This window comes from Ixodes scapularis, unplaced genomic scaffold (assembly GCF_016920785.2).
Source record: "Ixodes scapularis isolate PalLabHiFi unplaced genomic scaffold, ASM1692078v2 PGA_scaffold0__279_contigs__length_252992795, whole genome shotgun sequence".
In the NCBI taxonomy this organism is placed as follows: domain Eukaryota; kingdom Metazoa; phylum Arthropoda; class Arachnida; order Ixodida; family Ixodidae; genus Ixodes; species Ixodes scapularis.
The window spans coordinates 222,653,165-222,772,699 of record NW_024609835.1 but is presented as its reverse complement, the minus strand read 5'-3'; the positions used below and the strand labels follow the sequence as shown (position 1 = coordinate 222,772,699).

Genomic DNA, 119,535 nt, shown 5'->3' with positions numbered 1-119,535 from the left:
AGCTTGTAATACCTTAAAGGGGCCATGAAACAAATTTTGGGTTGGGATTAATGATTTTAAATTGGGACTTTACTAATCGCATATCGTTTAGTTGGCCAAAAGAAAGAGGCTAGAAAGTCAAAAGCCAGCTTTTCGGTACGAACATTTGAAAATGTAGCGGACTATTTTGTACCCTCTATCCTTCGAAAGCTCTCCGCCTTTTCACTATGATACATCCGGGGGGATCGGTGGCCGAGTGGTCTAGCGCACACCAGCTCGGAGCACGTGGAGCGAAAACTCACGCTGCAGAACCCAGGGATCCTGGGTTCGAGCCCCACCCCTGCCCGTTTCGATCTAGATGAGCATCGTACCGGCGTGCGGTCGTGTATCACTACTGCGTGGTGCACGTTAAAGACCCCAGGCTAGCGGTTGTACCGCACTGGCTAAATTTCTCATCTACAGCTGGGAGACTCGTCGCCCCTGTGACGCAGACCAAGTTCTAGGCTGTATAAACACACACACAACCCAATTTTTTTTTATGATACATCCGCGGCACCCAAAAGCGCGTCACCGGCGCCAAACTAACGTCAGCAGAGCCCAGCTCACGCATTGGACACGAGAACTGCGTCACTCGGACGTATGCGCTCGTCAACAATCAATCCGTCGGCGAATATTTGGATTCGCGTTCGTGGCCAATGAGTGCTCTGACGGAACTTATTGTCACTGGGGAATGACAAGTTCTATGGTGTGCATAAAAAGCAGGGTGGAAGCTAGGAGTCATCGCACCGGTGCCGAAGGAATGTTACGACCACGCGATTTCACAATTCGCATTTGAGTTGAAAATTAAAGCCAAGGAGGAAGAAGTAGGAAAATCGTTTCATGACCCCTTTAAGGGGCCATGACGTAAGCCCCATGGGCTCCACAAGACACTACCTTTTGACGCCTGCCTCTTTCTCATTGTACCCGCTAGTGCCACTAAATTATCTACGCAGAGTAGCGACACGTGGCCATATTGTGGCTTAAAATCATGGTTGCCAGTTATCTGAAGCCTTATCTGAAATCACAGGAAATGTTTTTTCGTCCTCCACAAATGTTGAAACAGTTCGTGACGAAGCAAAGCAATATTGCCACGAATGAAAAATGATGAGGCGAAGAATAACTAAAGGAACGAAACGTTGAATGAAGCGAACTTGTGCCCAAATAACAAGAACAGAAAAAGGATAGCGCCGCAGGCGTCGATGGCGGCGAAACAGCAGGATCGAACGCTAAGGCGAGACTCCTTTTCCTGTTCTGTTATTTGGGCACAAGTTCGCCTCATTAAACATTTAGCTTCTTCGGTTATTCTTCGCCTCATCATTTGTCATTCGTGACATTTTTTGGTGGAGGTGCTGAGTAGTCCACGCAGCACCTAAGCGTCCCGTCTCTCTTCTTAACCAGTACGATTGGGGAGGCCCAAGGACTGCTTGAAGGTTGAATTTTGTCGTCGTTCAGCATATCTTGAGCTTGCTCCTGGATCACCTGCCTTTCGTTAACGGAGACTCTGTATGGAGGTCGATGCACAGGGCGCGCGTCGTCCTCGGTAAGAATGCGGTGCTTCGCAACGGCGGTTTGGCGCACCTTCGACGACGTCGCAAAGCAATTGCGGTATTCGGCGAGGAGGTTAATAAGCTGACGTCGTTTCGGGCCCGGAAGCTTAGGGTCAATGTCGAGCTGCGCTAGCGACGTACTGTTTTGCTGAGGTGGCGAGGATTCATCAGTAATGGCGGCGATTTCGGCGGAGTTTCGCAGTTCCTCGACGTGGCCAACGGCTGCACCTTTCGTGAGGTGTTGCGCTTTGTTTCGGAAGTTCGTCATGAGGACCACAGTGCAGCCATCCTGAAGTTCAGCTACCCCCTCTTGCGACACATATTCCTCTTCCTAGGAGCAACTGGAGGCTCCCCTCGAGCAGAACGTCGCCGCAGAAAGCTTCGGTGATCCCGACAGGCACGAAGACACTCGATCGCGGTGGCAAGTTCACGTGACTTGCGAGGACTCGGACCGCGGATGACGTGGCTTTGGGATCCTCCAGTGGTGAAACAGGTTTTCGTAGAGTTAGCCGGTTTGCTCCGAGGTCGATGACGGCGCTATACTCGCAGAGAAAGTTCATTCCGAGAATAACGTCCCTCGAACAGTCTTGCAGAACGACGAACTCGACAAGGCACGTCTCACCATGGATCTCGACGCGAGCAGTGCATCTCCCAACTGGTGTAATGAGGTGTCCTCCGGCGGTTCTTATTTGTGGTCCATCCCACGGCGTCATGACACTTCGAAGGCGGCGGAAGAGCCTCCCACTCAGGACTGAGTAGTCTGCTCCGGTGTTCATGAGTGCCGATGCGTCGAGGCCGTCGATAACAACGTTTAGGTTGTTGGACACCAATGCAGGAGCGTCATTGTGATGCGTAGCGTCGAGAGAGTGGGAGCGTCGAGAGAGTGGGAGCGCTCCGTCGTTTTTGGAGGCTCTTTACGTCGGTCGTCTTCGGCAACTCCAACTCCAGGGGTTGCCGCGCCTAGTTTCCCCGGCGAGGAGCGAGGGGCGACAGGCTTTCACGTCGGGATCGGTGCATCGGCGAAGCTGGACGCCGCGGCGACGGCGACCGGAACTCTCGGCGGGACGCAGGCTCGGGGGACTGGGGTCGTCGCAGGTACTCGTCGATCTCCCGAGGGCGTTCACCATACCGGGGGCGCGGGTCGTTTGGGTGGAATCCGCGCAGCCCGAGTCGTCGGTATGGGCATCGGCGGTGCACATGGTCAGCTTCCCCGCACTGGTAACACAGCGGGCGTCGGTCGGCCGTCCTCCAGACATCTGTCTTCCTTGGCGCCGGTTGCTCTGGGCGAACGTGCGCCTGATCTTCCTGTCGTCGGGGGTACTGCGGCGCAGGGGCGCCTCTTCGGGGTGGTGCCGTGGCTCGGCGGGGAGCTTGCGGCGGGCGTCGGGCCATGGCGGCGTAGCACAACGTCGGTTCGTCCGGTGCATCCGTGGTGACGGGAACCTCTTGTTTGAGCACCCGATGTACTTCGTCTCGGACAGCCTCGGCGATGGAAAGGGTTGGCGGACGACTGGTGGTTGGCAGCAACCTTCGCAGTTCCTCCCGGACGACCTTTCGGATAATTTCCCGGATGTCCGGCGTACCGGGAGTGCTTTCGCCGTTAAGCAGCATGAGTGCAGCGACTCCTGGATGCCGCTGGTAGTGAGAAGCGCGCGCCTGAAGCGCGCGCTCGATGTATGTCGCCTCCGTGACGAACGCTTCGACAATGGTCGGCGGGTTGCGGTCGGCGGGCGGGACATCCAAAGATGTCATCTCTTACACCTCGCATCAAAATCCGCAACTTCTTTTCGTCGGTGGCTTGAGGGTCGGCGCGAGTGACCAGGTGCAGGACATCCTCGACGAGACTGGTGATGATCTCGTTTGCGCCCTGGGTCCTCATTCGAAGAATGTCCTCGGCCTTCTCCCGTCGATACTATTTGGTGAAAGTTCGCCTCAGCTCAACCTTGCAGGCGGTCCACGAGATCAACGAAGTCTCGCGATTCTCAAACCAGTGCCTGGCCGTCCCTTCGAGCGCGAAATAAAGATTCTGCAGGCGCTGGTCGTCCGTCCATCGGTTGTGCTGGGCCACCCGCTCGCACTGTTGAAGCCAGTCCTCGATGTCTTCATAAGGCTCAGCATAAAAAGACGCGGGCATGCGAGGAGCGACGGGCAGGACAACGACGGGTGGGGTGGTCATCGTCGCGGTCTTCTTCTCTGGTTTCTGCGGCAGGAGTCCGAGTCCCAGAGGTTGGTCTTTGGTACGGCGGCTTGCTCGGACGTTGGCGTCTTCAGCGAAGGGTAGCCTTCCGGGGCTGAGCACTTCACTTGGCCGGGATGTCTTCGTAGGCGTACGCTTCACGGGCATATAAAGCGATACCCCGTACCTCCACCAAAAAATGTCAGGAATGACAAATGATGAGGCGAAGAATAACTATAGAAACTAAACGTTTAATAAGGCGAACTTGTGCCCAAATAACAGAACAGAAAAAGAAATCTTGCGTTAGCGTTCGATCCTGCTGTTTCGCCGCCATCGACGCCTGCGCCGCTATCCTTTTTCTGTTGCCGCGGGCGCGCTGCCTATTAGATCAGCTGCGCTCGCGGCAATATTACATGAGCCTGCTAACACCGAATCTAATCCTGAGGAAGTCGCACTTTTGAGTCATGACTAGAGCCACTAAATGAGCTGCGCTTAGAGTATCGGCACTCCGTTCCCCGACATTGTTGTGGGCGCCGCCATTTTGGGGCTTGTGCAGAGCAGACGCAACTGCCGATCGTCTTGATTCAGAAGTGCGACTTCCTCAGCATTATATTCGGTGTTCGGAAGCTCTTGTAACATTTATTTGCTCTGTCGTGAACTGTTTAAACATTTGTGGAGGACGGAAAAGCGTTTTCTGTGATTTCAGATAGAGCTCCAGATAACTGGCAGCCACGATTTTAAGCCACAATATGGCCAAGTGTCGTTACTCTGAAGCGTAGCGTATTTAGTGGCACTAGTCATGACGATCGGCAGGTGCGTCTGCTCTGCAGAAGCACCAAAATGGCGGTGCCCACAACAAAGTAGGGGAGCAGAGTGCCGATACTCTAAGCGCAGCTCCATTTAGCGAATCTAGTTCCCGCGAACTTCCTTTCCCCTGACTGAAACTGAAACTAAATATGAAGAATACACCAATATTATTGCTTATTAAGTTATAACCAAATACACATGATGAGAGGTGGAAGCGGCCGGGTAGGAGAAACGCGTGTTTTATGTATTTGACCGTTCTAACCGTCTCAGAAGAGAAAATGCCAGCTTGCGCTGGTTTCAAAAAGACGATCCAAAGAAAAGAGGCGGCACGCTGTGTTCTTTGTGATGGTGCGTCTAATTAAAAATGGTCGTGTGTATGTTTATACAGTCGGAAGTTAGTCTGCCTTAGTGGGCGTATGGTACGTGTCTCAGCTGTAGATGATCAATTTAGCCAGTGCGGTACAACTGGAAACCTGGGGTCATTAACGCGCACCACGCAGATAGCGATACACGACCGCACGCCGGTACGATGCTCTTTCAGATCGAAACGGGCAGGGGCGGGGTGGGTTCTGCACCGCGAGCTTTCGCTCCACGTGCTCCGAGCTCATGTGCGCTAGACCATGCACTCGGCTACCTCCCCCCCTCCCTCCCCCCTTTTGTGCGTCTAATTTATATACAGGTATAGGTATTTGAAGATCGACGATGAATGTCGATTGTCTTGAGGTAATGTAACGTAATAACATTATATAAAAATAAACATCTTGAAGGACTGAACAACTCAATTCTTCAATTCTTGGATTGTAATATGGCGGTAGCCTATTATATTTACTGTTGATGAAGAGCAATATGAGGTGATGAGGTAATGATTAAATGATGAGGCTCTATAAAGGCGACAACATTAGTGCCGAACCACAACGTACAGTGCCAGACTTGTTTCAATATCGTGTATCCAAAGACCTTTCTTCACCCGCAACAGAATATGGTAGAATCAATGAGGATGCTGCTTTACAACTGTACGTAGAACAGGAAAATTTCACTGGGCAGAAGTGCGGCTTATTAGCTAATACGAAGGACGGGTTTCTAGCAGCATTCCCTGATATACTACTTGTAACAAATGGCCTTGTTAGCGTAAAGTGTCCACGTTCCAAAATATTCTTGAAGCCTACTTAAACCACAAAGGAGTATGAGGCAAAAAATAAGAAGGAGCCTGTTGTGAAAGGTACAAATCACCGCCATAGCTTCCACTACCAAATACAAGGGCAGTTACACAATACATAAAGAAATTTTTCTTATTTCGTTATATTTACATTTAAAGGCATTGATATCCGACGTATTCAGAGGGATGACACCTTCTGGTCAACCAATATAGAGCCTTTTCTACTCAAGTTTTACATGGAAGGCCCGACTTCCGCTGAAATTCCTCACGTAGACGAGTTGTCCGACCGAATAAACTGCCATTACTCCCGATGTGGGAATCTCTCGATCTTCGTTTGTAGGCCATAGTATTATGAGATGGAGGGGTGTGGCTCTTCGCCCGCCTGAAATTGCTTCGTCCGGTGTTTTTACCGATGAGACCGTCGCGTGCTGCTGGAACAAGAACCTGGCGATTCTTCACTGAACTGCATCTTCTGTAAGTTTCAAAAGGGCTTTCTTCGTTTTGCCCACCATCTGTTCTGCTGGCCCGTTAGTTGCGGGATTTTATGGTGCACTAATGTGATGCCAGTTTTTCTTCATTTTTTTTTTTCAAAAGCTTGTTTATTTTTTTTGAAGCGAGATTAGGCGCTTTACCATAGAAAAGTATTTTCGGTAGGGAAAAAGTAGGGAAAAAACAGCCTAGAACGTCAATGACGCGTTTGGACGTCGTGGCAGGCATCCTGTAAACTTCCAACCACTTAAAGTACGCTTTGATCATGACTCCGCAGATGCGGATGCGTTTCGCCACCCACCGACTGAATAGTGAATCGTTTTCAATTACTGTTCATGATGGTGCTGGACTCGAGAAAGACCGCGAGTCTTTCCACAAAGTTAGCCCAGGTGCCAGCACTTTTCTCGAAAGCGGTAAGTGTTCAAAACGTCGACAACGTCGGTAGCCACGTGCTGTGCTTGACACTGGACGCTTACCATTCGCTGAGAAGAGACTTGCTTCTTCGTCTGCCGCGAGTCGTCCGATATCATGTCATCACCGCAAATTTATCTCCCGACAAAACAGGTCTTCATTGCCCGAATGTCCATATTTAGCAATCACGTGAACTTATAAATTCCCAAATGCTCATAACTTGCCGTCTCTAGACGCCGTTCATTCATAGCATCTTCATTGCAAATAAACGTCTTCCTATTGATTCTGGTGGTTTTCATCATATTCCTCCTAAGCTGTACTAACAACATTATGTGTGTTGATACTTCCGAAAATATTGTAACGGCGGTTGTTTTCTGGGAATTTTATAATGTAATAACCTTTACAACATCTTCCGGATCCCGTGAAACAAAATATTTTGTGACGTCACTTTTCAGTCGTTATTATAATGGTGAGGTAAGTACCGTAAATCGCGAAGCAGTTTACTTGACGTCCGCTTCCACTGGTGTCTTGGAAGACTGAGTCTACTGGGCGTGCATTCGTGCAGAAGAAGTCTTCATTGATAGATTATTGACACGTCAACCAATAATTGATTGCCTCTTGGTAAGATTTATTGCGAAAGCCCGTGACAACCGCCGAACCGCATTTCCCTATAGGTTGTATTCACTGGCGGCCATAGCTGTGTGCGCGAATGCTGAGCGCGTGCTGATGGCGAGCTTCCACACTTCTTTTGCAACGTGCATTCTACACCACCAAGAGTGCCGGTCTTAGCAGCCTATTGAGGTGATCTCGTTATGAGCATGCGCTCTAAACAGTACCCACAAATATGGCGTCCAGTGAATACTCCCTATATCAGAAAACAATTTACACCCAGCCTGACAATCTCGCATACATGCGTTTGCTGGGCCGCTACTTGAGCCAGCTGAGCACAGCTGCCAGCGGCGCGAGCAAGGCCACGAGGGGAACGTGTTGGTGCTCGAGCCATCCCACCGTGAACAAATGTTTCGGCCACCCCATGGGTGCGTGTCACCATCTATTGATTGAACTAACGCCTTGTTCAAGATGGCTGCCGTGGGACCGCGGCCTTAATTCTAAACGGTAGTTTTAAAACCCAATCAAAGACAATAAAAGCATGGATCAAAATATCATTTGAATGCACTGGGAAGCCCAGCACACGCCCGACTTCCGGGACAAGCATCGAACTTTCGCTGGCTTCCCTTGCGCCAGGTTCGGAGAGCAGCTATGCGCCATCAAGCCCCCTGTAGTGGAGATCAGTGCTTTTGTCTCCTCGACGCCCGTGTGGCAAACGCGGCCCATAAACCACGAGATCCCAATCCAGCAGCTAGAAGCACCGAAATCTAGGCACAATGTTGCTTTCCTTCAGCAGGGCGCGAACATAGAAGACGGCGATTGTATGATATACGTGAAAAGACAGTGAGTGTGCAAGTGAGCTGGTGATAACTGATCGTGTCATATAATACCTGAGACTGTGGTGGACGAAATTGGAAACTTTTTAGTAGAAGGAACAGACACAGAGAGGAAAATTTTAGCTCAGGAGAGCCACTGCGCCGCTGAAAGGCAAATCGCCCATACTTTGAAAGGCTGCGGCGCCGCTTCTAAAGGTGATGAAATGGTATTGTACAAATGAATTGTATGGATAATGACGATGATGATGGGATGGTGAAGAAGGTGAAGAGCGTTAGGTCTAGCAGCGGCCTTCGCGACGGTTTTCTTCGCTGGGCCGCCATAGGCTGCTGACTTCTAGCAGGCCACTCTCGAGCGCCTGGCGAGGGTTCCCTGCTGTCCAAGTTGCAGACAAACCGGCCGAATTTCCGGTGACAGAGGGAGTCGAGCACCACCGAGGTGGAGCTCCAAGGATTGGCGCCGGTCTTGGCCGGGTGGCGGTCTTCGCAAAAGCGAGCCTTGATGTCTCCCAGCTCGCGGTCGAGCTTGTAACCGAGCAACTGGTGCACCATGTCGATCGAAGACATGGTGGGTGCCACTGGTCCGGCTGGCTCTCTAACGATGAAAAAGACACGTCTTACGCCCAGCTGGCTTTCTCTTCTACGCGTTTTTTTCCCCGTGTCGATCTGTAGACTTACCTCTTTACCTACCCTTGTTCTTGTTATGAGCAATCTGTCGTGTCCTCATGGTTTCCGAAATTGCGATAAAGGAGTGAGATGACGACGTTCCCGACGATATTGCTTTACGGGTCCTCGTCACACGCTATAACACACGCCCTATCCAACTATAGTCACTGCAACGGCCGCCTCCAAAACAGTGGCGCTTCGAAAGACGGGAGGCGAACAACGGAAGGGTTGAGGGTGGGTACTGCTTCTGCAAGCATCGTGTACGAGCAGTTCCGTAACTGAGCTAATCTAATAACGTTGGTTCTGGTTTAGAACGTTCCTGAGTCTACCGCGTGCATAAGAGCAGTTGTAACGCTCTGCTTCGGGATAGGAGCCCCACCGTGTCCGAGGTAAAATGAATTTTTTTTTTAAGGGCACAACTTCACGTCAATAAATGTTTATTTGCACTTTCACATTCATCTCATGATTTTATTCGCGACAATATGTAGTACTTGTTGCAGTATTATCAGAACACCAGGGAGGTTTTGTTTACTAGTAACCTTATTGCAGTCAATCATTTTAAAGTTAATCTACGTCCTTTAATGGCGAAATCGCTCTGCCTTCGGCTTTCGTAATGGAAGCGAATGCGGCGCAGGACAAATGAGGAGCCCTTAGAAGCAAATGGCGGCGGTACGCCCGCTCGTGGCTCGTGTCTAGCGTGTGTCCACGACAATGGTGGGCAGTATACTTGTAAGCGTGAACTTTATCGAGAATTTCGACTTACTTAGAGTTCCTGTTGAGGCTCTTAAAGGAGCCAGAGTTGCGCGTCCAGCCATCTTGAAATCCTAAGTTATACTGGAAAGCGGCTCCTCACGCTTTTAGGAGCCATGTTCCGCCGATTGCGGCCGATTACATGACTGAATTCGGCGAATAGCGGCGCTGCGAGCGCCGCCGCGCATGGAAAACAGCAAAGGAGGAGAAGAAGGCAAAATCAGGGGACCGGGGTGCGCGCAACGTCAACGAACAGACTTTTCTGCACGGCGCAGGATTCTTTGCTCCTCACATGATCGACCTCGGCGAATAACGGTGCGGTCGAACAAACGTCCCTTGGCTCCCGTAGCGAGCCTATGCAAGAACTCTAGGCTCACATAGAGTGACTGTATAGGCTCCGCTTGCAGAGCCTGAGTATCGCGTTCCTTTTCCTTGCGCCGCCAACTCCGTATTGGCGGAGAAGCGGTCACGTGCACCGAGCTGGATCCGAATTTCGTGCGGGACAGCGACCTTGCAGGCGCCGAGTTTTGAGCGGATCATGTTTCTGGCTGTGTGTTTGCGAAATATACTTCCTACGCTAAAATAGAACGAACTGGAAAGTTCCTTAACCATTCAATATTATGTGTAGCCACTAGATGCAGTATAATCGCGTTGTTTTCTAACGCTATAGCGATGTCTTAAAGCACGCTTTCAAATATTGGGAAGAACACGACACGGGGGACGATCGCGTAGCTCGCGCAACCGGGAATCTTGCAGAAGCGACGATCGCTTCCCGCAGTGCGCCCTTGGATCCAACATGGCCGCCCTGGACGTACCATTGCGGTACTCTGCTCCGCAAGGCGGAGCACATACAGTTACACTAGGCTCTCTTTTAGTCTCACTTGACTCTCAGAGCACCTAGCGGCTGTTTTGAATTTTGTCTCGGCTTTCTGTTTAGGCGCTTTCGTCCACTACAAAGCTAGAGACACACATGGCTGTTACCTGAATGAGTGGACACCTCATATCAGTGGTTCCGTTCGTATCAAGCGGTAACTAGCGTCACTTAGTCTATTGTGAATAACTAGAGTATTGACTTCGAATAAGAGTTGATCACTCAAACGGACGCGTAAATTCCATATTCCAGAGTCGACGAGGAACGATATACAACATGCAATAGAGAACTAAAACAACTTCATTCGACAGGAAAAATGTAAGACGTTTACAACACCCTGTAACGCCGAATTAGAGCGCGGCTCTTGAGGAGGAGGAGGGAAGGGTACTTAGGGAAGGGTATACACCGACACGCGGGCCTGACGTCACGGAGCTGCGGCGGCGCTGCGATCGCGCCGGAGCCGGGGGGTGTGGGCAAAAGCGCGCACGTTTCGCATGGGCGTCGTAGCATTTCAGCATGCCGCGAAGCTGTGTTGCCGTTAATTGCACCAAAATGTACAAGAAAAACAGCGGAGTGAGTTTCCACGAGTTCCCGGTAGAGTCTGAAAGGCATAGAAGGTGGATAATATCGGTGGATCGAAAAGAATGGTCGCCTCGCGCGAACGACCGTTTGTGCGGCAAACACTTTCTTGGAGGCAAGTGCGGCTTCCATTTCAATCTCCGTCCCAAGGCTTGCATATGTGCAGGGAAACCGTTGTCTGATCGAGACCACCCGGATTTTGTTTCCACGGTGTTCGTGCACAACGCACCCGGGCACCCCCCAAGCGCTCGTCGGAGGCTCGCTACGCCCGTGCTACCGAGCAGAAGGGGATCGACGACAGAACGACAGTGTTGTAGGCGTTACCAAAAAAAAAGTAACGAAATACGTTACTCGTTACTTGCAAATCAAAGGTACGCGTTACTGAGCTACGTTATCTAAAAATAAAAGGACGCGTTGCCGCTACCGATAAAAAGTAAGGCACTTCTGCGTTACTTTTTTAAATTATGATGTAACACATTTTACGGTTTTGACGATCCAGGTATGCATAAGCTCATATATCAAGAAACATTCTGTTCATGCAGAAACTGAACATAATTACTTTAGCTCTTTTCACGGTTTCACCTAAATACGAGAAAAAACGCAAAGAAAAACATGGCTTGACGCCTAAAACACGTTAACAGTTGAAGTGTAATTTCTTTAAGACTTGGGAAGTAGTAACGACTAACGTAACTATGTTACTTGAAATAGTAACATAAGTACGTTACCCGTTACTGTGCTGAAAAAGTAACGGATAGGTTACTACGTTACTGAAAAAAGTAACGCGTTCCTGGTAACGCCGTTACTTGTAACCTGTTACCGTCAAGACTGCAGAACGGACAAACCTTCATTGGTTGTAATGCCTTGTGGTCATGAGGGTATGAAAAAGATCATACCTTGACTTGAAGACGCTCTGTGTATTTAATCAATTAATGAACACACACACTTCCGCAGACCCACAGTCTGCTGATCCCGCCGGCAGTGCGGAAACCGACTCGATGTAATCGTAGACCTCGAGAGACTTGTACGCCTGCACCGTGTCGGCCGTGAACTGGCTTGGCGAAAAAACTAAATAAACGACGACCTGAGCCGTTGACTTCCGTGGCAGCAACTTTAAGTCGGAAGTCCAGCAGGCCTTGTTTACGGCGTACGGATCCTCGTAGGCAACGCCGTCCACGCACAGTTTGTTTCGATACCGCTACCGTTCACGCTCGGGCAACGAGCTCAAATAGTCGGGCATAGCATACGACATACGTTATGAGGAAATACGACGCACAAATAAAGATACAAGCGTCCCTACAACGTCAACAACGAGCGCACGCCATAGAGCGCAATGGCGAAAACACGGACAGCCGGGCTGCTTTTGCCCACATAGCTACAGCGCATGCGCGGCCTTCCGGCCGTGTTGGTAAACAGAGCCGCTCCGCGTGCCGGTCTATACCTTTCCTCACCTCCTCATCCGCCCTGATACTCCTCCTCCCCTCCTCCCTCCTCTCCCTCCTTCTCGTCCTTCTCTTCCACTCCTCCTTCACCACCTCCTCCCCTCGTCCTCCCTCATACTGCCAATACCCTCCTCCTCCACGCCTCCTTCATGTCCTCTTCCTCCCTCCTCCTCCACGCCTCCTTCATGTCCTCTTCCTCCCTCCTCCCCCTCCCCTCTCTTCCTCGTCGTCCCTCCTCCTCTCCCTCTTTCTCCCTCGTCCTCCTTCCTCCTCCCCCTCCCCTCCTCCTCCCCTCGCTTCCGTCGTCCTCCTCGTCCCTCTCCGCCTCCTCCTCGCCTCCCGCCATCCTCCTTCCCCTAATCCCCCCGCACGTTGCATCATGGGACATTTCCCATAATGCACCGAGCGGTTACGCCGACGGCAAAGGCGACGGCGATGCCGCTGAAGACGGAAACAAGCGCCTAAGAGCTCCGCTCTAAGAAACAAAAAGAGCCGAAGAAAATTGAGTAACCACAAAAACAACCATAACGAAAATAACTGTTATGCAGGCGTCCGTTGAACTGCGTACTCGATTTCACCGTAAGTGAGAGCGAAGAAGGGGCTATGAGAGCGAGCTCGACGCTTTAAACGAACCTCTAATGCATGCAAGCTCGTGAAGTGAAAGCGTCGCTCAAGACGAGAGCTTCATGTTTGTGGCGTCAGCTCGCATGAATTTATCGGAAACAGAAAAATAGCTTTTGGGCGACGGAGCTGGCGCTCAAGAGAGACTTGAAGCAATCTCCACGTGGTTGCTCTTCAAGCGTTCCACCGTCGCCACAAAATACCACCGACAAGAAATCTACACGATGACAGCAACAGCACGCCGCATGAATCCCCCGCCACCTTTGCTGCAGTTATGGCGGCAATGGCGGCTGCCAATTCGGGTGCCTTGAGAAAACCTCAATCGCGATCGCAATATTAAAAAAAAAAATGTTTAAAGGTACTAATAGTGCTAGAAATATGTAAATTAACGTAGAAATATTTCTTCATAGTGCAAGTATTAAGAGATGTATAAATAATTAGGCACTGCAGCGCTAGCTAGCCGGCGTTGGGAATTTTAACAGCTTGGCCTCGATAGAACTTAATGGCCCCTCTTCGCGCATCACTATATTACTTTATTTTGGCGAAACCAGCTGAACATACATTTACAATTACAACCATTCATACAACCAGCTGAACATACAATTACAACCATTCATACAACCAGCTGAACATATAATTGTATGTTCAGCTGGCTTCGCCCAGATATGAATCACCAACCAGCTCAACTTCTCCCCTTCGTAATATTACTTTATAGTAAGACATTTTAGAAGGTTTTAACGCACTTGGCGCTAAGGAGTCGCAAGTGTGTGAACAAGCCTTTCGAGTGATATACTTTGGGCATACTACTCATACATTCAAAGCTATACCCGCAAGCACCGCAAGAAGAGCAGTAACAATATTCCAGATCCTCATGGAACTTTTCAAATTCCCTTTGCATGTGTAATTAAAATATATGTAGGTCCACTTTAAATTCGCTCTATTCTATCTTATCAAAGGTACATGCGATTCAAACAGCAAACAATTGTTTCTTCACCCGATAGCCAGGTCTTGTAATGACTACTCCGAGCAGCCCATGAACGATACCGAAGACCTTTTTTTTTTTTCTTTATGTCACAAGGAGTGGTGTCTTCACTTGGTGCCATAGCTGAGGGCCTATAGCTGCTTAGCACGTGCTGAAGACGAGCTTCGGCGGCGCTTTTGCAACGTGCATTACACGTTACCAAGATTGTCGGTTTTGGGAACCTATAAGTGTGAGTTCCATTTGAAAATGCCCAATACACAGTGCATACAAATATGGCGTCCAGTCAATACTCCCTATACTTTATTCGCAAGTTCAGGTGTCCTACACATTGTGAGTCATTTCCGAGATATGTTGATGTACTACGTTGAGTATGATTGGCACTAAACATCAAGCGGGCCCTCAGCATTTGTCGCGTTGCATAGAGATCCTGGCGATGTCCCATAGCCATGGGAGTGGGTACGTCACAGAGGTCTCTTCCGAATTCCTACAGTGATGTCTTTGGCTTGGAGAAACCTGAGGCGACGAACGAATTCCAAAGGAACCTGGACAAAGATTCGAGAACTCTCTTTAAAGGGCTGCTCCAGCCTAAAAGTAGCAATCGTACGTCTTGACACCCCGTGCAGTTTTACGCACATCCAATACATCGATCTAAACGGATCTAACTAAGTGTTCCACGCACGTGACGCCGCCATAACTGTAGTCATAACCTCCTCTATACTCAGAAAGCCTGGCAGTTCGAGGACTGAGCCATAGAGTGCCCGGTCGCAGATATGGAGAGCGCAGATCTGGTAGCACAGAGCATCTAATGGTATATTCGTTCGGTCACTTTCGAGCACTCCAATCATCCGAGTTGTAGCTACCAGATCCCGGAGCGCCTCCGCATCGGAGCGAGAGAATCGGCGCGCCCAGCCGAACACTCTTCAACTTTTCAGAGCGGCAAGCCGAGCGGATAGAGGGTGGCGTGCGCCACTAGAGGACGGCGCGAGCCGCCCTCTAGCGGAACTTTTGCTCTTTGGATTCAAAGGGTTGAGCAGTATTCAGTGATTCATCCATCCATAAATCCTTGAAAAATGGCAACCGTCAACGCGTACGCTGATAAGATCATCGCAAGCCAGCCGTGCCAAGCGGAAGTTCCTGCGAAACTATAAAAAAAAGACAACATTACAGCTTGAAAACTCTCGTACTTCTGTACTTACCGCTTTGTCCGAGTAGGTTCGCACTATAAAAACATAGGCCTTGACCTTGGGCACCGTACAAGGTAACGTTGGTACAAGGCAACGTTGGTACAAGGCAAAGTTAGGTACAAGGTGCGTCAAACAACTCGGCAAACTTTGCTTCGCAAACACGGTCCTCGTCGTCGTAGTCCGACCTGCTGGTGTTGTCGCTGTCTGCTAGCTTCGCCAGCAGCACTGGCGGTGCCACCACTAACATTAAACGTCTTCGTTTCAACGACATTTCACCTCAATTCGAAGAGCACAACACAACGGTGACGGCGTCAAGACTGACGGCTGTTTTTCGCAGCCCTATTTTTACGGAGTAGCTGCATTCTCGCCGTCCGCTTCCAACACAAAAGCAAAATGGCGGAATGGCTGGAGTCACGTGACCGGTCGGCAGCCAGATCTCTCGCGCGCTCCCACTTCCAAGTCAGAGCGCCTCAAACCGCTCCGATTCGGAGGCCGGCGAGAGTCGGAGATTCGAGAGCGCTCCGAAAGAACCCGGCGAATATACTTGGAGCGCCTGGCATCGACTAGCCGAATGCACACCGGCTTTTCAGAGCGCTCCAAGAGTCCGAAAAACGACCAGCCGAATATACCATAAGATTCACTTGTCGGGGAGGAGGGCGGAGGAAGGAATGCCCTATAGGGAGCTCCCCTGATCCTGTTACATCACGGCTCGTTTATGGAGAGAGTTGCAATATGGGAATTTCTTAAAGCGTTTCATATGCTCTATTCTTCAAATCGCGAGCCGCAACTTCGCGGACACTTTCACGAGGAGGTCCTGGTATCTGCCACGAGGTGTTTCTATAGAACTACCCCCATTTTAGGCTGGGGAGGCCACTTAAGCCGTGGTCACTTGGCTCATTCATCGTACATCGCCGCAGATACAATGGCAAAATTACCTGCGCACACGCCTCAAGCTTCTTTGGGGGGGGGGGGGGGGGGGCGGGGGGGGGGGGGGAGGTGTGTTACCATCATACATTTGTAACGCTTCAAACATCACTCTAGACAGTTGTTGTATGATCAATGCGACAGGTTTGTGAAGGAAGGCAGAAACACGCCTCAAATAGTGTCTGTAGACTGTCCTTTGCATGATGTATTTAGTATTCCGAGTTCCACTAGAGCGACAAACAGAAGCAAACGACAGCTACAAGCCTCAAACCAGAGTCTTTCGCGATTTCACAGGATTTGGAGAATAAAGAAGCTATGCTCAAACACGAGCATGGTGCACGCGAGGGTATCTTCGGCAGGCTTGCAATCACTCCTGCTTACTTCATGAGCACCGAACGACAAAACGCCTACCAAAGGCACCATCGCGAGCATGTTGGATGTGTTGGAGGCTTTTCGCTGTCGTTCGTTTTTGGTTGTAGCTCTATACTCTTATCACGTCCGGGTCACCAATTTGAAGCGTACTGAGCTTCAACTAATTTATTTACACGATTTACATTATGTTAAATCTGAGACAGCACAGACATCGAGGAACAAAGGCAACCGCAAGGTCGGCCCGTCACGTTTCAGATTTAACATAATGTAAATAGTGTAAATAAATTAGTTGAAGCTCAGTACGCTTCAACTCTATAAGGACAGAACGAGCGGGTATGTATGGATAATAAAACTTGAGGAAGAAAAGGGGAAGTTTGTGTTTGTCCATCCCTTCTCATTTTCTTCCTCAAGTTTAATTATCTATACCACGGCCACTCGATCCCCCCTGTTGGTGTGGCCTGCCGATGTCTTTCCGAAAACAAAAGAGCGCACGTGAGAGGAGAACTTCGCCCATTTTCCGTGGGGGCGCTGCACATCGATGAGCGGTCTTGTAAGCTGAAAGCTATACTCTGTTTCACCCAATGTACCGCAGGAAAGGCTGTAAGCGCGAGCTCCTTGCTCTGGGGCAGATCTCGGCGGCACAAGCTCTCGTGCAGTAAGGGCAGCTGTCAACGCTATGAGCTCGCGCTTCCAGCCTTCACTGCAGTACAACATAAGGTGAAACGGAGTGTAGAGAAGGCGCCCAACGCGCTCTTGGGGGTATTCACACGAGGGAGAAATCCCGGGGATTTCTCCCCGACACGCGCGTATCACGAGATGAAAACGCGAGGCCTTTGCACATCGCAAAGCCTGACGTTTTCGTCGTGGGATGCGCGTGCCGGGGAGAAATCCCCGGGATTTCTCCCTCGTGTGAATACCCTATCCATTGGCTTCGCCGATACCGAGGTGCTGCCGCGGTTGCAGAAGGCAGCAAAACTCGCTTTCCCCCCACCTATGCACCGCTGTGCTCGGCGAAAATATCGTAGTGTCACTCTGCGCTCGGTTTGTGTTGGCATTTTGGAAGCTGCCGGAAATGTAAATGCAGGTCCTAGCTCTGAGTGCCAGACGGCGATGAAATGTGCCAACTCCACTCGTGAAACAGGAAGTCCTGCAGTTGATCAAGTATAATGAAGTCTCTTTCGAACTTGAGTTTGCACCGCTGTCTTACATGGCTGGCTACTTGGCCTTCGTTTGCGAACAAAAGGTGACAATTTTTATTTCTAGAAATTGTCGTAATTTCAAAGTAATTAGCTGAAACATTCAACCTAGCAAAGCAATAAGAATTTCTTGGTGAAAGCAAGGAAGGCTAATGTGTAGAACCCGCTAAACTTTGCAGGTGACGTGTCCTGGATGCAAGCGCAACTTAAGGGAAATGCATCACATGACGGAGCATATCAGTCCATGTTTAGCCTTGAACAAGGAGGACTCAGATATCCACGACCTCAAGCTGTCTGGCTGTGCAAGCTCGTCTGCACCTTTGTCGAGAGGGCTCCACAGTCGGCAGAGATTCGTCGTCGTGGACGGATGTGCAAGGTCCTCTCGAGCGCTGTGCTTTCACACCTTATGGACTGCCCGCTGATGTGGTGTGTTAACTGCCGAGACCCCTACCACAGCGAAGAGCTCTGCGAGCTCTTTTTCAGAAAACTCCTGAGACCTTTTTTGGCAAACTGGGCTGGTGACCTAAACAGCCCACTAGAAAATATATTGAGGCTTTCGCGGAAGCCTTCCAGAAAGGTACTCCGCTTGTGAACTATATGACTCCCTTGGTCTGTTTTTTGTGAACAATGAAGTTTATATTGCTGAAGTTATGCACGCGGAATCCGATTTTATATTGTCCTTCACAGATGAATAAATAGCACAGCTCGCGCGTGCTCGAGCGTCGATTAAAACCGGAAATCATACGGCCTAGCTATATCCAACTGTAGCTCCTATATTACAGTGGTAATAGAAACGGGGCAACAGTTACGGGAACAAGAAAACGACAATTCGCTCATACTGCCAGCAGAATGCAGCTTTAACGCGCAGCCTGCAGCTGAGTGAGCTTTTCGCAGAAAGAATCGTGTGCTTTTATTCTACACAGATTTGTCACATCATTCGCGCAATCTGGCACCCGTTTCAATTGAGACTTGCGGCTTCTCGAAAAAAAAAATCTAAATAGCCACACCGGGCCGGGCCGGGCGTACTGCTCCTCTCTCACTATATTTCGTCTTACCTTAGCATGGACTAACCGCGAACGCTGTGCTAGCGCGAGCGACTAGCCTTTAGTGCCTTGACTGGAGCACTCGCTGCACGAGAGCTCATGCAGCCGCCGAGGCTTCCTTCGAAGCAACTATCTCGCGCTTTTAGCACGCACGGCTAACAAGTACATATTAACGTGAAACGAAGTATAGAGTTCCTCGATATGCTCCCCCGAAAGGTATCTTTCAGCGATAACGAGCGCCACGGCTGGCGCTGCGGGGTAAAGTAGAACTATCGCTCCCACCGGCGGAGTGAGGCATACGGCTGGCCGCTCCCAAGGGGAGTCCTAATCGAGTGGCCGTGTCTCTACTCTGTTTCACCTTATGTTGTACCGCAGCAAAGGATAGAAGCGCGAGCTCATAGCGTTGGCGGCTGCCCTTAGTGCGCGAGAGCTTGTGCCGCCGAGATCTGCCCCAGAGCAAGAAGCTCGCGCTTGTAGCCTTTCCTGCGGTACATCATAAGGTGAAATACAGTATAGTGGAACTCAGGCATTAGCGGTGTGAACGAAGTTTCACGGGACCGTTGGACGAAGTCAGTCAATCGTCGACTCAAGTACGCGCATTCTGAAGGAAGAGTCTCTCGATGTAACTGTCCCGTTACGCACACAGGAAACGCCCATCACCGTGTTCATCCAATCACTCCAGCAAATGTGGTGGGCGATCAGAAATGGGCGCCAATGGCTACGCGGTCCGACTAGCAGAAGGGGCAGGAGCCATTTTTTTTTTCGCCACGTTGACCGCATGTTTAATTTGGTGTCATGTTGCTTCAGTACCTTATTGGCTTAAATTGATTGAACAAAGTCGCACGACTGCTCCCTCGTGGGCCTCACAAAGCGGTCACTAAATTTCCTTTTTTTCTTTTTTAAACATTGATTTGGCGTGAATTGTTTGGTTTATGCCGCTGCAACTTCTTTGTTTGAAATTTAAGTGGCTTATTTGATATAATAAGTTTAGCGGAAGTCTGCAAGGTGTCGAAGATTTGCGCGAGAATAAATGGACTTCTACCTAAAATAGAGTGGAAGTCGCGCAATCTGATGACAGCTGAAAAAATTCACCTGGTTCATGATTCGGTCCATGGTCCTTTCGAAGAAAAGCGGAGCATTCTATTTTTTACTTATTTACAAATTCCCTCAATGCCCCTAACAGAGGGGAGCGGTTCGTTCGTGCGGCTAAAAACCGAGCTAACCAGGAGCTGGAAATCAGTAAAGCCAACAGATGCTTATCAGTTGCCGCCAATTTTAATAATTACCACCGCAAGGGTTAGATTAGGCGTTACAGATTGATGTAGTGACTTTAGGAAAAAAACCCAAGATTAGAAATACTCAAATAAGTCTGAATTGACTTCCACCTGAATTGGAGCGCAACTCGCGCCCTCCATGCGACTGGAGGTCGCTGAAGCACTCTTAAAATCCGTTTGCTCTACCGGCAGCCAATTCCTGGTTATCTGAGATCGAATCCCGAACCAGGCGGATTTTTTAGCGTCTCCAGCATCCTGGAGGAAGCGTGTTACGCTCGATTTTAGGTGGAATATACTTCTATCTGAAGTTTCTTGTGCTTCAACTCATAGCTGAGTTTGTGAAACTGGAGACGAGCTACAAGATGATCGCTTTTAAACAGTGTTGTATTCGTTACAATACATTACTCGTTAGTTACAAATAGAAGAAACCCTTTACCGGCCTATGTTGCCTCAAGATAAAAGGAAAGCGTTACCCTTACCGCTACTGTTAAAATGTGACGCACGTTACTTTTCGTTACTTTTTTTTTTTTTAAATTACGGATTAACACGTGTTCCTCCTTTGACGTTACGGGTATGCATAGGCGCCATATTTCAAGAAACATTATGTCCATGCAGAAACTGAACTCGATTACATTATCTTTTCTACTGTTCCCCCTAAATACTGACGTAAACAAGAAAAAAAACGAAAAAAAGCTTTTTTATTTGAAGCATGAAACCTAGAAACACGAAAACAAATAGCAGTGTAATTTGTTTAAGTATTGGGAAGACCATGTAATGAGTAACGTAACTACGTTGCATGTTACTCAAAATAAGTAACGTAAGCACGCTACCCGTTACTGCTTTGAAAATATAACGAGTACGTTACAACGTTACCGAAAATGTAACGCGTTACCCACAATGATGTTAGTTTAACGCGTTAACGCCAACACTGGTATTAAAGCGTGGAAAGCTTTTTTTAACATAACGTTCTGATCCCATCAACATGTTCGACCCTCCCTGCATTTGCCCGCTAAATATGGCGAGGGAATTGACGTCACGTGACCTGACGATGTGTAACGTCAGATCACGGCACTCCGTGACGTCGCTCGATGTGGCCTCGGGTCACGTGAGGTCAATTTCACGTTTACATTTAGGGGGGAAATTGAAGTCACGTCACCCAGACCTTTTCATTTTAGTAAGTGTCTCACCGGCGGATAGAGGGCGCTGACGCAGTCGGCGCCATTAGGTTGCTTCAATTTGGTTGGTTTCGCTTTCAACGTGAAAGCGGCTATGTTGCTGTTTTACGTTGTTTTTGCTTAATTTTGTGATACGAATATTTTTCTTGTAGCACACAACCACTGAAACAGCGGTATTGAGCCACTTTGAGGACTACGAGGTGTATTTTAGCCTGAATTGCGTTTTTTTTTTACCAACTCCTTTGCTATATCTGATTATGGTTGGTCGCGAAACGCCTTGGACATTACCATTCTCTACGGCGGTACAAGATGACAGCAGTTTCCAGAAAGAAAAACTAATGAAGAGACTAACACGTGAATCTAAAGAAGCCTATCGACGGCTTGACTAGCAACGTACTGAATCGGCAAGAACAGATGAACTTGCGAGTTTACTACTCACTGTTTGGTTTTCGTGGGCACCCAACCTTTAGTGAACTGCGCAGACTAAAAACGTATCGTGTAATGACGCAGATAATTGATATAAACAAGTAATATCGTTTCGAACTCTCCTTTTTTATTCAGTACTCGAGCATGTTTTGAGTGGCCGAGTAGAAAAGTTTTAAATTATCAAGCCTGCTGAAGTGTTTATAAGCCGTATTTCGCGATATAGGCCCTAAGAAATAAAATATATTTATATGAACATTTGCTTACTCAAGATATGATAAAAGTGACAGGCCCGTCAAATTAAATCTAGCATTTCTCTTCCGTAAAATTGGCCATATAAAATTAAAGGGCGCAAAAGGAGAAATACCTCGGAAAGTATGGCTGAAATCTAGCGCTAGACACCACTTCACGGACCTGTGTGAACAAATATTTATTTATTTGAACAGATTTGCTTTGTAAATTTCGGCCTCGTCAGCCATCCGAAGGAAACCTCTATTCGCCATCGACAATCTTGGAATCAAGTAATTGTTACGGAGATGTTATTTTTTTTATTTTTTGGCGTCAAATATTGCGGATTCCAGATACTGGCAAAAGTTAAAACATCATACACAAAAAAAAAAAGAAAAAAAGAAAAGCATTGTGATTATTGCGCGTGCGCCGAACTGGAACCGCGTTTTGGATTTGCAAATAGAAACAACGCTATTTCTTTGTGCACGATATTCTAAAACTCGCCACTGTTAATTTGTCTGTGACACTTTCTTACGCGAAAAGGCCCAACCTATGTGTTAAAGTAAACTAAGTGGATGACACTGGTTATATAAATAGAATCAATAAATCTCTTAAATGACTGTCGAAATGGGAGCGAGCACGGTATACAATTTCTTAAACTTCATAAGTAAACCGACCAACCGAATATTCATGTCGCAAAAAAAAAGATTGAGAGCCTCCTACACATGTCGGTATGATATTATGAATAGAAAAAATCGCCTGATGTTGACGTACCATTACTTCTAGCCTTAGATAAAATAAAAGTTCAACGTTCGTTGTCTATTTCCCCCGCGTGTGTCCTCACATAATCAACATAAACTGTTTTCGATATATTATGAATACAAAGAACGATACTTTCAGGAAATACAGATAGTCTCCTTGCGCCGACTATTCTTGACGCCCTCCGATCCTAAATGTGCGATATAAATATACGCGCTACCTACTGAGAATGAGTTAACAAGCACAGTTGTTATAAGGACCTTTGAACCCTCGTGATGTCTTAGTGGTCGAGTGGACATACCGGACTAAAGTTTCCGTAGTAAAGCAAGAAAGCGCGGTAAAACGCAACAAAAAACACGAATGCAACGCATCCGCCATGGCGCAGAGTGGAGAGCGGAGGAGCAAGTCGAAGCAACATAATGGCTGCCGCGTCACACGATTCCAAGATGGCGGCGTCCATGCGGGGGAGGATGAACAGGTCCATAAAATCAGGTACCTAGACGACACGTGACGCGGCAAATCACGCGACGTCAATTTTCTCGAAAAATTTAGCGAGAAAATAACGAAACAGTTTTTCTTCATTTCGCGATACGAGCGACTGAATGTCTTTTCAACATATTTCAACAATTTCTTCCTAAATACCGAATTTCACGTATATTTAGAAATTTGAAGGTCAAGATCACAGGAAAATATTTTTACGCACCGCAGTATTTCGGGTGCGGTAGAATTCGACGCTTCGGACCACGTGGAGCAGGGCAATCTTGACGGCTTCCAGGGCAAATCGGTTGCCAATGCAGTTCCGAGGACCAGCCCCGAACGGTAGGTAGGTATACGGACGAATCGATTCGATATTCTCGCCGATAAATCTGTCGTAAGAAAAAAACCCAAACAAAAGAGAAATGCAACAGACAAAAGGAAGTAAAATGACGTACACTAAGGGACGATGTTAGCACGAAAACGCCATCGCGCTTCTTGTGATCTCTAACGTCGAGAGCAGACGCCTAGATTGAAAAAGGGTTTTTCTCGAATCATGGAGGAGCACCTGCAATTTAATGGCGGACGCCGTGTGCAGAGATTGGTGGCGGTGCGCATACTCTGTGTTTTCAGGTCGCTAGAAGGGAAGTGGGTGGAAAGGCGCAGGCGTTCGCAGACTGCCGACGCTTTCGTCACCTGTTCGGAGCTCATATTGCGAATGCGACAAATAAACCACGTGACCCGGATCCAGCAGTTGTAAAACTCTGTAACGCAGGCTGTCCGGAGAAGACGCTGGCACGCTAGAGCCATCGTTATACGGTGACCCTGGAACTGCATCTCACCAGAGCGGAAGTTTTGTGATATTGGCGAGATGAAACGTACGTACTATCTTAAAGAAATTATAGTTTATAATAACGTTGTTGAAAGGTTTAGATCCAGAAAGAGAAAAAAAAAAAAAAAAAAAAAAAAAACGTCTGAGGCGCTAATAAAAGAAACAAAAAAACGAAGAAATGTACGAAACTGCCAAGTGTGTTTCGATGTTTCCCGATGGATTGCGTCAGTGTGTTCTCTTGTCGTCGGATATTTTAAGGGATTTTCTGACACACTCGGTCGTAAGCAGTCACGAGTGTGTGAACTAGCCTGATATTTCTCTCACCTTTCTGGTTTGAAACTGAAGGGATCAGGGAAGTACTCCGGGTCATGGTGCATTGAGTAGACGGGAATCGCGATGAGGCACCCCTTGCGAACCTTGATGCCCGTGTCGCCGAGAACGTAGTCCTCGGCGGCTAATCGTTCTATCCTGCAGAAGGAGATAGAACAAAAAAAGCGTACAAGCACTTCACCTTCAACGTCTACAACTCACTGATATGGTCTTTCGATGGTCGTTTTCCATGGCGCAAGAAACGACACTGCATATTTAAGCCTCTGTCACACTGTTGATCCGTCATTCGAAAGACAATTTACAGATACTGTTTGAGGCGTTCTACGTGCAGTCTGCATACACTGTGCGTGACTGCTTTTGTCGCTAACTCCTAACGCACAAAAACGACGACCGTCGTGGCGATGTAATTTTTTCTCGCAAGTTAATTGGCTCCCTGTAAGCATAGCGTCGGCAGCGGTCACACTTAAAGTAAACCGGAGCATAAAAAAGCTCGAGGTACACCTAAGCATGTCTTATGAGCTGTGAATGCGAAGGCATGCAAGTCGCTCGTCCGCTCCCTTTGTCGTCTGCTGCGTACTAGCGCGCGCGCGCTTCGGGACCTCGGAGGCCATGGCGCAGCGGCCAATGGGAGCCCCGTCGATGCGCGCCAGCCAATGGAACCGATGACGAATCGATCCTATTGGGATCGCGGAAACTAAAAGCCGTTTTCGCGCTTCAAACTGATGATGTCAGCTCGCTCTATGACACAGTTAATGCTTTCGCATTAAAAAAAAATGACTGTTCACTTTCCCGCTGAACACGACGGCAGCCAATCGCGGCAAATAATTGAAGTTTTGGGAGCATGTCTAATGTTTATACGGCCCGAACTTGGTCTGCCTCAAGGGGCGAAAATTGCCACCCAGCTGTAGATTACGAATTTCGCCGAATTTCTTATCTACGGCTGAGAGACAAGCTGGAAGGAGAGACGATTGAAGGTTCTCAGTCATCGACGATGCCCAAAATACAAATAGATCTCTAAATGCGATGTGATGTGAGTATGGGCGAGTCGAAAATTCACGCAAATTGTCCACAGGGCCGTGGCATTTTTTTCGCCCGTTGTTTTCTGAGGTTTTCTATTCACTGAAATTCTTTCGTTTTCTCCAGCGAATGGGTGTGCTCGTGTTCTTCAGAAAAGCGACCACGCAGATTCTATGTGTAGAACGTAGGTAAAGACCCATTCACGAAGGGAGCGTATGCTTACGTTTGTTTGGGTTACGCCATGAATCAGCAAGACATCTGTTCTTTGTTTGCCACGTGCTTGGCTATAGTACTTCTTGAATTGGTTTCCACGCTTCATACAAAGCGTGGATTTCTCCGCGTTTCTCCACGTAAACGGACGTAAGCTTGAAAAATAAAACGCAACTTAAGCAAACGGGCATGTGTAAACGGAGCTTGCGTTTGAAACGATTCGGGACAATATGTTTGAGTGGAAAGTAAAGTCGCTGGCTGAAATGTGAAATTCTTCAAGAACAAATCGTCCCTACCTGGTGGCAGGTGGAAGCATCCTCAGAGCCTCAGAAGCCACCCCATGAACATACTCGAGCTTTCCAACGACGTCCATTGTTAACTCTTCTCCCTAAGAAAAAGGAAAGGACCTATTTATTTTCCCTGTAACAATTAGTAAGACGAGAGCGTTAACTTTTAGCAACTGCCCAGATAAAGAAAGGAAATGTTAGAAAGTTTCACCGAAAAATGCCTGCTACGGATATTTATTTTTTATTCATATTACTCCTAAAGGCCCTCGTGAGAGGATATTACATAGGGGGCTTATGATTTTGCTTTACTTGGTTTAGTCAGAGAAACAAGCACAAAACATTTCTGTCGTTAAACTCCCCACGTATTAGAAGTTCCAGCAACATGAAAAAAAGATAGTCCGAAGTTAATTTTTTTTTATTTACTTACAATAAAGGCGCTCAAGTGCATAACATCAAGTAAATATAATACAATAACTTGAAGAACAAAACCAAGCAACACATATAAAAAATACAATACATGCATGCAGTCATACTGGCACCTTCGGCAGTAATCGAGTAAGGTACTAGAATTCAGATTGTGTGTATGAAATAAAATATGAATATGGTAATTCAGCTTAATCTACTCAAGCAGCGCCACGTTTACGGTGGCCTCAAATGATTAAAGGGCAACTCCAGACATACTTTCAATTTTGAGATTCTGACTGTTTTTACTGCAGTCAGCGTCCCTGAATTGCAAGGTCTAATTTTTCTTTTTCTCGTCATTGTGCGTAGTTTTAAAGATATCGACGCTTCAAAGATTTGTTCGAGGCGCGGCCAACAAAACCGAAACTAGCCGCTCAAGGCCCCGGCAACACTGAAAATCAGCCGCTATGTGAACTTGACGTCAGGATCGTTCTCGTTCAACGAGTACGCAGGCCGAGCGGCACCTACCTCTGCTGCGCTAGCCGTCTAAAGATAGGAGGTAAGCTGATTTTGTTTTAATTCTGCATACGTGGTAGTTATCTAGCATATGTAGCAAGAGTTAGTGCGTATACCCAAAAGCTAGCGACTGGAAAAACCGTGAACTCGTTCAATACCGTACTCGGCGGCCGCCGCCGTGCGTGCGCTATGCCGTACTCGTCGCTTGTATAACCAAAAGCTAGTGAATGGAAAAAGAGTGAACTCGTTCGGTGCCGTACTCGGCGGCTGTCGCCGTGTGTGCGGCCTTCTGTACTCGTCGCTAGGCCTAAATTGTCATCGGGGCTCCGTGAATGAAGCGGCGTTACTCTACGCCGTGCTGCCAGTGACGTACAGTACTGGGGGCCCTCTCGCTTTCGCGCTGCGGGTCAGTCCCAGACACGAAGCTTTGAGGCTCTCCAGAGTGGGCCGCAGCGCCCGAACACACGTGTGCTGGGCTGTAGACGTCTGTTTTTGTTTCGTTCTTTTTTCCTCGGGCGCGTAAAAGCCGAAATCCAAAGTCCACTCGTCGAACAGCGTTCACCCACACCTTCTCCAATTTCCGGTCCGTTGGAAACTTGTGAAAAAGCACCTCCGGGTTGCGCAGCGGGTTGTTTGAGCAGCCAACAGTGCTACAAGTTGCACTCGGCGTCTTTCGAGGAACAGCTGGGCAGTCTTGGGCGCACCGAGTTGCTCGCTAAAACGAGTCTTGGAGTCCTCACAAACCAAATAAACGAAAGGCTATACCGAAGCTACACGGGCTACAGATAAAAGCAACGGCTAAACACGCCAATCCAAAGCCGAAGTAGCGGTGATAGCGGCTCGAAAAATTGCACTCCGCGCAACACACGGACCGGAGGAATAAAAGAGAACGACACTGACGTCACGGCCAAATGTTGCTTTAGCGATCGGCAACCCGCTGGCCGCCCGCTAAGGGGAAGCGGCTCGCGGCAGGTCGCAATTTTATTATCGGCATTAGTTAAGAATGCGGCGTCCCACTGGACGTAATATTTTGGCTGGGGTCGTATTTAGTGTCACTTCAGCGATACCAGTAATTTATTTCATTTTGAGTTTGGCCGGAGTTGCCCTTTAACAACCGCTGATAGAGGCAATGTTTCTGGGAATGCTGTTCCAGTCCGAACCGGCAAGGAGAAGAGGCGATTTTCGAACATGTTAATGTGTGTGCGTATATGGGGTTGATTTTAAAAATGTGATCTGAACGCTTCGTGTGAGCTTAATGGCGGTTGAACAAACATGACGTTTTAGAAGGCGGGGGGGGGGGGGGGGGGGGGGGGGTGCAGTCCTCCTAATTCGCGTGGTATCTCTTGGGTGCACTACGCATCGTTAGCCATAAACGCGATCATGGTGATTTTTCTTTTTTCTTTTAGCTGGAAGCATCACGATGGTGATTTCTGCCTCTGTAAAACCTTGATACCTTAAAGATTATCCTTTTAACAATGATCGAAAACTTTTGACCGAAATTTGCTTTCGACCAGCAACAGCAGAAATACGTTACCCAGTTACCACGGTCGTCTTGCTGATTTACATCAGAAGTCTGTGTACCCTATTTTCGTTCTTATCTAGTAAATTAAAATTTGTGTAAATATTTTATGTTCCGACTTTCTTGAAAAGATCAGTTACGAAAACTCCAGCGATTTTATCGCCCAGACATAAAAAGTATATTCGCGTTTATTTTGACGCGTTATTTTTTTTTTGTAATTTCCAAGTATTAATCGGTAACATTATAGACCGACCCAACATGCTGTTAGAACTTAAAGGACACATGCAAAGGAAAAAAAAAAAACATTTTTTTTTAAACAGCTTAGACGGAAAAAGGATGTCATAAAACGATTTTACAACGAAGAAAAAAATTTTTAGAGCTATATTTACGGCGCTATACAAATTTGTAGTTGGCGTCCGCGGGAGCCGCCGCTAGTCACGTAGCAGGCCCGCGCGCCGCCGCGCTGCGTCGCCGCCGCCGCAAATCACGCTGCCACCGCACGCAGAGCGTTGTGCGAACGGCGCTTGAACGCGTTTCTACACGCCGCCATCGCCGCCGCCGCACAGGTTCGTCTGCTTCGGGGCGCCGCCGCCGTCGTCTGACCGGCGCACAGGTCTATCACGTCTGCTTGCGCTTTTTCAGGAGTTTCCTTTGGGCTCTAAAAGTTACCTATTAATCTTAGTTTTTTGTTATACTTCAAACAAAGACGAATAAGTTACTTTTAGACGCCGTACGAAGCTTTCGAAAGAGCACAAGCACCACGTTATAAATAAGGGCCAGTCACGTGATAAATAAGGGCCACTTTTTCGCAGAGCCGGCGGGCGCCAACTACGTATTCGTATAGCGTCGTGAATATAGCTCTAAAGATTTTTTTTCTCCGTTGTAATATTGTTTTATGACATTCTTTTTCCATCTAAGCTGTTTAAAAAAAATGTTTTTTTTCTTTGCATGTATCCTTTAATAGACAGATCCTTTTCAAATTTCAGTGCCACCTGTTGGCTCAAACAGCAGTTTCATTTTGGGACAAATGATTGGCGGTCGCGGAACTGTATTGCAGGTAGCACCATGACTTTCGCATGCCAATGGCAGATGTGATCTGGTTCTTCACTAGGTCCTCCCCAGTACAAGGCGGCGACCAATAAACCGCTCGACTAAAATAGCGTCATCGAAAGGCCTAAGAACCGAACATGTGCCCACAAATAATGACTGGACTAGACTACGAAATAAACGCTTAGGAAGCCGTTTTATCTCATTCGTGCCTCCTGTCGTACCGAGGCCTGGAACGTACAGTTTTTAAGTATCCTACGCTTGATAGTGTCTCTAACTTGTCTCTTCACCAGAAACAAAAAGGCTCCCATTACTTTGACACACCTTCAATGCACTGAGATGATGACAGTGACCAAAGTTGTTAGACTCAATTTTGAAAGGGGCTCTATTTAGGGCGTGTACCCAGTACCACCTAGAAGACTAGGTCCGCTCTTTCCCACCTAAAACTCATCATTGTAATTGATTCCTGCAGCACCGTCTAGCTCGCATCAGTGTCGCTGCAAACACGTCTTGCGGCGCCTCACAACGACCGCAATGCTAACACGCGGCGACGATATGACGAGCACGTCTGCCACTTTGTGGCCTACTCTCGTCGAGCCTCAGAGTGTTTGCCCCCTGGGGCGGGTCGGTGGTCCACTAACGATGACGTAGTGCGAAGGCCTTGTCTTCTATGGAATATTGGCACAACGCCCCCACCCCGATTTTCTTACGTGTTTCTCGAAGCACTCGTCCGCCTCTTTCCTCAGCTTAGCCTGGGCATCTGGGTGCAGGGCGAGCAAGTAGACGGCATGCGCCAGCAACGCCGCGGACGTGTCACGGCCGGCGAGAAGGAACAGGATGCACTGGGCAAGAGCCTCGCTTTTAGTCAAGGCTGAAACATGGAAGAGGCGGCGGCACTTTATTCCCCAGTCACTCCACCTGGCGTCCTATAAGCACATACGCTCTAAAGAAAGTATGTGATTGCACTTTCCTGGAGAACACAGAGAAAGTCAACCACGGCGAAGAATAAAGGGGTTCTTGAAAATGAATTCGCTCAGAATATGACTATATTTAAAAAAAAATGCAAATGGCGAAGGGACAGCGGACCCGTTTCAAACGCCCATTTATCATATTGGAAATACCATCACGTACTTAATTTGGGGCAATGACTGCCGGTCGGCATGTCCGCTGGTAGAACGCACCATGATGGTCCATCAGAGGACGTCCGACTGCCACTGATGGAATGTAGCCTACGCCAGTGCTATAAACTTAAACATTTGGACAAAGCGCGGGTACTCTGCAGTGAGTATCGTAGCATGAGGTTCCGACCACGAGCGCACCGCTCTGAAGAATGCTTCTGGTCTATATGCAAACGTCTAATGTATTTCACGCGCAGCTTACATACGTTAGTTGTTGTACTAAAGTTATACTCATCTGCTATGTAGGTTATTTTTGCATCGTCCAAGCCTTCTTTCGTTTTGCGCATCCCCGGCCCAGTACGCTTCGTATAATTTGCAGTCCTCAAATCGTTTGTCGAAGTTCCTAATGTAATCCACACTCACGACGAACTGCGTTGATTTGAGGACGAACTGCCCTAAAAGTGCATAGAGCACAGATATATGATCTACAGGATGAGCGGGTGCAGCGACGACGAGTGACAAACCCTTCGCGACCGAAAGCGTTGGCTCGGTAAGCCTGGTTTCTGCCCAGGGTTGCCGAAAACCCCGCTTCTATTATCTCGTATACTAGCGGTTTGGCTCGTGTCCCGAAACCGTTTGCTCGTGCGTGCGGAAAAGTTTTTTCTGAAATAATACTGTTTGAGTTCTGGGTGCAAAGTCGTACGCTCGTACTACGAAACCGTTTGTCCTCTGACCGTTCGTCTGTCTGCACGTAAATTATTCCTGACGTGCAGACAGAGACATTCGGTGTTCAGTCAGGGTCGACACCAAGGAATCTTGACGGCATTTCGCGGCTGCCGTTTGCTACCAGAAGACCAATAGGCGCAGTCTGACTGTCAGTCAGACTGAGCTCAGCCGATCAGAGATGCTTTACGTATAGAGGCAGGGTACAGTCGGCTGTTCATTAAAAATTATTGACTGCCCCACAGGACTCTGTTCATATATTTTTCAATCGGGAAGCAACATTTGTGGTCGCCATTTCTTGGGCAAGAAGTGTGGGATTTCATCCGAGTCCTCGCTGAATGCTGAGGCATCCCTCGTTCTTAACACACACCCAGATTAGGCGCCCAAACACCGATGGCAAATTCAAACAACTGGCGCAGCAACTATACTAGGTAGCGCGCACTTTAGTAACGGGTGTTTTTTGCTTTGGAATGAAATGAACGAGTCGCCGGTGTCAAACACAAACCTTTCCTCTCCTTGAAAATGGCTTTGGAGCCGGAGTCTGGATTGAAAAGTTTGTGGTCAGCTTGGAGAGAGGTATCGGCGCCCGCAGAACTGCTCTCTTCTTGCACGTCCATCATGAGTTGCAAGAAGTCATCTTGTCTCTGCAAATTGGGTACAGGTATACGAAACCACCGGGCCGCACTCCTACAGTATGGTCACTCACGCGGGGTGTGGCGATACCCAGAGGAGGTTATGATCGCCTTGCGGCCAATAAGAACCCCGAAGAACGGATCGCCAAACAAGGCAAGCAATCAAGCCACGCCCAGAGTTTCTCGGGCAGTCAGTGACTATAGTGCACAATCTATAGAACAACGCGCTGTTTACAAACAGACCTACAGAAACTGTGGGCACGTTGCACAGGCAGGAAACAAATTCGTCTAAAGTGGACCGTCTGCGCATTCGCCCTCCCAATAGAGGCGCCAACGCAGCGGCGTGACGCCATGGCCGCGTGTTGGCGTATGTCGAATACGCGAGACTATGAAATCTGGAGCGTCTACTTATCCCTCAAAGTACTTGGGAGATGCAGTCTGTGTGATCCGCGGAGAGAGTTCGTCGAGTGGCGAGCATGGTGCCACATACCCGAGCATGACTGTCACATTCATCACGAACAACGCGCCAATTCAGTGGAGGCAAGACAAAAGAGTGTAAAAGAGAATAGGTTTATAGTACATGTTTTCCCACAAGAAATCAAGAGAAAGCGCAGAAAAAAAAACTTGATGGCTTATAACCACTTGACTAAAGGCTAGAATAGCTAATCAGGCATGTCAGTCAAGTTCCGCCAAAACCAGTCCCCGCTGAGCTGCCACTCACGACCTTTGCTTGGGCTGCGTGCTTTTACGATTTATGCCGCACCTTCTAGGTGCTTGGCCGAAGATGCATGCTCCGGAGGTCCGTAGTCTTCCAGCGGGCGGGAGCGTTGCATCCCCGGACTAGTAGTAGTAGTAATAGTAGTAATAGTAGTAGCAGTAGCAGTGATGATAATAATAATAATAATAATAATAATAATAATAATAATAATAATAATAATAATAATAATAATAATAATAATAACAATATTAATATTATTATTATTATTATTATTATTATTATTATTATTATTATTATTATTATTATTATTATTTTTACTTGTGAAGAATGAGCATATTCAAGACAGAGTGCAGAATTCGCCAAAGCCATCATGGGCTTGTGCGGCAAAACCAGCACTGTAGTTGCATAAATAAAAAAAAATTCTTGATAAGAAAAATAAATAAACTATCACCAGCTATTATACACAGTTGCAATTGCAGACTGACGCTCCCAATACATATATAAAAATATTGTTTATATCAAGAAATTATAAAACATACACACAAGGCACTAGCGTCACCTTTCATCATTGAAGGTAGCACAACATCTTGCCAGTTCTGGAGGCACGGAGGATGTAAATAACTTCCTTTGTTGCAACACAATAAGAAAAATCACGAACAACAAAAAACGTACAAAAACGCAATTGTTTAAAAAATGCTAGCAATAAAACGAATTATGAGGCTATCACAAGGGCCCGTCGTTCATATCAAACTGTCGAAGCGCTTTTCTGAGCTTTTTCCTTGAGGTAATGTCACATAAACTGGAAGGCAGGGATTCAAAAATTTGCGGCCATATAGAGCGACCGCATGTTATTACCAAGAGTGCATAGCAAGCGGGAAAGAGGGACTTCTATATTTTTCGGAATTGTCTCATATTGGGACGAAGAGATTTAAAATCATCCTTCGAGTAGTGCCCACGCACGACTGATTCAAGAAACAAAGATCGTAGATTTGGCATGGACAAAGTCTTATAAAAATCGCGATCAGAGGATGCAGGTTTACACTGAACATTCCATAAGATTCCTTTTGCATTGTATTTATCTTGGCCTGTCACAATCCAGAGCATTTGGAGAATACTGTTACGCCGTAGCGGAGTGTACTGTAAACTAATGAGCGAGTTCTGAGCCTCCTGAGATTAAAAGGCAGAAAAGTCTTGATATGGTATAATAAGCAGGAAACGTCTCTTAATTTTGAATCAAGTTCTGATAAGTGTGAGTTCCAGGAAAGATCCGAATCGTACGTGATTCCTAGGTACACAGGGAGACGTGTGCAGCAGGAGAGGAGCATTTAGGTTAACAACTTTCAGGGGGTTGTGAAAACTGACGAGCTTAGTTCTTGAAACATTCATAAGAATGAGATTAATGGCAACACAGTTCATTAGCTCTGAGGTACAGTCTTCGAGCAAACCCATTGCTCTTGCATACAAGAGATAGCTCGTCAGTAAAATAATATCGTCCGTGTATTGATAAAGGGCACAGTTTGAAACAGATAAACTCATGTCATTGAAATAAAAATTGATAATTAATGGTGAAAGAAGAACCCTGTGGAACTCCCGCTTCTGAGGAAACGTTGGGTACTCTGCATACCATTGATGAAAACAAGCTACGATCGGATGGACCTTGAAGAAAATTGGTTAACAGAGTTAAGAATGGTAAGTTGGTAAATGGTAAATGGTAAATCTAAAATGATAAGTTCTGGCAAATATTTTCTGTACGCGTTCCACATTATTGGAAGCTGTAGCACTAAGGCTGTTCCAAATCACAGTGCAGAAGTCATGTTTTGGAAGAACTGTGATTCGGTAAAGTACGTAGAAAAGGTAAACACTTGAAAAACACTTACTAAATATTGAAATTGCACCGAGAAGACGGAAACAAGAGCTCACAACGTATGTCGCGTGTGAGTTAAAGTTAAGTTTGGAGTCTAGCATCACTCCCAGATCTTTCACAATCGTAACTCGAGTAATCGACGAATTTTCTAAGTAGTACAGAAAGGGAGTTGAATTAGTCTTACGCGTGAGAGATATTACAGTTGTTTTTCCAATGTTAAGATCAAGCCCGTTATCTTTACACCATAGACAGATGGCGTTGATATCTTCCTGCAGTAGAGCACAATCATTTAATGATGAAATATTTTTATAGATCTTGAGGTCATCAGCGAACTGCAAGAGGCTCGAATGGCGAATGATGTCTTGGACATCTTTAACAAATATATTAAAAAGAAGAGGTCCCAGATTGGAACCCTGGGGTACACCAGATGGCACAGGAAAAAAACAAGACGTAACATTTACGTAGCCGACACAGTTTTCTCTTGCAGAAAGATAACTTTCAAACCAAAAACAGTACTCGTCGCTGAGACCAGAAACAGAAAGTTTGTGTAACAGTAACTTGTGGTTTACACGATCAAATGCCTTGCTCAGTCAAAATACACTGTGTCAACTTGCTCTCGAGAACAGACTCTTGGGGCAACATCATTTAAAAAACACGCAAGATTTTTTTCAACAGACCTGCCGCTCGAAAAAACATGTTGAACTTCGGGTATTAAGCTCTTAAAACAGTGTGTTAGATGCCTATAAATGATTTTTTCGAATACCTTCGAAAATGTGGAAAGCAATGATATCGGTCTATAGTTTGCGATATTCGTTGAGGTGCCTGATTTAGGAAGAGGGATTACCAAGCCCTTTTTCCAGGCGGTCGGAAAGATAGACTGCTTCAGCGACATAGAAAATATGTGGTGTAGATTGGGAGCCAGTATGTCGACACACCCCTTAACTATAAAATTTGGTATGCCATCAAGGCCCCAAGATTTTTTAAATGGGAGCTGATGAGTTGCCCAAACAACGTCGGCAAGGTCAATTGTTGGAGGAGGTAAATGGTTATGAGTAGTTAGTAAAATCTCTGTGTTTTCGACACTGACTGATAAATAGGTGGACAGGAAAAACTTTGCGAATTGATTGCATATCTTATCAGGATCAGAAGAATATACTCCGTCAATCATAAGTGAAGCAGGACTCGACCTATCTCGAGTCTGCTTTTTAACCAATCGCCAAAAATCCTGGGGACGCTTGGAAACACTTCCTTCGACTTGTCTACGATAAGCCTCTTTATCGCGCTTATACAGTTCTTTAACCGTGGCTCGGCATATTTTAAACCTGTCATAAACTTCGTTGCTGTTAGTAGTGCGGTAAAGACGGTGCAAATGTAACTTTTTGCGCATTACGCGTTTTAATTCGCGAGAGAACCAGGGGGGATATCTGTTTGATCGATCAGTTTGATTACGAGGTATAAAGCTGTGCATGCCGGTCATCAAAATATTGGTCAAAGCAGTGACCGCCTCGTCAATCGAGTGTAAACGAAGGACGTCGTTTCACGCGTACGCAGCAAGGGAAAGATTAAAGTCAAGATATGAGCCGTTGGCGTAATCAAACCGATATGTGTTTTTGTGTTTCACGGACGAGACTAGCACGTCTACCTTAGCGGAAAATGGAACATGCCATATATCGGCGGAAACAATGGGATTGCTCACTATTGCAATATTGTAAGTTTCAAGATTAGTGAAAAGAACGTCCAGAGCGTTTCCACATACGTTTGAAGGAACTTCGCCGCGGTAAAGATCGTTGTAGTGAACAAAATTTAAAAGCTGATTTCCTTTGCGACAGCGTGACTCTGAAGCTTCGCTCGACCACCACGTACCCGGTACATTAAAAGTGTGTCCAGTGTGCCCAGTGTGTCCAGCACCGACACACTAGGTTATTTACCCGACTCCTCGATCTCCGATTTACTCATGGTAGCCTTGCCTTGAGCCTCTAGAAATATGTCTGCTTCTGACGCTACCTCATCCAAGCTTTGGAATTCTAGTTCCCGGAGAAATGCGGTCAACTGACTAGAGCAAGTAAGAAGAAAGTGCATGACTAAAATTCGATCACGGAGAGCTTTGAATGTATGCTGTACGTCTTCCATTTCGATCCATCTATTGAAATACCCAACCAGAGGGGTTGTAAACTGGCGTCTTGTCTTTTTCTCTCTCTCTTCAGGTGTTGCCTCTCTATAGCGCTCCCTGTATCATTTTTTTGGTGTAGCAAAACCTCTGAAGCAGTGCAACTTTCACTCGCGCATAATCTAATGCGTATGCTGGCCACAACCGGCCCATTACTGTCAGCGCTACCACGGGAAGGCACAAACTCGGGGTCGTCGCCCATTACTCCTGAGACCCCACCATTCCTGCTGCTGTACGTTCAAACCATGACAATTACGCGTCCAAGTAATATCGTTCCTATTTGAACTGAGGTATCCACTTCTGAGGATTACTGTGCTAAATCTCTCTGGTTGATGTAGCCATATTTACAACTTCTCCTTTGCCAATATGCCGAACTATCCCATGGAGAGACGCCTCTCTGTCCTGTATTGCCAGCCTGAACTGGGGAATTTCGCGTTCTTTCGGCAGTCGAATGCACTCCTCGTCCTGTTCTTGTCTCGCCAGTAATCTTTGCTCTCGCGATCTAGCCTTTTCTTTTTCGACCTAGTTCTCCAACTTCACTTCCTGAAAACCTAACCCTTTCCCTGCCGCGATTAATCGCTCGTTACCCATATCGCTTTCATCGCTCGCTCTTGGGTTCTTGGCCGAAGATACCTCGGAGGTCCGTACTCTTCTCGGCCGGGAACGTGGCCGTTTACGGGTAGTCTTGCTTCGGTGCCTAGCCGAAGATGTGTTCACCCTTTTCGTTTCCTTGGCCCCCTCTATCTTCTTTTTTTCCGCGGAAGTTTCTATTTGTTTTTTTTTTCTATCCGGGGATCCACAATCATGCCAATTACGTAGCATCATCCTCAGTGCCACAGCGCAGACCTGATTTTTAGGTCTGAAGATATTTTCAGCCCCGCCATACGCGCAGCTCCCTCCCAAGTGCTTTGCAGCGAAGTAGACGGTCTGCACTTATAAGAGTGCAAAGGCTGATTCACAAACTTGCGACTTCTTGCGACTGAGTGCCTTGAAACCTCTTAGCAATTCTTACAACGACGACGACGACGACGACGACGACGATGATGATGATGTTGCGGCTACTTCCCTTTGAATTGGGAGGACTCAAATAAGGTTTGTGCCCAAGCCTGAGAGCATAGGTGCCTTAATGCTCCCTGAGGTGGATCTTCTGCCACTAGTACTCCAGTCTACTCTTCGGGTCTGCAACAAGCCTTTTTGTGTCGTTGGAGGCTACCTTCAGCCCCGTAGCTGGGCAGACTGCTGTATGGCCAGCTACGACGACGACGACGATGACGATGAGAGGACAAACTGGCGCCGTCTATCCGGTAGCCTTGGAACAGTGGGAGTTTCCGTCTATTTCCCCTTTTTTTACCCTTGTGGAAACTTCTACGTACCCGATCGATCGCATCTGTATTAAATCACGTCGCATAGAAGCTCTCACGGAAGTGTTTATTCGCTCGCCGCATGGTCCTGTGGGGGCTTGGGTAGCGGTAGTTCGGCGTAAAGTCACTGGAATTCGGGAAAGTAGCGCAATTGCCTTCCCTGCCTGCTTGCCAGAAACAAGCGTATATTTAACATACAGACGACTAAAACCTCGCACGGCGGCTAACTTGTCTACGTTAACATGGAACTCGCCATTTTGGTCCATTCGAATCTTCGAAGCTTCCAGAGGGTCGTTCTAAACCAGTCGCGCCAAGGTCACCATGGAGCCTTATCGCAGTGGAAGCGTTCCTCGCAAATATAAGCGTCTTTGTCTCTGTGTATGCAATCATCTCATTGATCACACCCATCTACACGATACTCTTACAATTATATCGTACTTCTTACGTATTTCAAAGCAGTAAAATTATTTTTCAGTGCCTCCAAGCACCGGCATAGCGAGGGTGGTGGTACGAAAATGTACGCTTGTCTTTGCCGGTGCGTTGATAGCAAAATCCTGGTATACAAGGAACGTCTCCATAAAAGCCTGTTCACACATGCAGCGGAGTTTTACAAGCATAGCGCAGACTTCGCGCTAAGCGCGTGCTGACGGGAGCGCTCACCAGCATTGTATCGCACCGTCAAAACTCTTCCTCATATGATAGGTACCGTATTTACTCGAGTAATAGCCGCCTTCTTTAGGAAGAAAAACTGAGAGTTCGCTTTTCCGCGGAGCACGCGGATTGCAAATCACAGCGATCGACAGGATGAATCCAGCGGTTTATACGACCAAGATAACGTCTTCGCGTTAAGATACAATTTGTGAAGATTGCATTTGTATGGAGAATCGTGTTCCCGATCCAGTTATTCGTTATGTTATTTATTATGCGGAACGCGATGATTGGCTTTATATGTGCTTTGCGGAAAAGTAGGCGCAAGGGCGTTGTTCATAAATACTGCGGCCATTACTCGAGTAAATACGGTAGCAGGTGACACGTGAGCAGCGCTACATCAGCGCTTCTCTGCATGTGAGAACCGGAGGTTGAACGTGCATGTGAGAACCAGCCTTAAAGCTACCCGTCCCCAGCGAATTTAGATCGGCTCACCAAGAACGGAGGGGCCAAGGAGAAATTACTCATTTCGCAGACCAAGATGGCGACTATACGGGGGAACTTGGCGCTACTTTCCCAGGATTCAGTGATTTAGTTCGGCGGGGATCCGGTGTCACCGGACGGTCCATTTTCGGTCGTCCTGGTAGTAAGGCTTCTGGCGGACAGCGCCGGCACCCCTGGAGGTGCCCCAGGGCCGATGTCTCCGTGAGTCTACGCCAACAGCCAGGTATGCCCTTCTCGATCGGTGGTCCGGTTAAGAGAAAGTCAGCAGCTGCCGCTCGTCCTCGTTTTCAGCTGGGTCCTCTTCCCGCAGCGCCCATTCAGGCGACGCGACCCTTCCGATTGGCCGACAGTTAAGCCGGGCTCGCACTGCTTATACATCATACAAAAGACAGTCTGCAGTGCGGACAGATTCGAAAGAGAGTCACTGCGAGATCCGTGCTCCTAATGCCGCATGGTAATGTGTTCAGGGAGGAAACTTGGCACGCGGCATTCGAACCCCGGATATTGAGGTGACTTGTGTCTGTAGAATGTATTTTGTAATATGAATATGCAGTGTGACGCTGTCTCGGGATCCAGGTCACGCGAAATCAGGCGATGCGGACAGGCGCAGCTACGGGGCAGGTGGAATGTGGGAGGCGAAGGGCAATGCCGAAAAGTGTGCCCGCACCTTACCGAAGTGTAACCGTCAAAGAATTTTAAGAAACGCTCGTTGCATTCCACTCAACGCCATTTTAAAGTCGCATTAAAGCAGTAGCTTTACAGGCGGCACTTCGCAGAAATTTCGAGCTCGATGGCTGTCGTTGCCGCTAGGAAAAAGCCCTTATCTCCCCTCTTGGCGTGAGGAGAGGGAAGAAGATACCCTTTTCTCTTCTTTTTTGGCAAGGGGAAAGGGAAGTGGGTTTTCCCGCTAGCCGTACAGCGCGGAGAGAGCGTCAGCCGTGCCAGTGTGATCTCTCCTCGTAAGGTATCACAAGAGCTCGGTGGTAAGCAAACGTAAGTTTTTAAACGGGAAGTTTAAAAGGACGTCGAATCACAAACAATACCCTCGGACGTATAAATAAAAAAAAGACGTATATCTCACGTTTTCTTTGTGTTTTCGCTCCTCCATGATAGTCTCCGAGAGGGTCTTGAAATACGTCAGCAAATCGGACTTGAAGATATCTAGCTTCAAAAGCTTCACCAGACCGGGGAACAGCACTGAAACGGGTAAAACAGGAAGCGGTGATAGGTAGAAGTTCTCGAAGAAAACCAGGTAGTAAATAAATTAAAGCGGCAGCGAGGTGGTCACGTAGGTTAATTGTTAAAATGACAAAAAAAAAACAAAAAAAAAAAAAAAACAGCGCGCATAAAAGACGGACAAAAAGAGTTGTCGAATGCCCGCGCTTAGTCAGCAGTCGGATTAGAGAGTTTTAGGCAACCGTCTTTGCATATCGGGTACAGTACAATAAGCCCTTTTGGTACGAACGGTGCCTTTGCCACCGCGGAAGTCTGACATATGCGCAGTGCGTACCAGAGAGTCCTTCGTACCGCATCGGATGTGCAAAGACGGTTTCCAAAAGCTCCCTATTGCTAGTTCATCGTACGAAATAGTCTGCAGCCACCGTCTAGGCGTTTTTCATCCTTGTATAACAACCTTGTGACACTGGTCATAAAAGAAAAAGCTTCCTGAAGACTTGTTTCAAATATAAGGATATACGAAGCCAACATGCTTTGAAAATGCGTGATGCGTGTTCGCAGATAATTATTCCGCCATATCTGCAGCGAACGCTCTTTTTTGTATGATATATGAGCGGTGCGACTGAAGCTTATGGGTGATTCGCACGACAGATCTTTCTCAGTGGGCGAAACCGAGTACGTCATAAACCTTGGAGGAGGTCAGGCCGTGAGAGCATGGAGCCAATGCAGAAAATTCCTTTAGTTGAGTCGGCGAGTCTGCCTTGTCATGAACCAGTGGCGGGAGGAGGCAGTCCCTCCGCTTTCCCCCCCCCCCCCCCTTTTTTTTCGTGCCTAGCTCAATGCTGCTAACCGCAATCCTTTCCCAAAGGGAGGTGAATGACGGATATACTGTAGACCTGCCCGGCCGCAGATTTTCCGCAGTTCCTAGCAGGCTCGTGGGATTAGCAAACATCCGTGACGCGGCGCACGTGACGTCAAACCTCAATGACATTTGGTCCTCTCTTCGGAGAAAAACTCCGCCATCCGAATACACCATGCATCCTACAGACACCAAGTTTTTCGTCCTAGTGAAAGCGGGTTTCTCTTACGGGAAATGGCGACTAAAACAGTCTGAGGACCCGTGATGGAGGACTTGTTTTTGGCGGCGAAATCGTTGACCTCTTCGATACGCGACTCCATTTTCGTGCCGAAGGCGCATCTCGCAATGGCGTCTAGGGCGTAGGCCGAGAACAAGCTAGAAAAAACAAAATCAGGCAGCGACTGTTAGTCTACATTTGATAAAGCGTGAAATGCAGTATTTGAGGAACCATCGTTTAAATTTCTTTGACAGGTATTAAACAGTCGTTTCGGAGATTGAATGAAAACCTATATTTGTATTCATTTCCCCGCTAGATTTAGCCGGGAGGCTGACACTGCATAGTTCACGTGTCAGCCAAGTCTTAGCATATTTAGCGGAAGACTGGATTGTTTTACTGGTCACGTGACGTAGGTGTTTTTTTGTCACTTTAGCTTGGAGACTAAATTAACATTGATGCAGTCTTGTTCACGTTATTTGCAAAAAAGATATCGAGTACAATTACAATTACTCTTGCTTAAAATATTTGATAAGAGTACTTGATTACTCAAGACGAAAATTGGCCGTTACTTGAAAAAGCAACCCCACCGACTACTTCCGATTTTCAAAGCAAAAGTCTCCTGCCTGTTCGAAAAAGGGTATCTTTAACTGTGTATTGGTGCAAAAGAATCGAAGAATTACAAATTACTTTTCTTCTTAATCCAGTAGTCTTTATAACCAATCCTCCTGTCGAAGATTTGGATCGAAGATTCCCTGGTGGGAAACTTCTAGAAACCAAGGGCATCATTGAAAACTGGAGGGAAGAAAGTAACAATAACAGGTAATTTTAGCACTTCCAACTGTAATCAGATTGCTCTTGCGATGCCTTTCGGAAGAACGCAATCAAAACTACTACAAAATTACTTCAAAAGTAATAGATTACAAACAACTCGATTACTTTTAATGAGTGCAGGTCTGTATAGAGGTCACGTGACGTGAGGTTATATGACTTCAACTTCCCCGCTAAATTTAGCAGGGAGTGCACAAACAGACGCACACAAATTTGAGATTTTTGGGGAGGGCTACGTTAAGAAGAATCTTATGATTTAAGAGACAAATTACTGAATAACTCCTAGCTGTTTGTAGTTACAAATCACTAGGTAAAAAAAAATAATTAGAGTTCCGCATTTTCAGTAAATTGACCCCGTAAGTGACTACATCACAACATGGCATCTGGGTCCAAACAAACTGTTGCTAAGGACGTTGCTATGGACAAGTGCATGGAAACTCCACATGAGGCTAGATTTGGCTCACAAAAAAGTAGATAATTTTCTGTAAGCAACCTAACTTCTTCATATCTAATTATGAAGATGTTCTTGTCGTCTCAGTTTTGTATTGCAGCGATGAAAGCCATTTCTGAAGTATAACACTCCGCTTTGCTTTGGTGGCGTCTTCATTGAATTGCGTCGGTAAACGAGCGACAGAAAGAAGTGCATCGCCATGGCCGTAAAAACCTTCGCAATGTGCGTTTTTTTTTTCTTTTTTTTTTTTGTGAGCAACCCAGCTTAGTTCAGAGGGGTGAAAATGTCGTAAAATCAGACCACGTCATGCAGATCAGTTACGGCGACGACCTGAAGTGCATTACCGGCGTAGTGCAGGCCAGCATGAGAAACAAACCGTACGCCGTCGACGTAAGTCGTTTATTATTATTATTATTATTATTATTATTATTGAGGGTTGTACTAGATACTAAATTAAAAAGCTAGACCAAACAGGGGAACATATGAAGAGCACAATGAAAAAAAAACATCACCAAAGGAAGATATATAAGAATAAACAAAATAAGCGGATAGCGCAGGGACACTGGAATACTTCTCAACGCTGTTTTACCATAACAGCGTAAGATCACTGCAAGTTTGAGCTGGATCTTGCTCTCACTACTACTTGCATGCAACTACTTTATCAATACTATAGTAATCATATATAAATATAGTGCCATATTTTAAGACATTATGACCGAACAGAGAGGATGGGTTTCACGTGCTCTCGGTTGGTTTGGCCCTGTTTTACATTAAGGCAACTGTCCGCCAGTGCTACATGTACTCACCTTATGTTTTTATCCAGTTCTTTCGCGCTTTGAGGTCTTGCGGAAACCCGAAGAAACCGCAAGAATGTTTCTCCACGCGATGGTTACAACCAGGTACGAAGGACCCTTCCATAGAGCGAGTACGCAAACAAAATTTGGGATCTCAGCCGATCGCCTGAAGTGCTTTTCGCAAGGGTGCAATGCGATCTTTTAGCAGACGATCATCTCGATCGACGCCCGCAATTTAGATAAACCATATTTTGCATCGCGCCTCACTATAAATTTTTATAAGTGTCTGAAACTCATTAAATTTCAAACAAATGCAATATCAAAATATCGTCTTTATTCACACAATTCAAACGACGGCGCCGGCTTGGCCAGTTGGCCTGTGGCAGACGGCATAATACTTACATTCGTCGCCTGCTGCGGGCATACTGAGGACCGGAAGTTGCAGTCGTCAATATCTCAGAAACAAGCGAATACCGGCACACTTCTGTCAAAACATATATGACAATTAAGCTTTTTATATCTGTGATTTTTAGAAGTTTAAATACTACCCCTTTATTTTTGAACAGTCGGGTTTTCGTAGCGAAACTTAGCCACATGTATCTGTCCATAACAACGACCCTAGCAACGGTTTGTTTGGGCCCATTACGTCACACTTACGGAGTCAATACCGATAAAAACTCTAAACACCAATCTTTCTGAGACGGTTTAACTACAATCGGGAGAGAACCGAAGTCTTCCGGGGAAGAACTATTTGTCTACAGGTTTAACGAACTAAAAGTTAGTGCGAAAAGAAGCTGGTTCTGGTGCAACATATATTAAAGGGGCGGTGCAAACATTTTTCTGCTTTACGTAAATACCATTTAGTACGAATCCCTGCCGTTTATATCTTTTGAAACACGCGGTTTGTTTTTCTCGTACAATAGTAGTCGCAAAAAAAAAAAAAGTCGAATGAAAAACATGCAGCGTTTTCGCGACTTGCAGCCAGAACAAGCGGTCACGTGATCGGAAGCCTATGATATACCGCCAATGTTTATCATAGCCATGCGATAGGGTTGGCAAAGCACAGGACACACACAGGGTTCCACATGTTGTACTGCACTGGCTTAATTGCTCATTTACAGCTGGGAGACTCGTCGCCCATTGAGGCAGACCAAGTTCTAGGCTGTATAAACATATACACAACCCAATTTTTTTGTCAGGGATCGGCATTGCCGCGATTGGACACGAGCCACTACTGGAGCGGAGGCTCGCGCTGCAGAACTAAGGATCCTGGGATCAATGCCCACCCCTGCCCTTTTCGATCTGGATCACGTGATGAGGACGCTCCGTGCCTCGTCCATCGACGCAAGCGAAAGAAAAGTCCGCCCCCCCACCCCCCTCCGGAAAAAAAAAAGAAAAGAACGTGCCAAAGCGTGCGGGAATCGGAAGAAAACCACCACATCCGGGACAGCAAAGGCTATAACTTCAAAAAGCCCCACCTGTTTGAATATCCCATTACAAAAATATGTGGGTCACGCACATGTCTTTCCCATTTTTTTTTCGCGTGTCACACATAAAAACGCCGAAAAAGAATGGACAAGTTATAAACCAGAAATTTACCCTTAATTTGCGGAAAAACAAATTCCGCATAAAGAATTGAATAGAAAGCTAGAGAATAATCATGAGCCATTCCCCTCTGTGAATGTGGATGACCAGCGAAGCTGTTTAGGGGACGAAACAGTCCAGCCCCGAGGAGCCGGAGGAAACTAGACACGCGAGACGGGAGCGCTACCCCGGGAGAGCGGAAGGAAAAGAAACTACGCACGCACGCGCTTGGAATGACAACAGAGAGAGGGCGATGCGAGCGCAGACATGACCGACGCGGGTCGCACAGTGACAAATTTTTGAGGAGCTTTTATTGCCTTCCCGGAGACACTACTGATCTTGAAAAGGGTGCCTGTTGATCGCTACTCTACTGAAAATACAAATCCAAGTGATGAGACGTATAAGGTTTTGCATAGTATGAAGCGAGTTCGCATCCAATTCGGGGCCTCAGTTTTTGTTGACGCACACAAAAAACTCCACGAAACCCTAGCCATAAACAATTTCGGTGCGCAAGGTCAGAGGGTTAAGATGAAAGGTATATACTCCATGCTGCATGATGCAAGTAGTGAGTGACATTTCTTTCTTTTTTCCATTGCATGCAGTCTATACTCCGACGCTACGAGCGATCGCCACCAATCCAGCTCTGTGAACGTAGCACGTGATACGCTCTCGGTGCGTCGCTGTGCCCCCTCTCCAAGGTCGCGTGACACTCGCACGGCCTCGGATTGGCTGCGATGGCTCATAGCATCCTCTGCGGTTGGTTCTAAAGTGAAACGGAGTATAGTTCGACGAAGCAGATGTAGGAACAAAGAAAATGGCGGCACAATGTAGCCGTGACACGAATATTTTCTTGCAGGAGTGCCGATGTGGAGTTCCAGACTCACGTCCTTATGTCCATTTCTGTGTCCTTTTCAGCAGCCTCCTTGAGAAACTGAACTGTAGAATGGATGCTGTCGTTTATGCGTGGGTACATCTGTAACAGAAAACGCACATCTATGATTTCGTTGGTCCGTGCGCCGATAGAACACCGTCGTCTATGCCGCGGCAAACCCGGACCGCAACAACACGTACGCAGAAAACGTGGCTCTCTCGACAGCCCGACAGTAGAAACGTCGCGGGGCGCGCAACATTCTAATCCATCTGGTATCTCGTTTTAGTTTTCTTTGTTTAGGGCTAAATTGAAGTCTCCAACGTTTGTGCAACATAGGCGAATGATACACGGGCAGACAGAGCGATGCTTGACGTAAAAAAAAACTCAATTAAATAATTCTAGCTCTTACGGAAGCACATCATGGATTGCTTGTAATTGATCACAAAAAATGTAATTGAATTACCGCGAACGTTACTGAGGAAAAAAGTACTTACAGCGTTAAAAGTTACAATAAAATATTGATTACGAGTAATCAATAAAAAAAACGGTCAATGCGCAGGCGAGCTGGTGTAAGTTATACCTGATGGCTGAAACCTGAAAGCCTGAGACTATGGTTAGAAAACCGGAACACTCGTGAAGAAGAAAAAGGAGACAGACAACGTTTCTAACTCAGATGCAAACTTTATTGTCTCTACGCCTTATATGCCCTTCCCCAGAACGTCGCCACCACCAGAACGGACGGTTTTTGAACCGCAAACAATACACCAGAACCAAAGTGATGCGTACCCTAGATGTTTTCATCTTCACCATTTACACCGGGTCCAAAATAGAAAACAGAAACACAATGTCGTCACCTGGCGCGTAGCCAGGGGGGGGGGGGGGGGGGTTGTTCGGGTGTAAGAACACGCACTGAAATGTTACTTATATATATATATATATATTATTGTGTGGGCGATTGCACCAGCACCTTGAAACACCCCCCAAAAAATATTTTCTCGCCACGCCACTGGTCGTCACCAACGCACCCGGAAGGATCCCGAACCGGACAATCTATCACAGGCACTGGAAAACATACAATGACTGTGCCTAGCTCCCCCCCCCCCCCCCCCCAATCAACTGAAACACGAATCACAAACAGTCGCCATCAATGCCCTCCGTTGGGATCCGGCCAACTTGTCGAATGCCAACTGGTCGACGGCGAACTCGTCGCCTGTCAATTTGTGCAATAGGCCAATTCGTAATAGGACAATTCGTCGAAAGGATTGAATTACAGTTCGAGGTAATATGTCGTCGTTTCTTACCTTTTGACCTAAATATTTATCTGTGGCTGGACCAGTGAAGAAAGCGAAGACAGGAAAGAACCTTAAGGTAAGTTGAAAAAATGTTTCATCTCGGGATCGTTCATTTTTTTAATTTTCTTTCTTACGTTTCATAATGAGCCGTCGCAGACTGTCGCTGCGAAGCAGCGTGAACGGGTTGGCCGGGTAGGGCAACACGCGCCCCAGTGATACACTCGCGACCTTGTGGCCGCTCCCCACTCCAGTGACGCAGCCAGGGAGGAGGCTTATAAGGCTTCAGCCCCCCCCCCCCTCCTCCCCCTCCCCGAAATAAAATTTGCGCACTGCACCATAGAAGCGGCGAAAAGGGCAAGTTGTTATCTTCGACAAGAAAGGGCACGCTGGAGGTCAATTACCGTGCGTCTAGTTTAGGAATTACTATAGCGCAGTATTTGCTTTAAAATTTCAAGGAAAAATATATTTGCCCTTTAAAGGGCGGCGAGAAGTTAGCCTCTTTGACGAGGTTTCCTTCGACGAATTGCCTTCGACGAATGGGCCGCCGACAAGTTGACCATCGACGAGTTGGCTTTAGACGAGTTCGCCAGGGCCTTAAGCGTTCGGCACACGCGTGACGCCGCCACAAGTGTAGCCTAGAGCCACTAAATGAGCTATGCTAAGAATGTCGGCACTCTGTTCCCGATAGTTTTGTGGGCACCGCCATCTTGTTCTTGAGCAGAGCAGGCGCAACTGCCGAACGTCGTTATTCAAAAGTGCGACTTCCTTAGGATTTGTTTCGGTGTTAGGAAGCTCATGAAATATAGCTTTGCTCTGTCGTGAACTGTCTAAACATTTGTGGAGGACGGAAAACTGTTTCCGGTGATTTCAGATAAAGCTTCAAATAATTGTCAATCATGATTTTAAGGCAGAATATAAGCAAGCGTCGTTACTCTGAAGCGTAGCTTATTTAGTGGCACTAGTTGAACCGATTGCAAACATGACGCGGAAACGGCCGAACAAGAACAGGAACAAGAACAGTAAATTAGCCGGAACCAAATATGAATACTTAAAATGCCAACAGAGAAACAAACAGAATGAAATGTGGAGTGGGCACCACAATAAATCAGAAAAAAAAAACGTTATCTGGGTGTTTCTTAATTATGTCGAATTTTGGTACGGTAATAATGGTACTTTATTTCGTCAGTCTAAAGCTCTCACAAACACTATCAGTGGGTAACGGTGATAATTGACACTGAGTCATGAAATGGCGGGGACAAAGCCGTGATGTTACCATGATGTTGCAACATCATGGCAGGAAACAAGATACGAGCAGCATTGTCTCAAAAAATCTAAAGAAAAAGTCCCCCCAAAGTTATTCCTCTTCCTGAACGCGTTTCCACAGCTTAGTGTAGGGGGAAAATAAAAGAGAAGGGGCAACCGAGAGCACTAAAGCAGGGCTTCTCAATGTCCGCTTATGCCTTTCTTTCGGAGTTAAGTGTCACGCAGCGTTTGGGTACCCACCCAAGGAAGGCCGGTAAGTGATGCTCAAAACTTGTTTAAAGTGAACTCCGGATAAAGTGGCCATGGTCCTAAGCAAAACGATTCATTCTAGGTGCGCATTATAAAACCAGTACAAAATGTGGTTTTCAGCGTCTTAAAAATGTTATGTTGTAAGAGGCATTAGAGTAATACTCGTTGTATTGGGTCTACATATATTTAGACTGCGTTTTTGCTGCGTCTGTTGATTCGAAATAAATATTTCTGGTGTCACTGCAGACGGTACGAATTATAAAATGCGGAAGTATCTTCGAAATTAATAGAATTACATTTCTAAGTATTTGCACTTTACTCAAGATACTCTTTACTGAAGGTAATTTGTGTAGCAGTCTACATATTTTGTGAATCGGGTATTTAGTAGCTTACCCTAAATAATTTTGTCCAGTATCTTATGCAATACTGGTAAAAGGAAGCGACGAATTTGAGGAAGAATAACAGTTGAAAATAACGTAGGGCTTGTTCAACGAGAGCCAACATCCCGATGATGATAATTTTGACAATCTGCGAGGTTCACATACCATTAAAATGACCCCGATTTACGAGTGGTTAGAAACCCATAAAACAGTATAAGTACATGGACTATAAAAGTGTTTCCCTTTTTTTATTGTGCTGATTTTGTTGGGCGATAGGCTTTTTCTGGGTTTCCCCCATTTTTAAAGTTTTCGAGCATGCAAGTACGATGCTTTCAAAGCTAAATAACGCCTTCGCACCTATAACATGGGCAGAGGGAATAAAACGAATGTTATTTATCGCAAAAGGCACTATTACTTGGCTTTCCTTTTATTTTGATCGTCTACATGCACAAGCCGGCATTGATAAAGTGTAAGAGCGTAATTCTTGACGTTTCTTTTGATTTTTGAGGTGTCATTCATTGCTTTGGCACGTAAACCTCCGTGTACAAAAGCGGCAATGCCATCTGCGCTCTAACAGTTTCGGACGGTGTACATAAATGCATATATCAAGCTATTTCCCAAGGTACCTAAAGTCACGAATTGGAAAGAAAAATACATTAACAGAACAATATTTGAACTACACAACAGTGGAATGTTCCAAGAAATATAAAACAAAATAATGCCTTCTAATATTCAGTTTAATAATCAGGCGCAAAAAAATTCATCCATTTTTCCCATAGAAATGCATTAGAGGAAGTAAACTGGCTGCCGTCTGCGTCAATGTGAAACAATACTAACGCCAGCTGAACCTCCAGCGTACATAATAAATAATAACCTTAAGGAAGAAATTGAGATGGAGCCTCCTAAGCCCCTCAAAGTATAAAGCGAAACATTCGTGAAAAACTTCGCGAAACTTCGAACGCCACTCTGAGGCCCTCAGAAAGTTTAATTTCGAGAATTCTTTTGGCTTCATTTATTTACCCTCAGGGCATGAATCATTACAGAAGGAGAGTGGGAAACAGTGAGTCGGTATTAGATATGGGAAAAACAGTACAAGGCAAGTTGAACAAAATCAGCTAAAAAAATAATGAACGCATTGTTAAAAATAACACCGTCAGTAATTGAGACGATGGAACCCGGAAGGTCGTTCCACTCAAGGGATGTGCGTCGTATAAAGCAACAGTAAAAAACATTGTTATTCGTATGAGGGATGCCAAATTTATGTTGATTTACTCGTGATAAAACAGAGAAATGAAGTTCGAAGAAGCTATTTCGCAGAGTAGGGGTTGTGTGTTAAATGTTGTGAGATATAAGCTTAACCGAGCGAGTTTTCTGCCGTCTGATTGGTGTGGGAGTGAAAGGTTAACCTTCATCAATGAAACACTTGATGTTGGATGAGAGTTCAAACAAATGAAACGTTTCGTAAGGCTTTAAATAATACAATTAGTGAAGGCTGACCAGGGTTCCAAATAGACGATGCATACCCCAGTCTCGCTCGGACTAGCTTTTATGCAGTATTAGATTTCGCAATGGTAGTGCCAATAGAAAAGTTTCCCTTCAAATATCCCAGTATGCGATTTGCATTTTTAGTTACGTTATATGTGGGAGATTTCCACGTTACGTTAGGTGTGATATGTACACCAAGGTTCTTGTACTCTGAAATCTACTGCAGCGCAGCTCCTTGGATAATTTAATCTGCGAATAGTGTCGTACACGGGGTACGCGCATGCATTTATAATTAGTTAAGTTTAGTTGATTGGACCGTGACTCATACCAAAGTGATACCGCGTTGATATCATTTTCATTGCATTTATTTTTCTCTCACAACTCAAAGGCATTACAAAAAGGATAGGCATTTTTACATAAATATAAAAGTAAAAAAAATGGAAGAAAGAAACAATAAAAAGGCCAACTCAAAGTTATTAAGACACATTATTTAAGAAATTAGTAATTTTAATGGCGAAATCAGCTGTGTTAGTAATTAAAACTATGAATGCGGGATGCCGATTTCAATGAAGTGAGGTTTAAGGTATTGAGGCGGCATTAAATGTAGACGTGCTGCAATGAGGAGTGACAGCACATGCCCATTGAAAACCAGTGATCGACTAAACCCACCAATCATCGACTAAAAGTTCCCCATTGCAGATGTGCTGCAATGGAGAACTTTGAGTTGATGATTGGCGTGTGATAATGTCTAACATGGCTCTGAAAACACTGCTTGGCGAAGTGTTGGGTTGGTGTGATAAGTCCTTTTAAACTAACATAGACGAGATATTTTTTTACGAAGGGAGAGGTTAGGTAGGTAGACGAATACTTTCATAGAGGTAATGTTAGCTCTGGGGTGATTGTTAGAAAGTTGAAAACGAGCGGGTCGAGTTTGGATGGATTCAACTGCAGATGCAAGGCTGTAAGATTGGAGCTGTATATTGATGTTTAGCACGAATTAATGTTTTAGAAACAAAACGAATGTCAATGAAACAGGAGCAAACAAAAATTCGTTTTTTATGTAATCTAACAATTGATTAGCATTTTCAGTGACGTAATTGGCATAGACTTTCCAGAAAATGTAATTATTTTATTACCTTAGTCAGTAATTACCGCAGTAGAGTGAATGAAGCACTGCTACATGTATCGAGATTTATAAATGAAAGTATCTTCTTTTATCCTACGGATGTTCATGAGGTCAGCTCTGTGTTTTGTAACCTTAACAATAGTAAAAGTTGCGATATTGATGGCATCCAAATAAAACCCGTTAAATTTGTGATTGCGCAAATTGCACCTATTTTAACTCATTTGTTTAATCTATCTTTATCACAGGGTATTTTTCCCAAAAAAATGCAAATAGCAAAAGTGTCGATACTTCATAAATCTGGAGATAAAAATGATTTATCAAATTATAGAGCGGTTTCTGTACTTCCGATATTTTCAAAGGGTTTAAAAAAACTGATACATTTTCGATTAAACCAGTTTTGTGTAAAAGTTTCAGTTGTTACAGATTCTCAATTTGGATTCAGAAAAGGGCGATCGACTGAACTTCCGCTGTTGAGCACAAAAGAAATAATTCTGAAAAGTTTTGAAAATAAAATTTTAACGGTAGGAATTTTTATCGACTTTTCGAAAGCCTTCGATCGGTTAAATCATGACACATTACTGAGTAAACTTTACAATTATGGCATTCGTGGAAATGCGGTGGCGTTAATAAGGATTTATTTGAGCTTTCGTTTTCAGTGCATTCACCTCAATGGCCACTTCTCTGATCCAAAACAACTACAGGCAGGTGTACCACAAGGAAGTGTTTTGGGACCTATTTTATTCAACATATACATTAACGACATTATAAATATTTCACAAAATGCCCAGATAATAACGTATGCGGACGATACAAGCATATTTTTTCAAGGTACGGACATAAATATTATTTCATCTGAAGTGAATAGTTTTCTCAATGTGCTTAGTTCGTGGGCAACGGCAAATTCGTTAAAAATCAATAGCAATAAAACAAAGGCCGTTCTATTTCGCCCTAAAAGTTCTGTCTGTCAAATAGATATACCACTTATACCACTTAAGCTAGATAGATCAACCATACAAGTTGTTCCAACGGTAAAAATACTGGGGGTGTTCTTTAACCAATACATGAGTTGGAACGAACACGTAGAACATGTTATGTCTAAAGTATAAAAAATAACAGGTAATATTTATAAACATCGTTTTTGTTTACCAGAAAGGGTCAAGATTATATTATATAACACATTGTTTGCTTCACATTTAAAGTACTGCCAGCTTGCATGGGGCAATACGACAAAATTAAACCTAGACAGATTACATATCGCACAAAAAAAGATCTTACGTTTAGTAGCCAATGTACCATATAGTAGTCATGCCGATATTTTATTCTCAAAATTTAAGGTAACAAGTATTTTTGACTTATATACACAGACATTAATAAAAAAATATAAAGATAGCATTTATTATAATAACAAATCATTCCTTTCCTTAGCTTCGCTGGAAGAAAACTCTTCGTTTTATCAAACGCGTAGTCCAGAGCACTCGAGAATGCCGCATCCCAGAACCAATTACGAATTTCAAATGCTCCAGTATACTGTACCGTCTACCATTAATGAACTCATAAAGAAACAATATTTACATAGAAAATATGCCAAATAACCAAATTGGACAATTGTATTTTAACAACAAATAATATTTTAAAAGTTCTGTGCTGTTCAGCATATCAAAAGCTGTATAATGTTCTGTATGTATTTTTTCTTGTTTTTTTTTGCAAGTGCCGACTAATCTGCCAAAGTCTGTATGGGAGGCAGGGACTTGTCAAGCTACGCAATGTAGCTTTTTTCCCTGTCTCCTTCTCCAAACTGGAGTCAATAAAGTTGAATTGAATTGAATTTTAGTTATGTGAACACAGAGGTATATTTATACGAAGGCACACTAAGGAGGATAGAATTATTGATGAAGTAGGAAGGGCAAGCGTTCTTTGACGTGGTACTCTCATGGATTCATATTTTGGGATCTTAAGTTCTGCATTCCAGTCATCGCAACATTGGTTGGTAACATTTTTAATATAGACCCGAAGATCATAACTGCCAGAATCGTTAATGATTTCTTTGTAAATCACACAGTCGTCAGCAAAAAGGCTAATAGAAGAGGAGACACGGAAAGGAAGATCATTAATATAAAATAGAGAAGATAAGTAGACCTAGTACTGAACCTGGTGGGAACCGGAGATAAGACGTGAAGCTGAAGGGCTAGTGCCGTCTTGTGACATAGCCTCATGTATACGGAGGCTATGCTTGTGAACATATTGGCGACGGTTTGTTAGAATTGACTCTATTCAAGCGGGAACTTATGGGCATATGTTAAGGCTACGAAGTTTATAAAGACGAAGGACGCGAGGAACGTTACTAAACGTTAAGAAAAATCGAGAAAAAAATTCAGTAACATCTGCAACCTTAATGAAGAGTGGCGGGAGGATTATGGCCAAACGTAAGGAGTTGGGTTTCACGTATAGTAAACTTTCGAAAAACATCTTGCGACGTGTTAAATAAAGAATTTGAATTAAAAAAGTTGCCTACCCCAGTAGAAAATCTTATATGCATAAGAAATTTCTTGGCCACATAAACGCGTATGATAAAATAAGTTCATATAAGAACATGTAAGAACCATACAAGAGTATATAAGTTAAAAGAAACCGATACGAAGTTTTTATAACTTTTAATATAATACTTTATTATTCTTAAATGCTCTTATAAGGTATATATGTTATTAAGTGATCTTATTTGATCATATGCACTTAGTGGACAATAGTTGTTTTTATACCTACACGATTTCTTACTAGGGCAGTTGAGAATAAATAATTTTGTCGAAGATTTGTTGGAAAGCTGGTTACAGAAATTTGACGAAAGTTGAAAGGATTATGCTTATCACGTTTGTGAACCTTTGTGTTCACTATTGGGAAGAGGAATCACTTTCCCCACCTTACAGTCTCCTTGTAGCGCCGCCTGCTCTAGCGACCGATTAAATAATTTAGATAAGATCTTACCAAAGTACATTTTAGTGGACTTAAAAAATAGCGTTTATATTACCCATTCCTTCCTCAGAAGACATTCCCAAGTAATTAACAATACTAGCAATTACTTCATTAGGTATATTAACAGGATTCACTGACAAAAAATCACAGGCTGGGAATTCAGGACAAGAACAGGCATCTAAAAATATTTAGCAAAGACGTCACTCAAAACAAAAGAACATACATCGCCGGCCACTATAGCTTCCTCTACGTCAGCGTTCATACGCGTTAAACTGGGGCTGGAAGTGTGATTATTAACTTTCCAAAATTGACGTGGATATTTTAGCCATATGGATGGTGACGTATTATTAAAAAATAGTTATTTGCATCCTTAACCGCCTTTGTATACACTTGAGCCACAAGATGGCACGCTGTCCGTTGCTGCTCATCACAACAGAGTTTTGTGGCAAGAAATATGCGTTTTTTGTCGTTAGAAAGCTTTTCCCAAAATGTGCTACACCATGGCGATTCACATGACGATAAAATACGAAGAACTACATGCGCATTCATTAGAGATACAACTTTTTCTTTACATAATTATTCACTACTGAGCTATCCCCAAATCAATGCAAAAACGAATCTGGAAAAAGGCAAAGTTCGTTATTGATTGTATCATAAAATAGCTTGCAGCATAAGAGTAATAAATTCGCTTGATTTACTTTGTCTTAAAACATCTACATGAATTTAATAAGAAATGCAAGAGAGAATGTCCACCAATACCAGGCAAGTAATTTACTCAAAAGATGTGCTCGGGCGATGTAGACAAAATGAATTCTAACACAGAAGCGGTAGTGGCTGCAATATGCATCATTTGCCAAACACGTGTGAGAAACTAAAATTGAGACACATATTTACAAATTTGCATTATTGGTCACTTCGTGGTATAAAAGGTACTCATGAGCAAATAGTGGAAAGTTTGATGAGATATGAAATGGTAGGGGATTGATGTAGATTAAAAATAGCAAAGGATCTAAAACTGAACCCCGCGGGACACCTGAGGTGACACAGACTATTGCTAAACTAGAATTATTGGTGGTAAACAGTTGTTTCCGGTTAGGAAATAATGTAACTAGGTGAAAACGTTAGGGTCAATATTTAGCGTACTGAGCTTTAATAGAATTAGTTTGGGAGACACCTTAAGAAACACTTTGTTTGTTTCACTCGGCACACACTCTGCTTTGGCGGGACTTTGCACACGACAAAAAAGTTAAAGGTGAATACGCCACATAGAGAAAGGCTAGTGAACTAGAAGCGCCTGTCGCAAATTTCTAGCCTTGATGAAGCATTTGAGTTGGAATATATCTTTCTCAGAGGCATATGCATGTGCAAAAGCATATTAAGCTCCGTCTTGAATACGATCCAATTATCATTAACAGAACGCTCATGGAATCATGATAATAAAGCGTCCACGAAAGTGCATAAGTTCCCTCTTAATTGGCTCAAGATCAGCTTAACCATAGTCTTGAATATGCTTAAATGTATTTGGCAAAGTCACCGATAGTACCTTTATATAAATATGCAATAGGCAGTGATCAGTTAGTCCTAGTAAACGTCGCAAGGGCGAGACTAAGTTCGTACATGTTCTGAAGATTGGAATAATACGGTTTACAATGAGCAGGGAGTACCAGTAGGTTGGTATACTAGTCGTTAAAATTTATGAAATTGTTGCTTTCAGACGAATATGGCTCAGCAGCTTGGGTTCTTACAGTCTGCATAATTTAGATGCGGAGCATTTCTTGCTCGGGCTATGTCCCGCGGCGTCGTAGTCCGCACTCACACTACGCATGCGCAACTCTCCTCGCTGCGCGTGCGTTCTCTCTCTCTCCAACAGCTGCGCGAAGCGCACGCAGCTACCAGCTGCGTCCCTCTCTTCAACAGCTGCGCGTGCGTTCTCTCTCTCTTCAACAGCTGCGCGAAGTGCACGCAGCTACCAGCTGCGTGCACTTCACGTGCGTTCGCTTCTACTCACACCGCGCGCAGGCGCAACTCTCCTCCTCTAGTTTCTTCTCCTTCAAGTTTGAATATAAGGAGCGGTAGCGCGCCGCGCGCGTTCAAGGGGAGGAAGTGGCCGAGTGGGCTAACGCGTCTCAGCTCGGAGCGTGGAGCGAAAGCTTGCGCTGGGAACCTCCTGGGTTCGAGTCCCCGCCACCCCCGCCCGTTTCGATCTGGATGAGTTTCGTACCGGCACGCGTTCGTGTGATGACTACTGCGTGATGCACGTTAAGATTCCCAGGTTAACGGTTGTACTGCACTGGCTAAATTTCTCATCTACAGCTAAGAGACCGATTACCTGTTGAGGCGCATCTCCATCAAGGCTGCATAAACATAAAGAGCAAACCAATTTCTGCGCGCGTTCAGTTCACCGCTGTTGACTCCACTTTACTCCGTTCTTCCGATGAAGTGTGATGGAACGATGCTCCGCATCACCCCATAGTTCCCCTCGGGAAGATGGTGTAATTTTTTCAGTTTGTTCCCGGCAAGCCAGGAATAAACTCCGCGCAAACAGAAGTAACTTTTGCCTTAACTGTTAACACCACGCCGGAGTAGTTTCACTAATCAAAAGATAAAGAGGCGGAGTTCCCTGAGAATGTAGCGTTTTATGGTTTCCGTAATTAAAAAGCGTAAGTACACACACAAAAAAAAGAACTGGCAACAGTGATAGTTCTTTAAGTGGGGGCGTAGGCGTTGGGGCAAGAGGTGCAGCCGACTTCTTGAATTTGGAGGCTGGGCCTCCGAAGCCCCTGTTGCCTTCTGACGGGATATTGCGTAGAGGGCAGTCATTGCTCGTCGCAACGTAAGCACCGCCACAGTTAATTCATTTGGGTCGGAGCTTGTATCCCACGGCGGGGTCGTGCTCGTGGCCGCAACCACCGAACCTGACGGCGTCCTGAGTTCAGACGTCTTTCGTATGGCAGAACTGGCAGAGGAGTGGTCTGGGCCAGTACGCGGACATTTTCAAAAACTCACAGGCGTAGCGTACGTATCTCGGAAGAGGCTGACTCGAATGTAATGAGCACGGTCCTTCCGGACTGGATGATAATCTGGGCTGCCAAAGTTTGATGAGTTCTTCCCTCCACTTGCTTCATCAGTGATTCCGGAGTTTCGTTGTTATTTTATCCTCTGAGGTAAATATTCGTTTGGTATACTCAACGTGGCGACGTAGGGTTTCATTTTCAGAACGTTGCCTTTCTGCTGAGTAGTTCGAATCGTGAGGAGCTTATGGCCGCCTGCTGATTCCTGAAGGTGAATGGCAACCGTATTCGAGTTCGCGTTGGCATGAAGGGAGCATTCTTTGTCGTCGAAGGTCGTGCGAGTGATGGCTTCTCTGATATTTTTGGTGGCGATGTTGAAGAGGTCTTCCCTGCAGATAGGATTCAAAACGACCGTATACTTTGGTGGTGATGACTTAGAGTCGCTTATCTCATAGGATCTCTGACGTCTGCCGCGTCTGCGCATTTCATACCGCGGTCTAGCTGCCCCTGTCTCTTGTTCCCTGTGCTCATCCATGGACGCCATCTGTTGCTAACTCGCTTCAACGCTGGAGTTCCCTGAGAGAACTTTGCTACTACAGGCCGACGAGCTTCCTGTCGTGTTTTGGCGCTTATATTATTGCAAAGCGGCCCTGTTCTGCATGCATTACGTAATTGCCGCCCTGTTCTACTTATACTCGGCAGTAATAATAATAATAAATATTTTATTGTCCCGTTTTCAACACAGCGCATAGACCGGCCCGCAAAAGCATGGGTATGCTTGTCGGCGGGACCTGGCGTCCAACAGGTTGCTGACATAGTTATAACAAAGCATGCATTTTTTGCATACAACTAAAAAAACCCAAACAAAGAGAATTATACCCTACAAGAGAACAAGGGAAAAACGTGGTACATTTCAGTCACCTATCGTCTGGCAGCACCATTCTCTCAGGTCTTGTTTTAGTCTTTTTAGGGAATCCAGGTTATGAAGCTCTTCTGGTAACTTATAACTACCCTGTTCTCCAGATGATCGACAATTGCGGCCTGGTTCTGTTGAAATTCAGGAACTTACTTGTTCTTCATGTATTCGGTAAAGTTCGGGAGTACTCGCTCATAGGCGGAGTAAGCTTCCAGTTCTTCGTCCAGCATAGTGTAAACCACTCGTGCCTCATCAGATGTCTCCACGGGGTTGCTTTCGGGCAGGTAAGGGTAAGGTTCAATCGCCATGATCTTCCTTCTCAAAGGGTTCCAGATCTTGCAAGGAAGATCGGCTTGCGAATGTCGTGGTTGCCCACTGACCCTCCAAAACCAGGAATATCCCACTCCCAGACAGGGGAAGGTGGCGGCGGTCGTTAAGCCAGCGACCCCCGAAAGGGGAGAACCGGGGCCGAGAACTTTTAAGAAACACGTGAGGTTACAGGGCGACGAGGCTTAGGAGAGACGGAATGGACAAGATTTGAAATCGAACGCTTCTCAGGTCGCGAACGCGTGCCTCTCGCCAAAGCGCGCCTGATTCAATCATTTTTTTTTTTTTAGACTGTTTGTTTGATTTGGAAGCAACGTTACTAGAAAAACTTAGTGGGGCAACCGAATTAGATACGATGACACCACCTCCCTTTAGCGGCGAGTCAAAACACGAAAGTTGCTTTATATATCTACAGCGAGATGCCGCTGCGGGATAGCGCCACAATCCCTTGCGTGATTCGACTGAACCGGTGTATGCAGCCGTGCGTTTCACGGAGTGGCCGCTGCGGGAGAAATGGTGGCGTTGCGATCGGGTCTGGTCCTGTTCTAAAGTGCGGATCGGAGCCACTTTTAATGCGAAGCATTAATTACCCCATAGAGCGTAGCCGGCGGCGTCTGTAACCGCGAAGAAACGCAAAAGAAATGCTCATTCTCTCATTGGCTGAGCGAAGCACTCGGCCGCCGCTCTCGTGTCAGGCGTTGCCGGAGGGGGCGGGGGGGGGGGCGAGGCAGCGGCTGCTTTTGTTCCTCTCGGCGGCGTGGTACATGGCGGCGCCTCAAGCATATACATCGTCGGCGGCCGCAACCTCGGTAGCAGCGAGACGTGGCCGTCCAGGCAAGTACACCGCAGACGAACTAAGGGAGCGGAAGAACGACATTCATGCTTTCGCTTTCACAACTCATAAGAAGTGCTTAGGTGTCCTCCGAATTTTTTCAAAGCAGGCTGCTATGCCAGTTTTCCAATTGAGTTCTTCTAGTAACGTTACTTGGAACTGATACATGTGAAGTCACCCCACTGTAGAGCGTGGGAAAATTGGAATGTTGGTTTTGGCACCACCTCCTTTTCCGTTAGCCCAACAGCTCTTTTTTATGTTATATATAATTAATAGCAAGACGGAATGAGGAAAGCCCGGGAATTAGAAAAATATGCCTTAGTTTAGGCAGCAAAGAAAAAACCAAAAAACCTTGAGGTACACCTAAGCATTTCTTATGAGTTGTAAATGCGAAAGCCTGCAAGCCGCTCGTCCGCTCCCTTTGTTGCCTGCTGCGTACTAGCGCGCGCGCGCTTCGGTATCTCAGAGGCTTTAGCGCAGTGGCCAATGGGAGCCCCGTCGACGCGCGTCAGCCAATGGAACCGAAGGCGAATCGCTCCTATTGGGATCGCGGAAACTGGGAGCCGTTTTTGCGCTTCAAACTGATGATGCCAGCTCGCTCCATGAGACAATTAATGCTTTCGCCTTAAAAACGAAAGAAAAAAAAAACAGAGTTGGTTCGAGCAGGTGTATGCTGTGCATCCCACCTTGCGCAGCTTTCCCGTAGCAAATGCTGGAGTCGCCGGGGGGCGCAGCTTTCTCCATTTCTTCAAAGTGGCGAAGGCCATCATTTCTTCCAGTAGAGGTTGAACGATCGGGAGGGGCTTCGGGACAGAAAAGAAAAATTCACGCTTGATTACTCATTTGCGTCAGATGGTTGTTATAATAGTTTTTTTTTAATACAGTGATGTATTGTTGATTTGGACACCTTGATTTCCACTAAATATTGTACATAATGTAAGTTGTCCATAATAACGACACAAAAAGGCTTGCATTTTCCTTGTCCTCGTAAATGGTGTCCATATTAACGGGGTCCAAATTAACGGCACATGACAGCGTTATTATTCGGCAACCGACAAACGCAACCGTAAGAAATAAAATAGAAATTGGAGATCAGCATTGAAAATAACACTTTGGTGAGCTGACCAAACAAACCAACGAATATCATCGTGCACATTTCACAAAGATCTTTAGTCATTCATAAACTTCGACAACTCGTCATCTTCTAAACCGCGATAACAGCGCGAGTACATCATACGAGCAACTGTCTTCAGACACTGTCTGAGGCGTCTTTCCATGTATGGCTGTTCTGTTACACTGGACACACAGAAATGCTCTGCAAACATGATGGAGCATGGATGCATTAAATGTGCTTGGAACATGCTCGTGGCGTCTCCCCCTTGTAGATTTGTCAAGTTGTCTTCAGCCAGCATCGTGCATTTTGTATGAAGTACGCGCAGTGCGACTGCGGCTTTAAAGGCCGACGTCTAGACTCAAGATACTGCAAGGCAGAAGATCCTTCTCACCGTGAGGGAGGAGGAAACTGGCGACTGTGGACAGGGTAGAAGGGGAAAGAGGAGGAAGTGAGGAAAAAGTGAAAAGCGCGAACTGGTCGTCAACCTTCAAGTAGAGCCGAAACGCTCGGCTCTACTTTAAAGGACCCATGAAACGAATTTTGGGCTGGAGTAAATCAATTTATATTGGGATTTTACTAATAGCACATCGTTCAGTGGGCCAAAAGAACAAAGGTAGAAAGTCAAAAGCCTGACTTTCGCTGCAAAAATTTGCAAAACATAGCGGACTATTTCGTACCTCCTTCCCTTCGTAAACTCTCCGCCTTTTCACTGTGATACATCCGCGGACCTCGCAGCGCGTCACCGGGCTACTAGCCATACCTCGGCAAATTCATTCATGAACTCGCTCATTCACCTTCATTCACATTCACGGCGTGAATCTGAATGGCTCTGAATGAATTCTTGAATTCGAAAAAGATCATGATGTGATGGTGAATGACTTTGTGAATTTGAATGAATTCGCGATGTGATGGTGAATGACTTCGTGAATTTGAATGAATTCGTGATGTGATGGTGAATGAATTCATGAATTTGAATGAATTCGTGATGTGATGGTGAATGAAGTCTTGAAGTCATGATGTGATGGTGAATGACTTCGTGAATTTGAATGAATTCGTGATGTGATGGTGAATGAAGTCGTGATGTGATGGTGAATGACTGTGAATTTGAAGGAATTCGTGATGTGATGTTGAATGATGTTGTGATGTGATGGTGAATGACTTCGTGAATTTGAATGAACTCATGATCTGTTGTGATTGTGAAGGACTTTGTGAAGTGAATAGAATTCATTGTGATGGGTGAATGACTCAATGGATTCGTGACGTGATGGAGAATGGCTCGTGAACACGATGAATTTGCGATGTGCGTGGCTCGTGAACTTGGTAAGTTTGTGATGCGAAGTAATACCGTGAACTTAATTCTCGACGTGATAGTGAATGCGGTTATGCATTCAGAATAGGCGGAAAACATGTTACGCAGGTGCTTCTTGCTTACTGGTTGTTTTCATCCCTCACCGCAAACCACAGGAACATATTTGACTTGAGCGGTTTGGGCTTCAGTCTCGCTGCGTAGCCGTGCGTGCCTCAGCGCGGTGTCCCTTTGTCGAGCAATTTCGTGGTAACAGCTGTTTATAAAGGAAGTGCGGTGGCAGTGGCAATGAAGGGGAGGAGAGGGGGGGGGGGGGAAACGAGGGCAGGCTAGTCTTTTTTTTTTTTTTTTGGCACTTGCCACTTAATTTTGATGTTGTTCTGAGCAATTCCTCGTGAATCAATGGAGCTCCTTGCCGACCTTGTCCTTCTGTGTCTCGGGACATATGGTACGGAATCTCTGAAGGCTCTCGCTGTGCCGTTTCGCTCGTGAGTCGTGCGTGGCACAGCCGCGCTGTCAGCGGGCACTAATAGTAGCAAGCGCCGTTTCAAAAGATACGAAGCCGAGGCCGACGTCACGAGCAGGCGCACCTAATCCGGCGCCGAGACCATATCATGTGACCTCCCGGTTCCGCGCGGCGGCGCACGGAGTACATTCACGTGGCACGATCGCAGCGCAGCATTGGATGGGTTGGCGCTCAATCAATGTAAGTTGTGTTTTGCGCACTCGAAATACCCCACTTCCCCGACGGAGTCAGGTCCTGGTTTCAAGTGGCTGACACAAAAAGGCGCCACAGTCCTATTCCACAAGAACTGCGAACTCGTAAAGGGCTACTAGCCGTGAAGCCGAATTTAGTCAGAATGAACCTGAATGACTTCGTGAATTATGCGGAATTCATGATGTAATGGTGAATTCTGGTGAATTCGTGTTGACCGTGATGGTGAATAACTTCGTGAAGTGATGGTGAATTCGGATGAATTCATGATGTGATGGTGAATTCGGATGACTTCGTGAAGTGATGGTGAATTCGGATGACTTCGTGAAGTGATGGTGAATTCGGATGAATTCGTGAAGTGATGGTGAATTCGGATGAATTCATGATGTGATGGTGAATTCCGATGAATTCACGATGGTGAATTCCGATGAATTTGTGGTGATGGTGAATGACTTCGGGAATTGGTGATGTGATGGTGAATGACTCCGTGAATTCGGAGGCGGCGGTGATGTGATGGGGATGAATTTTTGGCGCGGTTGAACGCCGTGATGTGAAGGGGATGAAGTTGCGGCGCGGTTGAACACCGGGATGTGAAGGGCCGTGACTTTGGGAGGTCAGAGTACCTTGTGACGTGAATGCGAATGAATTTGGAGACGTGATTTTGTTCGTGATGTGATGGTGAATGAAGGAGGTCTAAAATGCCGACCTATTTAGTCTAGCCACCATAACCGGGACCCCGCAGCGCGTCACCAGGGCCCAAGCGCACGTCACACGACACCGGACCTCACTTAATCCCTTTACCCCTAAGCTGACATTGCGGTGGAAGCTACGCGCTTGCCGGACCAATCAGCCGCCTCCCTTTCATCACCTGACCTCATTCTCTGCGGGTCGGTATGCGCGAGAGAGCGTGATCACGTGGAAAATGTGTGGCTGGCCCAACGAGCACGTAGCTTCCACAGCACTGTCAGCTTCGGGGTGAACGGGGTGGGGAAAGCAACTAGTCGGAATTTTGAGCGACGGGCTAATCTTCTAGGGGGCAATGGCTGTGTCCGGGCTACACAAGTGAGATTCCGAGCAAGAGGGGACTCCCCCCTTTCCGACTTCTTGAACTGTTTGGTACAATGCGCGATTTATGAGTTGAGGAGGAAAGCTAAACAGAAAAAAGTTGAAAAAGCATTTCATGACTCCTTTAAGTGCGAACCAGCCTTAAAGCCGAGGTCAGGCTGCTGACATCGTACAAAAGGACGGTCCGCAGACCATCGAGAGTTTGAGGGAACCGTTGTTGCACATACGGTACGCCCGCCGGTATGAGCTGCGCATGCGCGAGCTTAATATGCGCAGTTGAAATCGGCGAGCCACCGTACCGTATCGGATGTACAAAAACTGTTCCCTCGAACGCTCTACTATGCGGCGCGTGTTCCTTGCTTGTATGACTGTCGGGTCACATTAGTCTTTAGAGTTTTTTAGGGAATCGTTTTGGCTCATCCGAAAGGGCCCTCCGTTATGAACTGCGCGTGTGCGAGCCTTCTGCGGTAGCACATGCACAGTTCTTATTGGAGGGCCCATCGTACCAAATCAGGAACCGTGCAAAAACGGTTCCCTAAAACTCTTCATTGTCTGACGAGGTGCTGGAAGTTCACATTTCTATGACAGAAAACATGATTCGAACAGTCTCGATGCGTGCCCGCAGATAACTCTCTCATCCTGTCTGCAGCGGAACACCATGTCTTTTGTACCACGTACGAGTAGCCTGACTGCGGCTTAGCTGCATACACCCAATTGCGAGATTTCTACAGCACGCAATCGCCGTGGGTGGTTTCGTACCCTTCTGTCCGGCAGACGGGCGAAGTCCTTTACCAAGACCAGCTTCAGCAATTCGGGATCCGCAACGACGAGTGCCGGTTGGCTTCCCTCGAAGACACTGTGAGTCAACCGCAAGGATGCATGGTTCAAACTAACTTCAGGATGCATATAGAACAGAGGATGACCGCAGTGTTCCCTGCGCTGTAAAACGAACCGGAAAAGAAATTTGGTGCCTCTACGTAGAAAGTTTAAACTTTCACCGAATTTGCATTTAGGGAGTGGACTCTGCCTCGCGAGATTTCAATGTACATTTGTCTTTCTGTAAAAATATTAGACCACAAAACTTGCCAAAGTTAAAGAGGGTCGGGGTCGCAGAAGACCGAATTAGCGATGAACGTAATTTGTGGTGCCATCTCTCGATAGACAGAGCTAGCAGACAACAGAGTACGTCGCCTAATCGCTCAGCCTATTGGGAGATTGCACCTCAAGCTACATTCATCACTAAGTTGGTCGTCTGCGAATAGTCCGCCTTTGACTTTGTGAAGTTCCTTAGTCTCATTTTTGTACAGGAGCAAAACTACGCATTGAGCTTCCTATGTGCAAGCGCCGAATTTTTTAGTTCGTTTTATAGAGTTGGAACACACTGGCCATTCCATGCATAACAACATAAACTTTTCGCACTGTAATACACTTGAATGTAAAAATATTACGGTTCCCTTTAGCCCTAAATTGCACCGATCAATGACACTTCATTTATGAGTTAAGTCAGAAAAAGGTTGGGCGGCTTTTTTGTATCTAGGACTGCAGGGTAGACTGTGAGGGTTGACGAAGAAACTATCTTTTTTTCTTAACTTTCTACACGGACATTATTAATAGTCTAAATATTGCTACATGTATTCAGATTGTTTAAGCACATCTTCATTTAGAATGTATTGATGAACAAATCTTTATGTCGAAGAACGTTAGAAATATTGCAGTTGTCTGTGCGTTAATATATAATATTTTATGTTTGAGAATAATCATGCATTTAAAGAGCGCACCGTACTGCTTTGAACTGATAGCCAAAACAGGGTTAATTTGATTGGCAAAATACTGGAATGTGAGAGCAGCTCACCCAAATATTCTCCTGTACTTGATGTATCGTTCATGGTTCATCAAATGGAAGGGCTGGAAAGTGGGATATTTGAAATGAAGTTTGTGCGCCACGTAATTTAGGAGCAAAGGCAGAATTGTGATACATTTTTTAGAAGTATTTATTAAAAATTTATAGTTCTAAAAATAAGCAACTATACGGGAGTAAAAAAAACTGAAAAGGGAAAATAATATACTTCACTTCCCCTTAGGCCAGAGCGCAACAGGTGTTACGAGCCAGTCAAGCAGCACCGAAAGCGCAACGTCATGGAGTTCGGCGTCGTTCAATGGTGCTTATCTGCGGGCTAATTCAGAGATTGCGCCGTGACCTTGAGCTTTTAGCCTGTAGTGTCCCCTAATGTTTGGCCTCTGTTCACGGTGGAAGAAATACATTTAGGTGGTGATTCTGGCCGCTCTTCCCGCGTGGAGCGAGCGACCAGATCGTGTTCCGAGCTAGTCTTGAAAAAGGAGTATACTCTGTTTCACCTTATGAGGTAGCGCAGGAAAGGCTACAAATGCGAGCTCCTTGCTCTGGGGCACATCTCGGCGGCACAAGCTCTCGTGACTTAAGAGCGGCTGCCAACGCTATGAGCTTGCGCTTCTAGCCTTCGCTGCGGTACAACATAAGGTGAACCGAAGTATAGCTTTCCGCGCCGCCGCGGAGGGCGCTGAGGTGTGAGCACCGTGGGTATGAGGTTTCTCCTCGGCGGCCACGGTGTCGAGGGCGTGGCTTGCTCACCTACTTCGCGGTGTGGTGGTGGTGTGCGGCCAGTGGCTGGCCTCATGTTTTACTTTGGTGCTGTGTCGATCACAGGTGCCACCATCGTGGACGAAGGTGAGCCTTAACCCGAAGGAGAAGTTATGCTATAAGGATGGGGAAAGACGTGCTTCGTTCCGAACTGCAATTCGGGGTACCAGAACTGCGCAGAGCGAGTGTCCTTGTTTAAGGCTCCATCGAATGACGCTCGCCTGGAGCAGTGGCGTCGTGCAATCCCGAGAGCCGATCGCAAGTTACTACATAGTCTCCTAATCTTGTTGACCAAGTGAAGACCAAGCTTGATAGTCTAATTTCTGTCGAAGTCTGGGGATGCGAAAATGTCTGGTCAAAAAAGGCTGAATAAACCAAGGTTGTGGACTGCATGCTATATTATGTAACTGAGTTTTTAAGTGTGAAAATGAAAAAAAAGCTACACACTGCCCTGCATGCCGATCCGCTTTCAGCATCGACAAGAACACGTCTGCTGAAGCAGCACTTACAAACGTGAAGAACAGAGGAGGCCTTATACACCCCAACAAGAAACGTTTCCAGCTACTGAAAAAAGAAGAACAGTTCTTCGTGGAAAATAAGAGCCACCAGACTGTCTACTGGGAAAAATCGACAGTGTTCTTGACACAAGCACATTAACGTTTCCATGCGCTGAACACAAAGAAGAAACAATCGCCTAGTTGCTCCACTACTACTTCAGCATGCAAATGCGACAACACTTTAAGCATATTACGATGAGTAGGAACAAACAAGTTTAAGAAATGAAGAAATCAGCAAAGCAGCGCTCGTCTTAGTTTAAGAGCACGGGCGAGAAACACAGGATGTAGGAGATGGCATTCGTTAGTAGTATGCAGCGAATTCAGCCTTTGTGTACGTTTTAAATCAAAAATATGTCAGGTATTTTTTTTACCTGTAAGACTGGGCGACACCATATTGTGAGAGTATAAATAAAAAGTGATTTATGACCTATAACCCTATTGAAAATCGCTCTGAGGGGACTTCAGGAATTCTTTAAAGGGTGTGAAGGGGACTTCAGGAATTCTTGTGATGTTTGAAAGGTGCACCGATATTTCCTGGTGGGTTCGTTGGCCTGTCAGAGGCTCTCCTGAAATGTCTGAAGCCCCCTTTACAATGCCTTGAAATGTCTGAAAGCCTGTCAAGAACTTTTCTAATGGGGTCGGGAAAACTTTCAGGCTTTTTGAAATATCTGTGGGGACACGGCCTAGGTGGAGAAAATACATGTCGCAGAATTAGAACATGGCTACGTATTGTTCACATAGGGAAAACAAATAATTATCTGGAGAATGTCGACTGTATGTGTGTACGGTCAGTTTTTTATTAGTGATCTTTTATCAAACACAACTGGACTCCTCGACCCGTCTGTCACTCACTGGCCGGGTGTTCGGTCGCCAAGGGGGCTACGGGTGCGATCGCCCCATGTGGAGAATTGACAAGGCGCGGGCCGAGTGTTGTTGGCCGAGCGGCGTTTTGAGGCGAACAAGCTTGACTTGTTGCACTAATAATAATAAAAAAGGGCAAGCCGAGAGCAGCGCGTTGCCCAATTTCAGGGACGCTGGGGAGATTCCGAGGGCGAAGCGGCAGCGACTCGTGCCGGGAACCGGTTTCCCCGCGGGGGACAGTCCCCAAAAAGGAAAAAAAAAATAAACAAAACCATTTTGCTTTTTACCAGAGTCGGAAGTCCTCACTTTTTCGTCGTCGCCAAAAGCATGAACAGACAACTCAAATCCCCCCCCCCTTCCTTTTACAATGCCTACAGACACACACTGCACTTCTCTCCGCCCGGCAATGGGGAGAGGGTGCAATACCGCCACTTCCGGACAGCACGCTTCTCCAATGGTCGTCGGGAGAGAGGGGTGTGAGGAAGCCGAAGAAGTCAGGAGGCCGCTATAGCCATTTTCTTTCCGCTCGTGGGCGGTTTGTTTCTCACCGCCATGGAGATATGGAACGGACCGGGTTCCTACATCCAGAAAGGTAAGGACTGCTTCGAGGGCTCGCCCCTTGGTCTGTTTTAATCCGTGCCGTTTCTTCCTTGGTTCCGCAGGTGAACCCCAGTTCGGCGTTGGCCGCCTTCAGCACCGCTCGAGCACCATCGTGTTCAGCGCATTCAAGGAGATGGTGGCCGGTGTCGGCCTACTCGCAGTGCCTGCGCACCGGGATCATAGCACTGTGGGTCCTGGGATCCTGGGACGGTGGATGACGGCCGCTGTCCCGCCTTGTTCCTTGCGCCTCTTCGTCCGACCGGCCTCAGAAGCACCCAGCGAGCGAAAAATACGCGGAAGACGCCGCCCCGACGACATCGTGGAAGAAACCGTGACTGTGCTCGGAATTTCTCAGCGGTGACGGGATCTGCTTGCGAGTTCGTGGTTTTCGCTAAACGTGCTTACTGAGACTGTGTATGTGTACGTGAGGTGCACCTGCTCCGTTTTATTAGCTGAACTACCGTACATCAGGAATTTACCCAACGGCATTGTGAGTACTTTGAAAGATTTTTCGTTGTGTTAAAGAAGTTAGTTGTTCCTATTTGATATGATCTCTTTCGTCGACAGCTGCTTGCGCCCGGGTTTGAACAAGCGTTGGTTTTTATCGATTTTTGCGTTTTAATGCGCATGTAAAATTCAATGTCAGCAATAAATTTTCAATAACGTTTTGAACTGAATTTGTGTCTATGGTTCACAGTCATTTGGGTGTCTAAAGGGTTGATGGGCTAAGGGGTTCGGGTTGAAGGGCTGTGGGGCTGGAGGGTTTTTTCTGAGGGGTATACCTGAAGGGTATTTTTGAAGGGTTTTGAAGGCCTGTGCGGTTCCATAATCCTTCAAGGCTGATGGGCCCTTTAGAATTATTTTCAATAGGGAACCGCTATTATTTTTTTACTTTCAGTCACTGTGTCATCATGTCAGTCAGTATGTCATCATCTGTGTCATCATTTCAGTCACTATGTCACCATAAATAAAATTTTTTTCTACTGACAAGGTTCGTATGTTCCACAATACAAGTTGATATTGTATGTATAAACCATTTGTAATTCTATAACCTTTATGCGCATGTAACGAATTATTTGAGCCCCACTATGTAACATTATTAGAATTTATATGTTTTAATAAGAAGGCAGGAGCAGGGTGGAAAAAATCACCCTACCTCCTATAGATCCACGCCATGTGTGCAAACAATTTACGGAACTGTTACCAAACATGATGTTTGACAAATCATGCGAGCACGACCCAGCTGTTTACTCTAAATTATTGAAGGCTCAGTAGATTATGCCGGAAAGTTTAACATTTATACGAGTATTTGTGTCACGTTGAGTCATCATCGGAATGTTCTCGTTAAAAAAAAAACAGGAACCGCACAGGGGAAAAGGTAATCAGTGCCAGTGCGCCAACATAAATCCATCATTTCACTACACAGTAAACAGGGACCGAGTAAAGAATGCATAATTTCCTTCACAAGCCCTTTATACAAGCCTTCACAAGCCCATCTATACTTGGGTGCCATCTATCCCCGTGCGAACGAAGCGCGCCCGGTGCGCCGAACAGAATGTGGTCGCCGCGTGAGACAGAAAGTCATCACCTAAATGTATTTCTTCCACCGTGTCTCTGTCCTTGTTTGTCTTCTATGCGGAGCGCACGTTCCTCTGCTACTTTTGCAGGTATAGTGACGTCAGAACGCCGAGATTTGATTTCTTCTGAATGAAGAATAGTGGGCAGAACCATAGCCTCCTCTATACTATAGAGGAGGCTATGGCAGAACTCAAGACAGCTTGATTTGAGGAGTACCCCCTATCCTTCAATCAGAAACAATCAGAGCTTGGCGTAAGGGCGGTTATTAACATGCAGCGAAGCGCTGATGTAGCGTTGCTCACGTGTCGTCAGCTACTTATCGCACGCCATGAGCAACAGTTGACGGTGCGATACAAAGCTGGGGAACGCTCCCGTCAGCACGTTCTTAGCGCGCGGTGACAGCGCTCCGACGTAAGGTGAACCGAAACATAGAACATATGGCACGCCAGTCACCGCGGGGAGAAACAGGAAGCATGAAAAGGAAGCCCCAAACGAACTGGTGACGGTTGAGTATGATAGACTAAAGCGTGCTTCCCATGCAGCGGTTTTGGCCCTAGAGCGGCGCGATTTCTGCCGTCGCGGCGCTCTGGCACGCAGCAGTGGTTGAGCGGCACGAGCGCCGCGACGGCAGAAATCGCGCCGCTCTAGGGCCAAAATCGCTGCACGTGAAACATGCTTAAAACTCTGAGACTATAGGCGTTTGCGAAAATTGCCTTCTGTGCGCTGCCATCTTCGTCTGCTGGGCTGTGGAACGCCTTCTGAGCATACGCTGTTGATTTGCTGTAGGCTGTATTGGACGCTGCGCAGGCGTCCACTGCTCAGTGACTCAGCATTTTTGACCGAGTAATAAGCGACGGAAAGGTTTATAGAGAGAACAGGGATCAATACGACACAGAAGTCTATAAAAAAAAAACACAGCTTATATTTATTATACATGATGATTGAAACCCTGAGACTGTGTTTCGAAAAACGGAAACTCGTGAAGTAGGAATAAAAAGGGACAGACAACGTCTAAAATTCAGCTAAAAACTTTATCGCCTCTACGCCTTATATACACCTTCCCCGAACGTCGAACGTCGCCACCACCGCAACGGTTGATCACTGAACTACAAACAATATACCAGAATTACAATACATCGAACCGCAAACAATGCAAAAACAAAAGCGTGATACAAATAGAAACACTAGGTCGTCACCACCACACCCGGAAGGACTTCGACGCGGACATTGTAATACCAGCACTTGGAAACACACAAATACCGTCTCTAACTTACCCCCCTTTTCCCCTGAACTGAACCATGAATCACACACAGTCGCCAACAATGCGTCCCATACGATCCCGAACCCGACAAGGCTAACAACTTTGCGAAGCAACCCCCTCCCTGTTAAGTTCACCCCACACTAGGTCTTTACAGCCGAAGAAACGTTTTTGACTCACTTCCAATTTGCAGTGACGCTTGGCTAATGCAATTTTCCGATGTTTTTATGCGAACAGTTGCTCGCACAATACGTCTCATTTCCTCACTCTCTTTGTGTACGATTTCTGTCTCTGACCAGTTGGCTGTACACGCATTACACTCCTGGAGATGCCTCGCTAGTTCAGAGCGAGGTATCTACAGGAGTATAATGCCTGTGCAGCGAACTGGTCAGGGACAAAAATCGTACACAAAGAGTGTGAGGAGATGAGACCTGTTGTGCGAGGAATTGCTCAACAAACTGATCAACCGTTGTGGTGGTGGCGACGTTCGACGTTTGAGGGGAGGTGTATATAAGGCGTAGAGGCAATAAAGTTTTTAGTTGAGTTTGAGATGTTGTCTGTACCTTTTTCTTCCTACTTCACGAGTTTCCGTTTTTTAAACAACAGTCTCAGGTTTTCAATTATCATGTATAACTTACACCCGCTCGCCTGCACTTTAACTGTTTTTTCATTGATATTTATTGACAAAACTCATATTTGTATAGGATTCGGGCACTTTCGTGAACAGAAAAAAAAAATGAATGAGAACATAAAGGGCGCACTCCAGAGAAAGAACAACTTTTTCACAAACGATAACTGACTTTTCTGACGTGACGTCTTTCGTTTTCTCTACAGTCTAGGGCAGTTTTTCTCAAGCGTGGATATGTCGGGGACCCCTTGGGGGACGCGCCAAAAGTGAAGGGGTTATCATGCCGCGGGAAGGAGAAAAAGGGGGGAAGGGGTTTAGAATAAGACATCTAATTGGAGTGAACCTCATTTGAGGACCACTGGTCTAGTGGTTTTAGTCAATTATCAAGAAAGCTTGCTCTGGCGCAGTTGTCGAACTTGTTTTCCTTAAAAAAGAACCGGACAAGAGGGCAAATGCCTATCCGTACTGCTCCCATGCAAAGGCGTTTGAAAAAAAAAAGACAAACAAAAATGACAGGGCGGCGAATGCCGGAAATGTCTAGAGGGGACGTCAGCATCCGCTATGCTCCTCATGAAACGCGATTTTGCACATGGCGATTTCATCTACAGATCAAAGTACAGCTGCATTTTTGTTTTCAAAAATGATACTTACTTTGAATAAAAATCGACTGATGGGTCCTAATATGAGAGAGTACTTTTCGTGGACGACATTTTGGTCTTTCCAGTAGTTCCGGTGCCTTGACGTGTAGCTGGGACGACGCAAGTAGTCAAAGTTAGCCAAATAACTTATGAGTGAATAAATTATACAATCACTGAAACAATCAAAAAATTAAGTTATTTAGGCAAAACTACATTGAAAATTGGCACTAATATCCTAAACCAATTTCGCATGTAGAGAATAATATGTACGTTTGCGTGAGTCGTTTGGTATGAAGAGAGGATATGCTATCAAAGGCACCTCAGAAATTTACAAGCTTTGTCCAAAGGTAACCCAGGGATGGAGCGGATTTTCGCATTATGACAAAGCACCCTGTTAATGAATCAGAAATCGCCGCAACCACTGTATACAGTGTCGAGGTAAAATTACCGCTCCAACTCGACCATAGGCTTTCGGCTCTTTTTTTTTTTTTCTTTTTCGCTTGTCCACTACACGCGATTATTCATATCTCATAAATGAGGCAATGATCGAATACTATATAACGCCAATAAACGACCCTTCAGTTCCTTCTCTCAGCAGAACCTTCCGACAGTCGACTTATCTTAAACCACTGACGGCTGAATTCATAATCGCTAGTAGGTTCGAAACTTAACTCAAACTCCACTTGAGGACGGTTTTGAGCTTCATAGTTCCAACTCAACTCGAAACTTCGCTCGACTGTTGAAATACTCACCATTTTATTTCAAAATCTCAAGGTAGCTTCGGAACTACTTTCCTTGAGACCCTATCTGGTTTCTGGGTGGCATGGCGGCCGACACGTTGTTCACTAATTGTCTAGATGTTGACCTCAGAACAAACAAACTCCTGCACCACAGCGATTATGAAAACCTTTCAGTGTCACGGCGTTTTTCGAGAACCGGCCGAGCGCAACGGAGGTGTTAGACGACCGCGAATCGTTTGCTCCCTATTACTTTTCGAAATCGACGATGGCCAGCCTTTTGAAGTCCCTGTTGCTGGAGGAGCGTGAGAACAGTCGCGGTCTGCCGGTCCCTCCAACGACTTGATCAAGCCGCAGTTCTGCGGCGCTGGGAATAGTTTGCAACTTCCAGTTCAATCAACATAGAGCAGAACACACCTCTTCGAAGAGACCAGTCCAAAAAAGGCTTGATGGAAGGCTAGTTCGGACATCCCCGTTTTCTTTAGTTGCGTTGCTTTCCGAGAGCTGACGTCCGCTTGCGCACAGGTCGCCAGGACATATCCGCTTCATATTAAACGGGGACACCAGTTCAAGCGGATAGCTTTGCAAGCAGCGTTCGAGACACCAATATTGCGGTGCTAACTGGCAGCTGCTTTTTTCCCCCAGCTTTGGCAGACTGGAAAATGCGCTTGTGTTTGTTCTATCGATAAAACAACTAAAACCTTCCCGCTGGCTAGAGAAAAGCTTGAAATTCACCAATAAACTCTTTGCAGAATTATATATCCGAGCACAAAGGAGCATGCCACGGGTATAGTTAGACGCGAAGTATGTGCTGGAGTCCGCGGTAGTAACTATTCGAGGGCAAATCTTAAACAAATTTGGTCTTGCACGCGTGTTCGTGAACGCATTATTATTAATTATTAGCTACTTAAGAATTGCATGGAATTTTTTATACGGGGAAGGCGAGCGCCGGTGCGGCGCGTAGAATTATATTCCCAGCATTCCCCTTGGTGCTTGGGCAATTTAATAGTAGGCCCATTCAGTGTTTGTGAAGCTGGATCTTTTAAATATAACGTACACATATATAGGTATTTTGCGCCAGAACTATGTCTTAGACAACACATGTTGGTATAATCTCGTCTCCTGGTATCCCAGGGAACGCTGGAGGGGAATACAAAATCTCGACGGATTCCTGCGTGGAGGAATCGCTGAGAAGCGCCTGTCACGCCAGATTCTTTTTGAGTCGATGTGCTATTTTTCTTTCCTCTCCACTGAGTGGTGGCGGAGTTGCAGTCGAGTAGCGTTTAAGAATGCGGCAATGAGCTACATTTCAAGTATCGGCGCTCGATTCTTCGATTGTGAGCGCCGGCATTTCGATGCTTAGCGCAGAGCAGACGCGATTAGTGATTGTTACGACTTAAAAATGCAACTTCATGAGCTTCAGATACGGTGTCGCGATGCTCAGGCGATGTCGCTTCACCGTGTTGCAGACTGCTTTAGGATTTCTGGAGGCAGGAAAACCGTTTCCCGTCATTTCAGATAAAGCTTCGGATAACAAGCAGTAACCATTTAAGGCACCAAGACGGCTTAACTGACGTCTTTCGGAAACGTGGCTCATTTGGTGGCTCTAGTTTAATCCACTGCGAGCCTTTGCCTCAAAAGGTGAGGGCTGTAATCGGTAAAATACGAGAACACTTTTATGTTAGCCATTCTTTCTGTCAGTGCGCATTGTATGTAACTATCTATAATGTCTGTAGTTTAACAGGCCCTTCTAGAAATTCAGAGCCATCTAGTGGCTCAAATATCAGTCTAAAGGTTTGTACGCCTAATGGTGGTTAAATTCAAGTACCTATTTCTCAAATGCAGTCGTACGAAAGTTGCGGTGTTCTTCACTGTACAGCGCTTCCTTTTACTATTCGTTGTAGTTTTAATGGCCTCAAAATACCTATATGAACGAGGTGCTTACTTGAGTACAGTAGCCCAAGTTTTTCATAATATGAAGCAAGCGTCGACCGCCGGACCGGCCAGTGCCGTGCCACGGAGGCGTGCGGTGGTACGGGAGACTATTGGGCAGGAGATCGAACTATAGGGGGCGCTTTATCGAGGTTGTTCTCCCCACAGCTCGGTGTTTACTAGCACAGCATAACAAAGAAATTGAACCTCGTCATGCACGGCCTGGACACGAGCGCTTCGCTCTGACCAATGCTGGCCTTCGAATCGTCGTCTTCGATGTCGCTGATCAAAAACAAACAAGAAAATTCGGTTTTTTGCCCCCACAGCTGAAGCGTGCCGCTAGAGGCGTGACTGTTCGATCTGCTCCCCAATAGGCGCGTGAGCTTAGAGGGATACTGCAATGAAATTTCGGCATTCGTTTTTTGGTCGATATGTGTTCAAAGGATCAGTATCACATCGAACATACCAATATCTTGTTAAAAAGTCTCAAAAAGAAATTCTGAGACAAATTAAACGATTAGCGAAGAGCACCTGGCGGATGTCGCTAAAGCCCCGCTTGTAATGCCCGTCTAGGAACCTTGACAGCTAGTGACGGTGAGTGTCTCGCCTCCGGCCACGACGAGAGTAGAGGGGAAGGAGGAACTCCCCTTTTCCCAAGAATGCTTTTTGTGTGTCGCAGAAGCCGCTATTGTCCCCCTACAATATTATAGAAGATGAACCCGTCACTCGAAAATCGTACAAAAGCAGTAGCTTCGGTGGCTGGAACGACTAGGCCATCCTCTCGACGTCAGCCTCGGCGTAGCTTTGCTCGTCTCGAGGCGACCTACTTCAGGATTGCGTTGGATGTCACGTGGTCTCCGCTGGGCTTTCTCCGAGCCCTTGCCACAGTGGGCCGTTTACAAGGAAAAATACAGCCACCAGGCTCAAAATACAAACGTGCGATTGTCACTTACGGATGTTGTGGATCATATTAAACCTATTTTTGAACACGACGGGAATATTTTAAATTTCGTTGAAGTATCCCTTAAAGCCCTTTCCGGTGGGATCGTCGCCTGCTGGGATATTCCGTTGATCGCACACAGCCCCTGCTTCGTAACAAAGGAGTGAACAAAGGAGCGCAGGGCGCTGATTGACATCATTGCTTATCCAACGCCCACTTCTCTTTCCGTATCACTCTCTCTGCTTCTGTTGTGTGTTGGTAGAGAAAATCTCTGAAGAGCCCGCACTGGCGTGATACTCGTCCTGCGTGGCATAAACACTGTCGCAATGACGATAGTTTCACTCTGCGGTCTGGTTGTGTTGCTTCGTGTTTGAATTTGCTGCCGATTGCTATTCCATGCGCCCGAAAAAAAAAAAAAAAAAGCGAGTGGTAAGCGAAATTGATTACTCCGGAGAGTGCTGTACTATATACACTTCAGAATAGCACTTGCACTGCATTGGATAAATTGTTTTATCTATAGCGTAAAGGACATGCATCCTCTTGGATGGCCGACAAGCATCTTGCGATCAATGTATCCCTGCACACCAGACTTCATTTATGTTACCCTACTTTAAATTCGGTAGCATTATAATATTGAAACCATGCTGCAAGGAAATTATGTTTTCTAATCAAAGCAGGAACGGAATAGCCTTTAGTCAGTTTCAAGTTTAGAAAAGCTTTTGAGTAAAAGGGGGACTGGGGAGGAGGAAGCGAACCGAATGTTGCAGAGGAAGAGGGAAACCCCCTCCCCTCTCAAGCGTTCCGTCTTCTTCCTCATCCCCAGCCTTCTTTTCCCTCAAAAACTTTTCTTAACCTGTAACTGACTCTAGCAGACGACACTCGCACCAGAGAGAGCTATGTGCGCACGCGTCTAAACTCTCCCGTATCGCCGCGCACCCCTCCGCGGCACGGCACTGACCGGCGCAGCTGTCGACGCTCGCTTCATAATATTAAAAACTTGGGACACTCTACATCCTTTATGAATATTCACCACATTTTATTAGTGCGAAAGCACTAACTGTCCCATGGAGCGAAGCCCACGGCGTCCGCGAAAAGCGGCACCTAAACTCCCATTTTCCCCTTGGCTGAGCGAAACGGCACCTAAAGTCCCATTGGCTGCGACGCGTCATAATTCCAAGGAACACCACACTACAGAAATGCCCTCTGCTGGCGCTGTGGCCCGCGCGCTGGTAAAAGTGACGAGGGTGGCGCGCGCGCGGCTGCCACTCTCCCCCTTTCGCCCCTCTCGGTCACGTGACAGGCGTGGCCGGAAAAAAAAAGGGGGGGGAGGGGGAGCGGGAAATTCCCGCTTCCTCTTCCTGTGCATTACTGTATCACGTGTTCTACTCTGTGCTTTCAGCCATGCCGCGCCGCCCGGCAGGCCTCTGCGGAGGATAGCGGTGCGCGCTGCTTTTAGAGATGCGCTGCGTGTAGGACTGCTTTCGCATTTCTAGGCGTAAGATGTCTTAAAAAGCCACTCCGCTTCATTTTTGTTAAAAAAAAGCAGTACTATTCAGTATTACCTATATCCCCACGCCAAATATTACGACATAGTTCTGTCCAAATGTTTCTTACGGTGCGGCAAACTTTGCAACTCGCCAACTTGCCGAAATCGGCTGACTCGAGCTTGAGAATAAAAGGCGCAACCAACAGTGCCGTCAAGGCTACGGCATGAGCGTAGACAACATTGAGCTAAACATCATCATCATCATTGCTTCCTTCTCTTTGTTTTTTACTTCTCCGGGCAAGCGTAACGGGTGACATCAACAACATTTCTTCTCGGCGCTGAACGGTGTCCACATGATTGGTGTAAGACACCTGCGCAGCCCACTTTTTCGGAGCGGTCGCGCCGTTACCCGTTGGTTGTGAAGCGTCTCCCGCTTCACAACCAACCACCGTCGTCATCTCACCGTTTGTGATTATTGCCTCTCGGAGTTTTGTTCACCCTACGTGCACAGGCTGATGTCGCAGTTGTGCAGACGTCGTTGAGTGTCGTAGACATCAAAACGCGGTGAAGAGTATGGTGCAGACGACACTTGCGCCTTGCACACGACCGCTCCAATCCAGCCCGTCGTTGCGTAGAGGATCACGTGACATCTCGTACTACGTGATAGCTATGTTCTTGGTGGCCCGAGGCCAATGTTGCCGGTCGGAGTCGAATTTTAGGTTTCGATTTCAGCTCGTGTTTAAAATTGGATAAAAAAAGAGTATGTCCCAGTTTTCGCGAAGCAAATAACGTTGGCTTTTATTATGGCCTTTTAATGCGAAGTCACTCATTACCTCAAAATCTTCGGAATTGAGCGGAGTTGCCCTTTAAGAGTCCTCCTGAAATCTTTTGTTATGAGCAGTGTGGAGCGTCACGAAGCCAATAATTCAGATTATCCTCAAATGTAATAGCGCTCAGGAGTGCATAAGTCTAGTCTCGCTGACATCGTAAAACAATTAAACGAACTAACGTCTGGAATGTTCATGCTCCGTATCGGTGCCTGACTTCAAATTGTTCCTCCATCAGCCAACAAGAGACAGCCAATTAGCATGTATAGATGATATTAATTTAGGCACGATAGTTGTCGAGGTGGACAGACTTAATGACAGAAACGGTCTATTAAAAAACACAAGATAACTGTAACTCACAGGTACAGCAGAACAATGGCTGCCACAACCAAAAGAATCCAATCAACAAAGCCAAAAAACAGCATCCCAATGACGTTCTTTGGACACGGACAAGAAGGACGTCAATCCAGAAGAGAACTCCTGTAAAAGAAGAAATAAGCAAAACAAGTAAGTTCTAGAGGATTAACACCTTCGTCACATATGAACTATATTTATACTGTATATACAACCAGGCTATGTTTTCCACAGTACAAATTCATGCTTTCACATACGTATGAGCTTTAGTATTACAGGAATCAGGATATTATTCAAAGGTAGCAGTAGGTTAATTTACGTAAAAAAACAAATCGGCAAGGTTCAATGACATTACAAAATCAAAACGCTAGATTAAACACGTTTACAGTCTCTAAATCTAACAAGATAACCGGATAGCACATACGATACCATTATGAAAAAATTCAAACAGCTTAACAACGTAATCTAAGGTGCGAATAAGAGGTCAAGCGTTCCGGCATTAAGTGCGCAATCGTCACACAGCATACCGGATTGTTACATGTTTCCTGCAACGACTCAGTTTACACAACTCGTGCGAGAGAGTTATGACGCATAAATTCAGGAAAGTTTAAGCGATATTGTTTTTAGTCAGATTTTGAGTGGATACTTTATGTTTTAATACAACCGGGGTGTCAAAAGAAATCTTAACCCGAACTGAAAACCAGAGCAAAACCTTGATTTTTGACCGAACCGAAACAGAACCTTAACCGAAATCGAACGAGTAATGAACTCAAACCGGTTTACTAGAAATTTCTTCGGCTTAATACAATGCGAGGCGCGCGAACGTACAGGGTGTCACAAAAAAAAAAAAAGAAAATTACACGGTCTTTTTTACCGCAAAAATAAACTAGGCAACGCCGAACGCTCATTATCCGCCCAAAGGTAACGCTAGAAGTCACAACCAGATGCCAAAGTTTCAGCCCGATCCGATAACTTAGTCAAAAGTTATAGGTGATTTCCTGAAAATTTCAATGAGAAAATGGAGCACATTTTCGCCCGTTTTCGGATTCTATTGCCCTAGAACCCCGTGTATTCGAAAACTCCGTCGGACGCCATTTTCCCACTGAAATTTTCAGAAAATCACCTATACCTTTTGAATAAGGTATCGTATCGGGCTGAAACTTTGGCATCTCGTTGTGACCTTTAGCGGTACCTTTGGGCGGAGAAGGAACGTTCGGCGATGCCAAGTTTATTTTTGCGGCAAAGAAGAATGTGTAAATTTTTTGTGTGTGACATCCTGTAGTTACAGGTGGCAGTGCGAAGTCAAATAAATATTAGCGACGGTGGCGTCAGTGCCGCAGTGTTAACTGGACAAACTAGAGCGACGCGAAGACATCACAATAACGATGAAGCAAGAAAACATATTTCACGTCTGTGTGCAGCAGGATTTAAGGCGCGTTCACATTGAAAGCGGATCCGCAACCGCAAAACGGATCTGGACTTTTTAACCACAAAGCGGCTAGGATCGCGCCAACCACTTCGCGACCCATTGCTTCCAACCGCTGTCACGAACCGCGAAGTGAGAAACAATCGCGACTCGATGCTGACGTGACGACGTTGGCTTTCGAAACAAGATGGCACCCATGGCTGATGAGGTGACCTGGACGCTGTAGTCCTAGGCAGCAGACAAATCAAGGAAGGAAGGTGATGTTCCCGTCCGTCACTTCAATCCGCCGCGAAAATAATTGACTCATAATCTCAACTGGCTTCGCTCCGGTAGATTGGTTCGGAAAAGCTACTTTGTTTATTATTCGGGGTGCCAAAGTCGATCGCTGCGCTGCCTTGTTCGTCTTTGCCCGCAGAATATCGAAACCTGCCTCCTCGATCGACCCGAAGTGACAGCTTCGTCTCCCACTTCGGCACGTAATAAACTACTGAAAGCTTTCGACACTGTGCATGACACTCACGAAAGCCAATAGAGACGCCGTGAGCTTAATCAAGGAAAATGCAGGGATTGGTGTTCCACGCGAGACACGAGCACGCCTTGCCCGTATAAAAGATTCGAAGTAAATAACCGAAATAAAGCGTCCGAGCTGGTGCGCTAACGCACACCAGGGTCGCTAAACTCGTCAAGCACAACTTTGTGTCCGAAAGGGGGATCGGTGGCCGAGTGGTCTAGCGCACACCAGCTCGGAGCACGTGGAGCGAAAGCTCGCGCTGCGGAACCCAGGGATCCTGGCTTCGAGCCCCACCCCTGCCCGTTTCGATCTGGATGAGCATCGTACCGGCGTGCGGTCGTGTATCACTACTGCGTGATGCACGTTAAAGACCCCAGGCTAGCGGTTGTACTGCACTGGCTAAATTTCTCATCTACAGCTGGGAGACTCGTCGCCCCTGTGAGGCAGACCAAGTTCTAGGCTGTATAAACATACCACACAACCCAATTTTTTTTTTGTGTCCGAAAGTGGCGGAACGCGCTAATTGGTCTCTCGCGACGCTGACGTCGCGCCGAACGAGGTGTCAATCATTCGAAGCAAAGTTCATCGAGGCGCGCGTGCGGCGCGTGAGGGGCGCGAGGAGCCCGCTGATTGAACGGCTTCGCCGATGACGTAGCGCCCATTTGTCCCTACATCCCGACGCCATGCTAAAATTAATGCTTTGCAGATTGTCCCTAGGCGACCTGCTGACGCTCAAAATCCCTCTGAAGTTTGTGTTAAAAAGAAACCTCGTTCGTCGAAGTTGTCGCTGACGTCAAAGTGACGTTTCCGAACTTTGCGAGAGTCGTGGTTTGAGCTCGAGATCTTCGCTTCGGATCGAGGCGAAGTTAAACTTTGTCAGCATGGCGGTGCCGTACGCTGCGGCCGAGCTTATCTTCCGCCACCTTCGGCGTCCCTACTGAGACCACTGGGGACGCCTTTCAACTCCCCGACGACAACTTTCGGCGACAGTACCGGCTATCGAAAGCCGTTGTGCGTTGACTCTGCGACGAGCTTCGTTCGCCGCCTCGGAGCGTGGAACAACAAGTTCTCTACGCGCTCCGGTTCTTCGGAACCGATAGCTTTCAAGGCATGGTGGCGACTGACGAGCACCTGTTAGTCTCCCACATGACTGTGAACCGGGCTGTCAGAGTTTTTGCGGCTGCCATCGCCTTTTATTTTTTTTTTTCTGTAATATCCGAAGGGGTACTAATAAGCTGGTATACAATTCAGAATGTTGGGAAACAAACAAGAACCGGAGTAATTCTTGGGTAGGGTCGAGTCTCCCGGCAGCCGGCAGAATTATTTCCCCAAAATTCTACTGGCAGTCGTCACTCATTGGCGGTCAAATCAGTTCATCGAACGACGTGTCATCGACAGATCGTTTCATCGGCACGCGATGTAATCACATGATAGAGATTGTCTTCCGTTAGAGGTATATACACATTAAGCATTTTCGCACCTTTAAACATGTAAGTGGGGTGTCCCATAACTAACACCCCAATAAGTGTAGCGATGGACCTTATAAAAGAAATGTAAACTTCACACCTTTAAAAATGTGTGATTTTTTAAACACGTTTCTTAAAACGTATGATAATGCCTACACCTTTTTATAAAGATGTAAAACTACAATACCCCTTCTCGTCAGGCACGTAGCCAAGGGGAGGAGGGGGGGGGGCATAATGCCTGGCCTTACCGCCCCCCCCCCCCCCCCCGCCCGAAATTTTCCATTTTGCTGGGGCCTCCTCTCCTCCCTCCCCCTCATAGAGCACTTTGTCATCGGGCCCCCCCCCCCCCCCCCCCCGCCCTTAAACAAAAATCTGGCTGCGTTCCTGCTTCTCCTCAAGGTGTAATTACCACAGTAAATTTCTTTTTTGGGGTGTATACAGTGGCCCGGGACCCATTAATATGACTGAACAAATAAATTACACAAACGAGTCGCCGAAACAGCACGTTGCTTCTTGGCGAGTGTCGAGGCAATATCGTCCGAAAACCGGCTTCAATATTGGCCGGATGTACGGTTTTGCGCCTCGTTTCTACATCCGGCAGGTATGGGAGTACCGATGCTAATAAACGATTTATGTCTAATAGCACTGGCACCACTGATTTCTTAGGAGGCTAGATCGTGGATAGAGGCCTGTATTGCTGGGGTCGAGCGGCACCACCGGCAGTTATCGCTTGACACAACTCAATTTTATTACGTTAGTAGGTTGTTCTCTACCATGAAACTTCTATCGTGTTTCCGCAAATAACAGTTAATATTGTGGGCAAGAATATTAAACCAGTTAGAATACCAATCTTGTTTAACTAAATGTTGTGTGGTTGAGGGTCCAGGGCTACTTTGTTGGGCGTTAACCTTTATGTGTTTAATGAGACAAGGGCTACCGAGAGTTGTTGTGGAGTCATCCGTGATTTCGGAGTCATCAAAGCTCAGCAAACAATAAGTTAGAATGCCTTTACTGGGGATTTTCGCATCGTTTTGACCGCTTGTACATAGTGTTTCGTGATGAAAGCTTTTTCTTTGAACTCCTTAGAGGGCTTCCGTGACAAACTGAAACTCGGAGCGTGCCGTTCAGTCGCTCGACGTGCCATTTATTTAGCAACCGAAGCAAGCGACGTCGGTAAAGTCAATAGTGCTCCGGCCAATTTTTTTTAATCGATGTTCAAACGCTTGACGAATGTCTATTTGATCTCCAAGAACCCGACATAATCATCGCAGCACGTCATAAAATGCTCGCCCTTGAGCACCGCGTACAAGCTTCCAATTTTTGCATGTTTCTTCCTTAGACTTGCGTGTATTGCCTCATGGTGTAAAAGGCCAAAGCAACAAGGACGAAAACGAAGGGAGAACTGGACAGGACGCGGCATATTGCCTGTCGTCAAGCAATGGCCGCCGGTGAGGCCAGTGACGGTCTCCCAATTTGCGATACAGACTTGCACTGTGAGAGTTCAAATGCATTACACCCGCCGAGTGCTGCACGGAGAACAGGCCCCGAACGAACTTGCCGAATGCACCCAGTGCAGACTGATGCTGTCGCCATAGATGTTGTAGAAAAGTACCGACCTCAAACCGAAACTAGCGACTTTTTGTTCGACGTGATGGGTGGGAATGCGAGAGTGCAGTCGCTGCCATCGTTTAAACGTTGGTTGCTGCAACGTGGAACTTACATTTGCGATGACTTCCACTTAAGCAACTCGGCTGTCAGAGACATCTACAGACGGCGTAAGTTTCCGAAACCAGTTGACTACAAAACAGCATACGCTTGAGGAAATTGATGGCACTGTACGCGCAAGGGCTTGCTTCGTTTTAAACATAATATTATGAGTGAACCATTGAAAGGATACGGCTTAAATCTAGTTCTTTGGAACAGCCAGCAATACGTTTCGTAAGACTTTTTATTTCCCTGGCATTGAGAACAAGAGCTTTCTCAAAACAAAATATGACGGGGCGAGATAGCTGCCGTTTAAATATGACTTTGCTTGAGTCTCGGGCAACGTCTCCATGTCTAGCCTTCCCGGACGCTGAGTGAATGCGTCGCGGGTTTCTGCTGTGGGAGCTTTGTCGAAAAATGTTGCACTTTTCACCCATACACAACTGATGCTAGATCTCGCGGCCCCTGTGGTTGTCCTGGGCCTTTCATTACACACTGGTAGGTTTCAGCGTCTGTACGGCTACAAAATGACTAAAATTTCGCAAATAAAAGACGGGCCGTCGATTCTTCCCTTCGTGAAATATCAGACGCTTACAATTCAAGCTCGCGTTTGAGTTTGTGGCCCGCGGGACGCGATTTCGAGCAGAAAACCAACTTTTTCTTTCAGTTCCGCTGTGCGAATGCCTCATCGTAGCAGACGAACTCTCGTCGTCTGCTCTCGCTCCTCGCCTGGGCGAGGCATGACGGGATTGTCGGCGCTAGAGAGCCCAAAGACGACGTACAGCGAGCGGCGTGAACGCTCGCCTCCCCGCGCTGTCTCGTGCTCTCGTGCACCGCCTAGGGATCGCGGGGGATTTTTCGTCAAAAGTTGCGAAGTTGAGCGCGCGCAGGGAGGAGGAAACTTTGCGGCGTTCTTTTGGTCACTCCTCCCACTACGTCAAAAAGCGAAGAATGTTTTGCTCCACGAGTTTAGCTACCCAGCTCGGAGCACGTGGCGCGAAAGCTCGCGGTGCAGAACCCAGGGATCACGGGTTCAATCCTCACCCCTGCCCGTTCGGGTTTGAATGAGCATCGTACCGGCGTGCGGTCGTGTATCACTACTGCGTGGTGCACGTTAAAGACCCCAGGTTAGCAGTCGTACTGCACTGGCGAAATTGCTAAACTACAGTGTAAACCAATGTCGCCTCATCCCGGCAGACCGAAGTCACGCTGTATAAACACTAAGCGTCCAATTTGACTATTGACTTCTGCCTCCATCACGATCTCGTTGTCTATCGCCGCGCTTTGGCTGCGTCTAGCTGCGCGAACATTCTCCTGCTTTCAAGAGGGGAAAGCTCGTGCTCGAGGCGGAGCTTCGACTGCGCTCTTCGCCTGTCATCGTGACTGTGATGATTCCTTTGTGCGCCATAAAGGGAGAAAGACGTATTATTAGAACTGTTTTTAAACGCCTACAAAAGGGACACAACGCCTTTATATATTATCGGCTTCGATACTTACAGTGATAACATAACACAACGTTTGCTTTTATTTTGACAACAGGAATCAATAGAGGGTATTCGCTGGACGCCATTTTTGAGGGCGATGTTAAAAGCGCATGCTCAGAACGAGCTCACATTAATGAGCTCCTAACACTGACAGTCTTGACGGTGTGGAATGCAATTTGCAAAAAAACTCTGGAAGCCCGCCGTCGGCACGCGCTCAGCAGTCGAGCATACATTTATGGCCGCCAGCGAATGTCTAACCGCGGTGAGTGGCCGCAAAGTTTAGCTCAAGTTAAGGCGTGGAACTAGGGTATTACACTTGTACAGACAAGAAAGGTGATTTCATTTTTTTATTTTATATCAGTGGCGAGCACGATAGCCGTGATCCCCACTGGGGGCAGCTTTTTATGGCATATCAGGGAAAACAAAAAGCGCACGCGCGTAGATGTGACTGGTGCCCAGGGTGCGCCAGCTCAAGTACGCCCATAGCTTTGACTGCATAGACAAGAAACACTGTCCCTGAGTATCAGGAACCGGTTTATACCGATCCTTTGTTTTATCACTTTTTCACTTTAGTGCGCCACCATTTTTATAAAGTCTTCTATTGCCGTGAGCCTGTGTCACCAGAGTCCAACTTCGGTCAGAGCTGTTTATACTGAAAGAGTTTAGCCTTCTCAAAGCGCGATCCAAACCAACGCGTTTTTGTGCGCGCGAAACTCGTGCGCTTCCCGGAAACTACGTAATTTGAGACGTTGTTGCTGTATCCGGTGCGCTTTCTGAGTCACAAGCGTGCACGTTGGTTAGGGCGGTGCGGTTTCGGGCGAGCAGAGAGCATCTGCGTCCGACGGCGAAGGAAACGCGGAGCCGGAACTGGTGCCCTCACCTGATTGGCCGGGAGAGGATATGGGAGAGGGGCGCCCTTCTACGTCACAGCGCGTTTTTGTGTGCGTTCAGAAAAATTTGAAATCATCCAGCATTCTTATGCGCGCCCGGAAGGCGCAAGGAATCAGCGCGACGTCACGAAATACGAAAAAACGCGTTGTTTTGGACCGCGCTTAAGGGCGGTTCAAACCTAGACCGTTTTTAAGTGGTCCAGCCTGGCAACCACAGCGGCGTAGTCTGACAACCGGGGGACGACTGCTTTTGTCCGCTATTTTGTGGCTCCGACTAATAGGAAGTCTATGCGATTTCTCAAGAATAAACAAGACAAAGAAGTAACGCCATTATGTGTTATCACGAAATCCCCTGGTTCTTCGGGCAACAAGCTCCACCGATTGGCCAAACTCTCTCAGTATAAACGGCTCTGGCTCCGGTTAAAAGTAGCGCAAGGTTCGTTGATGCACGAGGCACGTGCAGCGTGCAGCCCTTGGGAAGATCATGGCGCCACAGCCACGGTGTAAGTACAGTGTTCTAGAGCGTGTAGTGGCAAGAGCGGCGCCCGCTTACAATGAAGCGCGTGAATACGGTCGACGTAGATACCGCGAGTGGCGCTGGAGTTCTGTGCCCTAGGAGAATTCATGGCACGTGTGCGATGAACGAAGAAGACGACGAGGGTGACGCGGTACGCTTCTCCAAAATGTAGCACCGTAGAACTTCTTTCGCAGATATTAAGCCTGCAGCCCAAGTGATAGCGTTGCTGAACGATGTGTCAGTACTGGGGAAAGTCGATATTATTTAAATAATCTCCCTCAAAACACGCGAATATTTCAAGTAGAGGATAGCACACACTCTAGAGGCATTAGTCCAAAGGCAGAACTACAATTTATTATACTCCGTTTCACCTTATGTTGTACCACAGCGAAGGCTAGAAGCGCGAGCTCATAGCGTTGGCAGCTCTTAATGCACGAGAGCTGTGCCGCCGAGATGTGCCCCAGAACAAGGAGCTCGGGCTTGTAGCCTTTCCTGCGGTACATCACAAGGTGAAGCAGAGTATAGGAGGTATTCACTGGACGCCATATTTGAGGGCGATGTTTAGAGCGCATGCTTAGAGCAAGCTCACATTAATAGCCTGCTAAGACCGGCAACCTCGATGGTGCTAAATGCACGCTCTAGAAGGACTGCGGAAGTTCGCCGTCAGCACGCGCTCAGCAGCAGCGCGCACGGGTATGGCCGCTAGTGAACGCTCCCTATACAGAACAACATTAGCAGTTGTTTCGCACCGCGAAAAGCTCCAGTCAAACCACAGTAGTAACCGCCGAACAGCGCTGATGATGGGGCTGACGGGGCCGCGCTCCTAGGGCAAAGAACAGCAGCACCATGGTGTCGTCTACACGCAAAATCTTCACAAAGTGGCCGCCGCTCTTGCCACTACAACCCCCTCTATAACACTGTAGTGTAAGTTAGGCTACGTTTACATGGATGCGATCGTAGCGCATCGAATCGAGCAGGAACCAATCGCACGCAGCCTGTCTTCCTACTCCTTCCTCTTCTACCTATCTGGTACCAATCAAAATAGTCAAATCTCGATTCGATGCGCAACGGTCGCATCCATGTAAACGCAGCCATACACTCTTTAGGTGCGGACACGGCGGGGCTGAACGCGCGGTGCGAGAAGTCAGATAATGTTCGTTCGACGGGCATCCGAAATGCCTGTGTCCCACTAGAGCGACAGGCAGAAACAAAAGACAGCGACAAGCATCAAACCCATGCAGCGTACTCGCGATGGTACCTTTGGCAAGCTTTTAGTCGTTCGGTGCGCGTGAAGTAAGCACGAGCGATTGCAAGTCTGCCAAAGATACCCTCGCGTGCATGATTCTCGTGCTTGGGCATAGCCCTTTTATTCTACAAAGCCTCTCAAATCTCGAAAGACTGGTTTGAGGCTTGCCGCTGTCGTTTGTTTCTGTCTTTCGCTCTAGTGGGACACGGGCAAAAGGCTGCATCATTCCGCTGCCACCGTGCCTGCGGCTGAAAGTGTCGCCGGCGGTCAAACGGCGCAACTGTGTGAGAGAGAGAAAATTATCTCGTTGCCATGACACCCTGGTACTCCGTGGTCTTTCTACACGAGCGACAACCTCGCTGGAGCTCTGCGCGTGTGGAGCATGAGGCGGCACGAGCCGTCTGTGCCATGCCCACGGGTCGACGAGTCATCTGCCGGCGCCGCTTGAAACCATAGTGAGCGAGAGAGTGAAAAGCGAACTTTATCTGCACTGCGCGAGGAGCGCGCTGTCCTCACCTATACTTTGTCTCATCCTACGCTGGACTAAAGGCCAAAGCCACTGGCCGCCAGGTCCAATTACGTTCCACGCTATATTATGACACGCTTAACATTGATTAGGGGTGGGCGAATAATGCTCGAATCCAAAAGCGTCGCATCAATTCTCTAGCTTCGACGCTGCAAAGAGCCTATGTCGTGGTGTCGTGGATTTCTTTGCGATGTAAGACGGTTGAGTCACTCAGTGCTCTTCGATTCGAACCACTGTCCATCCGCCCCCTTATCAGTGATCCGAGACGGGGGCACCGATACGTTCATTGAAGCGAGACCGCACAATTTCTAAGGGGCTTGTGATTGGATCTGGAGGTCCGTAGCCTTGGCCTTTAGTCCATCCTAGGGTTTTTTATAAGGAGTTTTATCTTACACCGTGGCCACAGCCCAGCACCAACTTTCCCAGCACTGAGCTAGATTTCAGACGAAATGTTCTTCCCAGAGGTGGCGCGCGGGACGTGTCTTGAGCATTTCCACAACAATGAATGGCGCCACTTTTCGGTTATTGAGGGGCACCACAATACGAGTATACGGTATACTAAAATCAAATTTTGCACGACTTGAAGGGGGATCGGTGGCCGAGTGGGCTGAAGCGCACACCCAGCTCGACGCGCGTGGAGCGAAAGCTCGCGCTGCAGAACCCAGGGATCCTGAGTTCGAGCCCCACCCCTGCCCGTTTCGATCTGGATGAGCATCGTACCGGCGTGCGGTCGTGTATCACTACTGCGTGGTGCACGTTAAAGACCCCAGGCTAGCGGTTGTACTGCACTGGCTAAATTGCTCATCTACAGTGTAAACCAGTGTCGCCCCTACTGGCAGACCAACCTTACGCTGTATAAATCACTAAACGTCCAATTTGACTTTTTTTGCACGACTTGAACGGTACGTGGTCGCGCGTGCGCAGTCGGGCCCACGGTGACGGTAGTACGGTAACGGCAGTGCGGTAACGGTTTGCTAAAAGTCCCTTTTCGCAGGGCTACGGTTGCCCGCCGTCCGCCCCTGCCGTCAGGGGCCAACGTCTGGCGCGGGGTATGAACAATAGGGTCAAGGAAATGGCTCTGATTTCTGACTGACTCCGAAGTTGAAACCATGTTCGAGCCATTCAAATGCATTCTCTGATCACTCCATTTTCTGAGGTTGTTGTGCGTTGGTAGTGCACTCAAGTTTTCCACGTTTGCAAGTGCGCCATTTTTGTGAAGATGAAGTCGCTCACGTAACTGGCGCCTTGAGATTGCGTATTGGCCTCGGCAGCGTCCATCGCTTGTTTGTAGCATGGAATTGGGTTTCCGATAAATACGCGGCGGCGTTTTGTAATTAAGTTTTGCCGAGCAAAGTTTGCTGTTCATTTTCGCATTATACTGAGTTCAGCGTTTAGATGCGGGCCTGTAACCTTGTAATGAGTAGCGTCACCATTTACACGAGGCACGGTAGTAGGTAGAAGGGAGCTTCTGCTCGTGGTGCCATTTTCAGCGCTTGTACGTACGGCGCGTGCTTTGGTCGCTTTAAAAATAAATAAAAAAAGGTGAGTGCTGCGCTCTAAAGATCGCATGCTGAGCATTGTGATCATCACAGCCCAGAATTTTGTGAACAAAGAGCTTTGCATGGCCGCCGCCATAACATATTGTCACGACTGACAATGAGTAGGGCTACGAATGTCTAAAGGGAGCTAAGCGTTTAACGGGGCGAGCTTGTGCCCAAAACAAGAAACGAAGGTTAGCGTCGCAGGCGTCAATGGCGGCGTAACTGAGACCTGGGGCCCTAAACTCGTCAAACACAAAGTTGTAGCCGAAAGTTCGCAGAGCGCGCTGATTGGACGTCGGGGAAAAAAGCGCGAAGTCATTGTCGTGATAGACCAATCGGTGCGCTCCGTCAACTTCGGCCCCAACTTTGTGTTTGACGAGTTCAGGGGCCCTGGTATACTGATAATTCAGATGTTTTCCGCTTACCGTCATATGACACGTATGTTTTAGATCGCGCTTCAAAACGCGGGGGAGGATTGGCTGTTCTGGTTTAAAACGGTATCGGTTGTAATCTTTTGAGTGACTATTCATTTATCACGAAAAATGTCGAGGTATCGTGTCTACGAAATAATCGGAATATTTTTGCTGTTTTCTACCGCCCACCAGGTGGTAATGTTTCTGCCTTTTTTTAATTTTTCGAACTATTTTTGGAGTATGTAAATGAACATCAATATAACGTTATTTACGGCTGTGATTTCAATATTGATATGTTTTCGGATAGTGTCTCGCAGAGAGAAATGGAGAGTCTTATTAGTATGAATGGGTGTGTCAGACTCAATACAATTACAAACCGCACAAGAGTCACTTTACACTCCACAACTGTTTTAGACTTGTTTATTACAAACTTTCATGCAGATCAAATTAAGAGCGAAGTACTTAGTTGTAACCTAAGTGACCATCTTCCAATATTTTTATGCGTTAAAGCTCATGTGTCTCGAAAGACGGTAGAGAACCAACCAATTGTTTTCCAAAATATAGATAGAAACAGCCTCGACGTCTTTAGACGGGACATCGCATGTACCATTTGGAATACAATTCTTTTCGGAGATACTGCCAATGGTGCTTATAACGTATTTCTTGAGCACATTTTAAGCTATATAAGCATCACTTCCCATATAAAATTAAGAATATAAAAAAAAAGATCCGTAAACCGTGGGTAACCTTCGATTTATTTCGTAAAATTCGTAAGAAAGACGTACTTTATAAACGCTTCCTTGAGACACGTGACTCGGGTGCACTTAAAACATTCAAAACCTATCGAAACTGCTTAACTAAAGAGCTAAGAAATGCAAACAAAGGTTACTACTCCTCTCTTTTTTCTTCCGCGAATGGACGCACTGATGTAATGTGGAAAGACATAGGTTCTTTGGTGAAAGGTGCTCTTTCGTCAACTGCCATTGAAACGCTAGTGCATAACGGAGTTACATTAACCGGCGAACAGCTTTCCAGTCTGTTTAACGACCATTTTGTAAATATAGCCGTCCATACCGATGGCACTGACGCTTGCAGATACATGTGCCATAGAAACTGTAGCTCATTTTTTTTAGAACCAACTACTGCCTCAGAAATAATTAACGTGATTATGCACTTAAAAAAATAGTAGTTGCTGCGACACTGATGGTATGCAGATACGTCCAATTAAGTATGTTGTTGAACTTGATATAATTGCCCCCTTTTAAATAATATTTTTAATCTCTCCTTAGCGTCTGGTGTATTTCCAAGAAGGATGCAAGTGGAGTAAGTAACCGTTCTGTACAAAAAAAAAAAAAAAGGTGATAAGAATGAGTTGGGGAACTGCAGGCCCATTTCTATACTGCCCGTTTTTTCTAAAGCACTAAAAAAATAATTCATCGCCGTTTGGTAGACTTCTCAAATAAACATGACCTTGTTACTTCCTCGCAGTTTGGTTTTAGAAATAATTGCTCAACTGAAACAGCCTTACTTAATAAAAAAGAATTTATATTAAAAACTTTGAAAAGAAAAACTTTGTTCTCGGGGTGCTTTTAGACTTTACCAAGACGTTCGATTGTATTAGTCATAAGGTCCCATTTAAAAAGCTTGAAGTTTACGGTATCCGTGGGCAGGCGCTATTACTTCTGCAATCTTATCCAGAGCATCGACAGCAATATGTATCCATCAATGGCAATTCCTCTATTACTAAGCCTATTACGTGAGGTGTTCCACAGGGTAGTGTATTAGGGCAATTTCTTTTTAACATGTACATAAATGATATAATTAACGTCAATAAAGAGGCAAAATTTTAATGTATACTGATGATGCAAGCATATTTTTTTTCCTCCGAAACCGATGATGAGCTAATGGATACGGCTAACTTAACTTTGTCTAGAATTAAATCTTGGGGTGATAGTAACTCGTTGACAGTAAATAGTAGTAAAACAAAAGCTGTTATTTTTCGCCGAAAAAATAAACCTGTGGTGGTGTCTAAGCTTCTTCGTTTTAATTCGCCTCGAATTGAAATAGTCAGTTGTTTTAAAACTCTCTGAGCATTTTTTTGTGAAAATATGTCCTGGGATAGCCATATAAACTATATTATTCCAAAATTAGCTCGCGTGGTAGGGATTGTGAATCGCTACCGTTACATATTGCCATCAAATGTGAAACTCTTGATCTATAACTCCTTGTTTTGCTCCCACTTAGCCTACTGCTACCTCGTTTGGGGTACATCAACGTTAACTAATATTGAAAAACTGTTCATACTACAAAAGAAAATACTCAGAGGTATAGGTAATGTACCTTTTGATTTTCCCACTGCTGAATTATTTAAAACCTATAGGATAATTGATGTTCACAAATTGTATTCATATCGACTTTGTACCAGTTTTAAGAGTGAAAGAATAAAGGACACATGTTTCTTACAAAATCTTGCATTGTTGCAGGAACATTCCCCAGTGTATTCTACGCGTCACGCGGAGAAGTGGAAGATGGTTACTCAGCGAACGAACTATGGCTCTCAGATGCTTCAATTTACTCTTCCAAATTTGTTAAATACTTTGAGCAGTAGTAATGTTTCCCTTGGAACCTTGACTTTCAAAGACTTGCATGGATATTTTGTACATGATGCATTATTTTCATAAAACGTTATTTGTTTTGTTTTGTTTTTCTGTTAACAATACCTTCAGCTGCTTCTGAATGTGATTTTCATTTTTGTTTCTCGATGCTTGCCGTTGACCACTGTAAGTGGACCGAGGACCAGTCAAGCTGCATTTCGCAGCTTTTTTCCTTGGGATCCCCCATCAAGATTGATGGAAATAAAGATATTATTATTATGAACAGCAGGAACGAGCGCTGGGCGAGACTGACTCCGGCTCGTCACAAGCCCCGTTTGTACAAGCGTGGGACTTTGGAAGAATCGGCATAGGCGTTTCGGCATGTAGAATATTCCGCCCTTGAAGAAGCAACAAGTATTTATAATCTACCGGAACGGAACATTTATATAAATAACAAAAATTCGTGTCCGCTCCCAGCCATCGACCTTGCTACCTTTGCGTGCAGCCTTGGAAAAAAAGGTCTATATGGTCCTTCCTAAAGACAGGAACGCTTTTTACAGATATGTTCCTTCAAAAAGGAAGATACTTTTCCTCTGAAAGTAGGGAAACGAAGTTCCTCCGTCGTCTACCTCTTATTATTCATGGCGGCGCCGAATTGAGGAAATCGAGTTCTATAAAGATTAACCAGGACGCTACGTCTAGGGTACGGGGCAAGAGCTACACATAAAAACTTTGCACGAGACTTCCGCGAACTGTATTTATTTCTAAAGCCCACTTAACCCGCAGGGAAAGAAACTTACGTTTTGAAAGCAATCTTCAGTCTTCTCGTCGTCAGCACTGCTATGTAAAACGGGGACAACCGATATCCAGTCACCTTATAGCACTGACCATATGCGCAGATACGTACCCTATAATAGCAGTCGGCAACGTTTACACGTATTATATATGTGCATTGGGCTGATTTTAGCGCCCCCCCCCCCCCCATTGTTTGTTGCCATAAATTCTAAAAAAAAAGAAAGAAAAAGCTCTAGCTGACTCATATGTTTGTACATCCGCTTGTAAAACGTTCAAAACTTGTTATTGTCACAACACTGAGCAATATTTTCTGTTGTAATGGAGCGTGAAGAGAAAAGGCATTTACGTTTTGCCATATGAATGATTACTGCAAGTCAAATCTAGACTGATTGCTGTCTGCTTCAAAATGCAACATCACGCCACATGAACTTCGAGCGTTTATTGTAACAACTCTATGCATAGAACAACCGCGCTTGTGTCCTGGGCTTCGCTCCCACTTATGGTGAAATAGACCCTTGAGTACATAGACGCTTTAGACCCGCGCCAGATTACAGCCACCATTGCTGACTTTTCTTTTGTCTTATATTCTAAAAAAAGCCAGTACGTCTACTTCCCCAGACAACACTCGGAGAGCCAATCACAGCAACTTACGGAGGCAGCTCAGCGAATGACGATGCCGAAACATATGTTTAGACAAAAAAAAAAAAAAAACGCAGTCTGAATTGCGACATTAAAAAATGCGAAACGTCACGCTCGCATTGCTTAAAAAGACACTTACAGGGTATGTATTTATGCTCGCCCATATTTTTTTTATTGTACATGACCTATGAAAGGCCATTTACTGAGAACACAATTTTCGGCTTGAAATTCGATTTCTTTCCGCCCGAAAACCACCCATCAAGAACTGGCCGGTTTGAGTCGCGACTACACAGGAAGCCTGGAAGTCCCGTAGACACTAGCGTCAGCTGAGCCCTCTATCGTTTATTTTAATACCTCTATTGTTCTATGACCTGCACTGAGATCCTAGTAGCTGCCGCTGTGGGCGCCTTCCTGCCGAGCATGTGTCTTTTGTAGCGTAAACTGCAAGTGTTCTATCGCATTTCTTCTTTTCTTTTGCAAGAAGAAGTATAATGCACGCCGGCATGGTGCAAGGACGTTACGCTTAGAGCACTATACACTCTAAGAAAAAATTACTACCCTGGGTAGTCAAATGGCGCTTTGGAGGCTTTGACTACCGCAAAAGGCGAGTTACTAGCCTTTGGGCAAAGTGACGGACCCCAAACCGCTGTGGAATGACCGCCTTTCTGCAGGTGCCGACGGGGTGTGGTCACTTTCGAATCTGATATTCACGTGCAGGCAGTCGTAAATGATATTAGTAACTTGGATAACTACTGGAAGACTATAAATGATATGCTTCCTTAGCTTTCGTAATCTTTTAAGATCCGCCAAGATCACATCTGTTGTGCAATTCGCGTGAATTGGTGGAATAAACATTTTGTCAGCACGAGCAGCAACACTGGTCTCGACAGCCGTGGACCGTGGTGGGGTGTAGCTGTGGCAACATAACAACAACAAACGGCGTGGGTGTTTGCCGAACTGAGGTGAGGAAAATCGCCGACATCTTCGACGGCGACGATGTTGTTCAATATGTTCCTAACTTAGGAGAAAAAATCAATAAAAAAAAACGGTTAAAACGTGTACCATTCAAAGCTTTACCAAGAAAACGTATCAGAATTGGTACAAAAATTGTGCCATCAATTACAACAAACTGTATCGAAAATGTACGCAGAAATTTGAAGCAATGTTACTAAGCGGATGGGACTCAAAAACAATAGCGAACGGAATAATGTGGTTCCGCAACACTTTCTGAGCAAAAAAAAAAAAAGTGCCGAATGGACGGTTTACTGTTTTTCGAGTAAAATGAAGCCGACGGTGTGCCTTCGAGCAAGCTGCTGCGTGCGGCCATCTTGCTCTAGCTGCCAGCGACATGCTTGGCGGGGCCTTGCTGAACTACCTAAATCGGAAAACTCTGTCAGCGTATCAAAACCGATACTGCCGGCTCTGGTCTTAGCCATAGAGTTATTACAATAATAACTCTATGCTCTCAGCTTCACGCAATTTATTGTCACTTTTTGACTTATCAGACTCCACGTAGCAAATATGATACGCTGGGCTTTGTGGGGTATTTAACAATACAAGACTAAGAATTATGTTACCTTTAGCCGATTACTGACTAGGAATGCAGATATTATTGTAACCTTTGCTGCTATTACACGCGCGGAACGAGCATGGGGCAACTTGGCATTAGTAAGCTTATCACTGCGTGAATCTGAAACCGAAACTGATCGGGAGCATGCCATGTGGTGTTACTTTAGCTGATTACTTTAATATCATGTTGCCCTTCAAAGCGTTAGATTAAGAGAGGTGTCTAGCCGGCCAATCTAAATACTCAGAATAACTGCATACTAATAATACTTACAGATACTCTTTGTATTCATTAACTAAACAGCGGCAGTCACTTGCCTAATCCTTACATATTAAAACCTATTATACTAATATAATAATGAATGTGTATGTTTACAAAATTTTCACATTACCTAAACCTAAACTAATATTTTAAATTCGCCCGCCACAAGCTCATACTGCCATTTTCTGGACCGTGACGCACCGTGGATATTGTCTCTCCTTTTTGTGAATAGTGATGGATGGGGTGCTGACGCACCCACTCGCTTGTTCTTCGATAGCAAGCGCCTCGAGCATCTCGCGCGCATGAGTATTGTTATTACTGGCTAGGATGGTTATGTCCTTGAACGCTGCACTGCAGTGGCAAGTCCTTGTCAGAACCGGGTAGGGCATATATACAAATCGGGTCGGTAGAGTGGTCAGAGTAGAGAGTCGCGGAGGTGTTGTGTTGCAGTTGCTTGTGCCTTGTTGCTTGTGCCCAGTTGCTTGTGCCCGTAACAGTGTTCGGTATCGTGGTTGGTGTGTGTTGGTGCATGGGTTGTCATAGGTGCAGTAAGTACGTAGCTCAGGAGCTTCAGGAGAGTTAGTGAATGAACATTTTTTTTCGTGCATTTAGCAGTTACTACTACACCTCCTAGGTGGCGCAAGCTGCTGCCTGATTCAACAAGCGAAGTGTTGTGCAGTCCTGTAGCGCCTGTAGCTATTGATTACAAACAGCTGGCATACGGTCCAGCCGTCCAGGCTCTGCGGTTCACTGGGCTCTATACGTGCCTCTCAGATTGAAAACAATCGTAATAACTGTGTCACTCGGCCACCTAAATTATCGTTCTGTGTCGAAGAGCTGCGAAGTGTAAGGCAGCAATGGATAACCACGCCGGTTGAGGTAGGCACAAACAAGAGATAGGAAAAAAAAAGAAAAAGAAAGCAAGAAAGATAGCGGGGCGTTGGTGCGAGTTAAACGCCTCCCGTCGGTGTCGACGAAGGTCCCCAGCGATTCATCGCCGCAAACGACAAGCATACGTTGTCTTCAATAAAGTCAGCGTGCCCATTACTCGCGTTACGATTTCTTTTTTGAGCGTTTTCCGCCGGCAAAAAAAATACAATCAATCTAGCGAGATGCCGTCGGGTGCAATCGCGGCGATTCCGGCAAACACGCTGCCGTCTTCCCGGCTAATTGGTACGGTACCGGTGTCTAAGGATGGATGTTTAGAGTGTCTGATGGCGCTTGGAAGACGTCGAATAGGCGTATGCGCCCTATTCTCTAACTCGACCGAAAAGCCGTGCTGTTCGCTAGGCCTTACCGGGGAATCCGAGCCTCGCTAACCGTCCACCATGTTGCTTTTGGAGGTAGTCAAATTTGACTACCTGCTTTTTGACTACGTGTGAAGTCGTCATTTTTACTTTAGGGGTCGTTATATTTGGGACAACGTTTTACCACTCCAAAGTTAGTCACATCTGACTACCCTTTTTTTTAGAGTGTATAGCTCCTACAGAGAAGATTAACGCAATCCTTTGATTCGCGTGTTTTCCCGATAACATAGCCGACAGACCCGCTCGGATCGAGTCCGTCCTGTGGGAGAACACGCCCGTCCTGTGGGAGAACACATGAAGATCGGCGCAACAGGGCTGATTAAAAAATAAACGCCGAGTTCACACTTGTTGAAACTATAGTCAGTCGTCAATATCATTTGTTGAACCAATGTGGCATGCCGGTTGAATCTTTTTTAGAACTTCTGAGGTTTTACCTTTCTGCCACTCTGGTCACTTTTGATGGCAAGACCTACATACAAAAGAAGGGTATTTGTATAGGGTCACGTGTAGCTCCTATCTTATGCGACATTTTCTTGTCTCAATGTGATAGAGAGATAGCCAACAGAACGTCTACCAAACAAATATCCCGTATTTTTCGAAACGTGGACGACTACTTGGTTCTACTTACATGTGGTCCGGATGACAAAGAAGCACAAGTAGTCAACAACATACGTTCAGACTTCTTGGAAGGAGGAAAGGGCCTCAATTTCACTTATGAGACACCAGCGAATGCGGTCCTACAATTTATAGACCCTGCAGGCTGACGTTCATTCAAGACCATACATGCTGGACGTACTGCCCACGAACCCAGAAAGGATTTTTACAGTTTGACTCGGCCCATTCCAAGCATATAAAACGAGGTATTGTTACCAGTTGCTTGAGTGCAGCACTAAAGAAATCTTGTGCACATTCAGCAAGTGATAGTTTTAATGCCCAAGTGCAAAAACTCAAGTCTTCTGGGCACCCGAGTTCCCTGTTGTATGAAGTCGCTGAGTGTTTGATTACATCACGAGGTAAACGAGACAAAGAAAAGGACAGAAGAAACCGACGAACAGTCCTGCCATACATTCATCGTATTTCGGATAATTTAAAGAAGGTGGCCTCCAAGTTCCATGTTGAAGTCGTGCTATCTGCACCGGATAAGTTGAAGAAGCTCTGTCCGAAGATCAACAACACGTAGATACTACATGCACAATGTGGAGTAAACCATCGACACAAATACGTGGTGTAATCTATAAGATACCGTTAACATGCGGACAAGTGTATGTGGGCCAGATAGGGCGATGTGTTAATGACCGTCTTAGAGAACACGCTCTTGCACTAAAGTCGTCACCAGCAGGACACCTCGCCGTGCATGTACGAGACTGTCACTGCTCGTTTTTGTTGAACAACACCAAAGTGCTGAGGCGTTACGGCGAAAAACGAGCTAGAGAACTTTTCGAGGCGCAAACCATCATCACGCGCGGGAACACCTGCATCAGCGCCCCTTCGGTGACCCTTTCACCAAAAGAACTACACTATCTTGAACTCCACCAGTAACGATCCATATGCCGCAAGAAGTGTGTAGTGTACATTAAGATAGAATTTTAACTTGTGTTTCACATTAGGTCTGACGAAGTGTTCAACATCTGACTTCAACAGCTTTATCTTAGAGGAGTAACAAGTCCCATATCACATGTTTTGGTAGTGTTTAAATAATGCCGTGTTGTAAGAGTGCCTTTGAGTTCTTTTTATTAGGCCGTCAAGGACCAGGGAGCACCTCTGGACAATTTTTGAGGTTTTGTTGACCGCACAGCATACCCCCGTGTCGTCCATCAAAAAATCAGAATAGGACCACAAGAGGGTGCTCGTCGTGGAGCACCAGGCAGTGATGTGCGCAGACGGCATAATTTGCCAGCTGGGCAAACCCTACAAAGACCTTGGGCATGTTTTTTTTTTTTGTTTGTTTAATATTAGAATCCATAAAATGATCACGGTAAATCATATTCAAGCTTTTGTACTGAGCGAAATACCTGTCCAAATACGCTGAAAGGCATCTGGAAATATTTTAATAAAAGACATTTAGTAACGACTCCCATTTTACTTCTCAGATGTGCGTGTGAATATTGCATTTAACCAGATTACAGAGTTACTGTTGAATTCAGCATTGTAAAAGTAGCCTGTGTTGCGTCTCCTTCTATTGCAAGAAAAGACTGTAGCACAAGTGAGGCTGAAACTAGGCAGGAGCTTAAGCTGAAAAACGCACTTTCAAAAACACACAAAAGAAATAAAAAGAAGTGTAGTCAAGCAAAATGGTTTCATGTCGCCCCCCAAGGCAGATGCATACACTGCGCTCCACTGTTAATACGAACACGAAAAAATCGCGTTTATTTGCAGTTTATTTCTTTGACAGCTATTGAAAGAGCTGAAAATTTGTCGCTCTGATTAGTGCCCCAAACGAGCGCTTTATTCCCCACCAATAGGCTGATGTCAGCCGCTCAAATTTAAGGTGAAAAATAAAAACCGGATATTCATTGTTCCCGCTAACAGTGTCGCGCAGTGTATATAAACACCAAGGTACCCTCTCACAAACCGAAGCATACGAAGAAGAAAAGACCCATTTCATTGGGAAAACAAAAAAATAGAGATATAAATGGAGCACTCACTTTCGCTAATTTTTCGCTGAGTAACCAAACAAAATATCTGGCCGTTTGCCGACTGCTTTAGTCTTTGGTCTTTAGCCTTTAATTTTTGGCTCTGGAGAGCCGCGGCACCGCGGAAAGGCAGCAGCCCGTACTACCGAGGGCGGCGGTGCCGCGTCTAGGGAACATGGCAATGTGATGAGTATATGCGTGCAAGATGACGACAACATGGGTTCTTGGTATTGGGGAGGATGGCAGTCCGATTCGCACCGGTCCAGACTTCGTGGAAGCGGGTTGGGCGGGTGAGCAGCGAGCCATGAGGATCTTGCACGTCGTTCGATCACTGCATGAAGGAGCACCAGGAACATGATGGCGCTGTTTCTCACTGGGGTCCACTGGGGTCAAAGCATCATGCTGCAAGGAGGTAGCCCAGCCAAAGTAGAAGCTGCCGCCTCCGAGGAACCGAAGACCAGAGCTCAGACTGAGGCACCGCCGTCGCCCGGTGTGTCATCCTCTCAACGTCGTCGTCGTCATCTCGCATAGAAAAATCGAGCCCACTGGCTTAGACAAGGCAGCACCTGTTCTTACACCGCTCAGGGGCCGTGAAAGAATTTCGGCAAGCGTTTTCTTCAAGCAGCCAGAGGGTCTTGATCACCGTGAAACGTTTTCTGGAGGACGCCGTTTCAAACAAAGTTTGCGCAGCCATCTTAGTGCAGCGAGGTTCATAACGGTCAAGCGCGCTTTCAAGCATGATTTCAAATGGCGAGCACCCATTTCGATTTCCTTTTCAGAAAAACATCATCTAGTGAACCTTTACTGAGAGTGGAACGTGCTTCTTAAAATGGCGACGAAAGCGGAACTGACGCTTCACGCTCAAATCCCAGAGCGGGTCGCGCATGCGCAATGGCGACTCCGCTTTCCATTGAGCGGAACGGGAAAGCGAAAAAGGTCTACTAAAACTCTCTAATAACTGTGTTCATCGCTCTTCGAAAAAAAGAAAACTCAAACCAAAAGTTTAGAAACAGCAGTTCCCAACGTTTCGGGGTCGACTTGACTCCTTCTTCAGGGGTGACTAAAAATGGAATTGGACAGCGCGAGCTTCGACCTCTCCTTCTTCTTCTACCGAGGTGATAATTTCTGAACGTGACGCAGGCCATGGACGTAAATAGATGGTAAGGCCCCGAGGGACTTGTTAATGTTCCCCGGTGTATTCTGGATGTGCCACGACTCCAAGAACAGGCGTCTTCGAATGTGTGGCTCCGTGTCTATCACGTGTGCTTTTCCGAAGTCGATCCGATGATCAAACACCTCACAATGTTCCGCGACGGCGCTACGCTCGCGATCGAAATTGCGCACATCGTTCTGGTGCTGGCGCATGCGTTCGGGAAAAGATTTAGTTTCACCGATGTAGGCGGCGGGGCACTCCGCACACGGTATCTTGTAGACCACGCCCTGTGCTTTCTCTTTTGGGAGGCGATCTTTCGGCCTTGGCATGAGCCGTCCTAATGTTGACACTGGCTTGTGCGCCACTTGGATACCTTCTTTTCGGAGCACGCGCGCCAGTGTCTCGCTCGTCCCTTTTACATAGGGGACGCTGATGCGCGCGATAGGGCGGGGCTGTGTGTCACCCGACGATCCATGGTTATTGCGCGTGCAGCACTGTCGACGGGCGACGCGTTGGACAAAACTCCTTGAATAGCCGTTTTTTTGGAGGTCAGCAAGTATGGTCTGATTCTCCTTTCTTCTGTCTCTTTCCGACGAGCAGATGGTCGTTGCTCTAGACAGGAGAGTAGAGACCACCGACGTCTTGTGACTCGTTGGGTGGTTCGAGTAATAATCAAGGTAGCGTCCGGTGTGTGTTGGCTTCCTGTAGACCGTGAACCCCAGCTTGTCTCCTTGCCTTTTCACCAGAGCATCGAGGAACGGCAAGACTCCATCTCTCTCGTATTCTACAGTGAACTGGATGGCCGGTTCTATGGAATTCAGGTGTGCGAGGAAGTGGTTCACCTCTGATTTCTTCACGGTGCAAAAGCAATCATCTACATAGCGCATGAACTCTTTTGGCCTGTTGGCGAAAGTGCTAAGCGCTTTCTGTTCAACCACTTCCATTGTGAGGTTTGCCGTCGTGACCGAAATAGAGGCGCCCATTGCCGTTCCGCTGACTTGTTTGAAAAGCTCACCCTTGAAGATGAAGTACGTACTGCCAAGGCAGAACTCGAGAAGGCGGCATAGCTCATCAACACTGAGGCTGGTTCTTGAGCCCAATGTTTCGTCTTTCTCGAGAACCTCTCTGGCTGCAGCAACTGCTAAGGGAACTGGCACGCAGGTAAAGAGCGACACAACGTCGAAAGACACAATCGTGTCATCATCGCTGAGTCTCACTTGCGAGGCACGTTCCACGAAGTGGCCGGTGTTCAGCACATGTGTCGGCGTATTTCCAACAAGGGGAGCTATAGTCCGGTGTAGGTAATTTGACAGCGCTCGGAGCGGTGAGGTCGTGAAGTCCACGATAGGTCTCAAGGGGACGCTAGGTTCGTGGGTCTTGGGTAGTCCGTAGAAGCTTGGCGCAGAGCCATTCCTGCAGATGAGATGCAAGTAAAGAAAGGGCTTTCGACTCTGGATATTGCTTGAAAATGTCAGACAACATCTTGTTCATGTTCCGCTGAATTTGGGACGTTGGATCTTTCTTAAGCTTCTCATAGGCCGGACTTTCCAGAAGATCCCGTGCCTTCTGTTCGTACTCCTCCCGCTCCAGGACGACGGTAGATTTCCCTTTATCTGCCGGCAGTAGCACAATCTCTGTATCTTCGCGGAGCTTCCGAAGCGCAGCAGTTTCATTGCGAGATAGATTGTGGCGTCGCCTCGGCGGAGGTTTTGAAAGGATGCCTATCGCCTTAAGTCGTACACCTTCTCGGACGCTAGGGTCTAGACGCGCAATGCCGTCTTCCACAGCGGCAATCATTTTGGGTAGAGGGGGCCGGGTCGTGGTCATGTTGAAGCCGTGACCTTTTACCAAGACTTTAATCTCGCAGGGGGAGAGTTGTCTTGAAGACAGGTTCGTGACAAAACTAGCGGTGTAAGCGCCTCCCCTTTCCGGGTCTTTTTTCCTTAGCTTAGAAAGCTTCTCTTCTTGAGATGCCTGTCGTTTTTCTCTGGTAGCGGAGGCGATGCTGGAAGCGAACGACTGCAACGACGGAAGCACACCGGGGATGCGATGTTCGAGCTGCCGACGCGTGAAGTACAGGTCCAGTTCTTTTCTCCTTAGGATGGAGTGGCACTCGTGAATCCTGGCGCTTACCAACCGGTGCTCCGCCTGTGGCAAGATCTTGTTTCCCTCCTGGGTGTGTACGAGGCGCTTGAGACGGAGGCTTTTGGGAATCACGTGCAAGTCCTGGCAGGCCCTCGTGAAGTCAATATGCGTCTTGTAGGTAGCGATGCTGCGGGTGATGTTAACAAACCGCTTCGCTAGCTGGGCTAGCGAAGCGGTTTGTTAACATCGGTAGAGCCTCGGTACTACCGATGTTCTACCGATGTTCAACCTCGGTAGAAGAAGAAGGAGAGGTCGAAGCTCGCGCTGTCCAATTCCATTTTTAGTCACCCCTGAAGGAGTCAAGTCGACCCCGAAACGTTGGGAACTGCTGTTTCTAAACTTTTGGTTTGAGTTTTCTTTTTTTCGAATTGTTCCCCAAACCAGACAGATTTCTGTCGAAGATGTTTACTTTCAAGTCATTATCCATTGACTTTGGACCGGAGACAGCCCAGCTAGCGAAGCGGTTTGTTAACATCACCCGCAGCATCGCTACCTACAAGACGCATATTGACTTCACGAGGGCCTGCCAGGACTTGCACGTGATTCCCAAAAGCCTCCGTCTCAAGCGCCTCGTACACACCCAGGAGGGAAACAAGATCTTGGCACAGGCGGAGCACCGGTTGGTAAGCGCCAGGATTCACGAGTGCCACTCCATCCTAAGGAGAAAAGAACTGGACCTGTACTTCACGCGCCGGCAGCTCGAACATCGCATCCCCGGTGTGCTTCCATCGTTGCAGTCGTTCGCTTCCAGCATCGCCTCCGCTACCAGAGAAAAACGACAGGCGCCTCAAGAAGAGAAGCTTTCTAAGGTAAGGAAAAAAGACCCGGAAAGGGGAGGCGCTGACACCGTCAGTTTTGTCACGAACCTGTCTTCAAGACAACTCTCCCCCTGCGAGGTTAAAGTCTTGGCAAAAGGTCACGGCTTCAACATGACCACGACCCGGCCCCCTCTACCCAAAATGATTGCCGCTGTGGAAGACGGCATTGCGCGTCTAGACCCTAGCGTCCGAGAAGGTGTACGACTTAAGGCGATAGGCATCCTTTCAAAACCTCCGCCGAGGCAACGCCACAATCTATCTCGCGATGAAACTGCTGCGCTTCGGAAGCTCCGCGAAGATACAGAGATTGTGCTACTGCCGGCAGATAAAGGGAAATCTACCGTCGTCCTGGACCGGGAGGAGTACGAACAGAAGGCACGGGATCTTCTGGAAAGTCCGGCCTATGAAAAGCTTAAGAAAGATCCAACGTCCCAAATTCAGCGGAACATGAACAAGATGTTGTCTGACATTTTCAAGCAATATCCAGAGTCGAAAGCCCTTTACTTGCATCTCATCTGCAGGAATGGCTCTGCGCCAAGCTTCTACGGACTACCCAAGACCCACAAACCTAGCGTCCCCTTGAGACCTATCGTGGACTTCACGACCTCACCGCTCCGAGCGCTGTCAAATTACCTACACCGGACTATAGCTCCCCTTGTTGGGAATACGCCGACACATGTGCTGAACACCGGCCACTTCGTGGAACGTGCCTCGCAAGTGAGACTCAGCGATGATGACACGATTGTGTCTTTCGACGTTGTGTCGCTCTTTACCTGCGTGCCAGTTCCCTTAGCAGTTGCTGCAGCCAGAGAGGTTCTCGAGAAAGACGAAACATTGGGCTCAAGAACCAGCCTCAGTGTTGATGAGCTATGCCGCCTTCTCGAGTTCTGCCTTGGCAGTACGTACTTCAGCTTCAAGGGTGAGCTTTTCAAACAAGTCAGCGGAACGGCAATGGGCGCCTCTATTTCGTTCACGACGGCAAACCTCACAATGGAAGTGGTTGAACAGAAAGCGCTTAGCACTTTCGCCAACAGGCCAAAAGAGTTCATGCGCTATGCAGATGATTGCTTTTGCATCGTGAAGAAATCAGAGGTGAACCGCTTCCTCGCACACCTGAATTCCATAGAACCGGCCATCCAGTTCACTGTAGAATACGAGAGAGATGGAGTCTTGCCGTTCCTCGATGCTCTGGTGAAAAGGCAAGGAGACAAGCTGGGGTTCACGGTCTACAGGAAGCCAACACACACCGGACGCTACCTTGATTATTACTCGAACCACCCAACGAGTCACAAGACGTCGGTGGTCTCTACTCTCCTGTCTAGAGCAACGACCATCTGCTCGTCGGAAAGAGACAGAAGGAAGGAGAATCAGACCATACTTGCTGACCTCCAAAAAAACGGCTATTCAAGGAGTTTTGTCCAACGCGTCGCCCGTCGACAGTGTTGCACGCGCAATAACCATGGATCGTCGGGTGACACACAGCCCCGCCCTATCGCGCGCATCAGCGTCCCCTATGTAAAAGGGACGAGCGAGACACTGGCGCGAGTGCTCCGAAAAGAAGGTATCCAAGTGGCGCACAAGCCAGTGTCAACATTAGGACGGCTCATGCCAAGGCCGAAAGATCGCCTCCCAAAAGAGAAAGCACAGGGCGTGGTCTACAAGATACCGTGTGCGGAGTGCCCCGCCGCCTACATCGGTGAAACTAAATCTTTTCCCGAACGCATGCGCCAGCACCAGAACGATGTGCGCAATTTCGATCGCGAGCGTAGCGCCGTCGCGGAACATTGTGAGGTGTTTGATCATCGGATCGACTTGGGAAAAGCACACGTGATAGACACGGAGCCACACATTCGAAGACGCCTGTTCTTGGAGTCGTGGCACATCCAGAATACACCGGGGAACATTAACAGGTCCCTCGGGGCCTTACCATCTATTTACGTCCATGGCCTGCGTCACGTTCAGAAAATATCACCTCGGTAGAAAAAGAAGGAGAGGTCGAAGCTCGCGCTGTCCAATTCCATTTTTAGTCACCCCTGAAGAAGGAGTCAAGTCGACCCCGAAACGTTGGGAACTGCTGTTTCTAAACTTTTGGTTTGAGTTTTCTTCTTTTCGAATTGTTCCCCGAACCAGACAGATTTCTGTCGAAGATGTTTACTTTCAAGTTCATCGCTCTTGCACTATACACAGTCTACCATGTGCATTAGAACAATAGATAATTGTAGTAGATAGTTCTGGTTCTCGCGCTACTTCAGGCTAGGGTGCCTAATGACCTTCTGTTTAGAGTGATGCCACCCTTTGTAGTACCCGATGCCGACAGCACGCGCTCACGGGGAAAATACAAAGAAATCGACGAAAACAAGATGTCGCCATAGCACAGTCAGCGCCACAGACGCGTGCAGGGACACGCTCTTTCACGCGCTTCTGAACAAAAAATAAATGTAAAAGTGAGAACAAAATGGCCAGATGTCTCCACCCTAAGCAAAGCGCACATGAAGGCACCCTACTTCAGGCGATCCCACTACTGCCATGCGCGGTGCGAGCGGAGGAAAAACGGAGCTACGAAGGCTGCATAAAATACGCTAGTTTAAAAAAAAAAAGAAAAAAAAAAGCGAGGTGGCTAGCGCGGCGTGTGTCTCGCGAGAATCACGCCATAGGTGTCCGTTTCGAGATCGCTCTGGATAGCTAGGTTCGACATTGTACATGTACCTTTTTTTAGTACACGGAAGTGACGTCATCACGTTTGATTGGTTGGAAACAAAAGTGACGTAATTTCCCTAGAAAAATGTGGGCGGAGTCGGCAAAACTGGGCGGAGTCGGCTACCGGACGTGACAACAAAATGACGTTTCGTTTTGTACCGAGTACGTTTCAAAAGGTACTTGCTCGGAACTAGGTGTCATTGGCAGCATGTGTTCGGCGGCGAGGCGTCGCCGTCTCGTCAATTCGTCTTTTTCTTTAATAGAGCTTTTTTTTTCGCCAGAAAGGCTGTATCGGGAACACCGCGATGCATTCGAGCTCGCGGAGGAGATCTTTTGGAAGCAATACCGCCTGCCCAAGATCGTGGTGTGGTGGTTGTGCGACGAACTTCGCGAGGAACCGGAGGTGGGGAGAGTGCTTACCTCGTGGACGGTCATGACTGTGGAGCTTCAAGTGTTGTGTGCACTGCGCTTCTACGGCACGGGGAGCTTCCAAGGCATGGTGGCGAGCGACGAACACGTAGCGCGGGACCAAAAGACAGTCAGCGTTGCGGTCCGCGCCGTGTCCGTCGCTATCGTGCGTCGTCTCGGGGTCCAGCGTGGCTGGATCCACTTCCCCGAGACGCCGAGCGAGAGGTTCGACGCGGAGAAGGGCTTCAGGCTGTTCGGCAGGATACCCGGCGTCATCAGTTTCGTGGACGGGACCATGGTCTCCATCGTCGGCCCGTCCAAGAACGACCCCACCGTCACGAAGGCGGCGTACTGGTGCCGCAAGTACTTCTACGCCCTCAACGTGATGGTGGTAAGTACACTCATGTTACGTTGTCAAAACGCGCCCCAAATCTCTAGAAAAAAAAAAACGTATTGCCGATACGGTTTAAGTATGCCGTTTTATGACTGCGGGCTGTGGGGTCTCACGACTGCGCGAGCGTGTGCTCTACGTAGCATGTAAACTTCCGTAAAAAAAAAAACAAAAAAAAAAAACATTATTTTTGTTTTAAGGTAGTTAGTTGTACCTTGCATCCAGGAAGGTGTGTTGACATGCATGTGTCAGACAAACTAACTTAAAAGGTTCTGAAATTGCGACTGCTTTGTGAACCATAAGTACAATCTACTACTTGTGGATTCAGGTAATTACATGTCAATATCTCTCTCACTTTCAGGTGTGTGACGCCGACTGCCGGATAATGTGCATCGACCCACGGTATCCCGGGTCGGTGCACGACTCCTTCGTGTGGCAATTTTCCTGGCTCCGAAGCCAACTCGAGCAAGGGCAGGTGCCACGCGACGGCCGGTTCCTGCTTGGTGAGCATACTAAATTCATTCCTTACGCACACGGTGGCTCCCACTGCTTGAAAGCCACAGTACCACACGTACTGTGCTTGTTGTGAGCACACAGACACAGTTGCTGGAACTCCTTGAAGTGAGACAACACCCAAAGTTTGGCCATTAATCTCTGTTTATGTCCACATAACTCTCACACTCTGCAGGCTACGAAAGCCACACTAGACCAATCTCACGACAGTGATAGACTATGCAAGGCATGCAACCGCATGCAGTGCGAGTCGTTGTCCGGTTCGGCCCACTCACTGTTACTGTCTGCCTGTACCCTCTTGCTGGTTGGTTTTTGCGTGAAGTTGGAGCTCTTTCGCCGATCCCTGAGGGCTCGCCTGGTCGCTTTGACGGTCGTCAGTTTGTACGGAATGGGATCAATTCCTCCTTGGCCACTTGGGGCTCGCCAAATCTGTCCTCGGGTCGTCTCTGTCCCACACACTGGATTCTTTTCCCTGACCCTTCTTCTTCGGTCTGCCTATATAGCTCCTCCTATTAGACCCTCCGTGTCCCAACAGGACCTGACTCCTTTCCAATCTAACCACCCCCTCTCTTTTCCCCATCTCCAACTCCACCGAGGATTAGGAAAGAGGTTCATCGAACTGGCACCTTATCTCCTTGCTTGTCAAAGACAAGGCCAGCGTGTTCTGCTCTGCCCGTGCCTAAGGTCACGGCCACACTCCCAAAAGCAACAGAGCTTTTATCTGTCGGATGCAAGGGCCTAATAATGCACTTGCATACAACACAGCACCCCTAAGGAATCGTGCACACATCCCATACAACCCACCAGGAAAACACATAGTTACATGAAATAACAGGGAGTTTGCAGGCAAGCTGGTGCTAATTAATCATAATGTAAACTGATACTGTAGTGCAGAAATATTAACACACTTTTAAGTCACACTTTAGTTACATTATAATTGACATAGTTGCACACAGCTGTTTTCTTGCCTTTTATTTTAAAAAGTAAAGAATGTAATATGTTCCATCCTCTACATGTGCAGGTGACAGCGGCTACCCCTTGGAGCCTTGGCTCATCACCCCTGTCCCCGGGAACCACGCGACCTCCACCGCTTGCGGCCGGTTTAATGAGGCGCATTTTTCGATCAGGTCTGTTGTGGAGCGCTGCATCGGGCTGTTGAAAAACAGATTCCGGTGTCTGCAAAGGCACCGGGCTCTGTATTACCACCCTTCAACAGCCACCGCCATTATTCCGGCATGTGCAGTGCTCCACTACATCTGCCTTGCATCGAGCGAGCCAGAACCGGAGTCAGACTCCGACCCTGAAGAGTCAGAGTTGGAGTCTGAGCCGAGCTCGGACGGTTCTAAGCCGAGCTCGGAGAGGTCAGCGTCGGCTCCCGAGAGGCTGGCTCCTGCCGGCCCTCCGGTCGGCCTTCCGGTCGGCCTCTCGGACAGGGGGAAGGCTCTGAGGCAGCGCCTTGTCGCCCGGTTCGGAACCCGCCGCAGACGTGCCCGTGCGGAGCGCCACACGCAAGGGGTCCGCCGCCACGACGGTAGTCCCGACCACCAGGGACTCCGTCGGGAAGCCCCTCAGCGCCCTCGCTGCGGTGGTGCCCAGCACGGACGCCGCCAGCGACAGGGAACCTCTCGCCACCACGACTGAGGTCCTGACCACCAAGGACCCCGTCACATCCTTGCCCTCAGGGAAGCCCTCCCCGTGGAAGCCGTAAAGTGCACACTTCGCTTCCTGCTCCACAGTCATGGCCGTCCACAAGCTACATACTCTCTTCAGCTCCTACACCTTGTGAAGTTCGTCGCACAGCCAGCGTGCTGCTTCCGGATACGTGTCGAGTGCATCGCGGTGAAATCGATACAGCCTTTTTTTTTTTTTTATGAGCAGAAGGCACGAGACGCAGTCGACAGTGACAGAAAAGGTTCGGAGGTTTAGTTGCCAGACCAACAGGTCATCTGGATTGCCCCTGCAAAGAACTCAGAAGTAATTTAGACTACCTCTAGAAAGAAATGCTTGCTTTTGCAGAGATTGCTTTCTTAGTTGCTGATTGAACCAGGGATATTGTTGTCATGGACATTGTTTCATTTTACAAATGCTTCAAAGCGTCTTGCCTTCTGCTCCATTTTATTATCTCTCTTATGGTACTTCATCAAAGTTAGGTGATTGTGTTATCTCAAGGCAGTGCACATGTAGTTTGTTTTGAAAATTGCTTTATTTCTTAAAGAAAAACTTGTGACTTCATGAATAAAAGTGTGATAACATGGAATGTAATATTTCATTCTTGGAAGTAAAACTGAGCATCGACTGGAACTATGTAAGCAATTGGGCAATCTTAAGTATATATCACAGATATCTTGTTGAACACTCTGGTCTTATTTGAGCACAATAGTTAAATTTCGAAAGGAAAAAAATATATATATATATATTCTCTGACTAGCATACCACCATATAAACACTGGACCACTTTGAAAGAATTATCACAGATGTTGCGCCAAACATTCTTATTTGAGCACAGCAATAGCAAGTTCTCGAAAGATAAAAAAAAATTGTTTCTGACTAAAGCAGCCGTCACTCGCGCGCTCCCCGTTGGTTCCGCCGACCCCTCCGCTGCCCCCGGCACACCCGGCTCCTCGTGGTTCGACATTTTGGTTTGAAGAAGGCGCGTAGCGCACATCCCGCATAATATTGGAACAACTTTCTCTCCAATTAATTCTTAAATGTATCGCAAAAGGGTACAAAAAAGCGGTTTGTTTTAACAACGCCCAAAAGGCTTTGATTGTTTTTCAATACTTTTACCTGTACTAGAACAGATGCGACGGCCAGCGACGCACAGGATTGGTTGCCGTTCCTTCGCTAAACGCAGGAACTGCTCCCCGCGTCGTAGTAAATCCTACCCCGTATCCCGCGCGTAGGGACGCCTCAGGGAATGCGTAGCTACTTCCGCTCGTCGGTGGTTGGCTCCGGACGTCGCTGAAACGGGTGACGGGTGTCAAGTTTGCGATGACGTAGCGGCGTCAAAGTGGGCAGAGCCGCCACGTGAGTGTTGCTAGGATACGCTCCTCCTTTGCATTACGTCACTTCCATGTACCTTTTCTCAAATGTCCAACCTAGCGATCCTGGTCCATGGTTCAGTGATCAACTATAGTCGGTTACAAGTCAAGAAGGTAGGAGGAGCTCCTTCCACAAGCGTGATGCGCCCGTTTCAAATCCCTCACAGTCGAAAGAAGAGTTCACTGGAAACGCTCCTTGTTCCGCTTCAATGGATAGACAACTGCCACAGAGTTGTGCGAACTTGTCTTCAACCCCCACTTTTTCAGAAAGCGATCTTTGTATTCATTGGAGGGGGAACCGAGCCCCTGAAATCAGCATTTGTATCCATCGGAGGCGGAAGCTAATCCCCGAAAGTCGCATTTGTTTTCATCGGAGGGGGAAAACTCTGATCTCCCTCTCGTCGCTTCCACAATGCTAGGTCAAAGCCGAAAGATAAAGCAAATATGTATACAGAAAGGAATCATATATCCCTCCTCGCGTGTTGGCCGCGATGTTAAGGGAGCGATGGGACGCTATTGAATGCGGAGGTGGCGGAGGGATATATGATTTCCTTTGAGGGGCATTTGCCGCTACCTTCTTAACCTGTAACTTACTATATTGGAGGGCTAGTGAGATCAGGCACCTACGCGCGCCATGCATTGCCGTGAAGCGGCGCGCGTGGAAAGGCTTAGGATGTACGCAGTGGCGCTGCAGTAGCATGGGCTGTAGGATCCGAGAGTTGCGATGTCGTTCGGGGAGCAGGTTTGGCATGGCGGTTCGGCAGCGCGAACTGGCTAAAATTCAAATCTTTTCCCTGTTTTTTTTTTTTTTTTTGTCGCATATGTCGATAGAAGTGCAATGCTAAATCGACTACGAAAACGACGACGACGACGACGAAGACAACGCCAGTAGCGCATCAAATGCTATGCGAAGCATGCGCTACTGCAGATCATGCTTTCGTGGCGCCCTCTCGTGCCGTCGACACGATGTGCGGCAGCCGCAAGCGCTCGCTGAGCTCACTACTCCTCTAGTTTACTTTATTCTTGGTCGATAAAAACTTGCAGCTGCGATAAGTACCGATGGCAATTTATCACTGGCATGCTAAGTATGGCCAATTTCGTAGCGTTACTTTTTACGTGACAAGTGTGCGCAGGAAATGGATAGTCGGGATCGCGGTTTTTTTTTTAGAGTGATCACGTAACTGCAAGGATCGCTGCTCTATTCGAGTCGACCCGTCTCGACGTTCCTACTCCTGTGACCTCCGCGAGAAAAGTACACTCTTGAAATAAAGCGTATGTACCATACCGCGATAGATAATCCGTGCAACGTTTATTTCAGTTATGTGTAAGGCAGGACAGCCTATTCAGTCGAAAAGAACGAACACTGGTTTGCGACGAGTGACTGTCCGACACATGTAGTCCGTCAACAAAGAGACTATGACCGACTTGTGGGAAACACGCAGCTTTCGAAAATCACAGCTCCGCACAGGTAATGACACGAAAAGGAGGATTCGACGAAAAAACGAAACAAGTCCGAAAAAAAACACACACAAAAAAAGCTATTCATTCTGAAAGAGTCCACTTGGAAGCATGGGTCGTACAGAGATTCCATTCTCGTTGCGTGGGAAGTGGGGAGGGTGGGAGATCCGCGGTCTTCAAGTGACTGATAATGCACCACTGCCAACGGTTCACCGCTGCTCTTTTAGTTTGCACGGCATCTCCTGCTACATAATAAATAACGCACCCACAAAAAAAGAAACATCGCAATTTTGTTTTTATTTGTGCCGACTTAGTTTAATAACACGCAGTTCCTCTCGTAACCCGAAACGAGCGCGGCTGTACACGAACAAACCAACCCATCGTGAACACCGTGGATTTCAAGTCTACTCGTCGCAAACCTACTGGACGTACGTTTAAAAGGAGGAAAGATGAAGATAAGCTTACTCGCCAGTAAATTCACATTATATTTAGATATCGATATGAATATAGGATTACTAACAATTGCTGTACAAACCTTTATTTTATGTTAGTTTTAGCGCCCGAAAGAGTTGCGTGGCGTTAGATCTCGTAATGCTATATACCTCACCGGGATCACGAAAACACAGCTCATCTACGATATACATAGCGGAGGCCATAACGAATTCTGTATAGTAGACTAAGCTGTAAGTAGGTTGGCTAAGTAGGCAGTGCACACGTGGCCTAACAGTTTTCGCGCTTGCCTTCCACGTAGAAACGCAGGGTTCGATTCCTGGCCGCGGTACGTGTCTTTGTTGACTCTAATGTGATATTCTGGTAAATTCGAGTACCTTGTTGGGCTGATTCGAGGTTAGAATGTTCTACACGCCGAAGCTTTTGTTTGAGAAGCCCACGCGTGTACAAAAGGGGCTCCGCGTGGCAAGCCGAAGTCAGTTTCGCCCCAGCTTTCAATCCAGGTGTTTCGCCGACTTCGACGCTCTCTTGTTACCCTCGGTTTCTTGTTTGTTTTCGGCGCAAGTTCGCCGCATTGAACGTTCAGTTTACCCAGTTATTCGGCGCCTCATCCCTTGTCATTCGTGACATTATCGCCAAAGACAGTCTAAGTTCATTGGTCTACTGCGATACTAAAGCCATGGTTCCTACGTTCTTATTACTCCCGGCACTTACTGTTTGTAGGAAAAACGTTCAGCGCTATACTGCATGTAAGAACCGGCCTTAATGCTTTCACCTTCCTACACGTAAGCAGTCTTAAAGGGGCGGTGCAACGGTATTCAGTTGGAATGTTTTTCACTCACGAGCTAACTGGCACTAGTGGGACTCAAGGATACTCGCAGGCAACGCCACTGGCCAAGAAACTCCTTTGTTGCGGTGTAATTTCAAGGACGCAAGCGAGCGTCCTTGAATCTCTCCTTTGCAAAACTTGATGACGTAGCTGATTGGTCGCAGTACCGCACAGTGACGACATTTGAATGCAGTTCATAGATTAGACCCGAGCATTCCATGCACACACAATTTCGGCTCGTGATAATTTATAGCTCGAGAACCATTCGGGTAGTGGCCTGTGTCCAATCGCTGCAATGGCAATAGCCAAACCATCTCAATGTATGGAACTGAGCGCCTGCCTTGTGCCTTGTCAACCTCCTATCTGCGTGACTAGGATCAACATTGGAGGCATATAATCGGGTCTAGATCACGTGGCCGAGTTTTTTTGGCTGCGAGGTGAGATGGTGAACGCTGCTCGTTTTTCACTAATTTATTATGTGACTTCGATTCTGTGTGGTGAAAAACGAACGGGTGTTTTACAGGTCGAGAGCAAGCGGTATTTGCTTGTGTGTGTGTAAGCGTTGAAATATATTTTAAAACCAAGAAAAAAGGGGGGGGGGGGGGGGGGGAAGACCGGAACAGTGTGGCCACTCCTTCTAATGGGGGCCTGCCAGTCCCGGTCTGAGCAACAAAAGAAAAGGGAAAGAGAGAGAGAAAAGGAAGAAAGAGAAGAAGGTTCAAACAAGGCACACACTGATCAAAAGATATTAAGTGGTGTCTAGTCCAGCACTGTCAGGTCTGCCACCTCAATAGCAGAAGGTCTTGTTACCCGTCACAGTCACAGGCCTTGCGCCAAGCCGGACCCGCCGCACTGGATACTGGAAGGGACACCAAGCATTAAAGATGGTCAGTCAAGCCGGTGTCTTCCAGGAATGTCAGGAGCAGCGCGAATGTTTTCGTAGCGATGCTCCTGGGACCTGGCGGGAAGAGCAGGTGCGAAAGGCTCTGCCTTGCTGCGCCTATTTGACGAAGTTCAAGGCGGAGTCTAGAACGCTGAGCGTCGAAGATTGGGCAGTCACAAAGGAGATGTTCTATATCCTCGGGAACTTGGCATGTCTGACAGTGTGGGCTGTCCACGCGTTTGTTGCGGTAAAGCCAAGAAGCCGTAAAAGATGAACGTGTTCTGAGTCGGTGAAGAAGGGCTGCTTCTGGGCGGCCGAGTTTGGTGGGGGCCAGTGATGGTGGGGTTCCTCCAGCTACGCTTAGGTCCGGGTGTCTTTTTTGTGTCTCGCGTGCAATGAGAAGCCTGGCCTCGTTCATCTTCGGCATGTGGAGAGTGCTGTTGGTGAGTTCATGTTCCTCAGCTGCAATTCGGTCGGCCCTTTCGTTGCCGTCGATCCCACAGTGAGATGGCAACCACTGGAATGCTATATTCCAGCCTTTCTTTTCTAAGGATTCGACTTTGAAAGCGATGATGCGGGCAATCAGAGGTGCGTCTTCCAGATTGCTGAGGATTTGTAGTGCCGCTCTGGAATATGTGAGCGAAGCCGCCTTCTCTGGGCTCTAAAAGTCGTGGAGGGTATCGAGAGCAAGTTCTAGTGCTTTTAACTCTGCGATGGTGGATGATGTCTGAAAGTTGAGGCGACCGGACTTGATAATGGCGAGTTCAAGGATAACTACAGCAGCAGTTGAGGATTTCTTTTGATGACAGACTGAGCCATCTGTGAAAACTTTTATCCAACCGTCGAAAAAGCTGTGGACGTGTTCTTCCGCAAGATTACGGGAAACCACATCCGACTAACTTTTTGCTGCGTAATTGGGGAATTCCTTCCGATATATTCAGAAACACAGTTGTATGAGGGGATGGCGGAGGAGGGCCGTCATTCAATGTACCGACCGACTCCTTAAACTCTGCGTACACTTCTCCTAGGCGGGAATTGGGAAATCTATCGAAGTGTTGTAAGAGGTTGGAAGTAGACCTTGTGAGGGTCTGCCGGGCGAGACGTCGTTGTGCCTGACGGAACGCTAGATTGACTATTGTGTTTTGTCTAGCTTCGACCAAAGTAGGGACGTTCGGCGCGGACGGGGGAAGACCGAGGCAGATTCTGAGGGCTTTCCTTTGAATGATCTCCATCTTCGTGAGCTGACCGCCGAATTCAGAAACCTCACTCAAACTACACTCAAACTGAAGGGCCCCTCCACTTCCTCGAGGAAGGCGCGAGGGCCGGCGCTGGCCAATCGCGACGGCGGATCCGTCCTCGCGATTGGCCAGCGCCGGCCCTCGCGCCTTTCTCGAGGAAGTGGAGGGGCCCTTCAGTTCGAGTGTAGTTTGGGTGAGGTTTCTGAATTCGGCGGTGAGCGTCCCGTACGAGTACAAGTGGGAGCGCATAGAGCAACCTGGATTGTATCAGTCCCCTATACATTTGCAGAGTCATAGATTGCGAGGTTCCCACGTTTGTCCTCGGATTCTGCGAAGTACGTTGTGGTGCAGGGCGCACCGAGATATTGCTTGCTTCACGGCTGGACGCCAGGAAAGGCAGTCATATATAACCAGTCCTAGGTACATGTGGTTGCGCATGCGTGTTATGGGAGTACCGTTTACAGAGTACGTGAAAGAGCTGGCCTTAAAGCCACGTGGGTGGTGAGCAAGTACCGCGGTTTTAGATGGCGAGATAGTTAAACCCAGTCGAGTAATTTCCTAAGAAATACCGTCAAGAGTCAGCTGTAAACGACGTTGCATTTTAGCATGCATGGCTGTTGGTGACGTGGCCCAAAGGGCCAGATCATCCGCGTATATTTGAATTCTTTGAGATCGGTCATCACGGGCGAGAGTTCGGGGAAGAGCGGCCATTGCAACGTTAAAGAGTAGCGGGCTGAGTACGCTTCCTTGAGGAACTCCTTGAGTTATGTGTCTGATCGTGTTGCAATCGTTTCCGATGCCAACTTTCATAGACCGGCCAGTGAGGAAGGCCTTGATAAATGCCAAAGTACGTCCCGTGACGCCAAGGACTTGAAGCTGGTTAATGACAGTAGCGTGAGGAATCGCATCAAATGGTTTGGTAATATCGAGGAAAATGACGGCGTAACCGTGATTAGCTTGTTTGTCTTCCTCCAACGCTGAGACGAGATCCCCAATAGCATCTGCCGTGCAACGTCGACGGCGGAAACCAGAGAGTTGTTCAGGGATCGCGCCAAGTGTTTCTTGTGCCCAGTCTAGTCTTCTAAGTATCATCCGTTCGAGAACTTTTCCAAGGCAGGAGGTGAGTGAAATTGGTCGGTATGATGACAAATCTTCTATCGGTTTGCCTGGTTTGTGGATTGGTATGACTTCGGTGTTGAGCCACGCATCCGGCAGTGCCGCCGTGCTCCAGACTGAGTTTAGCTCCTCCAGTAGTTTAGGCAGCATGATGGGGTCTATGTTGTTTAAAGCCTGGTACGTTATCCCGTCCGGCCCTAAAGTGCTTCTACGACGGGTGGATCTTCTAAGTGCGCGCTGAAGTTCTTTAAGCGTGAAGTCGGAGTCTATGTTGGGCAGTTGATAAAGGGGGGTCACTGATGAGCTAACTTGAAAGTCTGAAGGGGGAGAGACTGGACGGGAGAACTGATCGGCCAAAAGCTTGCCAGTTCGTGCTAATGTAATATTTTGCGATATAGCAAACGCCGAGATCTGAAGCCGAGGAACTACCTCTGATGCGAGAGCACGTGCCATCCTCCAAGCCTGTCTTGCGCCACCGAGAGCACCAAGAGATTCACATTTTTGTCGCCACTGTTTTCGTTGAAGTCGGTTAGTGTGGCGGCGGAACGCTGCGTCGATTCTCCTATAGCGCTGAATATCCTCCATTCTTCTTGTACGTAGCGAACGATTTTGGGCTTGCCGTTGGCGGGCCCTCAGCTTGAGGTAGAGGAGGTCAAAAATCGGGCGGGAGATCGGGACCTGGACCAGGCTCGTGGCGTCGTATAGGGCTTGTGAAATAGCCGTTGTGAGATCGACGTTTCCTCCTGAGAGAAGGTGTTGGAGGTGCAAGCGATATTGGTCCCAATTGACGACTCTGCAGGTCCTATGTGTAGCGCTTGTAGAGCTTGGGGAGGAGATAATGATCGGGATATGATCACTACCCCAGCTGTCATGTTGAGGTTGCGATCGTGCGCTGAGTTGTGGTGTAGCGAAGCTGAGGTCCAGGACACTGTTGGAGACCCCCGGTCTGACAAATGTTGCGGTTCCATCATTCGGTGGAACAAGCCCTAGCGTGTCGACTGTGGCCTCAAGAGCAGATCCGCGCGTCGTCGTGTGCTTATCTCCCCAGGTGTGATTATGGGCGTTAAAGTCTCCCAGAAATAGAACGTTTTCTGAGCAGCGCGGCATAATTTTCGTCATAATCGTAGGGTCCCATTTGGTTCCCGGGCGGACGTACGCAGCAACCATAGTGGTGTCGCAGTCCCCTTCACGTACCATTACAGCGGTGAACTCAGCGGCATTGTCACAAAAGTCTGTCAAATCTATTTGATGCTGATCCAGTTCTCTTCGGACAATTATCGTGGCTTTCGGCACTTCGTTCTTCGTGTTTTCAGTAACTGGCAGTAGGCCCTGATAAACGACGTATGGAGAAAGTCTGAATTTGCCGTAGTTTATACGAGTTTCTTGAAGGGCTAGGACGTCGTATCGGTTGGGCTTTAAGTGTAGGCGTAGATCTGAGAGGCTTTGTTGTATGCCGTTAGTATTTCATTGAAGCACTGTTGGACATGCAATATTTCGGGTGCGTCTCTTTGGGTGGATGTCGGGATGTAGCATTATGCTACATTCAGCAGTGGGAACGCTGCCTGAATGAAACCGCATAGGATGTGTGCCCACGAGGCATCAATGCCATCGAGATAAGCACACGCCATTTCTGCTGCTATTCTGAATCGTTTTATCCAATTCGCCGTAGGTTTCTCCGGAGCATCTCGGGGTAATCTTTTTGAAGAGTCAGCCGTTGATGTTTGTTCAATATTGTTGACTCCCATTGAGTGTTCAGATTTTTTGACAGATGCTCCGTTGCATATCGACTTTTCAGTGCCCGTCGGAATGGTGACACCAGGTTTTGGCTTATTAGACGTTGTTGCAGAGTTGTTATTAGGTGGTCTTTCGATATCTTTTTGAGGCTGGGTCTTGAGTGCTGCGGCATAGCTTAACCGCTTATCGTCAAGAGCTGGGGGTTGCCTGTCCAGCACTGGGGCCTCTCCACTTTTCTTGGAGGTGCTGTTGGCCACCACATTGTCACTGGGTTCTGGTATGGCTCCCAATGCCTGCTTTACAATAATTCTGGCAGAGCGGTAGTCGACGGCGTTTCTCTTGGCGTACGTGACGACATTTTGCTCTTCTCTCCATTTTGAACACGCTGGAGACGTAGCT

General features: G+C 46.9%; 1 protein-coding gene and 1 pseudogene across 1 annotated transcript; both read right to left on the bottom strand.

Moving 5' to 3' along the window:
* Window positions 1-14,415: 14,415 nt before the first annotated feature.
* Window positions 14,416-78,813, bottom strand: LOC120838357 (cytochrome P450 3A9-like). The gene is made up of 14 exons (XM_040208232.1): window positions 78,749-78,813; window positions 72,480-72,576; window positions 65,582-65,634; window positions 64,489-64,585; window positions 60,216-60,332; window positions 45,695-45,783; window positions 41,166-41,311; window positions 39,983-40,098; window positions 31,513-31,651; window positions 29,877-30,037; window positions 25,692-25,783; window positions 24,163-24,306; window positions 23,236-23,398; window positions 14,416-14,496 (listed from the first exon to the last, which is right to left on the bottom strand). The coding sequence occupies exons 1-14, from the start codon at window positions 78,811-78,813 to the stop codon at window positions 14,416-14,418; spliced, it is 1,560 nt and encodes a 519-aa protein (XP_040064166.1).
* Window positions 78,814-118,934: 40,121 nt separating this feature from the next.
* LOC115330191 overlaps window positions 118,935-119,535 on the bottom strand; it is a 1,337-nt pseudogene continuing 736 nt past the window's right edge.

Bases quoted from the DNA above. Each gene is read 5' to 3' on its own strand.
- LOC120838357 (XM_040208232.1), bottom strand. From the start codon at position 78,813: ATGCTGTTTTTTGGCTTTGTTGATTGGATTCTTTTGGTTGTGGCAGCC. The intron at 72,577-78,748 runs GTGAGTTACAGT...GCGTCGTCCCAG, and splicing joins GCCATTGTTCTGCTGTACCT to CTACACGTCAAGGCACCGGA. The intron at 65,635-72,479 runs GTAAGTATCATT...CCCACTTTCCAG, and splicing joins TCAGTCGATTTTTATTCAAA to CCCTTCCATTTGATGAACCA.